General features: G+C 35.6%; 4 protein-coding genes across 5 annotated transcripts; 1 reads left to right on the top strand and 3 right to left on the bottom strand.

Annotated features, from left to right (window-relative positions):
• Positions 1 to 25862: 25862 nt before the first annotated feature.
• Positions 25863 to 71674, bottom strand: LOC129744346 (uncharacterized). 2 transcript variants are annotated; one of them, XM_055736823.1, is made up of 11 exons: positions 71284 to 71674; positions 58683 to 59440; positions 49828 to 49932; positions 49332 to 49419; positions 47505 to 47848; positions 47293 to 47445; positions 47117 to 47203; positions 39571 to 39962; positions 39416 to 39493; positions 38986 to 39340; positions 25863 to 27415 (listed from the first exon to the last, which is right to left on the bottom strand). In XM_055736823.1, the coding sequence occupies exons 2-11, from the start codon at positions 58854 to 58856 to the stop codon at positions 27044 to 27046; spliced, it is 2148 nt and encodes a 715-aa protein (XP_055592798.1). In that variant the 5' UTR covers positions 58857 to 59440; positions 71284 to 71674; the 3' UTR covers positions 25863 to 27043. The 2 variants fall into 2 exon arrangements, with proteins under 2 accessions (XP_055592798.1, XP_055592799.1); XM_055736824.1 differs by having other exon boundaries at positions 47505 to 47812.
• LOC129742231 (uncharacterized) lies at positions 67877 to 68999 on the bottom strand. The gene is made up of 2 exons (XM_055734103.1): positions 68554 to 68999; positions 67877 to 68444 (listed from the first exon to the last, which is right to left on the bottom strand). Exons 1-2 carry the CDS (start codon positions 68997 to 68999, stop codon positions 67877 to 67879), a joined length of 1014 nt encoding a protein of 337 aa, XP_055590078.1.
• Positions 71675 to 90514: 18840 nt separating the features above from the next.
• LOC129749123 (paramyosin) lies at positions 90515 to 113926 on the top strand. The gene is made up of 6 exons (XM_055744009.1): positions 90515 to 90633; positions 90701 to 90997; positions 112054 to 112193; positions 112248 to 112357; positions 112527 to 112593; positions 113764 to 113926. Exons 1-6 carry the CDS (start codon positions 90561 to 90563, stop codon positions 113896 to 113898), a joined length of 822 nt encoding a protein of 273 aa, XP_055599984.1. The 5' UTR covers positions 90515 to 90560; the 3' UTR covers positions 113899 to 113926.
• Positions 113927 to 127302: 13376 nt separating this feature from the next.
• On the bottom strand, positions 127303 to 135624 carry LOC129742229 (uncharacterized). Its single transcript, XM_055734102.1, has 4 exons — positions 134259 to 135624; positions 132929 to 134211; positions 132527 to 132868; positions 127303 to 127311 (listed from the first exon to the last, which is right to left on the bottom strand). The coding sequence occupies exons 1-4, from the start codon at positions 135622 to 135624 to the stop codon at positions 127303 to 127305; spliced, it is 3000 nt and encodes a 999-aa protein (XP_055590077.1).
• Between the last annotated feature and the right edge of the window lie 8555 nt (positions 135625 to 144179).

The raw sequence follows: 144179 nt of genomic DNA, 5'->3' as shown, positions 1-144179 counted from the left end.
AAACAGTGTGATTCGTAGCTTGGTAATTGGGTCTGAGACCATCCTAGATTTCGTACAGTAAATAAAACAAATTGTTTTTGAATGGATTCTAAACGGTTTTTATGAGAAATTTGAAAAGGGGACCACACAACGCTACAGTACTCAAGTATGGATCGGACATAAGCTGTGTACAATGTTTTAAGTGTATATGGGTCCCGAAAATTATAACTAAAAGCCAAGCATACTATTTGATTTCTGAATTACTAAGTTATAGTGATCTGCAAAGGTAAGTTTAGAGTCCAATATAATACCTAGATTTCTTATCTTATTGGTTCTCTCCACAGGCTCATTTCCCAATGTAATAATTTCATATAACGGATATTTTTTCCTTGTAAATACAATATTTGAGCATTTTTTCACGTTAAGCTCAAGAAGACTTTTACTGCACCATTTGTAAAATATGTTTATTTCATTTTGAAACACATCTTCTTCGTTATTGACTTTCCAATAATGCTTCATATCGTCTGCATATATTAGCACGTTCAGCTGATTCAGTAAATAAGTAATGTCACTGACGTATAAGATAAATAATAAGGGACCGAGATGGGAGCCTTGAGGCACACCAGATGTAACGGATCTACTTTTCGAAAGTGAACCATTGAATCTAACAATTTGACTACGGTTTGTCAAATACGACTTAATCCATTTCAGCAGTTCCGTTTTTATGTAGTTTAAAAATTAACAAAGGGATGTCGATTCTAACAAAAGCTTTACTGTAGTCCGTGTATAGAGCCTGAACGGAATTTCCTTGAAATCAAGTAAATTAGTCGTTGTAGATCTTCCTTTAACAATCCATGTTGTTTTTCAGTTATGAGTGTTTTAAATTGATTATATATTTTTTCATTCACTATTGCTTCAAAAAGTTTCGGTATACACGATAAGATTACTATACCCCGGTAATTTTTAATGTCAGACTTTTTCCCCGACTTGAAAATAAGTACAAGAAAAGATTCTTTCCATACTTGAAGAAAAACACCGGATTTCAAAGATGAGTTGAACAGAAGAAACATGGGCATACTTAGTTCATTTACAGGATTTTTAAAAGTAATGGAAGAATTCCATCAGGCCCGGGTCCTTTGGAGCTATCTAGGGGGCAAATTGATTTGTGTATTTCCTCAAGGGTGATTGAATCTACCACAGTCAATGATGCTGAGTCGGTAAGATAATCGATAAACGCAGTATCGCGATCGGCTTCCGAAAAACTGGTGTGAACGCTTTGGCAGAAATTGGCAAACAAATTACATATTTTAATGTTTTTCTCTGTTTTCCTATTATATTCTTCTTTTTTATTTTACTCGATCAGCAATCAAAATTGAAACCACTTTTGGTAATCATCTCTCTGGGGCATCACGACCAAAAGCCAAAAACTTTTTATTTTTTTAATTTTTCCTGTTGTTTACGTTAAACTACAAACACGCTTATTATTGCAAACAATCAGCAGAAGCAGCCTCAAAATTTACACTTCCTTAGCCAATTCCGTCTTCTCCCTCCGGAAGGCCAAATCAAAACAAAAAATCAGCAGCAGTAGCCTAAAAATCTGCACTCCCTTAGTCAATTCCGTCTTTTTCCACTGGAAAACAAAATAAAAAAAACTTCCTACGCCAATTCCGTTTTTTCTTATCGGAAGGTCAAATCAAAGCAAATAATCAGCAGAAGCAGCCTTAAAATCTGTACTTCTTTCGCTAATAATGTTCCGTCTTTATCCACCGGAAGACAAAATCAAAACAAACAATCAGTAGCAGCCTTAAAAATCTGAGTTTTCTAAGTTAGTTAATCTTTTTCCAGGGGCCGAATCAGAAACAATTTTGTTCGTAGCAACAGCCTTTAAAATTATTGCTCCATGTGCCAATCCGTCTTTCTACCGGAGGCCAAATCAAAAACAAATTTTTCGTAGCAGCAGCCTTGACAATCTGTGCTCTCTGGCCTTACCATCTACCTCTACCATCCATGCCGTTGTCACGATTTTACGATTCTCACAAAACCCAGCTAGGAGACTCACTCAGGCACGTCTGTCACTCACAAGAATAGATCAATGACTGACTTTGGTTTGTTTATTTTGCCTAGTGTTGCCCAAAAAACTTACGTTGCCATAGAAATTTATAATATTTGATTTTTCTCAAATGTTGCCGAATACAACTATCTATTATTTTAATTTATTTATTTTCATTGAAATTGATTTTTTTTTCTGCATATCTTTCATCACATCTCTACAGTTACGACGCACGCTTTGCAATTTGCTGTTTTTTTTATTGTAATTTTTTTTTTTTGCTGTACTTAAGGGTGTTTGGATCATGAAGAGCTGAAAGCTAAAAGCAAATATATAATTTTTTCCGTTCACAGAGGATTCAAGACACACTGTTATGTCCGTTTTTTATTAACCTCAAGAAAAGTGCGCCAAATAATGTTTTGTTGAAATGTGTTGCTATTTTATTGAGTTTTAATCAATTGTCTTTCTCTGTTTTCTCCTTACAATCATTTAACAAGTTTTCTTCAAAACATCGTGAACGGAATTTGCTGACATGGCACTTTACAATTTGCAGTGTTTTTAAGCAATACTTCTCATGGAAATTTCAAGATATTTTAATGCTTCAAATAAATTGATTTTTATTTTTGTTGAGCGAATTTCCATTTGCTCATATTTAATTAAATGATCAGCTTACCAATGTATATGTTGTTATATTCATCAAAATGTTAATGCTCAAGTTAAAAAAAGAAAATTTTACATTTAAAATATGCATTGAATTCTGATTCACAGCAATTAAAAATCATAGGATTATGGAATCTATTTTTTTTTACAAAAAAGCAAATTTATTTCTTCCTTTAGCTCACATTTTAGAAAAAAAAAAAACACAAGTTTTCAAGGCCTGTTAATAAATTTAGGAACTTTTTCTTGATTTCTTTTAAAATTTCTTCTGTTAGTTTTCGAATTCCTGAAATAAAACTTTTCGAATTGAAATCCTGGTTTGATCATAATGAAAGTAGAATAATTTCTTAAATTAAAATTTTTTAACTTTTATTCCAAATTCGGTTGCTATTTCTCATCAATGTTGGAAATCTGGCTTAAGGAATATGTAATTTAATTTTTTTAACGTTGAAACAACAATTTTTATTTATTGTGTTGTTGAATAAAAAATCAGAAATGTAACTCACAAGTTTTCTTTACAATTCTAAATCATTTTTCATCATTTGTAACATTTGAGTGTAAACCACTGTTAAGTTGTACACATCATGGCTGTAGGATTAGGGAGGAGGGGTTTGAGGGTGTAATCAAATTTTGATGAATTACAAAAATGATTCAAGAGTAATAATCTCAACATAGAGCATAAGCCAAAATCTTAAAATCTTATTCCACGTCCACAGTTTAACTGCTGTTTTTCAAAAACATTCTCATTTATTAATAGAAATAAAGAACAGATTTTCTAGCGCTTTTCTTAATTATTCTTATTCAATAATTTCCATAAAGGTGGATATTGTGGAAAATAGCCCAAAATTTCACGGCCCGGATAACGCCAGCACAGCCGTAGGAAGAATCGAATCAGGGGGGGGGGGGGGGAGGGTCTGGTGAGTTATTTTTACCTATGATTTTTTGCCCAACAATTCATCAATATAAAAATAAAACAAATTATGTTTGTAACTATATGATTATTCACTTTTAAGTACTTTGACATGAAAAGTTTTCGTATCAAATCATAACTTTAGAAAATTGTTTCTCAACCTAAAAGGTGAGCTAAATTCACTTTCATCGATGGTTAAAATCTTTGAATTTGTAAACGAGTCTGGTAGATCAAACTTAGTTGAATTGGGCATCAAATAAGCTTTTATAGGAGTGTCTTCCTTTTCTGAAAAAAACTTACTGTATACTCAAATCAAACAAGCCCAATCGTCCAAACTTATTGCAAAATCAAAGATTTTAACCTTTGATGAAAATAAATCAAATTTTCAAGAAAAAGTAAGGAATAAAAATAACCAGATCAAATATTTTTGATGCAAACTAGAACCAAATAAATGATTTTACTATCAAATTTGGCTTTTATAAACTGCAATATTAACACATTACGGTCCAAATACGAGATATCTCGTTTTTTCGCTTGCCGCTAGTATGTTTTGGTGTCCTTAATGTGTTAATAATCTTGAACAATACACTGGGAAAACATAGGATTTTGTGTAGATTTGTAAGGTGAAGATGTTTCTTTAACAGCAAATATTTTTCATAAAGAATCAAATCCCTAATGAAAATCTTGTGAATTGGGTTTTTCAAATCAAACATTCCCCGGCGGCTATCAAAGCGTTGAAATTGCAGCCTTCAACATATATGTAACTCTGAATCTAATGATTTTTTCTTCTCTATAAGGAATCCTAAAAATTTGAAAATGGTTGGTTAAAAGCTGGAGTTTATGAAAATCGGTTCATTAGTTTTTCAGCATTCAGTCCAAATAGTTATTCAGCTGAAGAAGCCAATTCACTGTTGACTGTTCAGTTCACTGTATATCCTTGTAAACTCTCAAAGCCCCCCAGCGGGGCGGTAGGCAGCACATTGAAAATCATTACAATTTTAGTCAATATATTCTTTACAGGATAGTTGTATTTCTCAATACAAAATGTAGGCTCATTATTACATCCAAATATCTCGTACCGGTACCACGTGTTTTGAACAGTAGAAGGAAAAAACACCCGCCAAAATTCTACCTTTCAAATCTTTGATGCTCAGCAAGCTTTGGTTTGCTTTCCAGTCCACGTGAACTCTTGATGGTCGTTTCTAATGCCCGGCCCATGGTGATGGTGAAAACAACCCCGCCAAAAAATTGGTTCTGAAAAATGGGTGCCATGACTTTTGGTTTGTGGGAAAAAAACGAAAGTTCTATAGGAGGGTCCCTTTTCTCAGGTGGGAGTGGCTCGAAACTATTATGGGAGAGTGGGGAATCATGGGCCACTTTTTTTCGTTGTTCCATAACTTCTTTATTATAAAAGATAAAATGAAAATAAAAAATGGTATGGTTTTCTACATTTTCAAGGTATCATAAGGTATTTTTTCATGATTTTTAATTAGTTATTTTACCCAAATTCTGACTGTTTGAAAAAAAGCAATATTTTTTGGATTTTGAAAAATGGTGGGGAATCGTGGGCCACCAATCCAAATTGACCAAATAACATGCAAAGTTTATGAGTTGACCCAAAACTGTGATTTCCTGATTCATTTCGTTATTTTAAAGCAATTTCAGATGAGGAAATAAAAAAAGAGAGCTGTGTATGATCGCATGGATTCCAAAATCTGGCTCGCAAACGTTTTGGCAAAAATTTTATATATGATGGACAAAATATTTTTCATAACTCTTCATTTGGCATAAGAAAACTTTACAGATAGGAAAAGCGTATTTTAAGTTCTAAATGTGTATAAAAACATAACAATATAGATGATTCAAGATGTGTGGCCCACGATTCCCCACAAGGTATGATTTGCAAATTGGTTTTGTTGTTCGTGATTTATTGATGTTTTATCAAAAATTCCTTCTCCACGTGAAAGATCATGACAAAACTAAGATCATAAGCGTATGAGGATATTTTTGTTATGCACTTTATGTTCCCCACCGATGAAATTAGCGGGTGCTTTTTTAATTATGTAAGTAAATTTTTCTAACCTTTTTTTAGCTTGATAAATAAAAGAAGCATATGATGCGTATTTCAGTCAACAACATATAGAAATATATGCTCACACAAAGCGACGACGATGCCAGTTGGCTTGAGATTTTTATCTCAACACACATGTGAGATATTAAAAGTGGCCCACGTTTCCCCATGGCCCACGATACCCCACTTTCCCCTACTAAAACCTTCCCATGGCCCAAACACATAACTGTACAAAATTTCAGGCTGATCGGTTAAGCGGTGTGGATTTGTATAAGGTGCATACAAACATATATAGTCCAACTCATCTCTAATATATAAAAGATTATTATTATTATTATTATTATTATTATTATTATTATTATTATTATTATTATTATTATTATTATTATTATTATTATTATTATTATTATTATTATTATTATTATTATTATTATTATTATTATTATTATTATTATTATTATTATTATTATTATTATTATTATTATTATTATTATTATTATTATTATTATTATTATTATTATTATTATTATTATTATTATTATTATTATTATTATTATTATTATTATTATTATTATTATTATTATTATTATTATTATTATTATTATTATTATTATTATTATTATTATTATTATTATTATTATTATTATTATTATTATTATTATTATTATTATTATTATTATTATTATTATTATTATTATTATTATTATTATTATTATTATTATTATTATTATTATTATTATTATTATTATTATTATTATTATTATTATTATTATTATTATTATTATTATTATTATTATTATTATTATTATTATTATTATTATTATTATTATTATTATTATTATTATTATTATTATTATTATTATTATTATTATTATTATTATTATTATTATTATTATTATTATTATTATTATTATTATTATTATTATTATTATTATTATTATTATTATTATTATTATTATTATTATTATTATTATTATTATTATTATTATTATTATTATTATTATTATTATTATTATTATTATTATTATTATTATTATTATTATTATTATTATTATTATTATTATTATTATTATTATTATTATTATTATTATTATTATTATTATTATTATTATTATTATTATTATTATTATTATTATTATTATTATTATTATTATTATTATTATTATTATTATTATTATTATTATTATTATTATTATTATTATTATTATTATTATTATTATTATTATTATTATTATTATTATTATTATTATTATTATTATTATTATTATTATTATTATTATTATTATTATTATTATTATTATTATTATTATTATTATTATTATTATTATTATTATTATTATTATTATTATTATTATTATTATTATTATTATTATTATTATTATTATTATTATTATTATTATTATTATTATTATTATTATTATTATTATTATTATTATTATTATTATTATTATTATTATTATTATTATTATTATTATTATTATTATTATTATTATTATTATTATTATTATTATTATTATTATTATTATTATTATTATTATTATTATTATTATTATTATTATTATTATTATTATTATTATTATTATTATTATTATTATTATTATTATTATTATTATTATTATTATTATTATTATTATTATTATTATTATTATTATTATTATTATTATTATTATTATTATTATTATTATTATTATTATTATTATTATTATTATTATTATTATTATTATTATTATTATTATTATTATTATTATTATTATTATTATTATTATTATTATTATTATTATTATTATTATTATTATTATTATTATTATTATTATTATTATTATTATTATTATTATTATTATTATTATTATTATTATTATTATTATTATTATTATTATTATTATTATTATTATTATTATTATTATTATTATTATTATTATTATTATTATTATTATTATTATTATTATTATTATTATTATTATTATTATTATTATTATTATTATTATTATTATTATTATTATTATTATTATTATTATTATTATTATTATTATTATTATTATTATTATTATTATTATTATTATTATTATTATTATTATTATTATTATTATTATTATTATTATTATTATTATTATTATTATTATTATTATTATTATTATTATTATTATTATTATTATTATTATTATTATTATTATTATTATTATTATTATTATTATTATTATTATTATTATTATTATTATTATTATTATTATTATTATTATTATTATTATTATTATTATTATTATTATTATTATTATTATTATTATTATTATTATTATTATTATTATTATTATTATTATTATTATTATTATTATTATTATTATTATTATTATTATTATTATTATTATTATTATTATTATTATTATTATTATTATTATTATTATTATTATTATTATTATTATTATTATTATTATTATTATTATTATTATTATTATTATTATTATTATTATTATTATTATTATTATTATTATTATTATTATTATTATTATTATTATTATTATTATTATTATTATTATTATTATTATTATTATTATTATTATTATTATTATTATTATTATTATTATTATTATTATTATTATTATTATTATTATTATTATTATTATTATTATTATTATTATTATTATTATTATTATTATTATTATTATTATTATTATTATTATTATTATTATTATTATTATTATTATTATTATTATTATTATTATTATTATTATTATTATTATTATTATTATTATTATTATTATTATTATTATTATTATTATTATTATTATTATTATTATTATTATTATTATTATTATTATTATTATTATTATTATTATTATTATTATTATTATTATTATTATTATTATTATTATTATTATTATTATTATTATTATTATTATTATTATTATTATTATTATTATTATTATTATTATTATTATTATTATTATTATTATTATTATTATTATTATTATTATTATTATTATTATTATTATTATTATTATTATTATTATTATTATTATTATTATTATTATTATTATTATTATTATTATTATTATTATTATTATTATTATTATTATTATTATTATTATTATTATTATTATTATTATTATTATTATTATTATTATTATTATTATTATTATTATTATTATTATTATTATTATTATTATTATTATTATTATTATTATTATTATTATTATTATTATTATTATTATTATTATTATTATTATTATTATTATTATTATTATTATTATTATTATTATTATTATTATTATTATTATTATTATTATTATTATTATTATTATTATTATTATTATTATTATTATTATTATTATTATTATTATTATTATTATTATTATTATTATTATTATTATTATTATTATTATTATTATTATTATTATTATTATTATTATTATTATTATTATTATTATTATTATTATTATTATTATTATTATTATTATTATTATTATTATTATTATTATTATTATTATTATTATTATTATTATTATTATTATTATTATTATTATTATTATTATTATTATTATTATTATTATTATTATTATTATTATTATTATTATTATTATTATTATTATTATTATTATTATTATTATTATTATTATTATTATTATTATTATTATTATTATTATTATTATTATTATTATTATTATTATTATTATTATTATTATTATTATTATTATTATTATTATTATTATTATTATTATTATTATTATTATTATTATTATTATTATTATTATTATTATTATTATTATTATTATTATTATTATTATTATTATTATTATTATTATTATTATTATTATTATTATTATTATTATTATTATTATTATTATTATTATTATTATTATTATTATTATTATTATTATTATTATTATTATTATTATTATTATTATTATTATTATTATTATTATTATTATTATTATTATTATTATTATTATTATTATTATTATTATTATTATTATTATTATTATTATTATTATTATTATTATTATTATTATTATTATTATTATTATTATTATTATTATTATTATTATTATTATTATTATTATTATTATTATTATTATTATTATTATTATTATTATTATTATTATTATTATTATTATTATTATTATTATTATTATTATTATTATTATTATTATTATTATTATTATTATTATTATTATTATTATTATTATTATTATTATTATTATTATTATTATTATTATTATTATTATTATTATTATTATTATTATTATTATTATTATTATTATTATTATTATTATTATTATTATTATTATTATTATTATTATTATTATTATTATTATTATTATTATTATTATTATTATTATTATTATTATTATTATTATTATTATTATTATTATTATTATTATTATTATTATTATTATTATTATTATTATTATTATTATTATTATTATTATTATTATTATTATTATTATTATTATTATTATTATTATTATTATTATTATTATTATTATTATTATTATTATTATTATTATTATTATTATTATTATTATTATTATTATTATTATTATTATTATTATTATTATTATTATTATTATTATTATTATTATTATTATTATTATTATTATTATTATTATTATGTATTATCATAATTTGGTTCTGAATTTAAAATTATGTAGTAAAATACCTCGTTTGCTTCTTTGAACTCTCATAGAAGGGGGAGTTTAACACCCCCTCCCCTCCCCCCCTCCCCGTTCCTACGGCCATGGTTGCCAGATAAATATCTGGTAAAGTTATTTAGGTTAGAATAATTCCAGATTTTGTAGTTACAAATTTGCTTATGCACATGAAACATCTGATGTTTTTGATCAGATTCCGGACTCTTTATCCGTTTTTTATGTAGGGTGATTTGCCAATCGTTGCACAGCTAAGCACATGATTTTGGTGTTTATTCTGTATTTTAGACATTTCAACCAAATTCACTCGATTTTTTTTGTCGATTGCACTCATAGAGGATTGGTCAACAAGATCAGAAAGTTCAAGTGTTTGAAAAAAGTGACATAAAAATTTAAAAAAATCATTTAGTACAGCTTGTCTTTGCCCAATAGTTGCACAGGCAAATTTTGTGTCGTGCATAATGTTGTCCGATTTTTTCCAATGGTTGCACATTTTAAAAATCAGTCACCATGAGGTCAAATAGGCTGATATTTGTTACGGAAGCTTATTATGAGAACTTCTAGTTCAAATGCAATCTAATTTTTAGACTGCCCCTTATGAGGGGGGGGGGGGGGTTTCCTTATAAACCGTCCAATGCACTTTCAAATTCCAAATCGGCCCCAAAAAAAACACAAAGCCGCCGGTTTGAGTGTCTGGAATAACATTTATCACACGTGAAGTTTTCTCAGAAACTCAAATCCACCTCTTTATTTTCCCGAAGCCATTTGAGTGGAGTGTTATTTAACCAAATTTGCCCAGTGTTGAGCCTTTTTCTTTATATGTCCTTCCAACATAAAATTTTATGTCTTTAAAAACCAATAGAATTAACTGAAAGGTATTTAATGCTTAATTTTTAAGTGGCTATTAACAGATGAAAAGATTATAGAACGTGATCTATTTTGCCCCCTTTTACCCCTATGAAGAAGATGCGATTATATAAAACAAATGTTTTAGGACTCACTTGGAAGTCGATTGATTTTTACATAATGAATCTCAATTTAAAACTTGAAAATGGACACAACCACGTCCAAAGCTTCAAATCGTTTGACTGATTTATGCTCATGATATACAATTTTGTATAAGATTTTTTTTCGAAAAGTTAATTGATTTAAATATCTTTTTCATATAAGTGGCTTTATTTGTAATTAAAATAACCTCTGTAGCATTTCATCAATCTTCAGGAAACAATCACATCACATAGAAATACTTACCAAGAGTTTTTCGGCTAAAAAACTGTTTTGGGTCAAATTAAGTTTCACATAGCTATGACTGTTTATTTTTTTGGATGATAAGGGCCAAATAAAGCTTCACATAGATGTCTCCAGTGACGGTAACTCGACGGCAGATTCGAATTCATGAGAAAATTGCACGTCAGATAAATAATATTTCGGGTTTTCCAACCATCCTTCTAGTTTTTGGGATTAAGGGTCGTAGTTTTCCTTCTGTACAATATCCTGACAATATTCATAACAATATCAAGAGGATCGCTGTTGACATGGAGTAAAATTCTTTTAGATTTGTCGTCACGAAATTAGAGAAACAGATTTTTTTCAGAACAGCTTTTAGATTCGTTGCATAAAATGTTGAGTAAATGGTCGGGATAAAGGATTTTAAAATAAATCTGATAAAAAAGTAGTCTCTCAAAGCCAATGTAGTTGACTTTGACACTTTTCTGACAATGCAATTGCCCGATTTTCATACAAACATAAGTTTTTTCAACGAATTTAATAATTTCTAAACTCCATTTTTAAGATTTGACGGTAGAAAAAATAATTTTATGGATATATAAAGTGTCTTTGAATTCCACTCATTTTAATGGGTTGTGCCAACGTAAGAACTTTTAACTACATAAATAACACACGACGTATTACAGGACACGACACTTAACGTTCTTACTAACGGTGTTAGTTAGTAAGAACGTTAAGTGTCGTGTCCTGTAATACGTCGTGTGTTATTTGTGTTGTCTTTGAATTATTGAATTAATTATCAAAAATCAACATTGAGTGCAAAAAATGTGATAATTCTGAGTGAAAAATAATTAATTAAAGCACAGAATTGACTAAAATTACTAGTTAAACGTTAATATCCACTTATTCAGAAAAAAAAAACATGTCATATCAATAGACAATTCGAGTTGTTTTAGTCAAAGTCAATGAACGAGTTCAATTTTGTATGACATTTTGTATGCAAGAAGAACTTTTCGCATTTACAAAAAAATCAAATAAATTTGAAATGAATTTTGTTTTAAATTATTGATTTTTGCCAACATGAGAAGAAGTTAATTATTTCATGAAAAAAGTTATAACCGTTTCGCAATAAAAAATCATAATCTATTGAAAAGTATTGTAACATTTCAGGATTAGCTTTCTGAAGCTTTCAATAATTTCATGACATGTTTTTGCGAATGTTTTAAATCATCACACTTATTGGCTATACAAAGCAGTATAATGCGATTCCTATTTTCATCCGGTTAACCAGCTTTCAAATTAGCTGTCAAAACACTAAAATTAAAAAATATTTACCTAGTTGGAATCCAGTTTAAATCATCGTTGGGAAAAAAACCTTGGTTTTGCATTTAAACCTCGACTAGATGCATTTTCCAATTTCATTTCGCATTTACTAATTTTATTCGAAACCCATTATTTCGGAATGTGATATAAAAAATAAATTTGCAAGTATTACAACATTTCAACTTTTGATTTTTTTTCTCATAATTGAGACCAAGAAAAGTTTCATAATGGTGATCCAGAATTGAAAAATTCGGAACAGTTTCATCGTTTGCAGTCTTAATTAAGATTAAAAAACTCAATTTCAACGAAACAATTGCTGAAATAATTCACATAAGAAGCCGAAAATTCAGAAACTTTGGAAGTGCTTTCTTGTTGAAGGTTTTGATACAGATAACGCTTATTAGAACTAAACTAAAAGATTCTTAACTTAGATGTTGAACTCCGGTTCAAACGGCAGTAGAGTGTCCATTTAGAAAATTCAGGATTTCTCGTATCCCAGGAAACGGTTGGAAAATCCCGGGAATTCCCGAATCCAATAAATAAAGCTAAATTTTCAAAAGTTTACACCACCTAATTTGGAAAATTTACTAAGTTCAGGAAGTAAAATGATTGTTAGACTTTGATCGTTTTTAGAAAAAAAGGTTAAAATATTTAAAACTTAAGAAAAGGTATTGTTTGTCTGAAAACCCGGCGTTCAAAGTCATAAACGAGAGTAAATCTGAAACAAAGAATTTACACTATTTGAAACAAATGGGTAGTTATCAAAAAAAAAAATTACAAGCAGTGGAGATGGTCCAAATTTTTTTTACAGAGACGCTGTTGGTATAGGATGATTAAACTAGTTAAAAGTTTGTAGGTTGTATCATCAGACCAATCCATCATACTAGGTAAAGTATTTTATTGTATCAAAAAAATTAAAATTTGTACATTTATTGCATTTATTGATTTTTTAAATTTAATATACTAATCAAAAACTTTTGAAAACTTGCTAGAGATGTAAAAAACTATGTCTTCATCATTTCGTTATAGTTAAAAGATAACTTGATCACATTATATAAAATTTAAAATTAAATCAGTACTGTGCTATATAAATGTTGCATCTAACCCCGTTGTTGCAAAATGCCCGGTTTGACGGTAGTCTGATAATTATTTGAAAGAAAATCCTTGCTACTCGTGCATTTTCAATTTAAATTTACGTAAATACTTTAGAAACAGGAACTGCTGCCATCACTGTTGCACATCCTCTAGTAACACAGTCGAGCAAAACATTGAGGGATAACGTCCTACATTGCTTCCATTTAGCACAACAATGAGCACAAGACACGAATCTATTTGTTATATCAACCATTCAGAATGCAACAGATTTTCTGCTGCAAAAAAACTCTTTTCCCAAGTTTCAATGATTCTTGCCGGTAGCCAACAAAAATTCCACCCAGACATAACCATAGGGTGAATAAACTGGAACGGCTTGCAATTCATCCCCCCATACCAAATTTATATGGTTGGTGAAATGTTTTAATTAAAGGTGCTTACCATTGGCTGACTGATCCACTAATGCAGCACAGTCAACAAAATGGAAAAATTTATTCATGGCTGGAGTGGATAAATAATGTAGCAGCACCTCGCCAATGTCATAGCGCTTGACCTGGTTTGGGACGATCCAGGGGGGAAGGAAAAAAAGCTTGCGCTCTTAATCCTTTCACCTTTCCTAAGACCACGATCCAGACAGCATGGAAAACCATGCCAGAACCATGTTCGATTAGCGGGCAACTTTCGCTTGCTTGAGAGCTTTGAACAAACAGGATACCTTGAAACAGTGAAAAGTGGAAACAGCAAAAGGAGAACACGGGGAAAAGTCGCGAAAATATACCAACATCATCCCTTGGCGGCGCTATAACTAACTCGTGAGTGGGAAAGAGTTAAGCAAATTAAGAGACCCACTTGTAAAATCGTTTAATTTTCTCACCTGAGCTTTAATGAGTATTTTATGGAGGGACTTTTCAGTGGAAGGTAGCTTTACCTAGCACAGTTCGGTTATAGACTGTTCCCGGATGGTTTAAAGGTGTATTAAGTGGAATTCCCAAACCGATAAACCTAGATCCCAAACGGAGATGAAAGTTGGACGTGTAACATTGGTTGTTTTCAATGTTTTAACGCTTAACTCTAAACCACTCTTGAACGTTAATATAACACTTTTCGAATTTATGCGGCTTGGGACATTATTCAGGCACATCCAATATTATCATATTAAATGTTCTTGAAAAATATGCCAAACATAACAAAACAACAATGTTGTTACCTTAACAAATTTAAAAAAAAAATCGAGTTATTGAACTTTATTGAAAAATTAAACAAAATGTGATTTGAAGACCTTTTCTAGCAAACTTAAACTCTCAATTAAAAAAAAAGATGTTTTCCAAAATGTATGTTATGGGTATAATTGATCCCTAGAGTCCAAACAGATGTATTTTTCATCTGAATGGATCGTGATCATTGGTTATCATGAATCTACTAATAACTTATGCTTATCCAGTAATAATCGGTTAAAAATGGCTAAAAATACTGTATTTATTTAAAAATTAGAAAATTTCGCTTTTAAATAGGGTCAGGGAACCCTGAATAAGGGAAAAAGTAGCTTTAAGTAAAGGATCAAGTCTCCTGTAACTTTAAAAATATCACCTTTTTTTTAGTCTCACGAAATACTACTTATCTAGGAGTTCATGAATTGTTAAAACTTTTTTAGCATAAAAACCTGAAATAACACACTGTCAGAAAATGCAATAGACGGCAAGTTGCCAAATTTTCCCAAAAAGATATGATGTAAATAAGAAAAGGGGATCAAGTTATCCCATCCACCCCTATAGACCACGGAGAAATTCATTATCTTCATTAACTTCTCTCCTACATGAACCAAATCTATGTAAATATACTTTACTTCCTTTTTATGAAATGAATTTGCGGCTTTATCGGTGAGGGTTAAAGAGTTGAAATGAAAGACGGATAGAAGATCAGAAGAAAATTCTAAGGTGGTGAAAAGAGCGAAGAGCATTTGAAATAGAAGCTTGACCACATACTAAATTCTTTGTCCCGCATCAATTAACTGTATTGAAGAAGTAGTACCCAATAGAAGTAGTACCCTATCGAAAAATGTAGTGCCTTCTCTATTGGGTACTACTTCTTCAATACAGTGAATTGATGCGGGACAGTGAATTTAGTATGTGGTCAAGCTTCTATTTCAAATGCTCTTCGCTCTTTTCACCACCTTAGAATTTTCTTCTGATCTTCTATCCGTCTTTCATTTCAACTCTTTAACCCTCACCGATAAAGCCGAAAATTCATTTCATAAAAAACAAATTCACGGTGATTTCCCCTCTTAAAAAAATAATACTTTACTACCTTTAGTAAAAATATCCGGATAATTGATTGAACATAGTTTCAGACTCCGCAGCTTATGAACGGAGATATAGGCCCTTTTAAGCCTCTAATTTTCCTATATTTGGTAAACAATCCAGAAAACAATTATTCGAACAAGAAAACTTCGAACCAAAATAGACCTTTCTTAAATGATTTTTTTGTTCCAAAAAATCGAATAAAAGCTATTTAAGCCACCAAACACGCATCGAAAAATGGAGCTATGGCTTATTTTACCCTTGATTACCCTGTATTTTTCAATTAATTAGAAAAAAGGAAAATTTTGAACCAAATAAGACCTATCTTGAGTAGTTTTTTTTGAAGGCTGTTGGCTGTTTGAGCCAACACACGCATCGGAAAATGGAGTAATGGCTGTTTCAACTCCGATTCCCCTAATTTTTTTTAATATTTCTGAAAAAAACATGACATGGAAATCTTGAACCAAATGATTGTGTGGTTTTTTACTAGAGATCGAATGAAGGCTGTTTGAGCCAGCGCACGCATTGGAAAATGGAGTTCTGGTTGTTTTAACACCAGTTCTCCTTCATTTTTTAAATTTTTATAAAAGATTGTTAGGACTTGAAAGTTTTGAACCAAATTAGACTTAACTTGTGTTGTTTTTTTTTCGGAGAATCCATCGCAAGCTATTTCAGCCACTGCACGCACCAGAAAATTGAGTTACAGCTGTTTTTACTCTCAACTTGCTCTACATTTTTCAAATATCTAAGCCATAACTTCATTTTACAAGGCGTGCGGTGGCTCAAACAACCTTCATTTGATTCCTCTAAAAAAAAACCACACAAGTTTAGTTTTATTTCATTCAAAGTTATAATTTCCGAACATGCATTTTTCAGAAATAATTTAACACTGTAGGGGAATGAATGGTAAAACAGACTCCAGTTTACAATGCGTGCGTTAGCTCAAATAGCCTTCATTTGATTTCCGTTTGTTTCAAATTTTTAAGTAAAAACTTGATTTTTCATAATTAATTGAAAAAAATAAGGGAATCGAGGGTAAAAACAGCCGTTGCACCATTTTCCAAGGCGTGCGATGGTTCAAAGAGCCTTTATTTTATTCCTCAGAAAAATCACATAACATAAGTCTCATTTGGCTTAACATTATCAAGTCCGAACATGTTTTTCGGGAATATTTAAAAAATTTAGGGGAATTATGGTTTAATCAGCCATAACTCCATTTTTCAATGCGTGCGGTGGCTCAAACAGCCTTCATTCAATTTCTCGTAAAAAATCATACGAGATAGGTCACATTTCGTTCAAAATTTTCAAGACCAAACATAATTTTCCTAAATTAACACGTTCGTCGCCATGGTACCCATATTTGGGTGACGGGTGTATTTCCTGGGAGACCCCGTCACATCAAAAAGCATGTGACGCTCTCTTACTCAAGTTAGCCGCTCAGTATAGCTACACGATACAAATAGTGGAGTTTTCCCTGGTTGCTTTCTTGCTCCGAGATTTTCTTCGGGCCCGGCAAGTAGAACTACTAAAATGAGCGTGGCGACGAACGTGTTAATGGAAAAATGTAGGGAAATTGAGTGTAAAATCCACCATAACTCCATTTTACGAACAACCTTCGTTCGGTTTTTTTGGAAAAAAAAGTTTGAGATAAGGCTCATTTGTTTCAAACTTTTCAAGTTCGAACATTCTGTTTCTGAACTAATTGAAAAATGTGGGGGAATTGAGGGTAAAATCAGCCATAACCTCATTTTTCGATGCGCTTATTTAAACAGTCTCCATTCGATTTCTCGAAAACAAAAATAATACAAGAAGGATCTTTTTTTGTTGAAAATTTTCTTGTCCTAGTAAATGCTTTTTGTTTACAAAATATAGGGGAGTTAAGAGGGAAATGGCCCTATATCTCGTACGGCGTCTGAAACTTTGTTTTCGGACATTTTTAATAAAGAAAAGTATTTTTTCATGGATTTGGCTTATGTAGGAGGAAAAATATTTGATTTCTTTGTGGTTCATACAGTTTTTCCCTCGTTATGCAATAGATCCATAAAAATCTTTAATTTTGCATCATTATTTTTTTACCGACGCACAGTGGTTCAAAACCCAGAAAACCTGGCAGAAAGTCGATTTTTGAAGCGCTCATAATCATCTATTCAAATATGTCATCGTGTTCCGGCATTTTCAGGCTACATGAAATCATGAAAATGATAGTCATAAGTTTATCGGTTTAGAAGTTCTCAACGAAATGCTAAGAAAAGTTTGAATATTTTTTGAAAATTTTGCAGATTTGCTTATATTGAAAAACGAATAAAAATTCAAATCGCGAACATATTTTGCTTTGCAATTATTTTTATATTTTTGTAAGGTATACTTTATACCTTTCCTAATAAAAATTGTTTTTTGAAATTAAGTTGAAATTTTTCATATGGAATCTAGTAGCAAAAAAAGATAAATATTATGAGTTTTATTACTTCAACTAGAGATTAAAAAAACTCCATATTACTCCACTCTGATTTTACGTTGGATAGATTCCCACATTAATTGCAAATTGCAATCCCACAAATATTGCAAATTGCGCTGCCTTTTTTGTCATTATTAAAGAACGGCGTTAAAGAGTTGAACCACTTTTTTTCTTCAAATTTTACTTCTAAACCAATAGCCTCCCGGATCACGAACTAAATTGATATTTTATTGGATCTCTAGGTTCATTTTTTTTTTTCAAAAATCCATTTCCATCAGTTTTCCAAACATCTTTTTAATATTTTAAGCACTATCAGTACAAGATTCTGTGTTATTTTTTCAATTAGGAATAACTCCCAAAACATAATTAAATAACGGTTTCACAATTATTCCTTTGATTTAGTTACATTAAAAAATTTAGAAAATATGAAGCACAAAGATCATTAAAGAAAAAAAGCCTACATACTTTAATTTGAAAATTTTGATCAGTATTGACGAAATTGTTAAATAATTCTCATCTATCAAAAAATTTCTGTATCGACTCGTTAATTAATGAAAAATTATTAAAGTGATCGGCCCCAGAGCGTTGTCATGTAAATTTGTTTTGATTTAATTTCATATGTATTGTAATTTTTAGATAATTTAAGATTCAAAGAATCCTTCTATCATGTGAGAGGTTTTGCAGTAATCTGTTGGAAAATTTTAATACAAGAATTAACTTACTGAGCTATGAATTTTTTTAAATTCATACAGTAAAATAAAGAAATTTCAAAGAAAATATGAAAATAATGTTATTTTTAGTGAAATTGTGATTATTGAACATTTTCAAAAGGCTTCAGGGCAAAAATATTGAAACTGACTTTTTGGCATGTTTTTTGAGAATTAGACCACTATGCGACGCTTTCTAACAAAAGGGACGCCCACAAAAGCCTAAATAAAATAACTAATTTTAGAGATTTAAAGTGTCAATTTGACACGCTTCGCTTAGAATCGCTTTATTTCTCTATTTGCTCAACCAATTTCTACCAAATTCAAAGTTATGAAATTTTCGTAATGCTACTTGAATATAATTTTCAGACAACATTCAACCACAATGTTCCTTTTTTTCGTAATTCAAAGTCTAAGAAAAAAGTTGGAATATTTCTTCCCTTAAACATCATTTGCTTTTGATTTTTATTTAACACGAAAATTTTTGATTTTTTTTTATGGTTCATGAAGAAGTTTGAGCCGACTTCTGAGAAGTCTTCCCTTTTCCTTCAAGCCCTAGTTTTTTTCTAAAAACAATGAAAAAACTGGGGTTTGTGATATAGCTCAGTTGGCAAGTCAGTTGCTTCCTGAGCCGATGTCCGTGAGTTCAACCCCAAGAGTAAACATCGATCACAGTTGTACCGGATAAGTTTTTCAATGACTGTCCACCAACTGCATCGTTGATATAAGTCGCAAATGACATAAAGATGTTAAAACGTCTGTAATTGAAACAAAAAAAAATGAATTTTCTTCATTTGATTTGGATAGGGTAAGTGAGCCCTATTTTGGCATGGTCCTTTTCTTGGCATGCCAACATGTCTTTTCATGTTTTTCAGGCCCAAATTGAGCTAAAAAAATTTGAATATGTTTTCATTGCGAAGAAAATAATCTGTTTCAAATCTGTGCATATCGAAATTTTCGATTGTTTGTACTTTATTAAAGTAGTGATTTTTTTCGACCTGCATCCGAGGCAATTATGTTGGAAATCACCGAATGAAAATCAGATGAACTCACTTTTCTAGTTCAACTGTTATTTTCACATGCGATTTCAAACGCGGACATTCATTTGAAAAAATTGCAACAAATACTCATGCCTCCAGTTTAACTCGGCAAAAAATCTAAAAATACTAGAAAGACAAAAGAATGAATATTTATTTAGGTTTTGAATAAAAATTTAAAACTAATTTTGTCCTTTTCTTGGCAGGCAACTTAAATCGAAATACACCACCAGTGTTGGAAACTGGAAAAAATACATGTTCATTTAAGAGGTGTTTTTGGGCTGATGTTTTCACTAAAAATTCATTTTAAACTACGCACAAATGTTTTCATACTAATTTTGTTGTATGATAAGACCGTTTCTATCAACTTAAGCTTCGAAATAAATTGAAGAACATAAGTGATTCGACAAACTAAAAGTCATATCCAAGCATTGAAAATTCAAAAATCTCTATTTGGGAACCATGAATCGAAGGTACATTGGTATGCGTGCGAACAGCATTTGCATTGCAGTCTGCCGAGCACGTGGTCTCCTACAGAACACAGTGGTTCGAAATAAAAAAAAAACTAAGTGAAATTAACCAACTCGCAAGACTTAAGATGTTTTTCTTATCTAAAAACTGCTAGATCGATGGAAATTTATGACTTTAGTATATAAAATACATAATCTTTTGAGTTTTGGAATCGTTTTCTATTGCTTGGGAACCATATACTCAGATTTAATTTGGATTTGGATTTTTGTTCTATTTTTTTTTTTCTTGGAAACAGAAGTTGGAAGTTCAGGAAAATATCGTTTTCTTTCCAATTTTTCCTTAAATATTAGATGTGAGTCGAATTAAAAAAATGTTTCAGCAGGGTTTACATTCTAACATCTATTTGGCGTGTCAAACCACTGCGCAACGCCCCGGACATTCGAGATAGTCCTTGCTAGAAGCTCATAATCTCAGCTAACAAATTCAAAAGGGCACAATTTCAAAATACCATTCAAGGATTTTTTCAATTTCTTACTTTATGAAGCCAAACTCTACAATATGAAGATAGTTGTTTGGTAGTGGAAACAACCCTATGTGTCGCAATCGCAAGTCTCCTAGAGTATTTTACTATCAACTTATGGTCTATAAAACTCAAAAGGAATAATTTAAACAATGATTTATAAATGACAACACATCATGATGCACAGAACCATAGAAATGTCGTAAATGAATCTGTCGTTAGGCTTAGCATTCCTGAATTTGTCCAGTTATCATTCTAGTAAGAAAATTCTCCATAAAACACTGAGAAAGTCGAAGCATTTTTTCCAATATTTGGAAAAATCTAATCGATGAGTAAAGTTCAAAATAAGATATTTCAATTCAACGTTACAATACCACTTTCACAACAACCACGTTCAAGCCGTTTTTTTTTTAATTATTTGTTTATTTGACACGGCTCAAACCTTTCAGTATTACTCCTGTTCAAGTCGTATTCGATTTTTATTTTGATGAAATTGTCTCAAAAAACTTCGCAAAAATGATGAACTGTAAAATCTCTTTGAAAAATTTCGAGGAATGTGAATCGATCGGGGCCAGATACCGATATTTTACATCAATATTCTGGCAGCTGGACAACACCAACTATTTTTTTAAACTCTACGTTGAAAACCTGTGCTAGTCTACATAGATAAGCCCATGCCATCTGAAATACTTTTCCTAGATTGATTGGCTTTATTCAGATTTTATCAGTCCTTCATGAGTTACTAACTGTATACATACTGGAGAAATTTTTTGAAGTGTTTAGTTTAGAAAGTTTGCTTACAAAACATGTTAGTTTATCAATCTAAGTTTAGATTTCATCAAAGGGATTTAATGTTCATAAAAAAGAGAAAGTTCAACCCACTCGCGGACATAATTCGTTTCTGAATCGGTCCCCCTGATGAAGGTTTGGTTGTCATTCATAAACCAATGATTCTTGTTCATACACAAATATTCTGAAACAACCTGAGGTGTTTATAATCATCACTTTGTTTTAATGAGTAAAAAGTTTAAAGTTTTCAAATTTGAAAAAAAAAAAATGCGGACATTCTGGACTTCAGACTTTTTGAAATAAATGTTTATTTTGTGCTTCCCTTCCAACCAAATATCATCAATGTTTTCAAAAGCAGTTTTGTTGTATGGGTGAAGCCCGGTGTTCCATCATCGCATAGAACTTTACGCTCAGCTGACGTCATTCTGTCAGTGGCCTTATATTCAGAATAGCCAACGATTCTATTAACTGTCAACTGAGCATTGTTGGTAAAGATCTATTGCACATTGCTGGTGGCCAAGAATCGGATCATCGAAACGGCAAACAATTGGTACGGCGGCCAAGTAATTGGAGCACCGCAGTGAGTATTTTGCATGCATTTTGCTCACATTAATGAAAGTTCCATATAGAAAACATATTTTTGTTGAACTCCAAGCAAGTTAGCAAGTAAATTCTTCAAAGGATGTTCTATGATGCACTCAACAGGAAGGTTGGAATGTTGAAAAAAAGGGTGCATGCCTTAGGTGCCAAGGTCGGGTACATTTACCCTACTCCTGATGTCGATATGTAAAAATGTTATTCCATGGATACTAATTTTCAATCAAAATGTCTCCATTTATTGATCATTAGCATGGTTTTAGGTCAGCTTTCTGAATGCGTGGGTCGAATCACAGAATTACCAATATTGTAGTTTTTCAAAAAGGAGTTTTGTTCGGCTTATTTGATGCTGAATCATGTCAATTAGAAATCTGAAATCGTTTACGCAGTATTATTTACTTATTTTCTAATTTCCTTCAATGTTAAAGAACAAAAATGTTTCTTTTTCTCTAAAAAATAAATGACAATTGTAAAATTTTTTTATTCCATTTCAGTGCTAAATAATTAAGCCTTTTTGTCGAAAATAACAATTTTTTTTAAAATTCTTTGAAACAAAGCTTTTCTGTAGCGGCATTTAATAGTAATTCTGTTATCATTCCATATAATTCAAATCTCTTTGGACGCTCTAACAAATTCAACACGCTCATATTTTTTTAAACAATAATGACTTTTATTGAACCATTTTATGAGATTTCCGATAGAACTGCAAAAATTGTTGTTTTTCAACCACAGTGTACGGTTAAAATTCAAGCATTTCAGAAGTTCTGAGGAAAAACGTTAAAAACGGTTAAATTTCAACCATATTGCGTAAGAAAAACAGTTGCCATCTTTGGACGCGCCGGTAACCATTGTTTGTTTTTAACTGTTGTGCCTCGAATAGACTGAACATTTAAGTGAATTTGCTCGTATCAGTAGATTAATTCGATTAAATAGCTTGTAAGTATCTGCTAGTTTAAAAAAAATGGTAATATTACTTTCCAGCATACTCAAAATCCTCCGCGTTACTAACAATATTTTTCTCTCAAACAGGACAACCGGTTAAAGAAAATTTCTAACATCGGACGGATCACAGGCTGCTTCATATTGATCCGGATCAGGATCTTCCAGTGGAAATCTGTAGCTGCAGAATAAGATGCTCCGCAGTCACCGCAGACGAGATAGCACGCAGTGCATCATCCGGCAATGGTGGCATAAGAGTTGGAGGAATATAAAATTACTAAGATGCGATTCATAATTGTATCATATCGATAAATTTATTTTGAAATAAAGATTCTATTTATTAAACTCTAATTGATTCTTGTTGTTCTACCTTCATTCGGATAATTTTTTCCTGATTTTTTCTAATTTTCACTTTTTTACCATGCTTGAAAAATAACCATAATCCAAGTTCTCCTCGAAATCTCATTTTATGAGTTTTCACTGAAAACTCATAAAACGACTTGATCCACAAAACTGCCATTATGGTTATTTTTCAAACATTAATGGTTCAATGTGGCCGAGCGTGAAAATTATGAGGTTTAAATCAATTCCATAAGCTCGTGTCGGCTGCTAGGACTCAGTAATATCAGCCAACATTCAATATGTTCATAGTACCATGAACCTTCATAGCGTACAATATTGTATTCAATGTTTTGTGCAATAGTATTTGGCGAAAATCTCTGGTTTGAATATCATTTGATAAAATACTTAGAAGAATACCTGGGTTTAAGGAAACCCGGCAATTTAACAAGTTCTTTTTTCCGAGTCCTGTTTTCGAGTCCTGTGGCATGCAAATGACATTCTCGGTGTTTTTATAGTTATTAGCCACATTACAGAGGAGACTCTTTTCTATCTAACGCACTATTCAGGACAAAAGTCGATCAGGAGTTATAGAAAAACTTTTTTTTAAAGATTTGCAAACAAGCATTAAAAATTGTAATGTTTTCGCTAATATTTTTTCCCAAACAATAAAAGTTTTTAATATTTTGAGCTGTGTTAAGAATCCTTTAAAACTAAACAATAATTTCTAAAATTTAAATTAAAATGATTTTTGATGAAATTTTTTTGAATAATTATCAACAATATTTTTAAATTCTTAATAAACTATTTGCTACCACGTTAAACTTCGACACATTTTTCAAGAGAGCAGCAATGTATTGAAGGGTGATTAAAATGTAAGACTTTCCACTCAACTCCAAACAACATTCTGTCTTCGATTAAAATGGTCATAGAGAAAACACTTTTATTATCATGTTTTTGTTGATAAAATTTTGTCCGTTATTTTTATGATTGGTTCTAGATAATCTAGATCTAGATTGTTATTTTAAACTTTTCTTCGATATTATATTTTTCCCAAAAAAAAAATTGTTTAAAAACAATTTTTATCAAAAGTGGTGGATTTGTCTTATATATAAAAATGGAGACGTTTTCTTTGTAACACCATCACGTATGTATAATTTTATAATAGTTGCGAGATTATTGCTATTTATGGAAGGAGGAAATCAACTAGAAACGGGACAAAACTCGAACAGCTTGAAGACGATTTTCATGAAAACGGAATCACTAGCACGAAGAAGTTAAAGAACTGAAAACATTTTCCAACGATTTATCAAGAATCGGGTAAAACGAAGTTTACCGGGTCAGATAGCTTTTTAATATTTGTAAGAATTTTATCACACCAAAGTTTATAAATTTAAAATTTGAAGTATTCAGGACAAGAATAATGAAAGTTTGAAAATTTTGTTCATTTTGTTCGCAAATCTTCAAAATAAAAAGTTGTTCTAGAATCTAGACTCAACCCCCCTGATCGATTTTTTTTCCTGAATAGAAAAAAACACACCGTGCTTTTATTGGGAGGAGGGCTTAGATACAGCAGAAAAAGTTTGTTCTACCATGATATATTGCTTAGATTTGAGAAGCTTTCGTAAATTGGCTGAGTTTATTAAAAAAAAAAAAAAAAAAAAACAAAAAAAACAGTTTTATTGGCCCGTAAACCCAGCGTTGAAACCAGATACCTACTCATATTCAAATTTCTTTCAGTTAAATAAAAAAAAGCATTCAGTTCCATTCCAATCCTCTTTCTTTTATTTTTTTTTTTACTTTTCTTCAAATTCATAATCCACATGGTTTGATGTTTACTGTTATAATGTTATTGCATCAATTCTCACATACATACATATTTAAATTTGATTCTCAATCAAAAAAGTGTAAGCCATTTTCCGTTAGTTTTGATTTGATCATCTTCTTCAACTCGCTGTGTACCGAATGAGCACTGCTCTTATGCAAATTACGCTGCATTTGTTTGTCCTTTGGTCTTACATATGTATGTAGGGCCAAACGTATCTCTATTCACATTTCGTTTTTATTCAAAATTCCTTCCGTTAGAATATTTAAGTTTGAGCTAGTGTGTAGTAACATTCCTGTAAGTTAGCGTCCACGAATATCTCGACAATTTGTCGCCGCGTTACTAGGTTACGATAATAAATTGTAGCTGCATCACATCGTTGAACCAAACTGAGCCTGTAAGTTAAAATCTAGAGTCTGATATGCGGTGTTCTATTTCGTTTCTATGTATGTGTACTCCATTGTCGCTAGTTGTCATCTTTTTTTTTATACATTTTGTCTTTAATATCTGACCATCATATCGGATTAATAGATTAAGTTTTCTCTTTTATCTCTCTTGCGTTATGTTGTGTGTGAAAAACTAAGTTATGATTTCGTTCCCGTCAAGTGCTCCATTCGGCCTTTCGCCTTAAGAAGTGCTTGGAGTAAGTTATAAGGTATGTTTATGTTCGATAAGATAAGTAACAAGTAAAACTAGGAAGCGATCAAATAGGCCATCGATCACGTACAGCCGACCTAGGAAATGTTCTACGAGTGAGTAGTTGCGTGCCTAGTCACAGTTAATTTATTACTGTCGCATTTCAACTATAAGAAGCCTAGAGATGCTCTTTTTTATTCGTTGAAATATCTACCTTGAGATTTGCTATTTTTATTAGCAATCAAAAGAGATTGTGCCGTCACGTTTTCGTATTATTTTTGTATTAGTTCGTTTCAAAACTTTACTCAAACTAGCCACTAAGAATAAGATTATTATTTATATGTACCTAGTCAAATGTTCCAATAAAATTTTCGAACGAATGCGAGTTTCTCCCTCCCGTTAAGTAATCTCTCCACTACAATAATTGTATAAAAATAGCTCCCCATAGACACTTGCCTTCCAAAAATATCAACACAAACATCCTACGTTCGTCGGTTGGAAATCACTTTAATCATGGAATCAGCCAAGTAGTTCCTACTACTACGACTGCTGTTATTGGTGCTTCCGGGACTTCTGGAGCTTGCCTTCAAGGTGCCTCCACTACTGCTAACTCCACTAGCGCCAGCAGCCGTTTTCAACGATTCTGGCCTCAGCGGAATCCGAATCTTCAGCTGTTTCTTCCTCGTGGGAGGTGGTCTGGTGGGTGCTCGGGGAATGTCCTGCAGCTGACAGGTGTCCTTCAGATAGTTGTAGACGGTGCCCACTCGATCCAGCAGCCGCTTCGAGTACCGATGAGCTGTTCGGTCTACCACCGAGGGAGATTTCACGCAATCATCGCCACCGAACTCGCAAACCTGTTCGAAAAATACAAAACCGTGGATTGGATCATGCGATCACTACAATAATATTAAAACTACTGAGTAAGGATGCTAGGCATCCGGCTGATGGCCAGTGGCCACGAAATCAATCCTTAGAGTTGATATGGAAATTGACATAAATTTGTTTTAGGAGTAGGATTTAAATAATCGTTTTTTAATAGTTGGAACATTTTGGGAAATTGTTTTTTTTTTTTCAATGACAATTTGTATATTTTGTTTGCAGGTTTACTGATAATATCGAGGAATCAACGAGTCATAAATTGGCCTTAATAAGTACCTAAGATTGAACGTGTTAAATCTAGCATAAAACAATTTAGTAGTTTTCCCTATATGGTGAAATTCCCCTTTCGTAAAGAATAGATTTATCGGCTTTTGAAATGTTTTCTCATTCTGTATTCTGTATTGACAGTTCTTTATCAATCACGTGCACCCCAAAAGAAACAGGATTTTCACGATTTGACAAGTACGATGCGCAAATTGCACTCCGAAAGAATACTATATGCGTCATGCTATGTGCACAGCTTAAACAATTTTTTTTCCGAAATTTCCAAACTTGGTCGAATGACTAGCTATGGTCAGTTATAAAAAATTTCAAATTTTTAGAATGAACCACCCACCCCTTGTCTTTGGAGTCCCAAGCTATATTTGGAGTGATCGGACAGCGGAAAGAAATGGCGCAATGAGCCAACGATGCAGTTATGAGAAATTTGGTTTATATTATAGTTTTCCACGAAGCATCATAAAGATAAATATTGTGTGCTTGGAATAGGGCCCGGACATTCGGCCGAAGGCTGTCAGGCCGAAACATTTTAGGCCGAAGGTCGCTACGCCAAATGGGTTAACAGGCCGAAGGATGTCCGGCCGAATAGGACATTTGGCCAAAGGTTTTTAGGCCGAATGGATGTTAGGCCTGTTAAAATTAGTAATTCAACGCAGGTTTAGTGTTTGGAATAGAGTTAATTTTTATTCACTTTTTAATGTCATGTCCTTAAATAGCTACTTATTACATAAGCGATAGTTATTTTCATTATACACTGAAGTGATATCCTCACTTAATAGTTATCTCATATTCGTATGCTATTCTGAGCTAACCACTCAGAATATCTGGCAACACTGGTGAGTTGCCACGAACTCAAATTGAGTTGTTTGACTTCGCAGTGTGATTATGTAAACCGGGGAACTGAAATGAAGGAAGAAAATTCGTCTTTGATCACACAATTTGTGCAGCCAATGATTGAATTTGTGGTAATTTGTGGCAATTTGTTATAGAAAATTAGAAGGTTTGAGTTCAAATGAGAGAAACCAGTGCTCAGAGAGAGTGAAAATGTGCTGATTGTTGCAAATTGTTGCAATTTGTGAAGCAGTTGTGGAGTTTTGATCATAACCACACCCAAAATAATTTAGAAATTATTTCTACGGGATTTTTCACGTAAACTAACATTTTGATGCATCATATCGATACTACGTGAATCTTGTAGTAACCACAGTGTATCAAGGACGCCCCGGTAGTATCTACTTTACTTCCACATAACTGACTCATGAATTTCACGTAAAGTCAAAGTGGATGATTTCAAATCCGTTTTGTGCATTTTTCTCCAGCATATGGTGGTAAATTCATTTTAGAAAATGGAATTGAGGTTCATCATTTGCTGTTGTGAAAATTTTTTAAGCCGATGTGTCTGTTGTCATTAGCTTAACATGTTTGCAAGGAGGATTTAATCGGATATTCATCTGTTTTGGATTTGCCGTATTGGTAAGCGATAATGATGCTTAATTGCTTAATAAGTGATGTAATCAGCTAATTTTTGTTTTTCTGATAGCATTGGCTCTGGATGCAAGTGCCATTTCGATGAGGATCTTGTTCTTTGGTGCGACTATCCTAATAAGATGTCCAACGGACCACTATTCGTGAAACAACGGAAAAGGTAAACTATTTTTATTCAAAAAATCCTATTTTTTTATTTAATGCATACTTTTAAATTTTCACAGGATTCCTAAATGAAAGCTGTGTAGCAGAATGTAAAAAATAAAAGTGCTTTTAATACTTAATAAGTGATATATTGTGCAAAGATTGTGAAAATTAAGTTTATTCAAAACAAAATTTAGTTTTTAAAGTCATAATAAAAAATGAGAAGTAAAAAAACCTCCCTTTTTTCCATTCCGATACTAAAATCATTCCCCGTGGCTTTCATAAACAAACCGCGTTGAACTTATAAAAATTCACGTAAAATGTAGGTGCATGTAGCATGAAACACAAATTCTAATAGGGAAGAGTTTACATGTTGATTTCGTAGCATCTACGTGAAAATGAATTGTATAAAAATTACGTAGTTTTTCACGTAGCCGCTACGTGCAGATTATTTTGGGTGCACTCCAAATGCAAAGAATTCTCTCTTGATTTCAATCCCTTGATGTAAACATTTGTACCGTGTTTACCATCATCAGCTGTCATCATCAATCAATTGGATAAACACCATCGAACCACACGCTAAGAAATTTTTACATACTGAAACCGTAAAAAGTACATAGTTTAAAGTTCGTTCCATTTTACGTGCGGTGAGTTTCGGAGACTCGGTGATTTTTACATACTTTCCCAGTTCTTTCTGTTTTTGAAGTTCCTCTCCGTTGAAACAACTACAAAATATGTAAAATTGGGGATGACGGCATTGTGCTTCTCACTCGCACCACCAGAAAATCAGTCTGTGTTTTGCATCCTACTTGCACGCACACAACTTTTCCAAAACTGCCGGTTAAGTCTTTCCGAAAACATCGAAATTTCTTCGATCCGCGCGGTAAGTTTGAAAACATTTATTTCTACTCTATGTTTTATTCAATTTTATCCATAATTTTGGGAAAGTTGTTGCTTTCCTATAGGTCCCGAAACGACATGCCGATTCCACCATAGTCCCGGCCGCAACCAAGCAAACCAAAAAGCATGGGTAATATTTCTTTTTTTTTTTTAATTTTAGCCATTTTTTACCATTTCTTTCTTCCATAGGATTTACAACCTCACCGGCCAATCCCGGGTTTCCTGGACACCCAGCCCCAGAATCTGCAGCCCAATGACCAGCCCAAGCTATCCGATGTCCCGAAGTGACCAATGCTATAACGGTGGTTTCTGGTTTACCCATCATGCTATGGCTACTTCAAAATTATCCCCAGCGAAGAATTTCTCGGTTGAACCAACGGAGCCAGTTTGCTTCAATTGTATAGTTTATTGACAATAAATTAGCATAATCCAAAAAAATTGATTCAATTCAAAAGAAAATATCCCTGCTTCAGAAATTTTCCTAATTTATGTGATTTTAACAAACTTTTCAGTTCACAGAGCCCTACGTTCTTTTACGTTCTTTCTACATACTCGTCCGTACCAGCCTTACTACATAATTTTTCGTATCATTCTTTTTACATACTAGTGGCTTCCTGCACTTACGGGTTGTTTTGACTTCTTTTTACATACTTTTGTGTACGATTTTCTAAGGGTGCACAACAATTTGTTGGTTCTCAAGGAATGTTCCGCACCTATCCAAAACCGTTTGTTTCAACCCCTCCCCTAAATTCGCACATTGAAAACGCTGATCAACTTCACATGCCTCGCTCTCGGCAGCGCCTTCGTAAACGCATCAGCTGGCTGATCCTCAGTAGAGATGTGTCACAAAGATAGCTGACCGCTTCACACGATCTCCCTGATGAACGAATACTTCACGTCTAGATGCTTCGGTCGGCCGCTTCGGTCAGTTTTCGTTGAGATACATCTCTACTGAGGATCAACCAGCTTTTCCGTGATAACCTCACTTCGTCCGAATCTCGTTCTCTTTCATGGCTGCGGTGATCTTCCGGAAAAATAAGTCCCACTGGCCCTTAAAGCATGGATCACTACAAATCTGGACGCATTAAAACTGGTCTATCTCGGAGCTATGTAAACAAAATAAAAATGTTTTGTACTTGAAATGTAGGGTTTTTATTGCACTTTAAAGGAAAAATAATAAAAAAATTATTCCGATGTTTTTTTGATTAATTTTTGAACTTTTGGTTGAGTATCATTCATTATAGTTTGAACACCCTATTCGCTGACCTCAGCGGCCATTTTGTTGCACGATCTCTTCATCTCTGTTGCATCCCGAGTCGTCCTACCATTCTTCTTCATCTTCTGCTTGACAATTGCCCAAAAATTTTCGATAGGGCGGAATTGGGTGGGTTGATGTCCTTTTCGACAAAATCCACCTGTTGGCCCAATACCACTGTAGAACCTCCTAGCTGTAGTGGCAGCTGGCCAAATCTGGCGAAAACTTAACTAGGGTGATTTGCCAATCGTTGTCCCCTAACCCATTGTTGCACAGCATGACTTAAATTGTCAATATTTCAGCTGTTTTTCAACTTTTCCTCAAAAATAATACTGAATCATGTAATTCGGCATGTTTTCTGATGAAATGAGACTTTTGTGATATTTTCTGCTGGTAAGTGTGTATCTTACGACAGTTTTAATTTTTCTTGTTTTTTTCGCGCGGTTTTTGTGCTAATTGTTAACAAAAACCTTAACATTCCTTCTTCGGCAAATAAGGTTTTACGTCAGAACAAAACATTTTTCGTATCAGTTTTCTATACGAAACGTTTGTTGGACAATTTTCACACCATGATTTTGAAAAAAAATTATGATCCATACTTAACCAGAAAATATGTTGGAACGTGCAACAATTAGTCCGCTCAATCTCCTCCTGCCCCATTGTTGTACATAATTCCGCTGCAAAATTTGTTTGGAAATTTCAAATTTATAAATTCGTATACCTCCAATAACTTTGTTTGGTTGTTTTTACAGCTAAAAATAGCAATACAAATTTTGGAATCGATTGATTAAGTCCAGAATTATAACAACGTGATTTGAAGGCTTAGGATAAGGAGGCTTGTACGGAAAAATCCAAATTTACATTCAAAAACCATCAGAGATGTACTGATCAAAAAACATAATTTTGTATTTTAAAAAAATTGCTTGGTTCTTGCAATACATTGCTTGTGAACAAAAACTTAACCTAACTTGTACCTCAAAAATGATATTCGTTTTCATACAATAAATTCAAAATAGGTATTTTTTTTTAATTTTAGTGTTTTGACAGCTAATTTAAAAGCTGGTTAACCGGATGGAAATAAGAATCGCATTATACTGCTTTGCATTGCCAATAAGTGTGATGATTCAAAACTTGCGCAAAAAATGTCATGAAATTATTGAAAGCTTCAGAAAGCAAATTCTGCAATTTTACAATACTTTTCAATGGATTACGATTTTTTTTATTTCGAAATGGTTATAACTTTTTTCATGAAGTACTTTGCTTCTCCTCATGCTGGCAAACAATTAATCTTAAGAATGGGCAAAATCAATAATTTAAAACAAACTTTATTTCAAACTTATTTGAATTTCTTGTACATGCGAAAAGTTCTTCAAATTGAACACGTTCATTGACTACATGCAACTAAAACAACTCGAATTGTCTATTGATATGACATGTTTTTTTCTGAATAAGTGGATATTTACGTTTAACTAGTAATTTTATTATTTCTGTGCTTTAATTAATTGTTTTCCACTAAGAATTTTCACATTTTTTGCACTCAATGTTGATTTTTAATAATTAATTCAATAATTCAAAGACACTTTATATATCCATAAGTTTATTTTTTCTACCGTCAAATCTTAAAAATGAAGTTTTGAAATTATTAAACTCGTTGAAAAAACTTATGTGTATATGAAAATCGGGCAGTTTGCATTGTCTGAAAAGTGTCAAAGTCAAGTCAACTGCATTGGCTTTGAGCGACAACTTTGTTATCAGATTTAATTTGAAATCCTTTATCCCGACCATTTACTCAACAATTTATGCAAAAAATCTAAAAGCTGTTCTGAAAAAGTCTGTTTCTGTAATTTCGTGGCGACAAATCTTAAAGAATTTTATTCCATGTCAACAGCGATCCCTTTGATATTGTTATTAATATTGTCTGAATATTATACAGGTGGAAAACTACGACCCTTAATCCCAAAAAGTAGAAGTCGAAGGTTGGAAGACCCGAAATATTACTTAACTGACGTGCAATTTTCTCAGAAATTCGAATCTGCCGTCGAGTTGCCGTCACTGGAGACATCTATGTGAAGCTTTATTTGGCCCTTATCATCCAGAAAAATAAACAGTCATAGCTTTGTGAAACTTAATTTGATCTAGCCGGAAAATTTTCAGCCGGAAAACTCTTGAGAAGCATTTCTATGTGATGTGATTGTTTCCTGAAGATTTATGAAATGCTACAGAGGTTACATTAATTAAAAATAAACTCACTTATATGAAAAAGATATTTAAATCAATAAACTTTTCGAAAACAAATTCTTATACATAATTGTATATCATGAGCATAAATCAGTCAAACGATCTGAAACTTTTGGCAGGGTTATGTCCATTTTCAAGTTTTAAATTGAGATTCATTATGTAAAAATCGATCGACTTCCAAGTGAGTCCTAAAACATTCGTTTTATAAAATTGCATCTTCTTCATAAGGGTAAAAAGGTACAAAACAGATCACGATCTCTAATCTTTTCACCTGTTAATAGCCACTAAAAAATTAAGCAGTAAATACCTTTCAGTTCATTCTATGGGATTTTAAAGACATAAAATTTTATGTTGGTAGGACATATAAAGAAAAAGGCTCAACACTGGGCAAATTAGGTTAAATTACACTCCACTCAAATGGCTTCGGGAGAATAAAGAGGTGGATTTGAGTTTCTGAGAAAACCTCACGTGTGATAAATGCTATTCCGGCGGTTTTGTGTTTTTTTGGGGCCGAATTGGAATTGGAAAGTGCATTGGACGGTTTATATGGAAGACCCCCCCCCCCCCCCCCCCCGCCCCCTCACAAGGGGCCGTCTAAAAATTAGATTGCATTTGAACTAGAAGTTCTCATAATAGGCTTCCGTAACAAATATCAGCCTATTCGACCTCGTGGTGACTGATTTTTAAAATGTGCAACCATTGGAAAAAATCGGACAACATTATGCACGACACAAAATTTGCCTGTGCAACTATTGGGCACAGACAAGCTGTTTTAAATGATTTTTTAAATTTTTAAGTCACTTTTTTCGAACACTTCAACTTTTGGATCTTGTTGACCAATCCTGTATGAGTGCAGCGACAAAAAAAAAATCAAGTGAATTTGGTTGAAATGACTAAAATACAGCATAAACACCAAAATCATGTGCTTAGCTGTGCAACGATTGGCAAATCACCCTAGTCCTTTGTGAGATCTAATGTACGAAAAAAAAAGTTTTTCAGGCATTCCTCCTTGTAAATTTCGGAGTCCATGGTCGTGTTTTTCACAAAAACCGGAATTTTTCGTCCGCAGCTGCAAATACCTTGCCAGATCAAACACTTTCTTGCACACTTATCAGCAAAAACGAATTTGAAGTTGCCGGGGACATCACCATGACCAGTGCAGTGCACCACTGCAGTGGCCTTACATAATTTTTGGCCAGAAAGCTGCCCAAAATCCATCTTCACGTACGTTTCGTCATCCATTAGTTCCTTTTGGAATTTTATAAATTGGCACAAAAACCACCAGCTAGCTCGGTTCCACAGAAGAAATAAAAATGATGTTGATTTTTCAGTACAAAATATTCAATTTTCCCATACAAACCTCAAAGTCCAAATTTACTCATGTAAACGTTACTTAAAAATTCTGCAAAAAATCATGGATGAGTTTTGGACCAAAACGAAGCTTTTGAGACCCCAGGGTTTGAGAAATTCGAAAATGACCCCAAATCGACTCAGTCTAATGTCATAGTCCGACTACCCGGTGTTTTTCTTGATCGTTCTCAACACCTTCAAATGCAGTTTCTGATTCTTAGGTCCACTATAACGCTTGATATGAACCTGCTGATCTATAGTACGCATCTCACGGAAACGTTTGAGAACGCTACACACGGTTGATTTGACAATTTTTAACAATTTCACGATTTTTGAACCCGACCACGTCCACGGGTTTTTGACGTGGGTGTTCAAAATGTATTTTCATCTCGCGGCTTCCATCACGTGTAACTTTTTTGAAACAAAACGAATCGTAATGAAATTTTCAGCTCTGGTAGAAGAAACATTCCTCTACAAAGTGCTGCCAAAAAATTCCAGATCCGACAACTAGGAGCACTATGGTAAAATAAATAGTGCGTCCAGATTTGTAATGATCCATGCTTTAAGCTTGCTGACGATTGAAGTTGCTCTTCCTCATCATTAGTTGCTACGTTAGCCACGTAGCGTTGTGTAGCTTCTCCTGTTCGCTGACTGCGTCTCATCGCTTCTCTCGTAGTCGCTCTCGTCTCGCACCATACGCTGACTAGCACCGGAATCGATGATTCATTGATTCCGGTGGCTGATAACCTCAGGACGTGAACGAACAAAGTTTCTTTCATGTTGCTTTCCGGTAACCCCAGAAAAGCAACCGCTTGTAGCTATCTTCACGTTTTCGTTCAAAGTCATCATATCGCGATTACTTCGAACATCTGTCCTGTCGGCAGTTAGGTCAGGCAAATAGAAATTTAGCTGCAGCATTTTTGCAGCAGTTTTTACTTTTCGACTGAAAAAAAGATTTGTAATCGTTTATGATAAAAATTCGTGCCGGAACCAAACAAAATCAACAAAGCTGTTGTTTCATACATGAGCCATGCTCAGGTCTGTGAAACTTGTAAACTTATCCAATGCAAAACTCTTTCAACGACTTAAAACAGTGTTAAGAATGGTCATTCTAATGAAACAGAATTTGATTCCTGCTGACTGATTTGATCAGATCAATTTGACATTTGAGCACTTTTTTGTGTTTTTCTTCTGTTTTTCACCCATGGGTCGGCAGGAAACTGCAGCAAGCAGACCAGGGCCGGATTAAGCCATGGGGGGGGGGCCGGGGCAATTTTTCTCGGGAGGCCCCTATGAATCGATTTTTTTAAATGCTATATGCTGTATGAGTTCAGTATACTGTCTTCGAATAGCCATGTTGTCTGCCTAGAAGATAGTGTTTGGTATCTTCAAATAAAAATTGTTGATTAATCACGTGCAAACATCGTGGAAGAGTTTAAAAATTAAAAAAAAAAAAAAAGAATGCTCTGATAGTAGCTGAAAATGCAAAATTTATTTCTCATTTTTGTTTCCTCGGGAAATATTTACCTCATGAAAATTGGGAAGACCAATGAAGATTTAAAACATAGAAGACAAAATTCAAAAAAATAAACAAAATAATTAAACTCAAATTCCGTAGAGATACAAATATAAGAGTTTAAGAATTCAAGAATAAAAATCAGGTTATTTTTCGAACCAAAATTCAGTGTCTCAAATCTAATTCATAATTTCAAATCAAGTTTTGAGAAAAAAGTATGAATAAAGTTATGAAAAAAGATTCAAAGTTACAATCAGAGCCAAAGCAGAAGTTTCTCCACATATGAACTTGAAACTTTTGAAACACAAAAAAAAAACCTTTATGAATATCTTTATGAATATGATTCTCATCAGATAAAAAAAAGGTAATCAAATTGTAATTCTAAACATGACAAAAATTTAATTGGATGCCCTCAAAGCTCAAGGGGTAAAAGTGCAAAAATGATCGATTGAAAATAAAATCGGAATAGAGATTTAATGAATAAGTTATCATGGAAAAAAGGAAAAACAAAGATCTTGAGTTCTCAAAATTCAGAAAAACCATGAAACTGAACTTCAGTAACTGAAAAACAATACAAAACTTGAAAAGCTCAATGAATTGAATCTGGATAAAGATATGATTAAAAACAAAGAAACATTCATATTAAGAACATCAGTCAATGATATTGGTAACTCAGCTATTAGATCGTTATTATGGTAATTTGAGAATGATCATTTGAAAAATGATATACTGAATTCAGGATGTTTACTTCAGTAGCTGATAAAATTTTGGGTTTAATCGGTATAAAATGTTCCAATACGAATTTTAAGTCTAAGGCAGAATTTGAGAAGAAAATTAAATAAAGAAACTCTGTACTGTCGATCGGTCCAATTAAAGCAGCTACAGTTTTTTTCTAAGATAGGAAGGGAAACGGTTTATAATTTATAAACCAACGGAAAGTTCAATAATAATGATTTAGAAGTGAAAATTTATAATATGTAATACCCGGTATTAACCCGGATACTGCCCGGGTGAAATTCTGAATTGTTTATCGTAAAGCTTCTCTGTTCTCTCATAGCACTGTGAGCTAACATGTTTCGATAAAAAAAATGAAAATTGGAGGTGTTTTGCCTCATATTCTTTTTCATTTTTTCGAATTTGGTTTCAATATTTTTGTCCAGATTTTGAGTTCAAAATTTTAAAATTCAGTACCAAAATTTTGATGTTCTCGGCCCGTAAAATGTGAGAGAATTTCTTCACTACTTACTACTTACTCTACGGGGGGCTCCCTTTACATGAAAAACTTTTCTAGATATTATTTCACGGAGTTGTTGTATCTAAAGTTTTCATTCCGAATTTCTAGTTTTGATTTCTTTCCATAGATTTGTAGGAATTGAAGTATGTAGTATGATATAAGTAATGTAAAACTTTTTTTTCCCTCGGAGGGCCCCCCTGAGCCGGGGGCCCGGGGCAATTGCTCCTTTTGCCCCCCCCTTAATCCGGCCTTGAAGCAGACGTTATACTCTGCTCACGTCTAACCGTCGCCGAAACCACCTCATCCGAAGCACCCGAAACATCAACCATTCGTCGAAAACAAGATCACGGATGGTAACAGCAGCGCAGCTACTAAGCACGAGGATAATTCTCTCGACTTGCAGCTTCATGGCTTCACGAGAGTAACTCTCTCTACAAGCCGCTATATTTCAGCCATCTTATTACATATTGGAATTCTTTTGATCTCATTCAAGAGATCGTGAGCGAAACCTTCTTTGTATGCATATGACAAAATGATAATATTGGGTTTATATGACTTAAATTAAGCTTAAAGTTGGGACTTTCATCAAAAACCGCAACTAAGTTGTGGTCAAAACAAATTTGCGTATTTTTTAACGGTCGGTCCATTTGGTGAAAATCATTAGAAAATGAAGAAACTTTAGCTTAAGATCTTAAGAAGTAAGTTTTTAAAAAATTTTCAACTAAATATCGATAAATCAAGATCAACTCATTAGTTTCCAAATCAGCTTATCAGATAAATAATACGTTTTTTGATAACAGAGATTTGCGTGAAATTAAAATGTATGTTTTAGAAGACTGATCCCAAACTTTTGGCCGTTACACCATACTACGGGATGATCCCAAACTTTTGGACGATGACTTAAGTAGCTATTTTATAAATTCTATGTACATAGCAAATTTTTCGTATAAAATTTTACAAACGTTTTATAAATATGAAAAAAGGATTCGAATGCAACTCGAATTTCGAAATTTGGTCCATATGTAATAAGATAACTGAGATATGACCGATCAAAATTTTCATGTTTTAAGGGGGTGATCCCAAATCTTTTGGTCGGCAGTGTATATGTATGTAACTTTTACAACTGAAAATGTCAAAAACTCACCCTATAATGATGCAGAATGGCCGCATCCGCCGGTACATTCAACGATCCCCGCCCGGGACAAAACTCCCACACAAAGTGATTTCCAGCTTCGATCACGGCTTCCGGTTTGCAGATGTACTTCGATCGCTGCTTCTGTGGATGCAGCTTGGATCTTCGTCGCGTTTTACGCTGCGATGTCAGAGCAGCCCTCAGATTGACCTCAGCTGTAGGGACCCGTTGTTGCTCCGAAACACCTTCGGACGTCGGACCCTCTACGCCGTAGATCAAATCGTCGTCCGCGAATTGCAAATAGAAAAATGCATTCTGGAACGAATAAGCTCCCGTTGTCCGGCTATTTATTCGTTTCGAAAGCCAACTGAAAAAATGTTAAAAAAGTGAGAAAAACTTCAGTTTTATTCAGCAAATTTGAGAGCTTCAGCCAGATGCATACTTGATTAGATCGATTAAAGTGTCGTTGTGGTGTGGAATAATGAACTCGTCCAGGTCAATCAGTGCTACGTGTGAGTATCTAAAAAACAGGACACAAATTATATCAGTGTTAAAATGTTCTCAACAAGTCACTACAAAAGAAGTTTTAAAACCAACCTGTACATGCTTCGGTAGAGACAGTCGTTCAGCGATGCAAACAATCCTTCGGTTCGGATTTCTTTCTGTGATCGCATCCGTAGATTCCAGGGCAAAATATTAACGGTGATCCTGGGCTTCTGGTAGGGAGCCGAAATATTGTCATCCGATCCTCGCCGATCGGTTGGAGAAACTTCGTTGTGATCCAGGGTCGAATGGTGGCTCGAGTGGGGGACGTTGGGGGAAGTTCGCGTTGCCGGAGATCCAAAGGAGGTTATCAACGGAGGCAAATCGCCACTGATGTAGTGCTCCAGGATACAGCTGGCCTTGGGACCGATTGTGTGATTGTAGAAGGTGAAGTGGGTAACGCCCAGAAGACTGTTCAGCTCCAGGAATTCCAGTAGGTACAGAGCCTGAAAATGCAAAGAGCGAATAGTTTCACTGGTTTACACAAATTTCGAGATAAGCTTACGAAAACCAGTCTTAATAGATTTACATCACACACAGGAATATTCATAATTTACCTTTCACGTTATATTTTCATGCCAGTAGCTATTCAAAAACTGTGTTTACAGATTTTTTTTATAAACATGTATGGTGTCAAAAGTAGATTGAAATAATTTCTTCCTAACCTTCTACTGCATGGACTACAAATCCGATGAGAAAAAAAAAATTGTCAATAGATATCACTTTATTAACCTCTTCCTAAGAAATTTATTCCAAAAAACAAATTTGGTTTTCCAATAATTTTTATCGTAAAAATAGTGTAACACATGAGATAATTTTTTTTAGTTTTAAGGTCTCGACTAATCGTTTTTATATTTATTTGGGTGTGTTAGTCAGAAAGTCCTAGTAATTTTAAAGCATCTGAATCCCTCGAATGGTCCTCAGTTCTTCTCAATGAAGAACACCCATGCAGAGGTTGCCAAAATCCAATGTCTATTCGGCAAATCTCTGTGCCGAAAATGCGCTGAAAAGTGTACTGAATCAAAGAAGATATGATTGGAAAAGCACTACTCGATCTCCCAAGCAAAATGATGCATGATCACTACATTCGAACGACACAAGAAAAACATTTTATGGGATTTTTATCCTATTTATAGGATAATTCATAAAACAATTGGGAAAATCGATCTCTCTTCAACATCTCATCTCTGTTTGCCATTCTGATATCTTTCCCAGTGCACCATCTGAGTCGGTTAGCAAATGAAAGTTCATTGTCATAGACCTAAAACCATCGCCGATTTAAAAAAATTGCACCGCAAGATATGTGATATTTTTTTTTTGGTTTCTATCAGACATATGCAATGCGGTTGCGCTGGGATGAAAATGCCAGTTATTAGAAAGCTTGTTAATGCCGGTCCGGCATAGTATCTTTTGCCGATAATTCCACCTCCAATGAAGTTCATCATTGAAGTAGAGTCTAAATTGTGGGTGAAGTATTGGGCAATAAAAGAGTGGACATTAGGGTGGCCCAATATTGGCTTTTGTCTGGAATTCTAGGGGCTCAACTTCCAAATGGTAGCTTAGGGTGTAAGATGCAAACTATTAAATTTATATCTAAATTTTTTCTATTTTTTTCCTTCGATACGAAAGTTACTTTGAATCCTAAAAACACCAAGCACCGAGCGAATTTCTCGGTTAGACGACGGTTTATAGGACGTACATAGGGGAGATGAGGGCATAACGAGCACCCAGGGCATAATGAGCACTACGCTTTTGTACGAAAGTACGTATTTTCTTAAACAAATTTTCATGAGAATTTGTTTCGTACTTTCTATAGTATTAATTTTTCACAAAAAAAGGAATCTCCTTATCATCTTTACAGAGATATTTAAAAAAAACTAGCTTGGTTCTCAAGTTACGAAAATATTATAATTTTTCAGCACCACGAAATAAGCTCTTATGATCTTAAAATAACCTTGATCTATAATGTACGCACTGCAACATGATGTACACATTGTTTCTCAATTTTTACCATCATAAAATTTTTGATTTTTCACTTTTATCAATTTTAAAACACGTTTTTACTTAAATTTGTTGACTAGGGGCATATAGAGCACCATATTATCGAGGCATAATGAGCATTTTTTGCCGTAGAATCTAGCAGCGAATTAAAATTGATTTATAGCGCCACACCTTGACTAGTTTTCATCCGACGATTTAGCCTATTGGTAAGGTGTCGGAGAAGTAATCAAAAGACTAGTGTTAGATTTCTGTTCGAGGTGATTTTTTTCCATTTACAATTCATGAACGATTTTTTTATTGTTACATTATACGGCTAGTAGCATCATCCTCCGAACAAAGCACATAATGTATGTGCGTGCGTGAATTGTTTGTATTCTACAAACAGACCTAGATTATTTTGTAATTGCTTTGTTTGATGAATCTACGACTCACCTGACTTCATCGAATTGGATTCGCTGCTAGATTCCCCGGCAGAAAACGCACATCTTGCCCTGATTAATGGTGCTCATACTGCCTCAGGGGGGGTTCTCATTATGCCTCCACAGTGGTTGGTTTTCAGCTTTTGGCAAAATTTTTTAAAATGCATTTTTTAACGTTTTCATCTAGTTTTTCACGTTTCAGCCCGTTAGGGAATAGGCTTTTCAAGTGTCTGAACACGAAACAATAATGTAACCTCCGTATTATAGCTATGTTCTATGGTTAAATAAGCGTTTTCCTTAAGGTGGGCATTATGCCCCCATCTCCCCTATGTGTCGAACCACTGATGGTTGGTTTATTAACTCCGTAATAGAACTTTTCATAAAGGTTGCTTAGCAGTACATCATCAATAACAATTTGAATTTTTTCAGTAAACATCATGCTTTCTTCGGCAAACTTGTTGTACGTAGAAATTCGCATCTTTGGTAGTCTTTGTTTTCAAAAAACATAACGCAAGATACACTTTCTGGATTTAAATAAAAATATATGGATAGAATAAAATAATATATTGCAAAAAAACCATGGTAAAAAAGCCTGTGAAACAAAAAATGTTTTGTTTTTATTTTTAACGTTAAGTTGGTAATCTAAACAAAATTTAAAAAAAAATATAAAACTCATATGTTTAGTGTAATTTCTATGAATTAAAATTTTCATAGTACGAATAAAAAAAGGACTTTATTCGAGACCTCGTATGGGGTGAGAACTTGTTGCGTGGCAACAAATGCTCCCGAAGCTTATTGGCAATATCGTTAGTAATTTTAGTGAAACTCTTTGAAGATCTAGATTTACTCAGTGTAAGCGACGCTTCTTGACCTAAGATCGAGAGGGCGTCCTTGAGGCGCAATGGCTAACTAGATAATGGTCGACTACGACCACCAAAAAAATGTTTAAACTACTCGCGCGTCTTTTTTGTATTGTCTGGGCATTGGGTTTGAGGAAAAACCTCAGAAGAAGGGCGGTAGGAAAAGTTTTCCTGAAAGCTGGCAAGACATGAGCCAGCTCTCTATCCCTGGAACCTTTTTATGAGTCGGATGTTGCTTTAGAGTATAACGGAAGTAGAAAATCGCCGTGGTTTGGAATTGTCGCCGTAGTACATTGCGAGTTGAAAATCGATAGCCTTCGTAATAGTATCGGAAGTCGACGGAAGTGTGGTGATTCAAAACTAACCCCTGTCTGACTGAAGAGGCAATCCGACGGCCTATGTTTGGACACCCGGAAGACGTAGTTGGCAATTCGTTGGTAAGTCGTTGGTAAGTCGTTGTACTTTATTGAATCCTTTGAGATGTTTGGGATTGAAATGCGCTTGCATTGATTTTCAAAGAGCCGACCTATATTACCAACGATATTGCCAGTTTGCTTCTTCCCTCTGTAGAGCGCGAAAACAAATTGTCCCCCCTGGGGTAAAAGTCCGGGCAAAGCATTCGCAGATGGCGCAAAAGTGCTAGTAGTAATATTCGCGACTATTGAAATTAAAGAGGTAAAATATCCACTACGTAACAAACTTTGCGTATAAAGGCAAACCAACCGAGGCGAGGGTGGTCGAAATGATTTTGCTCCGTCACATCAAATCATTTGTGACCATTGGAAACGAGGTGAGCTTGGTGACATACAAAAATCAACCAACTACGTCTCGTCACTGCATCAACCTCTCTCATACAGTCAGTACGTGTGTAGAGAATAGAAAACTCCTCGCACAAAAAACCGACCTAAACAAACCATTAGAGGCTGCTAAGAATAGCAACAATGCAGGAAGCTTTTCGAGTGTGGTTGCAAATTTCACCAATTTGGTGACCGGTCGAACTTCGCAAACTGTGTCCATTCCAACAACAAAAGAATCAAGTGAAACCTCGCTAGACAGTGTAACAACTCCAGCTACACCGGCTGAGTCGCTCCCACAGGAGAAAAAAACGGCCATCAACGCTTCCACCAAAGATAAGGTTGGAGAACGAACGCAAGATGAAGAAACGATGGTGACTAATGACGAATCCAATTCGAGGGCTCTTAACAACACTACCAGTTCTAATGACGTAAGTGATCTTTATAAATTATCCAAAATTCCTCTTCCTTCGTATTATGCTGAGATTTCCGATAGTGATGGATCTGGTGTTGGTGGTTTGAGCCCAAAAATTATTAGACGTGGTAGAGATCGTGTAAAGAAAGCAAAAATTGATCATAATTCCGGTGCCACTGGTGGGATTAAATCTCAAGCTAACAATCAAAAATAAAAATGACTCAATCACCGAAAAGCTTTAATATCTCAACCATCAATATATATTGTATTGCTAGTGAAAATAAAATTAATTCTTTGTGATCTTTTATTCGTCTTCATGATCTCGATGTTTTTCCACTACAAGAAGTTGAAAGTCCAACATTATGCATTCCTGGCTTTACTGTCCTTACGAATGTTGATTGTACGAAAAGAGGTACTGCAATCGCATCAAAGTCCCATATCCCTTTTTGTAACGTTCAACGAAGTCTTGATAGTAGAATTATTACCGTAAAAATTGGTGATTGTGTAACTGTTTGTAACGTTTATGCCCCTTCTGGTTCTCAGAATGTGTCCACTAGAGAAAATCTATTTAAACATTCACTCCCTTTTTACTTACAAAACGCCGCAGAACATTTGATAATTGGTGGAGATTTCAACAGCGTGATCTCTGTCAAAGATGCGACTGGCATAAATGACCTTAGTCTGTCTATGAAAAACTTAGCGTCTAGTCTAATCCTATGTGACACGTGGGAGAAAATACACAGAAATCAGGTTGAGTTCAGCTTTGTCCGTCCAAATTCTGCGTCTCGCCTCGATCGAATATACATTTCTCAGTCCCTTGTCAAAATCCAAGTTGGCAGTCAAACGCTGGTTACAAACACTGACATTCAACGTCATGTTGTTGATTATTTTACGAATCTTTATTCTGTTCAGCTAAGTCAGTCAAACGAAAATTTTCCTTGAATAACGTTATTTCAGAAAACTCCAAAGCAAACAACAGGGTAATGGATGACATCTCCACACAAGAAATATATTTTGTGATTAAATTGAGTTGTTCCGGGAAGTCACCTGGTAGTTATGGAATCCCCAAGGAATTCTACCAAAAAGCATTCGACATCTTCCATCGCCAACTGAACCTCATCATAAACGAAGCCTTGCATGGTAACATTACGGAGAAGTTCAATGATGATACTATTAAGTCCTACCGTCCAATTTCACTACTGAATTTCGACTACAAACTATTAGCACGGATTTTGAAACTTCGTTTGGAAAAAGTCATGGAGGAAAATAACATCTTGAATCAAAGTCAGAAGTGCTCAAACTCTGACAGAAATATTTTCGAAGCCCTATTCGCAATTAAAGATCGCAGAACTAAAATGCCGGAGCCGTTCAGGAAGGTTAATATCATTTGATTTGGATCATGCCTTTGATCGAGTAGACAAATGTTTTCTATTGAATGTCTTAAGAAGCATGCGTTTTAACTCTGGTTTGGTATCCCTTCTTGATAAATTAATGACTTCGGCTGGCTCAAAAATTCTCATTAACAGTAATCTCAGTTCAAGTTTCCCCATCCAAAGGTCTGTACGTCAAGGTGATGCATCTTTTCGTCCTTTTCCTTCACCATATTCTTGAAAAACTCCTTTCGATTTGTAATGATCCTTTGGAACTGGTGGTGGCTTATGCTGATGATATTTCTATCATTTTGCTTGATGAAAGAAAACTTCCCCTCATCGAAGAAGCTTTTGAAAGTTTCGAGCGAAGTTCTGGTGCCACTCTTAACTCCCGGAAAACAATTTTTATTGAAATTGGAGCTGATTCTAACCATGCGACCCATGCAGATTGGATGACATTTGGAGATAGCGTGAAGATTCTTGGAATTACGTTCTTCAATTCTCACAAGCGAATGGTAGACTTTAACTGGGACAATGCTATACGGAAAACATCTCACTTGATGCGGCTATTTAAACCTCATTTACTAAGCATCCATCAGAAGATCATAGTATTAAATACCTTTGTGACCTCTCGTTTATGGTTCATTGCATCTGTATTGAATATCCCAAACTCAGCTTTAGCAAAGATTACATCTCAAATTGGCCGTTTTATTTGGGACAGATATCCTACAAGAGTAGCCATAGAACAACTATGTCTTTCCGTTGACAAAGGTGGTTTAAATTTACATTTACCGAAATAAAAAAGTAAAGCCCTATTTATCAATCGAACTATGCGCTGCTGGGATTCGACGCCATTCGCCAACTGCTTCCGAGCACAAATGGAAAATCCTCCCAATCCAAAGGGTATTCCGGTATTCTACCCGTGCTTAAAAGTAGTGGCCAAAGATGTTCCGTACCTGCCACGACAAATCATGGAGTCATCATCTGCTTCATTGATACACAATGTTTACAAAGACAAGCTTCAAACTCCCAAAGTAATGGAAGAGAATCTTGGAATAGAGTGGGCGAAAGTGTGGAGGAACATAAGAAGCAAAACCCTTACATCTTCTGAAAAATCGACGTACTATCTGCTAGTAAACCGAAAAATTCCTCATGCTGATCTAATGTTCCGAACTGGACGAGCCGATACTCCTTAATGTGACACATGTACGAACACCTCTGAAGACTTGGAACACATGTTGTCGTCGCGCCCCAGAGTTGCTGACTTGTGGAACCATCTTTAGTTAATATTAAATGCGATTTTGTCTCTTTTTACACGTTTGCAATACATGAATTAAAAAACACAAGAAGATCTGATAGGAATAAGGCTCTAAAATTGTTTATAATATACATAAACTTTGTGTTAGACGTCAATAATAGATTTACCGTTCCAGCTCTTGACTTTGTTTTGAATTGTAATTGTATGTAACTTTTTGATCAAATAAACATGTTTAAAAAAATGGACTGTAAATAAAATACGAGTAAAATGGTAAAATGAAGTTTAGGACATTTTTTTCAATCCCTGAAAATTTGATGACAAACTGAAGAAAACTCGAATTTTGGGAATCAGTTTTGTGTGTGGCAATTTCATCGTGGACACCCTTTATTGTTCATCAGGTTAAGTCGTGAGAGAGGTTTTCGTGTGAAGTAGAATTGGAAACAATCTATTAAACAAATCTGAATGTCTGTATCATTTCCCTACCTGATCATAGTTGAAATGCAGCGGTTTAACGCAAACTCCGATGCTGTTTGGAATGTTGCTGAATGTTCGATTGTTGAAATCTGGATCCTAGTGGAGGTAGGAAAAAATGTAAATACATATGTAAATTACACAGCACCCAAAAACAACAATATTGACTATATTATCAAATATCTTACGTTATCGGTGTTCCGCAACAGCAGAACGTTGGCCGGTGGTAATTTAATTTTGCTAACTACACTAACAGCGTACGGAATCTCCGGAAAAGGACCTCGAATGGGACACAGGATAAAACATGCACTGTACTTCAGGTTCCAGTTTTCCCGAATGATCTGAAAATAAAAATGTTTGTAACAGTCTTGAAAAACGGTTAAATGAACAAAAAACCAACCTTAACTCTGGCCATCACCGAAGCTGACCGATACCGGGTAGTGTTGGATCCCGTTTGGTACCAGAACCGGCACCAGACCTTTTCCGGGCCACGTGTTTTGGTGGCCCCAATAATCCGCACCAGCTTTCCGTCCCTCCGATCGTAGAATGCGGAAAACACGAAAAACTTGTACCGAGTTCCGTTGACCACCTCCCAGCTGCCATCCGTTGGCCGGAAGTCGCCCGGGTACTTTGGAAGCGTTTGTTCAGTTTTGGAGGGGAGCATTTGACCCCAGGGGATGACCGGAGGATTCCGCTGCTCGGCCGGATCTAATTGTACCGTCATGCCAATCGACATTTTAGTGTCTACGTATTTATGTAGTTGGGTGTGATTCGAAACCATTTGCGAGGGGTTGGGTGCATGAGGAGAAAGTTCTAGTTAGGACCTATCTATACTACCATTTACAGTTTCTGATTGAAACGAATGCATGCAGTTCATCAAGAAATTTTCGATAAACGCTAGTTTAGTGCAGAAGATAAGAATTATGAATTAGAGTTTGAAATTGTTTTAAAATAAATTCATGCAATTTGCTTTCTGTGAAACTTGTTTTGGTTCGCTTTTTCTATTTTCTTCCTAGTGTCTATGCTCCAATCTGCCTTATCAACCTTCCACCTTAGTATTTTCCTGTCATATGCATTTTGTCTTCTACATCTTCTGTCTGTCTTCTGTACTCTGCCCTCTGCCATTTTTATCTTATCAACCTTATTTATCTGCCTACCTTCTGTCTGACCTACCTTCTTCCTTTCCTGACTTATCTGCCTTATCTACATTATGTCTGATATGTCTTCTGTCTCATTTACCTTTATACCTTATCTGCCTTCTAAAATATTTGCCTCCCGCCTTTTGTGCCTTTTGCCTTCTGCCTGATCTGGCTTCTGCCTTCTGTCTTCTGCCTCCTGCCTTCTGTCTCCTGCCTTCAACCTTCTATTTTCTGACTTTTCGGTCTGCCTTCTGCTTTCAGTTTTTAATTTTCTGCCTTATCTGCATGAGAATGAGAGCAGAAGTTTGAAAAGGCAGCAGTTAGATTCCTTTTCTTCCTTCTGCCTTCTACCTCATGCCTTCTGCTTTAAACCTCCTTGCTCAACACTTATGCCGTCTGCATTCTGCGTTCTTCTGTGTACTTTTTACCTTCTGTCGTTTCTGCTTACTAACCTCTGCCTTATTCTACGTTTTAATTTTCTGCCTTATCTTCTCTCTGCCTTTAGTCATTTGCTTTCTATTGCCTACGTTCTGCATTATCTACTTCTGCGTTATCTGCTTTCTACCTTATCTGTTCTCTTGTTTTCTGTCTTCTGTCTTCTGTTTTATTTGTTCTCTATTGTCAGTTTTCTGCATGCTGCCTTCAATCTCCTTCCGCATCTGCCTTTGGCCATCTGCCTAATCCGCCTTCTGATTTCGATTATTAGCCTCTTACTTTCTTTTCTTCTGCCTTATTTATCTAATGCCTTCTACATAGATCTCATGTCTTATCTATCTTATGCCTTTTCAATCAAATGCTTTACTTATCTTCTACTTTATCCGTTTTGCAAAATTTGCGTTTCCATACTTATTCGCCTCATCTACCCTATGAAATTTTCAAAATTTTCTACCATTGTACAGGAGTTGTTTCAAATTTGAATTATGTATGAATACTTGTATTTTCGCTAAATATTGAACTGAAAAAAGAGCATAGTTCTATCATCCATAATCCATGGATGAGCTTATTTTATAATAAAAAAAAACATAAAAATCTTGATTCGTTAATTGAAATGCATGCAAATTTTCAAGCATTTTTTTTCGCATTCTTACCTTTTTGATTTTTTAACATGCTTTTGATTGCCGCGCTGCCATACTTCGTTTCACGCACGAATATCCCCGTATCATCCAGATAATCGTCCTGTCAAAAGCATGAGTTGCAGGATAAAAATGAGCAGTTAAACGAAAACCCAAAGCGAAAGTCCCTGGTCGTCTCGCACCCAAAACCGACACATGCTTAAAGGAAATAAATGGATACCATTCATTTGATTCATTACGAGGGTTTTCATTCATTGAAAAACAACGGTCTCTTCCCGGCATTTATATCACTATTTTCCGGGTGATTCAATGCTTGCACCCATAAGGATGTGCTCCAGGAAAATTTTCAATGAGAAAAGAACTCTTTTTCGTTAAATTATAAAATTGAGAAAAAATCCATTTATTTAGCCAAAAAAATCTCAAATTGAATTGAATTTAAACCAGACTTTACGCCAGACTAGTATGAATTGAATCTCTCACCCCAATTGAACCAACCAAACGAGACACGTACCTTTACATCGTCGTAATCAGGAATCGATTCCCCAAAGCGGCCCCCGCTGCTGCCATGTCTAACAATGATTCCTCCTCCTCGGCCGCGGTCATCAATCATGAGCACCTTTTGGAGCAGCAAAATGGAATGAGAGAAAACACAGACGGAGAAAGCGTATCAGATTAAGTGAAACTAAAGAGTGTTGAATGATGGAACATGTTTCTATATCCTGACAAGTTCAGCTGTTACCGGCGATAGAGCTGTCCGGAAAAATAATTTAAGATGATCAAGAAATTTTGAATCAAGTTCTGAAATGAGTTTATTCTCATTTTTCCATAACATCGAATATCTTAAGTATCATACCATCAATTTAAAAAAAATCATACTAACACTTTCTTTCATTGTTTTTGTAAAAGCTTAACCTTAATGATTTAAAGGTTCATGTACTTTCGAATTCTCATGATTTCACATTTTAATTTTTTTCATTCTGAAACAATTATTTTTTACAAATCTAAGTGATTTAAATGCGACACCAGTAAACAGTACTTAGGTAAATAAACAGGAAAGTAACTATTTATTTATATCTTCAAATCCTGCAAATAAATATCCCTGCACTTCCTTTAATTGTGTGCACATGTCAATCTATCGTCCGCTAATTCCTCAAGACGAAGAGTGTGTTTGTTGTTGGTTGAGCATACATTTTGATCCCTCTGCCAATATTTGCACTCCTAATCCACTCATCCACACATCGATGGCAGCCGGCGTTCCATCATGATCATTATCATCATCATCATCATCATCATCCCCCCATACTTCATGGGGGATTTACACCGTGTTGATGTTTAAATGGGTCGTGGAGAATTTGGAGCCATATGATTTTACTTCTTGTATAGTTTCCAGGCATTTTGGAGTGTTTTTTCATTTATTTTCAGTATCGTTTTCAATCAATTATGCAACATGAATCTTTCAAAAGTTCTAAGAATTAGCTTTAACTTATTTATATGTACATCACTAGCTGACCGGTTACCTACCTTTTGCTACAGCTGATGAAATATCAATGCATGCTAATTTTTTGTTTTATTACTATAACGTGCATTATAAACATAGTTTTTTTCACAGAGAAATGAAAACTAAAATTGTAAAAAAAAAAAATTAAAATCCTGTACAAAACTATGTGTTTTTTTTGTTGAATCTCCCAAAGCAACCAAAAGTTACATACCGTCAACTGGGGCAACATGCAACACTTTTCAACTTAAATGGCTTCTATAAAACTTATCCTAGCCCTTATGCATCAAAAGTTTTAAGGATGATGGGACATCAAATTGGTGTAGTTAGAAAAAAAAATTGGTTTCTTTAGTTATTTTTAATTTTCTAAAAACATGCGATTTTCACCCTCCTTAGAAAATGGGGTAGGTTACAATAAACTTTGATTTAAATGAAAAATCTCATGAACACGTTTACAAATTCATAGTTTTTAATATATTTGCGATGCCTTAAAGACCATTACACATAAAAAACAAAAATTGCAGGCACAATTTTCCCGTATGTTTGGATAACGTGCCGCTATTAAGCCTACCCCCATTCTGAAGTTTTTGGTCTTTAAAATTAATTTTCACATTTTTCCTGAAATTAAGGATGTTTCACGCATTTAGCGGTTTAATAATACTACGAAAAATTCTACAAGCTGAAATCGTAAAAATAAATGTTTGGATGGATGAAATTTAAATGTTTTCAAACGCGTGATGTAAAACATTCATATTCCAGCACATGGAAACAAGATTTACAAGGTATTTCTTTGATTTGCAACCAAATGCATTTTACCCCACCTAACTGAATTTAAAAAATATTTATTTAAAAAAATTGAGTGATTGTTCGATAAATATTTTCACACCAACAACATGAAGAAACCAGTTAAAAGTTTGTAGGTATTATTATGCATCCAATCCGTCATTCTGGGTAAAGTTTTTCACGGCATTAGAAAATGTTAAAATTTGTATATTTATTAATCGATTTTTCCAATTTTATATGAAAATAAAAAACTTTTAAATGCTTGTTTAATGTGTGAGAAATCATGTCATCATCAATTTGTAATCATCAAAAGATAACTTTATTACAATACATTAAATTTAAAATTGATTCAGTGTGGTGTTATATGAATGTTGCATCCAACTCCGCTGTTGCGTGATTCCCCCTTTGACGGTATTTACTTCAATGAAGATTTTAAAAGTTACATATTGGCTGACAAAGAGAATCAGCTGCCCAATTTCCTTGAGTGAACTTTATGTACTCATTTATGAACTTGAAAGTGGCAAACAGCATTAATATGTAGGTTTGATGTGACTTCCCAAGTAACATTTAAAATTTTATAGCAGGCTGCTAGATCAAGTTTTGGTTTTATAAGGGGCTTGAGGAGTCAAATAAAACTATCGGTGTTACCTGGGTTATTTTGCCCAATTCCCATAAGTGAACATTATTTTCTCATTAATGAACTTGAAAGTTACAAAAGTGATTTATGTTGAATGATTTAATTCACCTTAGTTTTTATGATTCCTATTTTAAGTTGCGTGGTCGGCGGAATAAAAACTAGAGAGAATTTTATTTTTATAGATATACTAGCTGGTTTTACCCGGCCTTGCTCGGTTACACAAAAATATAAATCAATCTGAGTCGTCTGACTTTTCGAAATTTTGGAAGCTTTATATTCATTATTGTAAAAAATTTGAACCATGTTAGGCCGTGTAAGTTTTGTTAGTTTTTTTTTATAAGTTATTCAAGTGCTTATTCATTCTATCACGAAAAATTGATTATTATTTTTTTTTATCTTCAAATAAGAAAACTGTTTTTTTTTATCTTTTCCATCCCCCATCAAACGAAAATCTCTATAAGAGATTATCCAACTTTCAAAATTTCTAAAAACAAACTTCCGAACCATATTGAACCTTGTCGAAGACTCACTTTGCATGTTTCCAATTGTATGTGAGCTTTTTTTCGCTGTTTCATGGTTCGTTTTCCATAATTTTGAAATTTATACTAAAAGTTTTTGAAGTTATCGGTAACAAATCATATCGGAACGGAAATCGGTTATTTAAAATGTTACGATAAAAGTTTTATTTGAATTCTGTTTCAATTTTTTTTTCTTTATGGACACAATTATTCCGTTAATTATTCTGAACAGTGAACACAAATAAGACACATTGCACAGTGGGGATTTTTGATAAAAAAAAGGTACCAATATTTTTGGGGTATTATGCGATTTTAAACAAATTTTTCCTTTCACTCAATACTCATATTGTAAAGATATTCATACCACTTCCGGTGATTTCAAATTATCAAAGATTTTTATATATTTTTTAATTTTAACTCAAAACCAACACACATAACTTATCATAAATGTGTAAAAATGGTAGTTCCAATTCAAATATGTGCTATCTAACCTGAGCGTGTCTTGTTTTGATATCTTGATCGAGAACTGTCACTTAGTTTTATGGCAGATTAATAATCATACACTGAGTGATGTTATAAAACATGCAAAAGAAAGCTTGGAGCAAACTTCTAAGTTTGTGTTTTTTTTATAGTTTAAACGGAGCATTCATTACTCTTTCAAAATAACTAAAACAGTATGTTCAATAAAAGTTTTATCAGCGTTTTCAAAACTATCTGAAAACATATCGTCGAAACAAAATTATAAGCATTTTGCATGTCCTTAATTAAACCGTCATAAAACGAGCTGCATAAAAAAGAGCATAATTAAACCATTATAAAACTTCCTAATGCTAGTTGGCTTAATCTGTGTTGCTTGGGAAGGTATAAATCCGATTGTAGCAATCTATCTTGCATCTTAAAAGTCAAATAAACCATACATATGTCGGCCCAAATTGATTGGAGTACTCCAATTTTTGTTTTACCTACGACAAGTGGCTCTGCTTAGCTTTTCCCCCCCCCTATACTTAAGAAATTTTTCAAAGAAATGCAGTCCTGCAAAGTGTAATCCAACAATTTTTAATCATGAATGATCATTTTTGGTGGATTTATTCATCCTCTAGCTAATTGTGTAATTTTTTGCACTAGAATGAGAAGAAATGGATAAATATCTCCAATTTTTCCTAGATTTTTTAAATTTAAGGATAAATTTTATTGTGACAATCGAGCAATACACATAACTAATGCAAAAACCAAGTGTTTCAGTGTAAAATTTGTCGCTGAATCGAGTGATGTACACCGCTTAATCCTCAACTTTCGAGAATAACCATTATAACATATGACAGTACAAAAAAAAAATTGCACGAAAATGATTGAAACAGGTGTAAAATTCATTGCTGAATCGAATGATGTACACCACTTAGCGTTAAGTTGACGAGAAGAGTCTCAATCACCCCAACTTACACTATAATAAGGCGATAAAAACCAAAAAATCATTGTAACAAATGAAAAAGCATCAGAAAATGCACAAAAATGAATTAGATTTTGAACTTAAAGCTTAATTGAATGATCAACACCGCTTAATATTCAGTTTACGAGAAAAGTCTCATTTTCGCAAATTCATTCATGTATTCATGCAATACAATTTAAAATATCCAAATGAGAAAGCATCAGCATAGTTTATAAAAAATCAAAATATGTAGGTGTTGAACTTACTGTTCAATCTAATGATAAGCATCGTTTAGAACTCAGTTAATGAGAGCAATCCCAATCGCCCTAATTTTCCCTACAGTTATGCCATATATTTTGAAAAACAACTTTGTAACGATTGAGAATACGTCAGAAATCGCACAAAACTGATTGAATCATGCATCAAACTAATTGTTAAATAGAACCTAGTACACCGCTAAACTTCCTGATATATTATGTGATGAGTACTATTCAGCGCTTAGTTGACGAGAAGAGCCTTAATCGACCTCATTTCTCCTAAATTAATGAAATGTTAAAAAAAGTCCTTGTAATAAACGAAATTGGTTTGAATGTTACTGTTGAATCGTCAAGAAGAGCCTCATCATGTTTAAGCCAATGGCAATAATGAATTCATCAAAAGATCGTTAAAATTTAGGGGGGGCGATCCAGATTTTTTTCGTCAACTAAATGTTTGTTGTGTACAATATTCTGTGTAACAATTAATTTTTTTCACATGGTTCAGGTGTTTCTGCACACTTTCTGATGCATTCTCGAATGTAGCAAGACATTTTTTTAAATATTGCAAGTATTTAGGAAAAATTGAGGCAATTAGGACTTTATTCATCATCAGAAATTAAGCGGTGTCCATTATTTTATTCAACAGTTAGTTTTAGACATATTTAAATGTTTTTGTACCCTTTCTAATGCTTTCTCATTTGATACCACGGTTTTTTGGTTCATTCTGTATGAGCTTATGAATGAATTTAGGGAAAATTTGGGAAAATGAGACTTTCTTTAGTAACTCAGTGCCCAACTTTTAGTTTTTGGTCAACTCTTAATGCAAAAAATAACCTGTTTCGCCTTTCTCACAGAAAGGTATAGTTATCGGTTGATTTAGGAGATTATGATTTATGGTTCTACTTATCCTATTAGATATACGAGTTCTGACGATGGCTGTGTTTTTGTGTGTATTAGTGTGCATTTTGGTACCCTTTTTCTCAATGTTTATTTTGAAACTCTCCTACACATCTAAAATTTTCATTTATCTTAAAAAAATGGATTTTGTTCTCTTCAATATATAGAAGGAAATAAAATCAAAATATTTTTAATTATTTTCATAGTAAATATCATAAAATGATCACCTCAAAAAACGTGCCCATTTTACTTGCAAGCAATATCCAGCAATCACTAATCAAGATGATCAAAAATATGACGTCATAGTTTTCATGACGTCTTTGGCACGATGGGCTCGCTGTTTTTGTTCAACTTTCGCAGGTGAAAACGAAGGGGGCGCCTTCGACAAAATGACAAAATTGACCAAACCAACCAACCAGTATCCAAATTGCAAATAAGATTTATTAAGGGGTACAATCCCGAAGATGGGGGGGGATCAATCATGGGAAAAATTAGAAAAATTTGCAAAATAGACAAATTTGACAAAATTTAGAAAAATGAAATAAATGACAAAATTGACAAAAAATACAAAAATGAAAATTTTGACAAAACTGATCAATTGACGAAATTGACAGAAATGACAATACTGACAAAATTGAAAATATTTTCAATATCGGCATATTGTTCAAATTAATAATAAATTTACAACATGGAAGAGATAGAGATCAATTTTATCATTTTTTTTTCAAATTCGTTTATTTTTTGAATTGTATCAATTATGTTAATTATGTTCATTTTGTCGATTTTGTAAATTTTTTGAATTTAGTAACATTTGTCAATTCGGCCTTTCAAATCAAATATTCCAATCCTGTCAATTCGGCCAACTATGCGTGTTCTTTCGATTTTGTCAATGGTCAATTTGGTCATTTTTGTTAATTTTGTCAATTTTGTCAATTTAGTAAATGTTCAACCAATTTGTTTATTTTGCCATTATGTCAATATATTCAGCTTCAATTTGGTAAACTTTGTTATTAATGACAGTTTGGTAAATTTTGCCATTTTTGTGAATTTTGTAAATTTGTCGATTTGACCAATTTTGTTATATTTGATAATTCTTTCTGTTTTGTCAATTTGACCTATTTTGTCAATTTGGTCAGTTTTTCTCAATATGTTAAGATTTATCTTTTTTTTTTCTTGATTTCGTCGTTTCGGCAATTTCACTGAATTTTGTTAAATTTGCCAGTTTTGATATTTATGTCGATTAGTGTCAACATGTTAAATGTTGTACCAATGACTGTCAATCTTGTCATTTTTTTCAATCTTGTTGTTAATTGTGTCAATTTTATGAACTTTGTCAATTTTTTGAATTTACAAATTTTGTCCATTTGACAATTTTGTAAATTTTATCATTTTTCCAACTTATATAAAATTTCTCCATTGTGTAACAATTATCATTTAAGCAAGCTTTGTTAAACTTGTCATAATTGCCAGTTTTTAATCACTTGACATAATTGACGAAATTCGACCAATTTATTAAAACGACCAAATTCGCATATTTTTAATAAATTTCAATATTTTTGCTGGTTTTGCATTAGAGTAAGTGGGATACACACATAATATCGCTCAATTATTACTTCTAAATTTTCGCTTGCGTTACTTTGGAGGTTCTCAGACCAAACTATGTGTATTCTTTGACATTGTTTTCTTCATTTATCCTATTTTGATTTTGATGTTGACTTTAAAAAAAGTGTTTGACTATTATTATTAAGATTATATGTACTTATTTCAAATTTAAAAAAAAATATATTGAATTTATGATTATTTGGAAATACTTCTCTCTTATAAAAAAAATCGACACTTCTTTTTGAAAGGTCATTTTGGATTTACTGCGTTCAAAATTCTTTCACCATCATTTAATGATTCAGAACTAAGAAATCTATAATATGTTTGTTTTCTTTGTGACATATGTTTCCAAACAGCCTATAAGATAGTCTACAGTTCACTGCCTATGCAAACTGGACATTCACAAGGAATCACTCAACCTGCAACACACGACTGAACCCCATCAAGGTTGACTACTCAATGAGCGCCATGAAGAGCAAGCATTCATTTACGTACACAGTGATACAGAAAGCGTGGAGGCTTTAGCAATCACTTATACTCAAAACTGATACAATGTCACTAATAGACTGTGGCATTAGACTGAGTCGATTTGGGGTCATTTTTGAATTTATCGAACCCTGGGGTCTAAAAAGCTTCGTTTTGGTCCAAAACTGATCCATTATTTTTTGCAGAATTTTTAGGTAACGTTTACATGAGTAAATTTGAACTTTTATGTTTGTATGGGAAAATTGAACATTTTGTACTGAAAAATCAACATAATTTTTGTTTCATCTGAAGAACCGAGCCTGCTAATGGTTTTTGTGCCAATTTATAAAATCTTCAAAGGAAATTTACTGCTGAACAACTTAGTCAAATGTCATAACTTTGTATCTTTTCAGACAGAAAAGTTATTAGCTGTTCAACAAGTGTCTTTTGGTATTGATAAACAATGAATTCAATTGACACCACTGATTGTGCCCCGCGAAGTATTGCATGAACAGTGGTCATGCAATATCTCGCTAAACATAAAAAGTACAGTATGCAACAAATCCTATAAAAAGATAAAGTATTGAAAACTCGAGCAATGGATCAATTATTATAATTTGAAACACTTGGAAACACAACAGATGCAAATTAATGTAGAAAAACATGCGAAAAAATATGCGTTATCACACAGGAGTGAGATTTGGATCCAAGTCTGAAGTTTCAAAACTTGCGTTTAAATGAAAAATGTTTGTTTTTTATATAGGTATATCTCTATTAATATTGAAGATATTGATTTGAATTTTTTACACATGTAGAAACTGAGATCAACACATTACAAAGTGTTTTACAGTAATATATATGCATTACGATCCGCTTAGCATGAAACAGTTTTGTTCTCTAGAATCGGTTGAAAATGTCATAAATTATTTTAATTTTCGAAACACTGGTCGAAATTCGTTTGATGGGGGTGCCTATGGGTCAAGCAAAGGTTATAATGTACATAACTTAAAACTTTATTTAAAAATCTCATTGTTTACTACAGGGACATTAAATATCACATTTTTATATAAAATTTTCAAAAATAAATAAGGCTTTACCATGATCAATAAACAGATTTTTTATAATTAAAGATCAATTATATGTCTATTGGTAAGTTCTCATTCCAAGCACTGCCATTTTGGGCATGAAATGTCAACTTGACCCCAAATTCACTGCACCGCATCGCAGTTGGAGAACAATAAATACAAGGTGGGTAAGTAGGTTTGCTATGTGTAGGTATTACTAACCTCGGTCAGTATAATCAGTCCAAAGATGGCGAAGAAGGCTATCACAATCAGGAAGCTCATGCCGGCCCTTTCCCGGGCACCCCAGGTGGCCTTTTTGGCCCGCTTGGACCGCGTGGACATGGACATGGTGGAGCCCCCCGTTAGTTTCGATGGGGGGCTCCCAGTGCCGTACATAAACCCAACGAGGAAAACCGTTTCTGACGCTGCTGTCTAGCTTTTAAGGGAAATTTTGCGCACCCCTGCCGGATTCGTTGAAGGTCCTGAAATACCTCAAAGGGGGTTAGGAGTGTGTGCCCCGTTTCCAGGAATTCTGCTGAATGGACACCACGTGTTAATGCGATTCCGCTCTCAGTACGCGATGATGGGATGGCAAATGATGGTTGAATGGATTTCTTTTTTTTTCTCGGAACCTTCCTGGGTTGATGAAGGTGTGGAGGCGTTCCCCTGGTATATTTTATCTTATTCTGGTGGGATCTGTTGATTTCGGTTGAACTGGGCACTATGTTCAGGGTATCTGTCCCTGTTCTAAATAGTAGGTACGCTTATTTGCCCTCAAAGCTCTGTTCCCGAAAATGTTTTCACTTTTATCGGTGAAGACTTTTTGTTCGGTCGTTGGGCACGATTCGTCGGCTGATGATGGTGATGAATCGTGACCGGCGGGAAAAATGCGAAGACGCTGTCGGGCACATTTCCGTGGGGTTGGTTTATTTCTGTGCTTTTAACTTTTAACAAGGGTGCATTTCGTTCATGTTGTTGTCCTGGAAAGATAACCAAAAAGAAAAATAAGTTAAGTGAAATGAGTTTAATGTGGAATTTTTCTGTAATGAAATAAAGGTTCAGACAAAAGCATTCTCAAGTGAAAAAATATTTAAATTTATCTCTAATCACAGTTTCCAGTAAATTCTTTCTCAAATGTTTGTTTATTTCGAATGAATCGATTTTTTTTAAATCTCTGAAGTATGTCCATGACAACTGACTCATCAACTCCACCCACATAACCCACGTTTCAGTAGTTGTCTGCATTTCCTATCCAAACGACCAATAAGATCGAGGCCATCAGTTTTGTACAAGGGCCAAAAGAATGGTGCTTGGGATTAACAGTTCATTCACAATGTACAAAACTCATGCTCTCACTTTGAAAATTATCAATAACGGCGCCGGCCACGTCCTAGTAGTCAATTAGGAATGAAGGAAGGATTGTTAGTAGGATACTTTCTAGGATCAATCAACAACCTTTTGTTTTTATATTCCAAAGACTAATTTTGAAAAAATCCGAAACAAAGGTAAGTTAATATCACCAACTATAGAAACCGTAGCCTTGCAGACCCGCATGAAACGCCTCGACTCAGCCTTATTTCACCCGTTATTATATACATTTCGCCACGGATGTCAACTCTATGCTACTGCCAGCTGCTGATGATGCTTTGAATACTGAACCAATCTTAAACATTTCTTGTGGACGACTGAACTCACCTCTCAAAGCAATCTGGAAGCTCTTTTTCCTCACCGCTAACGACCGCTCGTTCCTTTTCCAAGTCGTGCCGTGTATGGGTCAGGTGAGTCAGAGGAAGACTGCCGATAAACAAACCATGGCAAATATCCTCCCGCTTTTAATATTTCACCCTGTCATGCATCTCCTTCGCCTGATGATGTTCCCCTTTCCAGCGTACATCGCACACAGAGATCCGCATCGAAATCTTTCGATTTCATGTCCCTTCAATTCCAGAATGACTGTGTTTCAAATTCCTTCCTGTCCGACTACCTTCTCGCTACTCCATGTTTCTGCTACGACGTCATTGCCTTCACGGAAACATGGCTGAACTATCGGGCTAGATCTTTGGCCCTTACTATGAAGTGTTTCGCTGTGACTGCTGTGACTCTTCGAAGTGAACAATATGTGAAACCGACGCACGGTCCGGATAAATATCGCACGACTGAAGAAACCTTAAGACGCAGCAGACTTCGCGCGATCGCTCGAAGCAGCATAGGGCCAATCCGGTAGGAACAAGAGGAGCAGGAACACAACGAGCGAGGTGTTTAGACCAAGTGGAGCGTGATCTGGCGATGTGGGATGGCCGACAAGCTTACGAATGGTTGTCATGGAGAGTAAATTGGAGGAATATTCTTCATCAGGTTATGACGTGAGACGGAACACCATAAAAATAATATTTTTTCTGAGAAACAGTTCTGAAGCCACACTTACATCAATAAAATTGTTATTGTTGAGTGATTTATTAACGAATGTTGTATGAAATATAAAAGCAATTGAATATGGTCATAAAAAATTAATGATTTATACCCACTTAAAGGCCCGACGCATTTTAGACTTTTGGAAGGCCCAAGATCTGCTGACTCAGAAAACTTAGTGAATAAAAAAGGTACAGTATGTCGAAAGCATTCATAATATGTTTGCAGCGAAAAAAAACGAAGTACATTTTTCAGTCTTATAACCTTACTCACTTATTTTTATTTTTTCAAAAACAATGTCCTCTACATTTCATTTCGTATTTAGCTTAAAATTATCCTGAAATGAACGGTAGATAAATGTGGATAAATGATCAAATTAAATTTCATCACTATCTGAAACTGATCAAAAGTATCAGGGGAAATTTGACTCAGGAAGTATAAAGCTACAGCTGTTTGAGTTGGGAGGATCGACTGTTTTTGACCATAGGCTTTGAAGTGTTAATCCACCAAAGTACATTTTTTTAAACATGCGGAAGTCAGTTTATGTCAACATATATTAGAAACAGACTCTCAATACAAACGTCATTTGTGGAAATTTGGGACTATTACGACTGGAGCCAACTCCCACACGCTCATAATCACCGGATTTCTTCACGATTGGCTGCAAAAGAAGCTGTGCACAATGCATATTTTTGCAAGTTTCAGCCATGACCCAGATTCTTCCGGGCCAACAGTTTTACCCCTTCCCTATTTCCACTGTCAACCGTTTCTCTATCGCTTCGCTTTTTCGCTTGCTGTGTCTAGTTGTTACGATTACCACATCCTACTAGAGGTACCTACTAGTCTCGTCTGAGGAATTTGCTGTCGTTAACCGGAGGCTTTATGCTTTTGGCAACAAACCGGATGTTTAGTGTTATCTTCTTTTCACAGAGACCAAAACGCCCCCTCAACAATGTGTGCCATAGCAAAACGGAAGAGCTCTCTGGTGTGCCGGATTGTGTGGCTCTTAGAGCGCATCGCGCGGATATTAGGAGGAATAATTTAGTTATTTTCTCGGTCCCCCAGATATTTGTTGCGCTCTAGATGCTTCTCGTTTTGGCATTAGGTACGGTCAGGGATTCTGAGATCCGAAGCCACAAAGAGGATGATTCAATTTGGTGATTAAAAAATGTTTGTCCAGTTTCCATTTTCAATAATAATTTTGGATCAACTGCATCTAAGGAAAACAATTAAGTGGAATGATGCAACCAATAAACTACAGATTTTTAAAATCCTTGAGAAAATAGAAACAAAAAAAAACTACAGATAAAAAGAAGAGGTTGGAGAATAAAGTTTTACATGTTCTTTTCATTTGGAGTGTTAAATACCTCATTACAAAGACCTCCAATTGATTTTTTTTGTGATTGTGTGTACTTTGAAGCATTCGTCAGCCAACTATGGACAATACAATCTTCATTAAATCAAAAGGCTAAAGTTGGCTGGTTATCATATGACTTAATAAGAAAAAGTTTAAATTCAAATATATTAAGGTGGTTCCAAGCTTTTGACCAAATTTGCCCATGTATGGCGCGAATTTCAGATTAAAAATTTTGAAATCAAGCCTGGATTATTCCTGGTTTTAAGATGGAATATTCAGGATTTGCCAAGGCCGGATTTGTGCTGGAACAACTTTGCAAGCAGAGGAAGCCAATAGCTCGTAAATTATATGATCATCTGGGTGACCAGTATTTCACTGTTCCGGATAGCCAAAGTATTGACAAGACTGAAACATAAATTTTCCACAAATGTAGAGTGTAGGACCTTACTAAGTTATCGAATAAAGATTGATCCTATGCCACCACCAAAACCTGCGTTGAATGTTTCATTCCAACGAGCTATGGGCCTAGCCAAGTCTGGAAGTGGAAAAAGAGTTAAATCAAGAGGGATACTCTCAGGAACTTGCAAGTGTGCCACTTTGTGGACTGAAGAGCCAGTCAGCGCAGAAACTAGCCAAGGTGGTAATGAAGAGCGAGGCCGGGAAGGAGGGATCTGGATCTGAGAGGGCTACTTCCGGTGGTATAACGAGTCACGAGCTACGCTGCGGTTAATAGCGTGAGTTAATTCCCGACGGGGGAAAGGGGGACTCATGGAATCCGAAAACAGGATTGGTCGCATAGTCTGGATACAGCTAAACACCGAGAGGATTACTCTAGTGGTGTGGTGCTACACTGCGGTAAACATGCGGGAACTTGCATTCAACTGCTGACAGGCTTTTTTGGGCGACGACTACTGTCGGAGATCGAGATTGGAAGAAGATGCGCACTACAAGATTTCATCTTGCGATATTCAGCTACGCTGCGGATAGCACTACTAATTTCCGATTCCTGTAAGAAATTATTTGTGTGACGGGAGAGCTCAACAGTCGACGATGCTATTCAACATTCTCAATCTGAAATTTGAAGGAAGGTTTTGGAACTCACGATTAGGCAATGTGCGTATTGACGATCGTTGGTGGAACAAACAATCGCAAGTGTATAGTGTAGAATTGTTTGCCTGACTGAGATATCACATAAAGATTAATTTTAATCCCCCCCCTAAAACCTCCGTTGAATCTTTCATTGCACAAAACTTTTTTGGCCCTTACTACATCGTATATGAGTAAACATATTAAGCCCACAGATTCTATCGGAAATTTGGCAAAAGACTGAAAAAAGATATCAAAATCACCTCTTTTGTGGAACCTAGTTACAGACGGCTTGTTGAGAAAACTCAATGACCGTGGAATACCAACCTATGGATTCGCAGATGATTATCTTCTGCTAGTAAGAGGTTTGTGCATAAGCACATTATTTGATATAATGCAACAAGCTCTGCGCTCTGTTGAACGATGGTGTTCTCATGTAGAACTGTCAGTTAATCCTCTAAAAACTAATATTGTATTATTTACTAAAAAACGTATCACCCACGGGGTGCGCCCTCTGCTGTTTTATGGTTCCGAAATCACCGTGTCTGATCAAGTTAAATATTTGGGTGTCATTCTTGACTCCAAATAAAACTGGTCAGATCACATCGAATTCAGAATCAAAAAAGCATGCATGGCCTTCGGGCAATGCCGACGTGCAATCGGGAAAAACTGGGGACTCAAACCCAAACATATTCACTGGATTTACTCTACAATAGTAAGACCAATTCTGGCCTATGGGTGTCTAGTGTGGTGGCAGAAAGGAGAAGTTGCAACAGTTCGGACAAAACTAAATCACCTTCAAAGAATGTGTCTCTTAGGGATGTCCGGATCGTTCACTACAACTCCTACTGCAGCACTAGAGGCTCTGTTTTCTATCAAACCTCTACACTTGTTCCTAAAACAGGAAGCCTTCTCATGTGCTTTTCGTCTACAGGCAGTTGGTCTCTGGCTGTCAGGAAATATCGAAAGATCATCGAGTCATACAAATGTGTGGCCTGAATTAGTTAGATCAAACAAGTTTAATTTAGCGCCAAACGATTTAACACTCTCGAGTAGTTTTCCCTATATGGGGTTCAAAGTCAAATTTCCTTCTCCTCAAGAATGGTTATCAGGTTTCGTAGAGGACCAAATGTCCTCTCATATTGTATTCTATACTGACGGTTCATTATCAAACGGCCGTGCAGGTGCAGGAATTTACTGTCACGAGTTGAACATAGAACATGCTCAACCTCTAGGTAAATATTGTACAGTCTTTCAGGCTGAGCTATATGCTATTATGTATGGAGTGCAAATTGCACTTCAAAAGAAAATTATGTTCAGAACAATCTATTTGTGTTCAGATAGCCAAGCAGCTATCAAATCACTTAGTGCTTCCAGTTCTAGATCAAAACTGGTAATCGCATGCCGGAAAGCAATCGAAGAACTTGCTGAAGGCAATGGATTAAAACCCAAGTAACAATTTTAGCTTTATTATGGTCAGCAAAATATCGTTTGGACTATCGCATTAATCTTCATAAAAAGCTAAAGCGCATTCTATAACATCACCTGGACTCTAATAAAGCCAAAATCAGGCTATTTGGCCCTACCCTTGAAACGTCATCAAGACATATCATTGTTGGTCATCAATGTTGGTCACCAAAGCTTTTAAAAAGCTATTATTAAACATGTTAGAAATTTTTGTTTTTCTTTTGGTTCTGTCAGTTCTCGGAGTTTTTTTTTATTTTTTCCAGCAACCATAATGGTTGATGAATGATGATTGCATTATTCAGATATGATCTGGTTAAATTAATTGCTAAAACACAATGTTTTAACCATATATTGAGCGTCTTTTCTACTGCCAGTCAAGATTTTAGGTAAAATGTATATGAAATAGTATCTTAAAATAAATGCGCCTCGTCAAATCTGATGGTCAATCATGATTGAATTGATGGAAAAAGGCCTGAAAAAATATTTTCCAATGCTTGCATTGTGAATCCATCAACATGGCGTCATTTTGTGCCCTTCGATTTTGCAACCAACATGGCGTGAGTCAATTCATAGTTTTATTATGGTTTAATGATGACCCCAAAAAAAGCTACGATTTGACGTTTCACTCGCAAGCCAACCAATTACACGCTAAGGTTGAGTTCCTCATTTCTGAGTTGTTAATCATTAGTACAGTAAATGAGGACAGACTTTTTGAATGAAAAGGGATTGGTTTTGAATGACCCGTGGAATAAATCATGAGTTGAAGTCAAATTTCGTTGTCTGACGCCATCTTGAAATCCAAGGTGGTGGCATCCGCTCAACTTTTAATGCTTAATGCTTACAAAAAGTCGCATTAAACCAGCACTATACGGGTATTGAATGAAAAGGCTAAGCTAGAAAATGTCGATTTTTTTTTCTTTCCGACGCCATCTTGGAATCCAAGATGGCAGCTTCCACTGAATTTAAAATGCTGTTAGTCAATGAAAATCGCTTGAACACAACTTTTTTTCACGTAATACTACATTAAAACTACTATTTTAAGACAGTTTAGATCATTTTAAATCACTTTTATTATTTTTTCATTATGTTTCTAATGCATTTAGAACTTTTCTTGTTTTGTTTATAGTTTTTGATATTTTTGCCATTTATGTCATTCTGTTATTCCTATCATGCTATTATGTCTAAATTGTATTGGTCTTATTCTAGCGAAAACTATAAGGTTATGTTGTTTCTGTTACCGTCTGATTTAGGCACATGTGCCAAATTCGATGTTGCCAAAATCTAATGTTGCCAAAAACGAACGGGGTCTGTATTGTGGTGGTTTTTGTGGGATTTTCAGTCACTTACAGATTTTCAGAGAAACGCGAAAAGAGATATTTGACTTCCATCATTTAGCCTTAGCACCCAATACAATATATTTGGGAGTTTCATGCTATTTTCATTCATTTACAGTATTTTTAAGTTCAGCTGAAGCCACCATCTTGGATTTCAAGATAGCGCCAGAATGCAAAAATAAACTTTTTATAGCTTATCCCAATTGACAAACACCCATATTTTGGAGGTTTCATGCGATATTCAATGATTTAGAGCATTTTTAAAGTTTATAGAAAGCTGCCATCTTGGATTTCAAGATGGCGTAAGATAGCAATATTCGACTTCTACTCGTTAAGCCCTTTCACCCAATACCAATTTGGGTTTCATGTCATTTTAAGCCATTTACTACATTTTAAAGTTTAGCGGAAGCCGCCATCTTGGATTTCAAGATGGCGTCAGATAGCAAAATTCAACTTCTACCGGTTGATCTCTTTCAACTTATACCCCTATAATATGGGTTTTATGCGATTTTCAGTTATTTACAGTATTTTCAAGTTGAGTGGTAGCCGCCATCTTGGATTTAAGATGGCGACGGGCAACGAAATTTGACTTCTACTCATTAATCACTTTCACCTAATAACCATATTGTGAAGGTTTCACGATATTTTCAGTAATTTTCAGCTTTGAAAATAAAAACGGAAGCCGCCATCATGAATTAATGATGACGTCAAGCAACATTTTTTTCCTACTATTTGGGCCCTTTCACTCAATACTCATATTGTGAAGATATTCATACCACTTTCGGTGATTTAAAGTTTTCAAAGATGTATTTTTTTAATTTTAACTCAAAACCAACACGCATAACTTACCAAAAATTTGTAAAAATGGGAGTTCCAATACAAATATGTGCTATCTAACCTGAGCGTGTACTGTTTTGACATCTTGATCGAGAACTGTCACTAAGTTTTATGGCGGTTTAATAATCATGCACTGAGTGCTATTATAGAACATGCAAAAGAAAGCTTGGAGCAAACTTCTAAGTTTGTGTTTTATTATAGTTTAAACAAAGCATTCATAACTCTTTCAAAATAACTAAAACAGTATGTTTAATAAAAGTTTTATTAGCGTTTTCAAAACCATCTGAAATCATACGGTCGAAAAAAAATGTAAGCATTCTGGATGACCATAATAAAACCATCATAAAACGAGCTGCACAAAAAATGCCATAATTAAACCATTATAAAACTTCCTAATGCTAGTTGGCTTAATCTGTGTTACTTGGAATGTGATCGCTCAGATAAGCTCCCCTTAACTCAGAAACGCATCTATCGATGTATAGTCTTCTCAGTTTGTTGTCATCACGTTCGTTACAGCCGAGGTTTGGTTGCGAAACGGTACGGTCGATAGTCTTATAGTAAACTACCACCGATGCTACGATGTCGTGTTTTTTTTTATTTCTTTTTGGTCAAAGTTTTTTAATTTTATGAAGAGATCAATCACCGTAATTTATGTTTGTACTGAAATTTATCGGCCTTATCAGTGAAAACATAAATCACTGTTACAAATCTCTTCATTAAGTCAAATTTTATATGAAAATTTTTAGCTCTGAAGTTACAATTCCTACACAAATGTGGTTCGTGAGAGAGTTTTGGAAAAATTATTGAAGAAAAATATTGATTTTTTTTTAATCCAACACCGAGAAAAATGCATTTCAAAAACTAAAACTCTATTGAGTTCATTTCAACAGCACCTCGTCTGAAGGAACGGCTGTCGATTTCGATGTTCACGATGCGTACTGCGATGAAGACCAGGATGACAACTCGTCGTTGTCGTCGCTGTTCGGAGCCAAAAGTTGAGCAGCGGCCGAAAGTGTGGATGTTGCCTGAAGATCAATTGTGGGTGATGGTTGTGTAGTGCAGCTCGGAGTGGAAGGCTCACGCTCGGATTCCGTGACAGTGGAAGATTCGGAGGCTTCGCAATGTTGGAGTGGGCACATTTTGCGGATTGAGCAACGGCGGATTTGGTTTCCGTCACACAGCACGTCTGCAATCCTGCCACAAGCAGTCGTCTTCAGGACTCGAGCGATGGGCCATTTCAAAGAAGGCGAGTTGTTGTCTCCGACCAGAACCATGTCACCGACGGCTAGATTCGAGTGTTTACCGGGCCATTTTTGAAGACGCTGTAGAGTGGGCAAGTATTCGACGTACCGTCGATCCCAAAGCGTTTGGGGAACACGCTGTTGTTTGGTCAGCGGGACAGGTGATTGGAGGGTAACGAGGTAAGGTTTGGTTCGGGAAGAGCTAGGATTGGACCACCGATAAGGAAATGGCCTGCAGTTAGGGCCTCGAGGTCTGTGGGATCATCGGAGCGGAGAATTAGCGGCCGGGAGTTGAGGCACGCTTCTATTTGTGTGACCTTAGTGGTCATTTCCTCTTGCGTGTGAAGGACATCAAGAGTCACGCGATGTAGGTGATGTTTTTGACGCAAGCTTCCCACAACCCTTCAAAAGTGGGTGAGCGTGGAGGAATGAAATGGAAAGCGATTCCCATTCGGGCTGTTGTTCTGGCGATCTCGGACTGATGCCGTTGCGACAGGAGGAGAACACGAAGTTCTTCCAGCTGGTTCTTGGCGCCGACGAAATTCGTGGCGTTGTCGCAGTAGATTTCTGGTAGACGTCGTCTCCATGAGCAGAACCGTTTCAGCGCTGCGATGAAAGCGTCGGATGTGAGGCTCATTACCAGTTTGAGATGTGCGGCTTCGGTAACCATGCAAACGAAGACGCAAATATACGATTTAATTGGGCCCTGTTTGCGAGGAGGTTTCAAGTACACTGGGCCCATGAAATCGACTAAGGTACTGGAGAAAGGAAGCGATGGTGTAACGCGTACAGCAGGAAGATGTGCCATAACTGCGGACACAGACGATGCATTGGTGGACTGTATTACAGGCCTTATTTGGACCATCTATTGGCCAGTAACGACGACAAACTGCTGCCAATAGGCAGCAGGGCGCGAGGAAGATTAGATTCGTGATGAAATGCTTCTTCGGGATGAAAAACGGATACTATCGATCGAATGAATTTGGAGCGTTTTTCAGGAGACATCCCACACGAATCAACTGTTCCTTTTGGTCCATGAACGGGCGAAGTTTCGGCAACGGAGACTTCTGCAAAACGGTCGAGCCTTGCCGTAAACGTTTGTGATCTTCAGCGAACTTCTCGAGCTGAACGCATTGCAGAAGCGACAGCTCTTCCGAACGAATCTTGGAAGGTACCAGAAATCCTACGGTGCATGCATGAAGCAATAACTTACAGTTATTCATGAAACGCTTGCAAAGGGCGATGATTCGAAGTAGGCGGTAGTAGCTATAAAAATAGCCCAACGTTTATCGGGTCCAGGACTCTTGGTGAGTGCACGAAGTGGACGAAGCAGCCAATTTGGACCTGTGGTAGAATGGTCCGAATTGGCTGCTTCGTCCACTTCGTGCACTCATGCACTCGTGAGTCCTGGACCCGACAGTTTATTGCCAACGATGGATTCCGGAGTCAAACCACGCGAAATGTGGTCAGCCGGATTGTCTCCAGTAGGCACATGCAGCCACGTAGCGGTCTTAGTTAGCTGCTGAATCTGCGAAACCCGATTGGCGACGAAGGAATTTCAATTAGATGGATCGCGCGAAATCCAGTGCAGTGTGATTGTAGAATCCGACCACAGAAACCAGGGACATTGGAGTTGAAAGCTATCCAGCAGTTGATTCTGTAGAATGGCCAAACAAAGACTAGCACACAACCCCAGAAGTGCGAATGTAGGTCTACGCTTCTCTGTTGGAGCAACCCTGGATTTTGCTGTCATCAGGCGGACAGTGACATTACCCGATGCGGATATCGAACGAAGGTAGATGCAGGCACCATATAAAGGCAGCGAAGCGTCAGCAAACCCATGAAGCTCTAAAGTGGCTAGCTTCTCCGTCAACACGAAGCGAGGAATCGAAAGCTGCGGCAAAATCGGGAGCTGCGATGATATCTCCATCCACTGGTCGGAAAAACTTGTGGAAACCAGATCATCCCAGCTTAACTGCATATCCCAAAGAAGCTGGATCAGCATTTTCGCACGAACAATCACCGGACCAACTAACCCAAGCGGATCGAACAAGCTGCAGATATGCGACAGGATATTTCGCTTGGTCGAAGGGACGTCTGGCCATTCAGGAACTTCTAACAAAAGCTCATCGGAGGTAAGCTTCCAAAATAAGCCGAGTGCTTTGATTGGAGACGAACGATCAAGTTCCAAAACGGAGGCCTGTTCTCGAAGTTCTGCTGGAAACTGCTCAACTACTTTTGCAACGTTGGATGCATATTTCCAGAGAGGAAAACCACCGGAATTCAGCGTCAGAGACGTTTCTCGTATAGAAATACTGTTTATGCTTATGAACTTTTGAAAAGCACCCCACTTTTGTCAATTAAAACAATCTCAATAGCATACAGATTTGGAAACTTAATGGCGGTCCCTCTAAACAGAAAATCTTTTTGCCTACTTGTAATTTCTTTGAAAAAAATGTGCAAAATGTAGGTTTCTCGTTTCTCAAGATTTTCGAACCAAGATTATTGTTGCGGATTGAGACGACATTTATTTATTCACGTTTTTTCTGATCAATAGATCACGGTCATGATAGAACATTGTTTTGATTCTCCTTTTTGCTTTGGTTTCGAAAGTGACAAATGAATAGTTTATATAATCTCGAGTCACATTTTAAAAAAAGCCATTCATTTACCACCGTACAGCTATACCATTTTGTTATCTTGTGATTCGGGATTTCATAATGTAGATATGTTGAATCCTTTGGATCAGGATATCATGTCAACAATTCTGGAAGGAGGGGGCCGGGTTATGAAATCCGGTTATGAATATTTAAGCATCGGTATTTAATAACTGACATTAAATATGTTCACCCTCCTCGATTATGAGGGCACATGCCAACCAAGGCCGGGGTTTGTGGACCCAATTTAACTTTCGCCTTCTCACAAAAAAAAAATCTCCACCACAATATCGATTAAAAGTTTACCATGAAACCACACTCTAACTAGGTACTATCATGCGTTTCGCAACATTCATTTGAAGCTTAGAATTTTTATTTTTGATGAGGGTTTCAGCTACTGATACCTCTAGTTGGATTAAATTCCTTCCAACTTACCAACATCCTGGAGAAAAATGGGCGTAAGCGATCCGTAAAAACACTTCCAGCGGAAAACTCCAAAATTTCAATCCCACCCAGGTAATCCAACAACTTTTTATCCAAACAGCTTGCACACTTTTCTTCAATCTTTCCTCTTGCACAATAAACACTAAAATCACTTTTCATCCGAAAAAACTACACTTCCAAAAAGACCGTGCCATGTCCAGCAACCGAACATTGCCAGCGACGGCCATATTTTTGTATGAAAATGTGTGTTCCCCTGAGCTGGAAAACTGATCCCCTACGCAGCCTACAAGAAAAATCCCGACGACCGACGACGTGTTTTGACGTGTGTTCTGCGACTGGTCCTGGCGAAGGGTATGATATAACTCGTCGCCGTCGCCTTTGTGGTGGCAAGGATCCTGGTCTGGTCGGATATCCTCCAGCGACACGGATTTGTGCGAATGCGATGGCCTTTCCACCAGAGCAAGACGGAACTTCACTGTTTACGTCCTAGGGCGCAGAATCCGTTCCGGCCATACGGCTGTTCGTGATGTTTTGCGAATGTTTTGATAATGCCACCGTCTTAGAGAAGGATTCTCCAGAGGAAATTTGTCGACTGTTGTCGATTGTTTGGAATGCATTGATGAGTCTAGGGGCCGCTTCTGCCCCTTCTTGGAGGGTGCGCCGGAAGGCCGGAAGAAGAAGGTGCGGCCGTGAATGTGTTTTTAACCAGCAGAGAGACAGGAAGTCCTTCCATCCGTTATGCCGGCATTTGGTTGTTTGGATCGAAACAGTTGATGGTGGGTGCACAGTAAAAACTAGTAGTGGAACATTCTCTAATATGGCCCATCTAAGCGAACCGCGAATTTTCCGCGTAAGCCATGCTTATTAAGATTTGAAGAATAGTACCTTCTTTGAAGAAAACTATTCGTGGGAAAATGCAAATATTTTTTTACCGTAAAGCGTAGTGAAATGATTCAAACATCAAGCAATCAACACATATTTGTTTCTTTTTTTCTCCGTTTATCCGTCGGTATCGACATTGGACTCTGTTATAGTATGTTGACGCAGAAATATGTAAATAAGTGAAGCATTTGACGCCGATTTGCTCAATATGTAAATAAGTGAAGCATTTGACGCCGAATTGCTCAATATGTATCGACATTCTCTTTTGATGTTACCGATTTTGCTTTCCAGCCACACCCACTTTGAGAACGAGCAAGAAGATGTGTTGGAAAACTGTGGGCCCATGTTTAGAAAAATATTGTGTATCTTCTTAACACATTTGTCGTTATGGGACCCATCCCAAGTAACACAGATTATGCCAACTAGCATTAGGAAGTTTTATTATGGTTTAATTATGGCATTTTTTTGTGCAGCTCGTTTTATGGCGGTTTTATTATGGTCATGCAGAATGCTTATAATTTTTTTTCGACCATATGTTTTCAAATGGTTTTGAAAACGCTAATAAAATTTTTATTAAACATGCTGTTTTAGTTATTTTGAAAGAGTTATGAATGCTCTTTTTAAACTATAATAAAACACAAACCTAGAAGTTTGCTCCAAGCTTTCTTTTGCATGTTCTATAATAGCACTCAGTGCATGATTATTAAACCGCCATAAAACTTAGTGACAGTTCTCGATCAAGATGTCAAAACAAGACACGCTCAGATTAGATAGCACATATTTGAATTGGAACTCCCATTTTTACACATTTTTGGTAAGTTATGCGTGTTGGTTTTGAGTTAAAATTAAAAAAATACATCTTTGAAAATTTGAAATCACCGAAAGTGATATGAATATCTTTACAATATGAGTATTGAGTGAAAGAGCCCAAATAGTAGGAAAAAAATTGTTGCTTGATGCCATCATTAATTCAAGATGGCGGCTTCCGCTTTTATTTTCAAAGCTGTAAATTACTGAAAATATCGTGAAACCTTCACAATATGGTTATTAGTTGAAAGTAATAAACGAGTAGAAGTCAAATTTCGTTGCCCGTCGCCATCTTAAATCCAAGATGGCGGCTACCACTCAACTTGAAAATACTGTAAATGACTGAAAATCGCATAAAACCTATACAGTAGTTTTTCGATTTTATCACGCTTTATTCACCGTGATAATGGTAAAACCGTGAATTTTGGCGAAACTTGAAACTAAAATAGAAAAACGGCATATGATTTTTAAATGATTACCAAAAACAACGTGATAAAATCGAAACAATATCCGTGATAAAATGGAGCGTGAGTTGAGCGAGTATTGGAAAATAGAGCAGTGATAAAATCGAAAAACTACTGTACTGTAAGTTGAAAGAACTGTAAGTTGAAAGAAATCAACCGGTAGAAGTTGAATTTCGCTATCTGACGCCATCTTGAAATCCAAGATGGCGGCTTCCGCTAAACTTTAAAATGTAGTGAATGACTTAAAATGACATGCAACCCAGGAGGTAGTGGGTGGAAGGGCTTAACGAGTAGAAGTCGAATATTGCTATCTTACACCATCTTGAAATCCAAGATGGCAGCTTTCTATAAACTTTAAAAATGCTCTAAATCATTGAATATCGCATGAAACCTCCAAAATATGGGTGTTTGTCAATTGGGATAGGTTATAAAAAGTTTATTTTTGCATTCTGACGCTATCTTGAAATCCAGGATGGTGGCTTCAGCGAACTTAAAAATACTGTAAATGAATGAAAATAGCATGAAACTCCCAAATATATTGTATTGGGTGCTAAGGCTAAATGATAGAAGTCAAATATCTCTATTCGCGTTTCTCTGAAAATCTGTAAGTGACTGAAAATCCCACAAAAACCACCACAATACAGACCCTGTTCGTTTTTGGCAACATTCGATTTTGGCAACATCGAATTTGGCACATGTGCCTAAATCAGACAGTTAACAGAAACAACATAGCCTTATAGTTTTCGTTAGAATAAGGCCAATACAATTTAAACATAATAGCATGATGGGATAAATAGAATTACAAAAATGGCAAAAAAACAAAAACTATAAACAAAACAAGAAAAGTGCTAAATGCATTAGAAACATAATGAAAAAATAATAAAAGTGATTTAAAATGATCTAAATTGTCTTAAAATAGTAGTTTTAATGTAGTATTACGTGAAAAAAAGTTGTGTTCAAGCGATTTTTATTGATTAACAGTATTTTAAATTCAGTGGAAGCTGCCATCTTGGATTTCAAGATGGCGTCGGAAAGAAAAAAAAATCGACTTCTAGTTTAGCCCTTTCACCCAATACCCGTATAGTGGTGGTTTAATGCGACCTTTTGTCAGCATTAAGCATTAAAAGTTGAGCGGATGCCGCCTTCTTGGATTTCAAGATGGCGTCTGATAGTGAAATTCAACTTCTACTCGTTTAGCCCTTTCACCCGATACCCATTTTGTTGGAGTTTTATGCGATTTCAAGTCATTTACACCATTTTAAAGTTCAGCGGAAGCCGCCATCTTGGATTTCAAGATGGCGTCAGACAACGAAGTTTGACTTCAACTCATGATTTATTCCACGGGTCCTCATTTACTGTACTAATGATTAACAACTCAGAAATGAGGTACTCAACCTTAGCGTGTAATTGGTTGGCTTGCGAAAGAAACGTCAAATCGTAGCTTTTTTAAAGGTCATCATTAAACCATAATAAAACTATGAATTGACTCACGCCATGTTGGTTGCAAAATCGAAGGACACAAAATGACGCCATGTTGATGGATTCACAATGCAAGCATTGGAAAATATTTTTTCACGCCTTTTTCCATCAATTCCATCATGGTTGACCATCAGATTTGACGAGGCGCATTTATTTTAAGATACTTTTTCATATACATTTTACCTAAAATCTTGACTGGCAGTAGAAAAGACGCTCAATATATGGTTAAAACATTGTTTTTTTTAGCTATTAATTTTAACAGATCATATCTGAATAATGCAATCATCATTCATCAACCATTATGGTTGCTGGAAAAAATAAAAAAAAACTCCGAGAACTGACAGAACCGAAAAAAACAAAAATTTCTAACATGTTTAATAATAGCTTTTTAAAAGCATTGGTGACCAACATTGATGACCAACAATTATACGTCTTGGTGACGTTTCTAGGGTAGGGCCAAATAGCCTGATTTTGGCTTTATTAGAGTCCAGGTGATGTTATAGAATGCGCTTTAGCTTTTCATGAAGATTAATGTGATAGTCCAAACGATATTTTGCTGACCATAATAAAGCTTAAATTGTTAATTGGGATATTCGGGTGACGGGTGTATTTCCTGGGAGGCCCCGTCACATCAAAAAATTGTGACGCTCCCTTACTCAAACTAGTCGCTCAGTTTAGTCACACATTCCAAATCTGTTCTCCATCTTTTCTTAATCGCTCCGAGAATTTCTTTGGGCCCGGCTAGTAAAACTACCAAAATAAGCGTGACGAAGAACGTGTTAAATAACGAATGCGATCCAGCAAATTCAGTGATCGAGTATGGCAGTATCTGTTTCCAATCAGCTGCCAAAACACACCTGATTAAACTCGAGCGTATTTAATATTGTGGTCTCCGTATGCCCTGAGCCTTAAAAGATCGACTTTATTTACTATCACTTCGGATTCTGATCAGGTAAAAGGTCATGAACCCATTGGGGATCGTAAATTTTGAAAAGCTACTTGAGCAAAATCTTCAGATCAGATTTATGTCTTTAAACCAAGTCTTCATGTCAATGCAAGTCAATCCTTCTTCGTACTCTAGAACTCGTGGTTTTATCCCAGACTACGACAACTCTTCTGTCCAGTTTGATTTGTTCCAAATTTTCTAAAATCAGTCATCAAATATCTGGTGAATAAACATCAAAGCAAATGGTGGAGATGGAGGGTGCTGTAGTACACTGCTCCTCCTCCTCTTCTTAAATTGCATGCATTCCAAGATCCGAGTTTTAATTCTGAAATATCTGAAACTAGCTAACCCGGTGTGCTTTGCTACACCTTTTAAACATATGTCCTACATAAAATTTTCTTTTTTTTATAATTCTTTATTTGAAACGGCTCATACGATTATGTTTTAAGGAGCCAAACTCGTTTTTGTTTTTACAATCGTTTTCTTAGCTTAGGACCTTTTTTTTAAAAAAAAAAGAAGATAGAAAGGGAAATGTGAAAATAAAAAAGAATTATAGACGAAGATCGATAGCTTTTAGAAAATAGTAGATTTCAAAATAAAATTTTCTTATAAATATTTAAATCTTGATTGCTTAGTTTGCATTATTTTAAATCAAATTACAATATAAATCAGAAGCAATCGCTTTAGAATGAGAAATGCAGCTGGAGTTTCGAACTTCAATACAAAGAAGAGTTGAACTAATTTTCTGAAACTAGATATCTTAATTTAAATTTCCAATCTGTTTCGTCATAAGTTCTTTAATTAATTAAATGATGTAAATTCTCTACCTTCTCCCCTTTCTTTTGCGGGAAGGGCTAACAATCTCTTACCATAGAAGCATTTTGAGTATCTGAAAAAAGGTTCATGCCACATTTGGCTCCATTTGTTTGATAAGGAGTGTATTCGAAAAAAAAATGCCACACTTTGTTTTGTAAATAACTTTTGAATGCATGGATGGAAATTGATGAAATTCTCAGCGAAGCTACTTAGTAAGGTAAAGTTTACATATACAAATTTTTATAATGTTCTACCAAGTGAGTGTGAAGATAGCGTCCAATGAAGAAGTTTTATGACTTTAATTTTTGGGCAACACGCGTGCCATCTATAATTCATACTATGAAGCACCCTTATTTCAAATCAAGGCTGTTTTTGATAACGTTTTCTGTGTCCTGAAGCATGATCTTCCAAATAACTCAAAACATTGAATTTGGTCGTAGTTATGACAAATCTAGCCGATTGTCTTTCTCTGTTACAAAAACAACATATATGACAATTTTATAACTCCACCACAAATTTTGCCTAATAGCACGATTCTAGATCCGACTTAATAAGATTACTTTGTGGGACCTATTGAAGTGATTTGCAGAGAAAACGGTCGCATTTGGAGGCAGTTTTGTTAAGATATTTAGCCATTCATCGCGTCAATCATTATGAAACACTGAGTGATATGCAGTTTCCACAGATCGTTAGCCTCCTCAAGTACTAGTCATTAAATTCTTCATTTTTTTCTCCTTGGTTATATCCGGAAAATATAGGCGAGACTTGACAACGAAATTTTTTTGGTTGGAAACCTGCCAGTTGACCGTTCCATTACACAAGTTTTCAAAATATCGACCAACAAACAGTCCAGATATTTTGCGCACTATTTGACCACCGTATTTTGTTTATTTTACCGGCGGGAAGCTTTCCTACCTTGTAGAAATGAAGTCAGACCTATTTATCAGTCGGCTAGAAGAACCAGTCAGAGAAATTTAACTTTTTTTAACACTTCCTCCATCCATAGTCTCAGATTGAGCTTGAATAACCCTTCCACATTCCACTCACTTCATGGTATCTGTTGAGGCGTGGTAATCGAGCAGCGAGCGAGGCATCGAGATTCGACACGGCGCAGTACGCGAAGGCGCGCGTGGCGCGTGAATTATTTCAACCCATTGAAATTATTGTTATGCAAGCAGCGAATTGTTTGGCGGAAGAAAGGACGCTTTCTTCACCAGCAAAAAGAAAGCTTGGCTTGGATTTTGGATCGCCATTCTCCATCACTTCTGATTGTTCCAGCGCGACGACTAGACGGCCAGGCCGAACAGTGTCTCAAAATTATATTTGTCTAATTGTTAAGTGTTTAGAAATAAATTATAAGTCTAGTTATTAAAGTTCGTAAAAGTCTTTAAAGTCTAAATAAAAGTGTGTTAATTTTGGACCCTAGAAAGAGCAGCAAAAGTGAACATGAAAACTTACCCGAAAATTTGGGAGCTAGTGTTCGCATCATTTAATGTCTGGGAATCACCCACTGCAATCCTGAGCCCTCGACAGTATCAATAATCTTAACTTTTATTCAAACTTTAATTCACTATTGAATCCACTAAGACTTCTTGAACAATTTACCATTTTAATTTTGTTAAAATATTTGATTTTCAGCCGTTTTGGGTCTCCAACCGGTACTTTTCTGGATTTTTCTCGATACCGCCGAAATCCGGCAGAAATCCTTTCATATCAAACTCAATCCCTTTCGTTAATAAGTTTTAAGCTGTACAACAAATTTATATGGAACCCGTTCCTTTCCTACCCTCTACACAATGCAGAGCGTAAGGGTCTATAACAATCGTGGAAACATATCTCGTGCTAAAATACCTTTCCATGTTAAACTTGAATCCATTTGCTGGCTTTGTCAACATAAAATGAGAGCGTATGCTAACAAAATTTTATTGGGCCATCCTCCCCTCTTCCTATGTTCCTGCTCACTGGAAGAAGGGTGGTGTCTCAAATAATCAAAGAATCACATAAAAATAGTTTTCCATGTCAAATTTTGTCCATTTGTTAGATGAATTATACAAAAAATTGAAATGAAGCCCTTCTACTCCCTTCCGATATCGTGAATCCTATGCTTCTACTGCAAGAAAATAATGGTTTATAATAATTTTAGAAATATTTCTCGTATTGAAATACCATAACTTTCAAAATTTGGTTTCATTTGCTTGGTTAGCTGTGTTCAGGATCGCCCCTGATGGCAGGATCGATAGCATCAGACCTTTCTTCCTTCGATAAATAACCGCACACATTCTTTCAAACAACATTACAAAAAGTGGACTGTATTTTACCGAACTTCAAACAACTTAGACTAATTACAATTATATCGACATCTGACACAAACTATGGTCCCTTTTGGACCTCTGACTTTGGCCATTCTGGCCTCTGACTTGCCGCTCAGGCCTCTGACTATGGCCCGCAGGCCTCCGATTTTGTTACCGTCTCCACTGATGGTTGGTTGGAAAAAGAGGCCGAGCCTTGGGCTGACTTTGGCTGGACCCTTCGGAAAACCCTCTTCGTTGCCGAGGAAAAACCGATGATTTTGGCGCGCTTTATCGCCGTTAATGCGCGCAGCATCGCCATGTTATTACTGGGCCCTTTTGACTCTACAGTGCGGCCCATGATGATTTGTTCGTTCCAGAACATGCCGCCCGCCTTGAAAGGCGACGGAACGTACGCATTTCGAAATTGTCGACGGTTTGGACCCTTTGCTGTTGGTGTACTTTGGCCTTGTACCGCATTGAACCTGGTCGCACCGATGACTACGACCCCGTGTGCTCGTTGTATGATGGCCGCCCGCCGTTGACCCACATTGACCTCGGAGTTTGGATGCCGACTCTTGCCACTTTTGCAACCTGTCTGGTTGTCTGCCTTCGTCCAGTTGTAGTTCTGGTAGGTGCCTAAGTGCTTGGGAACGGAAAAATCACTTTTCTTGTTTGTTGGTGACATTTCAAAATACTTAGCTTTAATTCGGGGCGCTGATCTGATGCCCGTGACCAGGATCACCGCTCTGATTCCGATCCATTTGCTGACTTGCTTCAGACTGTTGATACTGAGCTGAATGTTCTAATTCCAATCTTTCTGACCACCAATATCAGACATGAGCGGAACATACCAGTTCCCAAGCTCTTCCGACACATACCCAAAATTTAAAAAACTGACATACAAATAACATAAAAGCTGACTCAAACAAATATTTCATTCCGACTCATTTCTGACAGGTTTTCTGAATGGATTGCTGACTGGGTAGCTTAATGGATTTCCGACAAAATACCAAATATTCTCTGACAAAATCAGACTCCAAAAAAAACTGACACATGTCCAAGTGACTTCTGACCAAAGTCAAACCGTATCATCACTGACTCATACTCCGCTAGCTTCATTCCGATTGATTGATTGTGTGTGTGAGTGTATGTGTGATGCAGAGTTGCGTTAGAGAGTCCTGGTACTTAATCCAGGATGATTCTTGATGAGAAACCGCCAAATGCTAGTCCTGATCCCGTCGATCAGACTATCCGAAAACCGAAATCCAACGCAACTCTGAAGTGTACCGAATGATATAACCGACTGATACCGAATAATTGAATCCCTTGGATTCCCGATAACTCCTGATGGCGGAGTGACTGCACAAAAAACTTCCGGAAGTAATTTGTGTGTTCGGAGGGGCGCTGGAAAGCCCTGGTATAGCCATGCCCGATTGCAGCAGAAATGACACAGCAAAGAAATAAAACCGTCACATAAATGTCCTGATCCCGCGATCAGGTTAACCGAAAAACGAATTCCAACGCCTACTCCGACCATTTGCGAATGTAAATACCGATTGATGACCAAATGATTGATTTTCCGAATCAAATTATTACCGAATGGAACCCCGTTTGGTTCCCTTTATGATTTTTCCCCCAATGATGCCCAGTGTAAATTGTAAGTGTATTACAAAGTGAATATCTGAATGATTTGCTGACCGATTTCCAAATGACTGACTGTGTCTCCGAATGATTTTCAGAACGATTTGAACCCAACTGGTTCCTGAAAAATCTGAATGGCTTGCCGACTGATACCCAATATGAATCCATTTGACTCACAAAAAACTGAATGATTTTCTGACATTTTCGAGGTGAACCTGATCCGCTGTGCTCAGGCTCCTCTATACTGAATGGTGTTCTGATAGTCTGAATGGTTTGCTGACTTATTCGAGGCGCACCTGATTTACTGTGTTCAGGCCCCTCTATACTGAATGATTTTCTGACCGTTTACTGACTTGAACCCAACCGTTTTCCGAAAATTATGAATGACTGTCTGATTGTTGAATTAGCGTATAAGCGTTCTGAATGATTTTCTGAATGAGCGAATAGACGTAAGGGAAGGAAAAGTAAAAAAAATATATCCAAAAATGTTGCTCTTGTGTAATTTAGGCGAACCTGGCTCACGCCCCTTTAAACTTAGACATAACCGACACATTATTCAGCTGGGAGATAGAATGGATGTACATTTACTCGTTACACGATACAATAGAAATAGCCTTGAAATTACATGAAACAAAGGTACGTCCAAAAGCTGAATGAACTCTCAATTCCAAGTGTGATGAAGGAAGAGACGGAGTTTGTTTTGGGAGAAATTTCGTTTTCACGTAACACAACTGTTCTTTTAATATCCACGACAAGGATTCCAATAGTAGGAAGATGTACTCGGAGGAGACCTGGATATTAAACCACACAAGATTTACTGAGCAGGATCCTGTTCAAATCATGAACCATTTATCCCATGAATATGAATGCTTTTCGTTTAGCTGAAACCAATTTTTGACTGCAAGCAGTGTTATCGCGAATGATAAAGTGGCATAATCTTAGATTAGAAGAATATTGCATTATGCACTTTTTGTATCCGAAAAAAAAACATATCTGATTTGTTTCCTCCAATAAAATGCTGGAGTTCTGATAAAGTTACAGAAGTTCGCTGGAATATCTTATGAAGAACTTCGAATTTAACTAATGTAGGATGTTTTGCGTGGTGAAATGCATAAAATTCAAAGATACTACAAGGCTTTACCTGATTTCATTCCCAGTGCTCGTTTTTCTAGCAATCACGATGATATTTCCGCGCAATGCTAGCCCAGATCAATGACTGTTTCGGAACATGTTGGTATTTTCGTATCTTTTTGATCCGGCTGATTAATGCTGCACGAGTTAAAGTGGCTATAATCCAATCATCTGTCCAAAGTGAAAAAATGACTGACACTTGCAGGGGAGAATCTATCGTCCATACACGGTACACCAAACAACCTTTGGACCAATAATAACAACTCGCGTTTCACCATCCGAAATCACTGAAAGCACACCGTTTTTTCATCGTTCTTTCTTACCATTTCATTTTTGTTATTGACATTTCTCTGCAATATCGTTTTCCATTCTGTTCCATCATTTTATAGTATTCAAAGATGGATTCTGTAAATCTGTGGTGAAGCGTTCAAAGATTGTGGATGTTTCAAGACAAGAATCCTTATGAATCTTATTTAAATGATATTTTTCTGGACAATAAAACGAATTCATCTAGTTTAGAGTATCCAATAACCTCTGCGAGCACGTGTAATACACTTTTTCTTGAATTATCATTTTTGATGAAACTGAATTGAAATACTTTCAGCAGTTGCTTAACACTTTAGAACAACTTTGATGAACCATGGTTTACAAATTATAGCACATTGTGGTAGATTTCAAAATGTCATTTCTTTTTATTATTTTATTTTGTTTTACTCTTGGAATCCGATAGGATTAGTGATGTTGTGGGTACCGATCTTGTTATTTTCCTTTAAACGAATTTTGTCTGACTAACATGAAGCGAAACAAATTGATTCAAGGAGCGAATGTGAAGGTAGGCGAGATGATTCGGAGAATTATCATTTAACGACGATGAATGATGATGGATATGGTGGACACGAACTTTATTTGGTGGATGATTGACGCGGAAAAGTAGACACGAATTTTATTCCACTATTGGGATTTGATATGCTCTCGTGCTCGTACATACTCTCATCAGTTTTGGTAAGGCTTTCATAGCCAAAATCGAATTCGTTGGACTGAAAACTACTCTTTTGAAAACAACCGCTCGATGAAGTTCATAACATTGCTCTCACACTTTCTCTTTCACACTTTCATACATACCATACCGTGCGTACTTACTGATGCTACCCGCTGATTTATGATCTGGCTCGATAGGACCATGTTCAGGATCGCCCCTGATGGCAGGATCGATAGCATCAGACCTTTCTTCCTTCGATAAATAACCGCACACATTCTTTCAAACAACATTACAAAAAGTGGACTGTATTTTACCGAACTTCAAACAACTTAGACTAATTACAATTATATCGACATCTGACACAAACTATGGTCCCTTTTGGACCTCTGACTTTGGCCATTCTGGCCTCTGACTTGCCGCTCAGGCCTCTGACTATGGCCCGCAGGCCTCCGATTTTGTTACCGTCTCCACTGATGGTTGGTTGGAAAAAGAGGCTGAGCCTTGGGCTGACTTTGGCTGGACCCTTCGGAAAACCCTCTTCGTTGCCGAGGAAAAACCGATGATTTTGGCGCGCTTTATCGCCGTTAATGCGCGCAGCATCGCCATGTTATTACTGGGCCCTTTTGACTCTACAGTGCGGCCCATGATGATTTGTTCGTTCCAGAACAAGCTGGTTATGCAAAAACATGTAAGAGAGTTACATTTACCCTTTCCATCTTTCCAGTGGATGGAAAGGTGAGTAATCATATTCAAAGAAATATTTCTTTCACTCAAATGATGATACATCAAAGACCGAAAAAGCCAAATTCAAATTTCTATATATCATCCACGGTCGAAAACATAAACCTTACCTCAAATGAATGAAAATTTTTGATGCAAACTATTAATTAATTATAAAAAAAATAGTGCCCCCATTACTGCACAATACATAGGCACACCGGAGCCAATACAAATGAGGCTCCTTTCCTATCAAAAACTAACCGAAATAAATGTCTAAACAAGAAAATTGGTTCCTTGCGCGAGAGGAAAATGAAACTTTTAATAGTTTTCAAAAACTATACTTCTTCAATTTGAGCTAATTTTCAATTCCTTAAGTTCGATTTTTTGAATAAATTTTATTTTGTGGTATCTTGATATTAGAATGATTTTTCTCAATTGAAATCGTTTAGAAAATGTCGTTATCTTTAACATAGAAAAAGAATAGGGTTACTGGATGCAGTTCTTCCAAACAAATTAAGACTCTTCATTTTCTTTCTTTTTTAATCATTTATAACATGAATGATTTACAAAACTAAAGCATATGAATTTGAGAAAATAATGTTGTCTTTATTATCAATGTTTCTTCTGTTACTTTGTAATTTTATGAAACAAAATCGAAAATTGGATTTCGTAAACATACCATGTTTAAAAAATATAAGAAAATAAGGCTGCCTATGGAAACCCTACGCCTCTGAAGTTCCTACTGGAAAATTGATCAGTCGTTTGAGAAATGTTTTTGTGATATAAATTTCTAAACATTGAAGTGAATAAAAGAGCCGTCATTTTTTTTTACATTAAGAAGGTCCAATATCTTTCAATTGATTAAACATCATGGAAAATTCTAAAAATTGTAGAATATTACAAATCACACGATTTCGTGCAAATAAAGTCCACCTCAAAATTTACTATCTAGCAAATGAAAAGGATATCACGATTTAATATTTGCCTCATTAAACTTCTCAACCATTTGAAAACAGCATGGATACTGGTTTCGAGACTACAAAAATTATAATACCGAAGATTTATTCAATCATGTTTCTAATTTTTCGTGGAATTTCTTTTATAGCATCAATAATTCCGAAATGTTGGTAAAATTTTCAATGATTTCATAGTTTACCTACATGAAACTTATTTTCCCTTAAAATTCCGAAAATTTAGAGAGAATTCCTGGTTCAATAATGAAATCCAATTAGCTATTATCAATAGAACTTAGCTTTTCACTCCTGGAAGAGATCAAAAACCGTTGAAAATAGAAATGTTTATAAAACACTGCGAAATAAAGTTACAAGCTTGATTCATAAAGCTAAACTCAACCGCGATAAAAAAAACTGTTTGAAATAAACCAATCATCAAAAAAATTTCGGAACAATATTAAAAGACTTGGACTTAGTAAACGGCAGGTTGACAACCACACTATAAACTACTCTGCTTCAGAGATCAATGAGTACTTCTCCTCGAATTTTACGCAAAGAAATTGTGCCGAAATTATAATTCCTTAGAAGCACGGAAGGTTACCAGTTCAGAAACATTGAAATCTACGTAATCGTGAATGCTGTTTCTTCTATAAAATCAGATGCCAATGGTCTTGACAACATTCCTCTAAAGATGATTCGTTTAGTTCTTCCTCAAATATTACCCGTTCTTTCACACATATTTAATTCGAGAATCTCAATATCCATATTTCCATATCAGTGGAAAAAGGTTAAAGGTATTTCTATAGCTAAGAAACCTAATAATAACGAAATAACAAACTTTCGACCAATTAACATTTTATCATCTGTTTCAAAAATATTTGACAAACTTATTAAACTCCAAATTACTGAATATGTTAATACTAATAATTTGCTCACCATTTTCAATCAGTTCCTCTGGTGTTCCTCAGGGATTAATATTAGACAAATGAAATGACATATATTGCATAGTGAAGGCAATGCATTTTATGCCATCAACAAAAAAAAATTATTTAAAATATTTTAGTTTACAACCATTTTTTTTATTTTGTCATCTTCCTAAAATTAAAAAGAAAATGAAAAAGTTGAAGCAGATAAAAAAACTGGATACCATATGCACGTTTTAATTTAGACGTAGGCGGGCCCATTAGTGACAATTTTTTTCAAAAACCTCTACAAGATCCTCCGATTAACATAGGACCGCGCATGAACTGATGCTTTGTTATTCAACTCCTATGCACATCTCGCCTGGAGTCAGAATTTACAACTACGTCAAATTGATTTATTTAACAATATTTTTGAGCAAAGTTTTTGAAAAGATGTTTGTCTTTAAACAGAGATGCAAAATTTTAGAGGCAATGCTACATTTCTAGGACTTCGTTAACTGAAATGCATTTTCAACAAAGAATCAACAAAGAAAAATCTTTTCGGAAGCTAAGATTGCACAGATTGATAATTGATTTTTGTTCTATAAAATGATTGATTCGTAGCTAAAAGTAGTGTTGAAAAAGAAAATGAAATAGAACAAATAAAAAAAAAATATGAATTCAGGAAGCTCATTAACTTAAACTGGAGGTTGATTCTTTCGAATTTTACGTTCAATTGTTTTTGGACTGGATTCTTTGCAAAAAACCTAAATAAAAGAAAACTTATTATTTTATAATTGTGTCACCACCCATGCTATATTAAGTCAAATATGCAGAGAACAGCTGTAATATGTGAATTACATCATTGTTTCGTGTTCAGACACTCAAATAGTCTATTGCCTAATTGGATGAAACTTGAAAAAGTAGAAAAAAAACGTTTCAAAATGCATTTTAAATTTTTTTGCCGAAAGCTGAAAACCGGTCATTGTAGGGGCATAATGAGGACCCCCATAGGGCAGAATAAGCACAATTAATCAGGACACGATGAGCGTTTTCTGCCGTATAATCTAGCAACGAATTTGACTCAATGAAATAAACTGAATTATAGAACTACAGCTTGACTTGTTTCATCTGACGATTTGGCCTATTGGTAGGGTGTCGGAGAGGTAATCAGTAGACTCGAGCCCGATTCCTGGTCAAGGTGATTTTTTTTATACATCATTCATGATCGATGCATTTTGTACTAAACGGTGAGGCGTAGATTCATCAAACAAAGCAATAACAAAATAATCTAGGTCTGTTTGTAGAATTCAAAGAATTTACACATGCTTATACATTATGTTTCTGGTGTTTTGTTTGACGGATGTTTCTACCAGCCGTATAATGTAACAATAAAAAAAATACAATCATGAATTGTATGTGATGATGTGATGTGATGACCCCCTCGAACAGGAATCGAACTCGAGACTACTGATTACCTTTACGACAGCTTACCAATAGGCCAAATCAACAGATAAAACAAGTCAAGCTGTAGCACTATTATTCAGTTGACTTCATCGAGTTGAATTCGTTTCTATATTATACGGCAGAAAACGCTCATCTTGCCTTGATTAATAGTGCTCTGTTCGCCCCTGGTCAACATATTTAAGTATAAACGTGTTTTAAAATTGATTAAAGTGAAAAATCAAAAATTTTATGCGGGGATAATTGAGAAACAATGTGTAAATCATTTTGCAGTGCGTACATTGATGCGTAGATGATTTAAAGGTCATAAAAGCTTATTTGGTGGTGCTCAAACATTATAATATTTTCGTCACTTGAGAACCTAGCTGGTTATTATTTAATATTTCTGTAAAGATGAAAAGGATATTTCTTTTTTGGTGAAACATTAATACTATAGGAAGAACGAAACAAATCCTCATGAAAATTTGTTAAAGAAAATACGTACTCATGTAGAAAAAAGGAGTGGATGCTCGTTATGCCTTTATCTTAGGGTGGTCGGATTTACCGTTTTTTTTTTAATCCTGTATTTCGGTATTTGTGATTAATAAAACCGATAACACCGGTAAAACCGGTATTTTTTAAAGTTTATCAAATTCATGAAAAGGTTTCGTCCAATTGCAGTATTAATGGCATAAAATGCTCAGTATTTGTAACGCAATTTTTTAATAATAATTTAAAATTATCCTTTTGTCATAAATCTATCATCATCCTCATGATAATCATAATATTTAAGATCTTCATTTAATTATTATAATTTCACTGTGAGGTCGCGGGAACGACTCAACTAATCAATACACAAATCTCAAAACACTGTCACAAAGTTTTTGGTTGACTCACAGAATTACAGATTATTGTTATCTAAAATACGGATGTTTCCAGGTTGCGAGCGTGACGCCGACCGGTACAGTTGATTTTGTTGCGTGCTCCCTTAGTGGTTGCAGTTAGTTTGAGAGAAAAGCAATACGTTTTAATATGTCCGAAATTAGTGAAATGTTCTGAGATTAACGCGTAATGTGATTACTTAGTGTGTGTAAATACAAATCATAATTTGAGCATTTGATACGATTTGTTGAAGAATTTACTGGAATAAGATAGTAAAAAGTGCCTAATAAATGAATTCAACCGGCATCATCAGATGCAGTACAATTTAGAGAATAGTGTTAGTTGATTGTCCGCAAAGCCAAATTAAATGAAATTGAAATTTGCCAAAATAAAGATAACAGATAAAAACTGTGTTGTGTGATTGTGGTGAGAGGTTTATAGAATTTCATAATAATCGTCATAATCATGACGCAACGCGTGTTGGGTGCAGAAAATGTCCAGCGCAGAGCAGCCTACTGAGATAGGCCAGCGCATGCGTGAAGGGGCGAAAATTGCGTGGGCCAAAAGGAAAAAAGAAGTACATACCTACGTACGTACCTACATATAAGCGAAGAAATTTTGTTTGGCTATATGCTTGAGCGTGGCTAATTGCGGTTTTGTTTTTGTGATAATTGGTTGCCAAAAAAGGTAGCAGAAGGTTGATGTGCTAAAAAATGAGTGCATGAGGAGTGGTATTTCCACGATGGTAGAGGAAGAAAGAAGAAGAAGCCCACTTGTCGATTAGAAGCTTTTTTCTCCCTCAATGTAAAGGGGCAGGAAGAGGGCTGGAAAGAAGCGGATGGTAGAGAGAGTGTAGTGGATAACGCGGCTTGCTGCGATCTAAAAATCTTAGCAGTAGTTGTCCGAAGGAAAAGTTGTGGGGGCAAATGGCGGTTCAAAAAGAAGTGGGTGGAAATAGGGTGAGAAGCAAAAAAGAAAAAGGGGCTGACTGGTTCCACCAGATAGAGGCCTGGTGAGTGGTGAGAATAAAAAAAGTGCATGGGAAGTATGGTGAAAAATTCTTATAGTTGTATGAAGGTGGAAAAATTAAAAATGCCGACGAGGAAAATATAATTAGGGTGGTATATTGGAAGCGTGATTGTATAGGTTGGATCAGTCGCATAGGTAAAAACAACTTGAGCTACTTCCGATTTGAATACAAAAAAAGAAGATAGAACAAGTTGTGAGGTAAGTAGAATTTTGGAAGCAAGGTAAGATGTCCAGTGTATTTGAAATTTTTTTTTTTTTTCATATAACCGTATTAGAATGATCAATCATCTGCCAACTATCCAGGTATATACACGGATGCCGGAATACCTGATGAAAATTTATAAAAATTGTAATTTATAATTTTTGTAAATTTTTGAATGGTTGTGGAGGTGATTGAAACATTCATCCAAAATAACCATCAACACTAACACGAAGTACATACAGCCACAACAGATAACACGAAGCCATGGTGCCGGGTATGGAAAATTCTGCATTAGAGATATGGCGATTTTTTATACGAAGAATGCAGAGTTCATACTTTGGTAAAACTGCGGTGAATCCGTGCACCCATGGTGGATTACCAACAACATACAACATACAACATCTAAAATACGGATGTTTCCACCGCAACTTCGATCACGACCTCATTAAGTTTGCCTTCCCAAAAATAAAACGAACAAATAGAAATAAGAATCTATTAGAAAAGAAAATATGGTTGTTTGGATCTGATCCATACGTCTTTTGTTGCTTTAATACTGTTGCAAATTTATAAAAACTTTGCTACTGCTATGCCTGGAAAAAAAATGCTTCAACAGCATTAAAAATAAAAACACAAAGTTCCATCAATTACCTTGAAAATATTGATGAAAAAAATCATTCAAACAGTCTAACATTTGTTAAAATGCTGACTCTGTTGAAAGTTTTGTTAGAACTGAAGTTATAAATGATGTAAACATGTGTTGAAATGCTGACTCTGTGGAAACATTTTACGTTTTGAATCAAACTTGGATGTTTCTAATCAGTTTTCAATATTTTTCGTTTCAAATTTCAAGATTGTGAAAACCCGGCACCGCTTAGAACGATTTTGATAAACTTGGCCTGTTTATAAATAAAAATATTTTGCAAATTTTAACAAAATCCAGCTTATCAATGAATAATTCAGTGATTATTGTAAAGCATTCTTAAATTTCTTGTAGCTGTATCTTTTTCAGTCACTGTACACTTTAAAAGTACGTATTTAAATGTTGTTGAGCGTCAGTTCGATAGCATCGATAAGTTTCATGAAAAAAGTTTTGATTCAAAAAGTTACATCGACAAGTTTCAACAATAATCAAATCTCACATAAACCTTGCAGTAATGTTTATTGAGCTTGGACTTTGAAGCTGATTGAACAAAATTTTAATATTTGTACTCATAAATATTTGGTAAAAATAAATTTAGCTGTGTAAATTTTAGAACAATGCCAAATAATGATGAAAAATTTACCGGAAATACCGGTTTTTACCGTCCCAAAAGTCGGTATTCCGGTATTGAGAAAATGGACGGTTTTACCGGTTTTACCGGTTTCGGTAAAACCTGTTAGACCCTACTTTATCTCTCCTACTTGAATTTTGAACAAATAAGATGATAATGAGAATATATTTTTACAGCACTTCTATTTAATATCAAATTTTAAAAGATTTTGTTTCAATCTTTACCCGTTGTGCCAACTGTAATACACAAGCATGAAAGTTCGAACAGTTGATGACTTGCGTGCAATAATTCTACTCACCGCTAGATGTCGCACCGCACACAATCTTATCTTTGATTTCAGAAATCGAAGATAACGATTAAATCCTTCAGCAGAATAGAATTCAGTGTTCTTTTGTGCAAATATTATTTTAGTTGTAACTTCTTCCAACCGATGGAACGATACGAGGCAGATATTTTGAGACTAAATCGAAAAATTAAGGAACTTATATCTCAGAATGATATTCGTAAGTACCCGACACAGATGACCATAATTTGCTCGATCTTTATTGGAAAACGAACTTCAAATTTTAGTTGAGACCCGCAACAAGCAGCTGGCGGCCGAAAATCGAGCTCTTCGAGCGGAAGTAATCGAGCTGAGCCAATCCAACGTGAGCATGTCCCAGCTAAGTGTCCGGTACAAAGGGCAGCTGGAGAAAGAGACCTGCCAAAAGGAGCTTCTGTATGACGCGTGCCAGAAATTGAAAGCACAGCATCGAACTCTCATGGACCGGTATCTTCAGGAATGCGAAAAAGCAAAGACGATGGAGCATCATCTTCGGTCGGCAGCATCTATCAAGAGGATTTCGCGCGTGCCAGTCGAGTTGATTGGTGAGTTTTTTTTTTTTTTTAAATTGCATTTTCAGCATTAAGACAAGGAAACGCACTTGTACTGAAAAGAGTTAAACTCTGCTGCTAAGAATTAGAATGACTCTAAAGTTTGTTAACAATTACAATTGTAGCTTAGTATTGCACAGATCAACTGAAAACATATTTTTTTTGATAATTATCATGAAAAACAATTGAAAATTTGAGTTCTCTCTTCAATTTTTCATTCAGAAATCGGAACTAACATTGAAAATTCGATTCTCAGATTCCAGAATTCAAAATTTAAATTTGTGATACAGATTTCAGATTTCAGATTCAGATTCAGATTTCAGATTCAGATTCAGATTTCAGATTCAGATTTCAGATTCAGATTTCAGATTCAGATTTCAGATTCAGATTTCAGATTCAGATTTCAGATTCAGATTTCAGATTCAGATTTCAGATTCAGATTTCAGATTCAGATTTCAGATTCAGATTTCAGATTTCAGATTCAGATTTCAGATTCAGATTTCAGATTCAGATTTCAGATTCAGATTTCAGATTCAGATTTCAGATTCAGATTTCGGATTCAGATTCAGATTCAGATTTCAGATTCAGATTTCAGATTTCAGATTCAGATTTCAGATTCAGATTTCAGATTCAGATTTCAGATTCAGATTTCAGATTCAGATTTCAGATTCAGATTTCAGATTCAGATTTCAAATTCAGATTTCAGATTCAGATTTCAGATTCAGATTTCAGATTCAGATTTCAGATTCAGATTTCAGATTCAGATTTCAGATTCAGATTTCAGATTCAGATTTCAGATTCAGATTTCAGATTCAGATTTCAGATTCAGATTTCAGATTCAGATTTCAGATTCAGATTTCAGATTCAGATTTCAGATTCAGATTTCAGATTCAGATTTCAGATTCAGATTTCAGATTCAGATTTCAGATTCAGATTTCAGATTCAGATTTCAGATTCAGATTTCGGATTCAGATTCAGATTCAGATTTCAGATTCAGATTTCAGATTTCAGATTCAGATTTCAGATTTCAGATTCAGATTTCAGATTCAGATTTCAGATTCAGATTTCAGATTCAGATTTCAGATTCAGATTTCAGATTCAGATTTCAGATTCATATTTCAGATTCAGATTTCAGATTCAGATTTCAGATTCAGATTTCAGATTCAGATTTCAGATTCAGATTTCAGATTCAGATTTCAGATTCAGATTTCAGATTCAGATTTCAGATTCAGATTTCAGATTCAGATTTCAGATTTCAGATTTCAGATTCAGATTTCAGATTCAGATTTCAGATTCAGATTTCAGATTTCAGATTCAGATTTCAGATTCAGATTTCAGATTCAGATTTCAGATTCAGATTTCAGATTCAGATTTCAGATTCAGATTTCAGATTCAGATTTCAGATTCAGATTTCAGATTCAGATTTCAGATTCAGATTTCAGATTCAGATTTCAGATTCAGATTTCAGATTCAGATTTCAGATTCAGATTTCAGATTCAGATTTCAGATTCAGATTTCAGATTCAGATTCAGATTTCAGATTCAGATTTCAGATTCAGATTTCAGATTCAGATTTCAGATTCAGATTTCAGATTCAGATTTCAGATTCAGATTTCAGATTCAGATTTCAGATTCAGATTTCAGATTCAGATTTCAGATTCAGATTTCAGATTCAGATTTCAGATTTCAGATTTCAGATTCAGATTTCAGATTCAGATTTCAGATTCAGATTTCAGATTCAGATTTCAGATTCAGATTTCAGATTCAGATTTCAGATTCAGATTTCAGATTCAGATTTCAGATTCAGATTTCAGATTCAGATTTCAGATTCAGATTTCAGATTCAGATTTCAGATTCAGATTTCAGATTCAGATTTCAGATTCAGATTTCAGATTCAGATTTCAGATTCAGATTTCAGATTCAGATTTCAGATTTCAGATTCAGATTTCAGATTCAGATTTCAGATTCAGATTTCAGATTCAGATTTCAGATTCAGATTTCAGATTCAGATTTCAGATTCAGATTTCAGATTCAGATTTCAGATTCAGATTTCAGATTCAGATTTCAGATTCAGATTTCAGATTCAGATTTCAGATTCAGATTTCAGATTCAGATTTCAGATTCAGATTTCAGATTCAGATTTCAGATTCAGATTTCAGATTCAGATTTCAGATTCAGATTTCAGATTCAGATTTCAGATTCAGATTTCAGATTCAGATTTCAGATTCAGATTTCAGATTCAGATTTCAGATTCAGATTTCAGATTCAGATTTCAGATTCAGATTTCAGATTCAGATTTCAGATTCAGATTTCAGATTCAGATTTCAGATTCAGATTTCAGATTCAGATTTCAGATTCAGATTTCAGATTCAGATTTCAGATTCAGATTTCAGATTCAGATTTCAGATTCAGATTTCAGATTCAGATTTCAGATTCAGATTTCAGATTCAGATTTCAGATTCAGATTTCAGATTCAGATTTCAGATTCAGATTCAGATTTCAGATTCAGATTTCAGATTCAGATTTCAGATTCAGATTTCAGATTCAGATTTCAGATTCAGATTTCAGATTCAGATTTCAGATTCAGATTTCAGATTCAGATTTCAGATTCAGATTTCAGATTCAGATTTCAGATTTCAGATTTCAGATTCAGATTTCAGATTCAGATTTCAGATTCAGATTTCAGATTCAGATTTCAGATTCAGATTTCAGATTCAGATTTCAGATTCAGATTTCAGATTCAGATTTCAGATTCAGATTTCAGATTCAGATTTCAGATTCAGATTTCAGATTCAGATTTCAGATTCAGATTTCAGATTCAGATTTCAGATTCAGATTTCAGATTTCAGATTTCAGATTCAGATTTCAGATTCAGATTTCAGATTCAGATTTCAGATTTCAGATTCAGATTTCAGATTCAGATTTCAGATTCAGATTTCAGATTCAGATTTCAGATTCAGATTTCAGATTCAGATTTCAGATTCAGATTTCAGATTCAGATTTCAGATTCAGATTTCAGATTCAGATTTCAGATTCAGATTTCAGATTCAGAATTCAGATTTCAGATTCAGATTTCAGATTCAGATTTCAGATTCAGATTTCAGATTCAGATTTCAGATTCAGATTTCAGATTCAGATTTCAGATTCAGATTTTAGATTCAGATTTCAGATTCAGATTTCAGATTCAGATTTCAGATTCAGATTTCAGATTCAGATTTCAGATTCAGATTTCAGATTCAGATTTCAGATTCAGATTTCAGATTCAGATTTCAGATTCAGATTTCAGATTCAGATTTCAGATTCAGATTTCAGATTCAGATTTCAGATTCAGATTTCAGATTCAGATTTCAGATTCAGATTTCAGATTCAGATTTCAGATTCAGATTTCAGATTCAGATTTCAGATTCAGATTTCAGATTCAGATTTCAGATTCAGATTTCAGATTCAGATTTCAGATTCAGATTTCAGATTCAGATTTCAGATTCAGATTTCAGATTCAGATTTCAGATTCAGATTTCAGATTCAGATTTCAGATTCAGATTTCAGATTCAGATTTCAGATTCAGATTTCAGATTCAGATTTCAGATTCAGATTTCAGATTCAGATTTCAGATTCAGATTTCAGATTCAGATTTCAGATTCAGATTTCAGATTCAGATTTCAGATTCAGATTTCAGATTCAGATTTCAGATTCAGATTTCAGATTCAGATTTCAGATTCAGATTTCAGATTCAGATTTCAGATTCAGATTTCAGATTCAGATTTCAGATTCAGATTTCAGATTCAGATTTCAGATTCAGATTTCAGATTCAGATTTCAGATTCAGATTTCAGATTCAGATTTCAGATTCAGATTTCAGATTCAGATTTCAGATTCAGATTTCAGATTCAGATTTCAGATTCAGATTTCAGATTCAGATTTCAGATTCAGATTTCAGATTCAGATTTCACATTTCAGATTCAGATTTCAGATTCAGATTTCAGATTCAGATTTCAGATTCAGATTTTATATTCAGATTTCAGATTCAGATTTCAGATTCAGATTTCAGATTCAGATTTCAGATTCAGATTTCAGATTCAGATTTCAGATTCAGATTTCAGATTCAGATTTCAGATTCAGATTTCAGATTCAGATTTCAGATTCAGATTTCAGATTCAGATTTCAGATTCAGATTTCAGATTCAGATTTCAGATTCAGATTTCAGATTCAGATTTCAGATTCAGATTTCAGATTCAGATTTCAGATTCAGATTTCAGATTCAGATTTCAGATTCAGATTTCAGATTCAGATTTCAGATTCAGATTTCAGATTCAGATTTCAGATTCAGATTTCAGATTCAGATTTCAGATTCAGATTTCAGATTCAGATTTCAGATTCAGATTTCAGATTCAGATTTCAGATTCAGATTTCAGATTCAGATTTCAGATTCAGATTCAGATTTCAGATTCAGATTTCAGATTCAGATTTCAGATTCAGACTTCAGATTCAGATTTCAGATTCAGATTTCAGATTCAGATTTCAGATTCAGATTTCAGATTCAGATTTCAGATTCAGATTTCAGATTCAGATTTCAGATTCAGATTTCAGATTCAGATTTCAGATTCAGATTTCAGATTCAGATTTCAGATTCAGATTTCAGATTCAGATTTCAGATTCAGATTTCAGATTCAGATTTCAGATTCAGATTTCAGATTCAGATTTCAGATTCAGATTTCAGATTCAGATTTCAGATTCAGATTCAGATTTCAGATTCAGATTTCAGATTCAGATTTCAGATTCAGATTTCAGATTCAGATTTCAGATTCAGATTTCAGATTCAGATTTCAGATTTCAGATTCAGATTTCAGATTCAGATTTCAGATTCAGATTTCAGATTTCAGATTCAGATTTCAGATTCAGATTTCAGATTCAGATTTCAGATTCAGATTTCAGATTCAGATTTCAGATTCAGATTTCAGATTCAGATTTCAGATTCAGATTTCAGATTCAGATTTCAGATTCAGATTTCAGATTCAGATTTCAGATTCAGATTTCAGATTCAGATTTCAGATTTAGAATGCAGATTCAGATTACAGATTCAGATTTCAGATTCAGATTTCCTAATCAGATTTCGGATTCAAATTTCAGATTCAGATTTCAGATTCAGATTTTAGATTCAGATTTCAGATTCAGATTTCAGATTCAGATTTAAGATTCAGATTTCAGATTCAGATTTCAGATTCAGATTTCAGATTCAGATTTCAGATTCAGATTTCAGATTCAGATTTCAGATTCAGATTTCAGATTCAGATTTCATATTCAGATTTCAGATTCAGATTTCAGATTCAGATTTCAGATTCAGATTTCAGATTCAGATTTCAGATTCAGATTTCAGATTCAGATTTCAGATTCAGATTTCAGATTCAGATTTCAGATTCAGATTTCAGATTCAGATTTCAGATTCAGATTTCAGATTCAGATTTCAGATTCAGATTTCAGATTCAGATTTCAGATTCAGATTTCAGATTCAGATTTCAGATTTCAGATTCAGATTTCAGATTCAGATTTCAGATTCAGATTTCAGATTCAGATTTCAGATTCAGATTTCAGATTCAGATGTCAGATTCAGATTTCAGATTCAGATTTCAGATTCAGATTTCAGATTCAGATTTCAGATTCAGATTTCAGATTCAGATTTCAGATTCAGATTTCAGATTCAGATTTCAGATTCAGATTTCAGATTCAGATTTCAGATTCAGATTTCAGATTCAGATTTCAGATTCAGATTTCAGATTCAGATTTCAGATTCAGATTTCAGATTCAGATTTCAGATTCAGATTTCAGATTCAGATTTCAGATTCAGATTTCAGATTCAGATTTCAGATTCAGATTTCAGATTCAGATTTCAGATTCAGATTTCAGATTCAGATTTCAGATTCAGATTTCAGATTCAGATTTCAGATTCAGATTTCAGATTCAGATTTCAGATTCAGATTTCAGATTCAGATTTCAGATTCAGATTTCAGATTCAGATTTCAGATTCAGATTTCAGATTCAGATTTCAGATTCAGATTTCAGATTCAGATTTCAGATTCAGATTTCAGATTCAGATTTCAGATTCAGATTTCAGATTCAGATTTCAGATTCAGATTTCAGATTCAGATTTCAGATTCAGATTTCAGATTCAGATTTCAGATTCAGATTTCAGATTCAGATTTCAGATTCAGATTTCAGATTCAGATTTCAGATTCAGATTTCAGATTCAGATTTCAGATTCAGATTTCAGATTCAGATTTCAGATTCAGATTTCAGATTCAGATTTCAGATTCAGATTTCAGATTCAGATTTCAGATTCAGATTCAGATTTCGGTTCAGATTTTGGATGTCAGGTTCTGGTATCAGATTCAGATTTCAGATTTAGAATGCAGATTTCAGATTCAGATTCAGATTTCAGATTCAGATTTCGGATTCAAATTTCAGATTCAGATTTCAGATTCAGATTTTAGATTCAGATTTCAGATTCAGATTGTAGTGACGCACCCCTCGCGTGGTCGGAAATGAATGAGCGCTGGAAAAGAGCGAAGACAATGTTCATCCCACACGAGAGAGGGACTCAAAAGAAGACTCGGGATCCGGAGTTAGTTATGTGCGAGGCGCGAGATATGGAGGACGCGGGTTATGTTTGAGCATGTAAAATGGGTGTTGATTGAAGGAGTTTTATGGATTATTTGTTTTAAAGTCAGTTCACTGTGCGCGAGGATATCTCCCCTCTACATCTGGCGACGAGGATAACGGTAAAAAGTGTAAGTACTGTGAGGATTTAAGGCTGAAATTGAGTTGTCAACAAAATAAATCCGAAAATTTTAGAAGGGGCGTAGTCTTGGCCCCATTTTCAAGGTTACCAATGTTATGTGACAGATGCAGTGAAAAAAATTTGCTAAACGGAGAATAAAGTTTCACAGTTTTGTAAGGTTGCGAAAAGGATTATTCACTGGTGTTTTTTGCAGATGGTCTGAGGACCACCATTATATTTTATGGACACCGAGAGGCCAGTGTTTTTGCATTGAGGAGGAAGGTTTGGCGTTTCCGAGGAGCGCTGATAGTTCTGAGAAACTGTAGTTAACGCAGAATGACAAAGTGCGGGTAGTTCTGAGGAATTGAACTGTACGCGGAAAAGGAAATAAAACTTGAGTGACTTTGAGGAGTCAATTACTGTAAAGGCTTTGAGAAGCGCAAATGATTCTGAGGAATCTAATGACTTTGAGAAGTCGTTGTGAGAAATACAAAGAATAGTAGATTTTGAGGAATCAATTACTTTCTTTCACTTTTGCGACTCCGAGGAGCGCAGATGATTCTGAGGAATCTTATGACTTTGAGAAGTTATTGTAGAAAACAAAGTACGTATGATTTTGAGAAATCGACTATTTGATTCTGAGGAATCTAATGACTTTGAGGAGTCATTGTATGAAATCACAGTATGAGTGATTTCGAGAAATCAAAACTTTGACTTGCGATTCTGAGGAATCTTATGCATGACTTTGAGGAGTCATTCTGTGGTAAAAATAGAGAGAGTTAGGTTGATTTCGAGAAATCAATAACATTATTTTACTTGTGCGACTCTGAAGAGTGCAGACGATTCTGACTTATCCAATGACTTTGTGAATTCATTGTAAGAGAACAAAGTACCTATGTGTTGTGTTGAGAAATCAACTACTTTAACTTGCGATTCTAAGGAATCTAATGACTTTGCGAAGTCCTTGTATGAAAACAAAGTATGGGTGATTCTGTGATTTTCTGAGGAATTCTATAACTTAGAGGAATCACTTTCTGGAAAACACAGTGCCACGACCCCAGTTTGACCCAACTACACGATCCTTTGCCCAAGGATACTATACACGGCAAGGAATACCAGTTAGGGGATTTCTTCCATAGGAGCACTGACTGAGTACAACCGTTTAGTTCCAAGTTCAAGTCCATACAGATTTATTGTTACCCTCAAAAAGGCTGGTGGTGAGCAAGCATCTTCATAAAGCTTGTTTTCACCCTTACACAGAGTTTTGGTAATTTTGAGAAATCAACCACCTAAACAAAATTCTTAGAAGCTCAAATAGATGATTCTGAGGAATTTGGTGATTTTAAGAAGTCTTGTTTCCAAATACGAAATTCTTGTTTTTTGAAAATTTAATTTCTTGATTTTGAATCAACATTAATATTACTCTAAGGAGCGTGGACAGTTCTGAGGAACTTTGGTGACTTTGAGAGGTTGAATTCATTCGAGTTGGTGTTTGAATTTAATTGTAATAACCTTTGAAAGGCATTGCCAACTATTCGTGAAGATTCAAGATTAATTATTTCAATGACGTGGATTGGTGGCAAATATGAACTAGTTTTAAGAGATCTAAATAAAAAAAATCTTTTGTATGATTTCTATATGATGAATGAGTAAAGAAGATTTACTTATTTCGTTTTGCAGATCGACAGCTATGGTAGCCTTGAGAATTGAGAGGTACTACAAAAATATGTGATTGGTTTGGCATAATAAACCGATGGTTTTGGTATTTAAATTGATCTCTAATTTTTGATAATTTGATCGATTAGGTACTGTATTTTTAACAAGTCAAAGCTTGGAACGGAAAAGAATCCCCCACAGATTTGGAGAAGGGAGTATTTGAAAGTGTTTCCTACGATAGAATTTCATGTTTGTGTAAGAAAAAAAAACTGATAGTGAAACCTCTTGTTGTGGATGGAAGTCAAAAACAAAAAAAACTGTTCCTGTTCGATTCCTCTGGCATTGAATGGCTGAACGTTTGATTGAATTTATGGTGTATAGTTGCCGCCGTTGAAGCATACGATCAAATACATTGTTGAAGAATTCTTTAGTTGCACTTGTGGTGTATAAGCGTACTTGGCAATGGGACCGCTAGGAGGTTTTCTTTATAGTTACCTTAGATAGGGTGCCCATGTATTGAATTCATGTTATGAAGGGAACATGAATAGACATGACGAAGATATGGCTTTATTCCTCTAGAATTCCGCATTTTTTATCAGTTTCCTGGGACTTCTTTAAGTTATTTTTTTCGAATCAAATGACGGCAAGTTGAGTGTGTCATTCAAATAACACCATATTGCTAAATTGGTTTATATTCTTAGAGAAATTGGTTTTACTCATAACAAAAGTTGTTACGAGAGTAGTTTTTTCGACTCTTCCAGTTTAAGTTCTCGTAGAGTTTTGAAGAATGACAAAAGCATCGAGAGGTACTGGGCGGGAGTTAGAAATCAATTTGGAAGCTCTCGGTACGACAAGGAGCTTTTAAAAAAATCATGTTATACGTTCGTTGTACAGATAGTAAGGAACAATGAGAGATAATGAGATGCTCCTGATGAAGACTTGTGAAGATTTTTCAAATCGTGAAGACATGTCAATGGTGTATAACCATAAACAAGTAGGTAAGTGTGATGATTGAAAATTTACAAATATTCCCAAGTAACACAGATCAAGCCAATTGGCTTTTTTGAGTTTTAATATTGTTTTATGAAGACTTTTCGATGGCATCCCATTTTTAAAACGGTTTTATTGTAACATAGGAAATGCTTCATTTATCGTGTGTTTTAAAAGAGCCCTGAAAGTTTTGCTAAAACTTGAATAAAACACTATCTTAAGAGTGTTGTAAAAAAGTTGCAAAAGTATTGCTAAAGATTCAATAAAACACATACTTTCCTGTTTTTATTAGAGCTTTGGTAAGGGTTTTAATAATGCTCTCAATGCGCTTTTAAAACTAGCGTTCAAGCCAAGTTGAAAAACTGTTTTATTGGAACATTGGATGTAGGCATGATAAAACTAAGTGACAGATGATTTGACAATCGAGAAGAACGTATACACGCTTAAACTTTTTTACCTTTTTTTGAGATAGCATTACCTGTTTTGAAAGGATTATCACTCAAAATTGAGAAAAACGTGCTATCAAAATGATATAAATTAACACAGCTAAATTCATCTTAAAAATAAAAACAACTTTGTTGTATCCGCATTCAAATTTCAAAACAACCGCAAATCAGTCCACATCATTATTCGCTCAATTCTCAGGGTTCGAATGAAAGCCCACTGTGAATAAACGGTTTTTGTGATTCGATAAGAATAAATGTATTAGAAAATTAATTTACAAGTACGCCTATTAAACTCATCCAATCCAGAACTAACAAAATTATTTTCAGATAAACCGTCCTTGAAAATTTCTGGAAGACTGCAGAAACCGGCTTCAACTCAGCAAAGACGGAGAAATTGAGTTTCATCACAATCGAAAATGCTCATTCTAAATCAGCCTCAACAAGTTTCAGATGATGTATTCAAAATGAAGACCACTAGCATTGGCCGATCATTGAAAATAACGATTTATTTAAAGCGTAAGGCAGTTCTGGTAATAGTAAGCAAAACATCCGAAGGACGTTTTAAAGAATCGTTTTATCGCTTCCAATTGTTTTCCCATACAACTGTTTTAACAGTTTTTAACTGTTTTACATAATCTAACTACAAATTCAAAATTCAATCATTTCGGAATTCACGATTCAAGCAATGTTTTTACAATTTTAATAATCGTTTGCTAAACGTTTTATTACGCTTCAAAAATCATTTGGTTATAATCCTCATTTATGCGGGTTATTATTAAGCTTTGAGGCCAGGGTTTTGATGATAAAAAATGTTCTATTCCAAAATAGTTTGAGATTATTTGATAGCAATACCTATTTGTTATTTAAAGATGATTGACCATCCTCACAGTCAAAAGGAAACAAAACAAAAAGTTGCATGAATGCCTTTTGCCAAGCAACAAATCGAAATGTTTTCATTTATTGCGAAAAACTTCTCTTTCTCAAAAATGGATAAATCCATCATGAGCGTGTATTCCATTTAGAGAAACGTCAAACGAAGCTGTGATTCAAGGTCTCTTAAAACCACTTAAAAACTGTTTATTGAAATTGTTTTATTACCACATTTTTCTAACCGTCATAAAACCATCTTAACACTGTTTTACAACTGCCTTAAGATTTTCAATATTAATTTACTGAACGCCATGTTGATTGTGAAATTGAATCGAAATTACTGACGCCATGTTGCTGTAAATAATACTTTAATACTAAAAACTAGACGTTTTCATCAATTTGACAATGTTGACGGTACTATTTGTTGTATAGGTGATGAATTTCAATGTTAAACAAAAATTGCATCATTTCAGCCAATTCATATTTTCCATTAATTATAATTTTTTTATTTAAAAAATGCTTAAAATATGGTCAACCTTGATTTTCTTTGAGGCGCGCTTAAGTTTTGATGCTATTTCGTATATACTTCACCAGAAATCTGAGGTTGCAGGAAGTTTCTTGCTTAGATATCTTGAAAATGAGAATGAGAATATTTTTAAAATATTTTAAATGGAATCTTTACCTATCATCAAATGCTTGGGAGAGTAAGTGATAAAACGAGAAAAAACGGAACAGAAAGCTCCCACAGTAAAATTTCTATTAGATTCCACAGCTGCCACAGTAAAATTCCTATCAGATTTCACAGATCCCACAGTAAAATTCCTATCAGATTCCACGACGTAGTTTTAAAAGAGCTGTGGATAGTCTGAAGAGGGCTCTGAAAGGTTTCTTAAAGCTATGTCTATAAGGTCGAATAAAACTATTCTGTTGGATGTTTTATTATAGCGTATAGAATTAGCTTTAAAAACGTTAACAAAGTGGTCCCTTTTGGCCATATGTTAACTTTAAAGTAGTTGTGCTAATAGCGTAGAATGCGCTTTGGCTTATAAAGTAGCTTTAGGAAATAGTCTTAAGCGAACTGTTAAGGTTGGAATAAAACTTAAATTGTTACTTGGGTTAACTATAACACACAACTAAAAAAAAAAAAGAAAAAGCGAGAAAGATATGATACGCTATTACTGATTAAAATTACAAACCATGGTAATTAATAAGAATAAAAAAAAAAAGTTTATTCATTTAGCGAAAGTTATATTTCACCCAAAGTAGATATCTAACTTCTCTTGGAAAGAGAGTTTTGATCAGGATAAAGGATAAAGTAAACACTAACAGTTCTTTTTCAGAGTTGTTGTTTGTTCGATGGAGTAAACTCCACTTTAGTTGTTAGTTATGAAAAATCGAATTATCTGTCACAGTAACTTTCTCCAAACAACTTCCACAAGTAGTTGAGAAATATCGATTCTTTCGATCAAAGTAACAATAACGAAAGCATGAATTGGAAAGCATTTTAAAACCAAAACCTTGATTACTGCTTTGTTCAAAGGCTGTGAACTTTTTCATTTCAAGAAGTTTTATGGGGGATGTAGTGACGCACCCCTCGCGTGGTCGGAAATGAATGAGCGCTGGAAAAGAGCGAAGACAATGTTCATCCCACACGAGAGAGGGACTCAAAAGAAGACTCGGGATCCGGAGTTAGTTATGTGCGAGGCGCGAGATATGGAGGACGCGGGTTATGTTTGAGCATGTAAAATGGGTGTTGATTGAAGGAGTTTTATGGATTATTTGTTTTAAAGTCAGTTCACTGTGCGCGAGGATATCTCCCCTCTACACAGATTTCAGATTCAGATTTAAGATTCAGATTTCAGATTCAGATTTCAGATTCAGATTTCAGATTCAGATTTCAGATTCAGATTTCAGATTCAGATTTCAGATTCAGATTTCAGATTCAGATTTCAGATTCAGATTTCAGATTCAGATTTCAGATTCAGATTTCAGATTCAGATTCAGATTTCAGATTCAGATTTCAGATTTCAGATTCAGATTTCAGATTCAGATTTCAGATTCAGATTTCAGATTCAGATTTCAGATTCAGATTTCAGATTCAGATTTCAGATTCAGATTTCAGATTCAGATTTCAGATTCAGATTTAAGATTCAGATTTCAGATTCAGATTTCAGATTCAGATTTCAAATTCAGATTTCAGATTCAGATTTCAGATTCAGATTTCAGATTCAGATTTCAGTTTCAGGTTTCAGATTCAGATTTCAGATTCAGATTTCAGATTCAGATTTCAGATTCAGATTCAGATTTCAGATTCAGATTTCAGATTCAGATTTCAGATTCAGATTTCAGATTTCAGATTCAGGTTTCAGATTCAGATTCAGATTTCAGGTTAAATTTCAGATTCAGATTCAGATTTCAAATTAAGATTTATGATACAGCTTTCAGATTTTGAAAAAATATCTTCAATATTGCTGTCATCAATCCAGAACAAAAAAAAGTGTTTTTCAAAAGAAAATGAAATGATTCAGTTGACTTCTAATCCATAGAATTGGGGTCTTCATTCATATTTTGATTTTATCGGACTCGCTTTAATCAACTCTATACTCAAATTGCAACCCATTGAAAGGACCCAACCCGAATGTCCCTGAAAGTCAGTTGACGACAAGTTGAAACCAAACTCTCGACTCTAGTTGCGTGTTGTTGTGGGCAGCAAATGGATCGCCTCCAGATTCGATGGTGCCAAAAATGAGAAACAACATTTCACCCTTCGCGAGGGGGTACATTTTGGGCGACTTGCAAAAAAAAATCTCACAGGCGATGGCGATGGAAGGCGTTGCAAGGTTGGCAAAAAATTTTGCCAGCATACATCACTCCGTAACGAAACCCCCCAAAATCAGGTCAAAAGAGAACGCCCCGAACCGCATGACATCAACGGGCAACTCCACCTTCCCTCAGACCTGCTCTGCTGCTCCTGTGTCAACATTTTATAAGCATTTTATTTTTAATGAATGATGTTGACAAAAATAGACATGCTCCGGTCATTGAAATATGCGTTGAAAGGATATTGTACCCTGGAAGGTAGCATTGTTTAACTTTTAAGAATTCGCACTATTAATGGGTCTAAGAATTTAGATATGCAGCGTAAAGTAGTAAGAATTCCATATTTTACATATTTTAGAAAAAAAACCATCCTATGAGATACATAAATTTAAGTTTCAATATCTATCCCAGTATGCGTATTAGACTTTTATAAAAATACAGGCCTTTCATGATCAAAACTCTCATACAAAAATCTATACAGGTTAACGGAGCTGTTTGGGATCGCTTTGAGAAGTGGCGATGCTTTTTCTAGAAATTGAGAAGAACCTGTTACAATTTTTACTCATCATTCATTCATTACGATGATCAAAACCTTTTCTATCGAAAATATCATCGTTCGTTGCAATACAACAAGATTAAAGCCTAATAACTCTTTTATTCGATGGTTCTGGTCGGTATTTTTGACCACCATGTTTCTATTTTGGACCACCCTCGGGACCTAGTTTAGATCACCGTTAAACCAAATAAGGTAATTTTTTAAATTTTGCTACTTTTTCGATTACACTATTCGTATAGTTTAGTAAACCTTTTCATTTTTACTCTCGCAGTCATATTTTATTCACGTTAATTCTTTCGTAAACCATGTTTCTTCAACTTTTACTCAGCCTCTTTCTATACTTATTTGTTGAATATTTAGCACGACTTCCAACAACTTGTTGTTTGTTTGTGTAGAGAAACAAAAATTGGTGATAGGAAGATGTACCAACATGTAGCTATCTACTGGAAATTCCTTTTTTATAGTTCGTTGAAATTTTTTTGAAAATTCCTATAGCACACTGCAATCTTCACGAAATTTATTGTTCAGTGTAAAATACTTATCAGTTTTCTGTGTCCAGTTGGCTTAATTTCAGGATCAAATTTTGAAACACAACTCACTTTCAGGTGACTCAATGAAAAGTTAAGAAAGTCCTTCATCATCAGGTCCGCGACACTAAATGACTTATCTTGACTTCCAAAACCTAAGTGGATTAGGTTAGGCTTTAGTGCTGAACCGTACTTACATTGATTCAAGCAAATTAAATAATTTTAACCCTTAAGAATCCAGATTTTTTTTGGCTAAAAAATTCAAATTTTTTCAAATTGTGAATTTTTATTGTGGATCAATTTTTACTTAAAAATCAAACCCGAATGGTTGTTACTCTTAGACCATAGTGTCAATAATTTTTTATGAGGCTTCCAAAATAATAATTTTCTAAAATAGCTCAATTTCCAGGTTTCATATGTTTTTAAGTTTCTCTAAGCTGTACGTGTTTTTACCTTAAGCTTTTCAAACAGCTGCTGTTAGTATGGATTGTAGGATTTACATTTTTTGACAAGTTCTGCGCAAAAAATTAGTTGATTGGCTTTAGATTTAAGCCGATTAAAGTAAACTCCGTCTTAACGTGGGGTTGTGTTTAGGAGGGTTAATCAAATACAAAAATACCATTATTTCATATTTTATTTTTCTTCAGCGAATGAAATAATGTGCCCCATTATATCCATATTTTCCAACCACTTCTTATAATGTTCATGAACTTTTTGCAGCAATGTTAAATACCCTGGTTTGGGTGAGTGTTCCAAAATAAGTCCTTAAGGACTTTTTTCGACATGGGTCAAATTGCTATAAACACAAGTTTTTTTTTGGTTCTTCGAGCTTGCAAACGAGTTTTTGAGTGTTTTATCCTAGCTGTGAACATGTTTGTAGTTGTTGGATTCATCTATGTAGAAAACCTTTTGAAAGTTAACTCCAATAATGGCACGTCCTCCTGCAATGGGCTGGATTCGGCTCAACTGTGAAAAATCAAAACTTTATTTTCAATTTTGTATCCCTTATCAGCATTTTTAAATGAAATATTCGATATGATTACAGTGCTAGGAAAAAGCTATATTTGTTCAAATTTTTCATGATTTAGTTGATTTAAAAGTGAAATATTGGGAAATAGTTGCAAGGTGGTCCAAAATATGCACCTGGTCCAAAACCCTGGTGTAACATAACGTAAAGCGGGCAGAATCCGTAACGTTTTCTGAAAATTTCCTCAATATTTCAGTCAAATTCAGCTTTGATATTTTCACTTCCTCATAAGTGTTCCAAAGCGTTTTTTGTTTTTTGTAATGTTAAACCACTTGAAGCAGTTTGAAATTTTTTTTTTTGCCAAATCGTGTTTTTAACATTTAACATAGCATATTACTATTTGCAATGATTCCAAACAACACTTGTCACAATATGATAATTGATGGACTTTTTTTGTTTCAAATCATTATTTCAATATCAATTGAACTCATATTTGCTTTGACTTTACGAATCAAGGAACAAGGAAAAATATTTGAAGATTGCTTGATATTCAAACCATTTTGATTTTTCTTGGTTTTCCCGATTCGCCCTCAGGTCCGATTTTTACCTATTTAAGGTATTGCAGATTTTCAAACCAGTTTTCGGTAACAAAACTTAGATAATACTCATCATAATTCATTTAAGCTTTAATTTTTAATGGCCGGAATATTTTATACTTACAAAATTTGGGAAAAGTCCGGTCCGGCTCGATTGCCCAGATTTCATGGAAAAAGCCCAGATTTATTCAACTTTTTTGCCAAATCGAACCAAAAAAAATCAAATGGTGCTGTAAATTTATTTTTAAATTTTTTTTTTTTAAATTATCATGAAAGGTTTTATAGAAGGATACCCAAGAAACCATAAGCACTAACGAATTGTCAAAATGCTATCCAATAACAGCTTTAGAGCTTCTCTGCACTCTCTTAGCTAGTACAGTGAGTCAGTTCTGGCGAAATTAACTGCTATGTTGATGATTATGGTTACTTGGGTAAAATACGATTTCAGCTGATCAACTTTGATGAAAAAACTTTTTTTTCAATTTTTTTCTTGAAATTTGTCGATTAATTCATGGGTTTTGATCAAATTTTCCTGGATATTGCTTGGATATTTGACCGACAATTTTGAAATCAAATGCTCGGATTCCACCAGATTTTTAGATAAGATTTGTCCGGCCCGGATACGAGCTGAAAAAGTACTTGCAACCTTATGGAAAAGGCATTCATTTTCACTCTCAAGTGCATTTTAAAACTCTCTTTTTCACTAATGATTTTTCCAGATTATAAAAATCTCCAACTCAAATCATTATTTTTCACAGCTTTAAACTTGTGCCTCACATAAACTTCATAATAGAAGACTTTTTTAAAACACAATTTTTTAAAATGAAAAGACTGAAACGCAAACAAAAGATTTGAGTTTGTGCGTTTAGATATCCAATATAAAACATTTCACAAGTTGAATATTCAGAAGAACCTTTTTATAAATTTATCCGATTTTGAATAAATCAATGGAAAATCAATGATAAGAATGAACACATTGATTTCCAATTTAAGAAAAGAAATACATGTACATTACAGTACTTTTGATCAGGATGACAAAATGGAAGTCATGATCTAAATAAAAAATTAGACCTTGGTATTTGTAGCATCAATACTCCAAACTATTCATGAGGACAGTTAAGTGGCAATCTGGGAATGGACCTTAAATGAGTCCTGATCCGGGACTCCACATTTACCTCTTGCCCTACGAGGTGGTCAGATCCTTCTTTGTCTTATGGGGGTCGAATACCTTGACCCTGGGGGAGGAAGACTGAAATTCGCTGTATCGTTTTTTTACAGTTCGGCAAAAAGCCAGCAATTGTTGAAAAGATCTGTAATCGTTTAAATTTTAACTTTAGATGATCAGTTTCATTTAGCGAGTCATGTAACTCAGTTGTTTAGGTGCTAAATAAATAAATATAAACTTTAAACTATATAAAAATGTTTGTCAGTCCATGCTACCCAAAATCTTAATCTATGATTTAAGCTATTTTTAGAACCATTAATCAAACAGTTTTTATTAATCAGCTTCAAAAACTTCAACGAAATTTGAGCGACTCAATACGCCTGATCATGCAAGAATTTGCCAGATCAAAACAAAACTTAATTAAATCATTGTTTCATGCAAAACAAGTGCTTATCAGCATAAAAAAAGTTTTATTGAAATTCACTAAATAAGAAAGTAAATTTTGAACCTTCGCACTGGTCGGTAGATTGATGAAAGAAATTTGAAGTTTGAAAGATTTTTTTCCTTTTTTAATCAGTCTTTCTCCCCAAGCCTTGACCGAATGAAGAAATAAAAGATTAAAAATAAACAGATAATCAATTTATACGCTATGTAGTTTGACCACAAACACAATTCATTGAGATGGTACAAGAAGAATAATTTTGATGTTTTTGAATTAAGTTTTGATCCACCAAACTTGCATAGTTTTGTCCAATTGAAAAATATTGGGTAAAAGTCAAGCGTTGATTGAAATAGAGTTTCAAATCAATCAAATCATCATCTGTTATGGCAAAGTGGTAGACAAAATTTCCGATACAGTTGATGTTCCCACTGAGAAATTTTTTTTGGGGGGGGGGGGGGGGGTCACGTAAAAAAACCTTCAATGTTTTGAAGCGGACGAAATTTTCAACATGATTTTCTTTAGAAAAAAGTAATATTTTTCCATTTTTTTTGGTCGAGGGTCGTGTAAAATACTAAAAAAAATACTTTTCATCAAAAAATTCTCAAGTTGAAATTTTATCTGATTAACAAAATTCAAAGTTTTTTACGTGACCACCGACCAGAAACAATCGATAAAAGATGACTTTTTACCAAAAAATTTTCAAGTTGAAAATTTTGCCTGATTAAGAAAAATTCAAGAAATTCACGGGACCCCCCGATTAAATAAATCAAAAAATTACTTTTACCAAAAATTTTCAAGTAAAAATTTTGCCTGTTTAAAAAGGTTTAAAGTTTTTTTTTCGTGAAACCCAACAAGAATAGACAGAGAAAATGACTTTTTATCAATAAATTTTCAAGTTGAAAACTTTGGCTGAATAAAAACGTTTAAGGTATTCTCGTGACCAGCAAACACAAAAAAAAAAGAATAAACAGTTTAAGAATACATTCCTAATTTTTTCGCCGAAATCTGAAAACCAGTCACAGTAGGGGCATAATGAGAACCTCCCCTGGGGCGGTATAATCACCATTAGCACGTTCATCGCCATGGGACCCATATTCGGGAGAAGGGTGTATATCCTGGGAGGCCCCGTCGCGACGCGTAGCCAGGGTTGCCAACTTTTTCTTCTTCTGAAAATCAGGGTAAATCAGGCTCCAATAAAAAAAACATTCTGTTCACTTTTTTTTGTCTTTCTTACAAAAACGTTTAGATAATGATCATGCTGATATCATTAACTCTCGATTCAGCTCGGTGATTTACTCTGTTAGTTCATTTAAAAAATTATTTTAAGAACTAAGTGAAATTGGTTACGGATCAAATGTTATTTATATGATTCGAAATCCAAATTTCGGATTATTCCGGTATCCGAACTGGAATCATTTTCAAAGCTCGATAAAATTTGAAATTCGAATTTTGTACCTACAAAATTAAGATCATAAATAGTTAACCGGTAAATTAGATAGAAACAATTTAGTCTGACCTCTATTTGCTTTAGATGCTGGAGCTTTATGAATATAATCGAATCAAGTAAGGAAACATAAAAAAGCTCACTCAGCTAATTTGGTGAATGTAATCGGTTTAAGCAGAGAAGTATAACATTGACGATTTCAGGTAAAGCAATAAGCAGAAACAGACATCTCAATTCAAAATGAACATCATACTACAAAATTAAAAAAATCAGGCAGAATCTGGCTTCCTTCCATAAATCAGGAAAAAACGAAGGCTTATCAGGTTATCAGGATGGGCCTCGAAAAATCAGACAAATCCTGAAAAATCAAGCACATTGGCAACCCTGCCCGTTAAAGGGTCGATTCACGATGACGTATGTTCCCTTTTGTGGTGACAGTTCGCACGTCCTGTTTACAAAATTTTACGAACGAGAAATGGGATACGGCGAAATTTTTCGTATAGCTGCACGGTCAAGAAATTTCACTCAAAACTCAGTTTGAGAATAGCAAAAAACCAAGTCTCATATTTTTATCTAAATTTAGCGCATTTTTTGGTTTCTTCAAACGGTTATCTCTCCGGAAATGAACAGAAAGTTGAAAATTCTTTAAAATTTCGAAAAGGAGGTTTGTTTAGTAAAATATTTCAACATGTTTTGAAAACCTTTTTTTCAACTCATTCCTTCTGGACCAACCTACTTTGCATTGAATATTCTGAGGCAGCGCTTCTTCTTGAAGCAAAAAAATTCCATCCGATGTCCAAATGTGGAAGCTTCTAAAGAATTGGGATGTGCCGAATCGATTGTCCGGAAGTTTTTTGTATTATTTTGAACGGAAGCTGTAAACAAATGCAAATACTTGTACGACAACACTATTCAAGGCAGAAAAATCCAAAATAGTAAAATTCTTCGATAAACATACTGAAAGAAAAGACTAAACTTCTAAATTGTTACGATATAATAGTTTGAAGGAATAAAAATAACTTCGGATAGCTTTAAGTTAAAATCCATTTATTCCAACATTTCTGTTTTCAGCAGGAATAACAAACAAAATGATGGATTTTTCATTATTTCATACTAAAACCACGTAATTTCTTAACAACTAATTTCCTTTTAAATATTCTTTCATCCGTGTTTAGACACTAACATAGTCTATTACCTAATTAGCTGAAACTTAAAAAAGTAGATAAAAACGTTTAAAAATGAATTTTGAAAATTTTTGCCGAAAGCTGAAAACCAGTCAGTGTAGGGGCATAATGAGAACCTGGTTTTTTTTTAAATATTTCTGTAATGACGATAAGCATGTTTCTTTTTCGGTGAAAAATTAATACTATAGGAAATACGAATCATGAAAATTTATTTGAGAAAATGCGTACTTTTGTAGAAAATAGTAATGCTTATTATGCCCCGGGTGCTCGTTATGCCCTTATCTCCCTTATGTCGTGTTGCAGTGCGTTTATTATAGATCAAGATAATTTAACGATCATAAGAGCTTATTTACTGGGGGTCAAAAATTATAATCTTTTCGTCACTTAAGAACCTAGCTGGTTTTTTTTTAATATTTCTGAAAAGATGATAAAGAGACTTCTTTTTCATAAAAACTAATACTATAGGAACTACAATACAGTTCCTCCTGAATTTTTTTCAATAAATTACGTGTTTCCTTAGAAAAGGGGGATGCCCAGTTTGCCGCGGGTGCTCGTTATGTCCTTATCTGCCTTACATAGGGTTGAATTGTTAAACTTTCTCTTTTTCATTTAAACAGGAAAAGTATCAGATGTTTCCGGCAACGCAGGTCAGTACGAGAAACGATGTCAACAGTTACAGCAAAGATGCGAAGAGCTGCAAAAAGATTTAGCTGGAACCTATACTATCATTGACGATTTAGAATTCGAACTCGAAAGTGTAAGTTATTCTTAATTTTCAAAAATATTTTTTGTTAAATATTTCCCTTTTCAGGTGGATTTCCTTGAAGACGAAAACACCCGCTTACATCAGGAAATCATTCGTCTGAGGTCGCAAGTTCAAAACCTTGACTCCCAGGCCGCGCCAACCGAAATTCTCCTAAGGTAGGTGAGCCACCTTTACGGCTCCCCAGTAAATACTTCACTTTGATGCGAATCAAATTGCTTTGCGTCGTCACCGGCAAGTTCAAATTGTGCACGACGACGCCATAGTGTAGCCCAAGGCGTCGGTCGCGGCAAGAGTAAACGCCATTTCTTATTTTAATTTTTGCAGTCACCGGCAACAATCAGAAGTGGCAGATATTAAGTTTGACGATGGTGCCAAAACGATTACTGAACAGGTAAGACCCTACCGCATAGGGAGGGATTATTTTTGCTCACAAGTTGATTATGCTGGACCCTGCAGCTAAATTTAGTCACAGTGGTCAACTTAATTCCGACCACCGAGAATCGGGTGAAGCCAGAATGATCCATTTCTTGGAAAAAGTATAGTAATTTTGTGGTTGAATAAATGAAGGTGTGACCCACGAGTTAGTGTCGGCACAAGACTCAAGGTCACAATTTAGCTGTACCGGATCTTTCGTTTTTATTGACTCCGGTCAAGTTCGTACCTTTTAGCCAGTCGCAAACGAAACATGAGTTTTGAGGCCCAAGTTGCAAAAACTGAACGCCATTTCATTGCCATGCAAAAATAAACTTCAATCACCGCAACAGCAGCACAAGTGTGCCTGAGGGCTCAATTTGAGCTGACTTGGACAGGCATACATATGTAGGTACAAGGAAAAACATAGGCCTTTTTTATGGACTCTATCCGAGGTGACGAATCTAGCAGATTGATTATCCCACGAAATACGTCCGGTGTTGAACGATTTGGAATTCTGCGAAATTTCATGGTTTTTTTTTGCATTTTGAATTTTTCGAAAAAAATACAAATTGCTGAATAAATCCCAAATTAGGTTTCTAGAGTGAGATAAATATGCTACTTATATCTCAGTTTTGACCCCCAAAATTTCACTTCACACCCACAATTTTATTCAGCATTCGCATAGAATTAAGCTGCTTAATCTGAACTATGCACACAAATGACTGAACTTACACTGCTAAAAAAATATTTAAGCTTCAGTAGAAAAAAGCGACTGATATGCAACAATTTTTTTTATATGCATCAGAAAAAAACTGATTGACTGAATGATAAAAAAAACGGAATAACTACCTAGTTTAGAAGTGTAATGTTGACTATGAATAGGGTACACCACTCTAATGATCTTTAAATTGTAAATTGTAAATCGAACGAACAGAATAATAGTCGCCAAATTGATGTTATTGTTCGACTTCCTTAGTAAGTTCACCTAGACTTCAGCCAGAAGTTTATTGCCAATCTATTGCCAATCTATTGCCAATCTATTGAACAGATGTTGTTCAACAATGTGTTGTAATAATCCAGAAATACTGGCTAATAAATTCCTTTTTTTAGTTTTGAGAAAGAGAATATATTATTAAACTTATTCCAGAACACTTCGGAGGATATTTCGTGCAGTGAATGTTTGGACCGTAATGACAAGAGGTTGACCCGGAGATTCGATCTTCAAATGAAATTGGAGGACCTGCATCGCAAAAAAACCTACCAGGAAAATGGTGATGGTTAGTTGTGGGACACATGAACTTTCTTATTAAACACCCACGAAAATTAAAATAACTTATCTCGAATCACAAAATGCAAGCGAAAATTATTCACACATAAGGAATATTTACTTGAAAGAAATTCTCCTAAAGTTTTCCCAAACAAAAAATCAATGCATCACACCCAAAAATAAAAAACGGCCTTAGGCTTTGTAATTCAGATTTCGCATTTTTTCTTAAATAAAAGATAGCTATGAGAAGAATTTGCCAATTCAATGAGATTCCAAAAGAAGTGCAAAAATATGTGAAGGGTAAAAATGAGTGAATGTGAGGTAAAGTAGTGGTAAGGTATAAAGTGCGGCAACGAGGTTATATTTAAAAAGTCAATGTAAGTTTGAAATAATTTAATGCCTAGATAATGCAATGATCATTTATCTGCAAACTAACCAGGTATATACACGGATACCGGAGTACCTGTAGTTAATTTATAAAAGTAATGTAATAAATATTTGATTGTTTTTGGAGATGATTTATTATTCATCCGGCACTTCTCGGACATCATCGACGTCAGATCTTGTCGTGGCGCCAACATCGAGTCAGACCATCATCTGGTGATGGTGATGCGCCCAAAACTCTCCGTAGTGAACAACACGCGAAACCGGCACCCGCCTCGATTAAATATCGCACGACTGAAGCAACCTGAGGTCGCGGCAGACTACGCGCAGTCTGTCGAAGCAAATACCGCGCGGGCGGCAGTAGTGCAAAGAGGCTCCCGTCGAAATGTAGGAAATCACCGACAGCGGAAGAGGCAGCGAGTCCGTATTTTCCAGAAGAAAAAGCGCCGCCTGGAGGGGGAGGAACTCAAGAAGCTGGGGCAGCTGCATCGCTTCCTAGAAACACGAAAGTTCTATCAGAAACTCAACGCATCCCGCAAAGGCTTCGTGCCGCAAGCCGAAATGTGCCGGGTTAAGGACATGAGCATCCTGACGGACAATCGTGAGGTTATCAAAAGGTGGAAGCAGCACAACGATGAACACCTGAACGGCGCACATGCAGGAGATCAAGACGGTGGGGGAAGGTACATCGCCGGCGTAGCAAATGACGTAGAAGAGCCACTCCCAACGATGAGTGAAGTTAAGGAAGCCATTCGCCAGCTGAATAGAAACTAGTCGGCTGGGAAGGATGGCATCGCAGCTGGACTCATCAAAATGGGCCCGGACAGGTTGGCCGATTGCCTAATCCGGATGATAGTCCGGATCTGGGACATAGAACAGCTACCGAAGGAGTGGAAGGATGGGGTAATATGCCACATCTACAAGAAGGGCGACAAATTGGACTGTGAGAACTACCGAGCGATCACTGTCCTCAATGCCGCCTACAAAGTGTTGTCCCGAATCCTACTCCGCCGCCTAACGCCACAAGCAAACAGATTCGTGGGAAGTCATCAGACCGGCTTCATGGAGGGGCGGTCAACGACGGACCAGATATTCACATTACGGCAAATCCTCCAAAAATGCCGGGAACACCAAGTCCCTACGCACCATCTATTCATCGACTTCAAAGCCGCATACGACACGATCGACCGTAACGAGCTATGGAAAATCATGGACGAGAACGGCTTTTCCGGGAAGCTGATCAGACTGATCAAGGCGACGATGAATGGAACGCAGTGCTGTGTGCGAATTTCGGGTGAATTGTCGAGTTCATCCGAATCGCGCAGGGGGCTTCGACAAGGTGATGGTCTATCCTGCATAATGTTCAACGTGGCGCTAGAAGGTGTTATTCGACGTGGAGTGGGCGAAATGCGGGGCACGATTTTCAACAGATCCAGTCAACTTATCTGCTTTGCCGATGATATTTATATAGTCGGCAGATCATTTGCGGCGGTGGAGGAGATCTACCGCAAACTGAAACGCGAAGCTGGAAGGATTGGGTTGATGATTAATACGTCCAAGAAGAAGTACGTGCTGGCCTGCGGATCCGAGACCGAACGAACCCGCTTGTCCAGTAATAACAAGGTCACGATCGACGGCGACGAGCTGGAGATAGTCGAAGACTTTGTCTATCTCGGCTCAGTGGTGACCGCAGACAATGACACCAGCCGTGAGATCCGGAGGCGAATTATCAGCGGAAGTCGTGCCTACAATGGACTCCACAAGCAACTGCGGTCGAGAAGACTTAGCCCTCGCACGAAGTGTAACCTGTATATGACGCTTATTAGACCGGTTGTTCTCTACTGGCACGAGACATGGATATTGCTCAAAGAGGACCTTCGTACACTCGCAATATTCCAGCGACGAGTGCTACGAACCATCTTTGGCGGCGTACAGGAAAACGGAGTGTGGAGGCGAAGGATGAACCACGAACTCGTGCGACTCTACGGCGAACTCAGTATCCAGAAGGTGGTGAAGGCTGGCCGGATACGCTGGGCGGGACATGTTGCGAGAATGCCGGACGACTGTCCTGCAAAACAGGTGTTCGCTACGAATCCGGTAGGAACAAGACGAGCGAGGTGGTTAGACCAAGCGGAGCGTGATCTGGCGAACGTGGGGTGCCCGAGAAATTGGAGAACGGTTGCCATGAACCGAGTGAATTTTAGGAATTATGTTCGTCAAGTTATGTCATGAGACGGTATACCTACTATGTAAATAAAATGAATAAAAACGGATTCACCGCAGTTTGGCCAACGTATGTATGCACTGAGTTGCATCCTGAGTTGCATAGATTACCAATAGATCAGATCTGCAATGCAATTTATCACATAACCGACACCATCATGGAATGAAGAATTATAACATTCGCAGCCATTTTATAAATTACTAGCTGACCCGGTGTGCTTTGCTACACCTTTCAAAATCAAATGATATTTTCAAAAAATATTCAATTTTATTTTATTTTATTGGCATTATTTTCAATCAAATTAAAACATGATTCATAAGCAACCGCTATAAAACGAATTGCACACAAAGATAACTTAAACTAATATTCTTTATCTCACTCTATAAATTTGTGTTAAAGATCTGATAATTCTAATCTATCTGGAGGGGCTCAAATTAATGGTACGCAAACAATCTAACTTATAAAACATGGTTGTTTTTGCTTGATATGCTCTGGATTTATGTTAAACTGATAAAAGAGCCACCCCCTGTCTTTCCCTTCACCTCCTGTTGAATTGAGGTCGTGATCTTTAATAATCATACCCATTTTTCTCGTTCCCAAAAATCCTCTTATATCAAATATAGTTCCATTGCTTAATAAGTTTTTAAGCTTTGCAACAAGATTTATATGGTGCGCTTTCCTTTCTTTCCTCTCTACACTGTAAAGCGTAAGGGTCTATAACAATTGTAGAAACATATCTCGTAACCAAATACCTTTCTATGCCATATTTGTTTCCATTTGTTGGCTTCGTTGGCATAAATTGCGAACTTATGCTAACAAAATGTATTGAGCTCACCTCCCTTCTCCCATGTACCTACTCACTGAAAGGAGGATGGTATATCAGATAATCATCGAATCATACCAAAATGATTTTCCATGTTAAGTTGTGTCCATTTCTCGGATATTGTAAAAAATAAGTTAATGTAAGCCTCCTTTTCCCTTCCTATATATCCAACTCTATCATCCTTCTGCAATAAAGGAATTTAATTGTTCCACATAGAAAAAGTATTTTCGTATTCAAATACTTTTTGATGCCAAATTTGGTTCCATTTGCTCGATTAATTCTCGAGTAATGCAAAAAAATTGTATTGAAGCCCCCTTTTCCCCCTTCATGTCTTTCCGCTGAAAAAGGTGGGGCTTAAATTTATTATATAAATATTTTCGAATCCAAATACACTCATATGCCAAATACAGGTCTTTGAAGGATGAGGGATACCTAATATTCATAAAAGCATTTCTCGTACACAGATATCGTTCCGTGCCAAATTTGATTCCATTTGCTGTTGTAGTTCTTGAGTTATGCAGTAAAAATTGTATGAAACTTCCCTCTCTCTTTCCTTTCTCCCCGCTGGAAGAAGAAAGGGGTCTCAAACAATAATTAGAACATGTCACGTTCCCAAATACCCGCTCATGCCAAGTTTATTTTCATTTGTTTAATTAGTTTTTGAATTTTTGAGTTCGTATCCAAATACCCTTCCATGCCAAATTTGGTTGCATTTGCTTTATAAGTTTTTGAATTATGAAAAAAATATTAAAGAGGCCCCCTCCCCCTATCTACTGGAAAGAGGGAGGGTCTCAAATAGTCATTGAAATATTTTTCGTATCCAAATACCTTCCCATGCCAAATTTGGTTCCGATATCTTGATTAGTTTTCGAGTTAAATGAAAAAAATTAAGGTAGCTCTCCCCTGAGGGGTACCTCATATTCATAGAAATATTCCTCGTTCCCAAATACCACCCCATGCCAAATTTGATACTATTTGCTCGATTGGATCTCGAGTTATGCAAAATAATGCCGTTTGTTTGAGAGGCCCCTCCCCCCCTTCATGAGAGAGGGAAGGGTCTCAAACCACAATAGGAACCTTCCCCTGCCTCCAATACCCCCACCTGCCAAGTTTCACGCAAATCGGTTCAGTAGTTTCCGAGTCTATAGGGAACAGACAGACAGACAGACAGACAGACAGAAATCCATTTATATATATATATATATATATACTTGCTGACCCGGTGTGCTTTGCTACACCTTCCAAAATCAAATGATTTTTTCAAAAATTATTCAAATTTTTATTGTTTTATTGGCATTATAACATAATTCATAAGCAACCGCTATAAAATGGGAGCTGCAGCTTGAGTTTCGAATTGCAACACAAAGATAACTTAAACTAATATTCTGAATCTTGCTCTATAAATTTGTGTAAAAGATCTGATAATTTTGATCTGTCTGGAGGGTCTCAAATTAATCGTACCCAAACAATCTAACTTATAAAATATGATTGTTTTTGCTTGATATTCTCTGGATTTATGCTAAAAACTGATAAGAGAGCCTCCCCTCTCCTTCCCTTCACCCCCTGCTGAATGGAGGTCGTGGTCTTTAATAATCATACCCATTTTTTCGTGTCCAAAAATCCTCTTATATCAAATTATAACTTTATTGGTTGATAAGTTTTTAAGCTTTACAACATAATTTAAAAGGAGCCTTCTTTCTTCCCCTCTCTACACTGTCAATCGTAAGGGTCTATAACATTCGTAGAAACATATCTCGTAACCAAGTACCTTTCCATGCCATATTTATTTCCATGTGTTGGTTTTGTTTGCATAAATTGAGAACTTATGCTAACAAAAGTGCATTGGCCTCAACTCCCTCCTCCTAGGTACCTACTCACTGAAAGGAGGATGGTGTGTCAGATATTCATAGAATCATAGCAAAATGATTTTCCATGTTATGTTTTGTCCATTTCTCAGATTTAATAAAAAAAAAAGTTAAATGTAAGCCTTCTCTTCCCTTCCTATATTCCCAATTTTATCATCCTACTGCAAGAAAGGTATTGCTTCACAAAGAAAAAGTATTTCTCGTACTCAAATTCTTTTTGATGCCAAATTTAGTTTCATTTGCTCAATTAATTCTCGAATTATTCAAAAAAATTGTATGGAAGCCCCCCTATATATCTTTCCGCTGAAAAAAAGTTGGGGCTTAAATTTATAATAGAAACATTTCTCGCATCCAAAAACTCTCACATGTCAAATATGGTTCAATTTGCTCGATCAACTCTCCAGTTATACTGAAAACTGTAATAGAGACCTCTCCTCCCCCTTTTCATCCACATCTTTGAAGAAGTGAGGGATTCCAAATATTAATAGAAGCATTTCTCGTACCCAAATTTCGTTCCATGCCAAATTTGGTTCCATTTGCTGTTGTAGTTCTTGAGTTATGCAGTAAAAATTGTATGACACCCTCCCTCCCTTCTTCCCTCTCCCCTCTGGAAGAAGGAAGGGGTCTCAAACAATCATTAGAACATGTCACGTTCCCAAATACCCGCCCATGCCAAATTTGGTTCAATTTGCTTAATTAGTTTTTGAGTTATGTAAAAAATTATAAAAAAGGCCTCTCCCCCCTTTATATCTCCCTACTGGAAAGAGGGAGGAGTCTCAAATAATCATAGAAATATTTATCGTATCCAAAAAACCTCCCATGCCAAATTTGGTTCCATTTGCTTTAATAGTTTTTGAGTTATGTAAAAAAAATATGAAAGAGGACCCTCCCCCTTTATACTGGAAAGAGGGAGGGGTCTCAAATAATCATTGAAGTATTTTTCGTATCCAAGTACCTTCCCGTGCCAAATTTGGTTCCAATATCTTGATTAGTTTTCGAGTTACACTGCCGGCCAAAAGTTTGGGATCACCCACTAAAAAACATGCAAATTTTGATCGTTCATATCTCAGCCGTCTTATTGCAAATCTTCTGATCTCATTTGAAAGATAATGAGCAATAGCTATTTCGGAAATATTTTGCCTAAATATAATGTTTTAGTTTTGAACTTAAAACTTAACCTAAAATTATGACATTTTCAAAAAATCGCACTCAATATTCAAAGCCGATCATCTCGGGATAGGGTGGACCAAATTTAAAAATTTGAGTGGCATTAGAATCCCTATTCTGTACTTCTCAAAACACAATCAAAAAATTTTGTGAAAAAATTCAAGAATGTACTTGAAATTAATAAAATAGACACTTAAGTTACCGTCCAAAAGTTTGGGATCACCCCTTTGTATGGTGAGTTTGGGATCATTCTTATAAAAACATGCAAATTAATTTTATTCATATCTTTCTCATCTTACATCGTATTGCAGATCTGAAGGTCTCATTTGGAAGCTAAGGAATTGTTGTTTTTTCTTAAATTCATTCAAAAATTATATTTTGAAGTGAAAACCTTAAAAAATCGCCTGAAATTTATTGTTTTTTTGAAAGTTTCCAGTTATGATTCTGATTTTTTTGTAGTTCTCACCTTAAAATAAAATTTTTGAACGAATTTATGAAAAAACAACAATTCCTAAGCTTCCCAATGAACCCTTCAGATCTACAATACGATGTTAGATAAGAAAGATATGAATGAAATAAATTTGCATGTTTTAATAAGAATGATCCCAAACTCACCATACCAAGGGGTGATCCCAAACTTTTGGACGATAACTCAAGTGTCTATTTTATTAATTTAAAGTACATTCTTGAATTTTTTTCACAAAATTTTTTGATTGTGTTTTGAGAAGTACAGAATAGGGATTCTAATGCCACTTAAATTTTGAGATTTGGTCCACCCTATCCCGAGATGATTGGCTTTGAATATTGAGTGCGATTTTTTGAAAATGTCATAATTTTAGGTTAAGTTTTAAGTTCAAAACTAAAACATTATATTTAGGCAAAATAACTCCGAAATAGCTATTGCTCATTATCTTTCAAATGAGATCAGAAGATTTGCAATATGTCCCAAGACGGCTGAGATATGAACGATCAAAATTTGCATGTTTTTAGTGGGTGATCCCAAACTTTCGGCCGCCTGTGTATATGAAAAATTGTAAGATAGCCCCCCTCCCCCCCTTCCTATCACCCCACAGAGAGGAGGGAGGGATACCTGATATTCATAGAAATATTCCTCGTTCCCAAATACCACCCCATGCCAAATTTGATACCATTTGCTTGATGGGTTCTCGAGTTATGCAAAAAATTGTCTTTTGTTTGGGAGGCCCCTCCCCCCCTTCATGAGAGGGGGAGGGGTCTCAAACTATAATAGGAACCTTCCCCTACCTCCAATACCCCCACCTGCCAAGTTTCACGCAAATCGGTTCAGTAGTTTCCGAGTCTATAGGGAACAGACAGACAGACAGACAGACAGACAGAAATTCATTTTTATATATATACTAGCTGATCCCGTACGAACTTCGTTTCGCTTTAAATCATTGGTACGTCAAAATGAGTTTAGAAAATGAATTCGAATTATTCTTCCGACAATTTTGGGGAAAAAAATTCAACAGTGTTAAAGTCGCTACTATTACTATTACTTGAAATTCGAATTAAACGGTTGATTGGCTTTTTATTAAAATTTATGTGAGAGTGTTTTCTTCTCGATCGGTTGCAAAATCTAGACATTATGGCAGAAACATGTACTATTTGTTTATGTGCACGACTCTTTTGCTTGACCTTCACACTTAAATTGGTATCAATTAACTGCCTCCAACAAAATTATTGCACAAAACACTGAACTTTCAATGAAACCCTTTTCTGTCCCATGGCCCGAAATACGATAATTGAAACCAATTTACGTTCCTCAAAACTCCCTTGTGCCATTTTTTCTTTTCAAATTATATGTAAAATAACGTCAGGAACTTGAAAACAGTGAACAATGAATATAGACGCCCCTTTCGCCGACCCTTGACACGGAACATGCTACCTGGAGTCAATTGCTCATAGTTTATAACCCTCATCTGAACATTTTCATCTCAATCCGATGCATGATCACGACAATATCGCGAAAACAGTGAGCAACTAACATGGACGGCCTTTTTTGACCACGATTCAAAACTTGACACCTGAAATCAAATATCTTTTCTGTTGAACTCCCATGTGCCAATTTTCATTGCAATTCTATGCTCAATCAAGAAAATATCGTAAAATCAGTGAACAGATAATAACCCCTTTTGCCGACCCCTAAGTCAAGATTTGAAACCTGAAAGCAAAAGAGCGTCCCTCAAAACTCCTGTGCGGAAATTTTCATCTAAATCCAATGTAGAATAACGTCAAAATCGCAAAAACATTAAAGTTGGGTATGGACGACTCCTTCAGCCGACTTCTGATGCGCAATTCGAAACTTGAAATCGATTGCTCGTCTTTCAAAACACTCATGTGCAAATTTTCATCACAATCCGGTGTATAATAACGCCAATATCACAAAAACATTAATCAGTGAATATGGGCGATCCCTGACCCTAAATTTGATAACTGTAATCGATTGTTCGTCTCTCGAAACACTCATGTGCAAATTTTCATCACAATCCAATGTAAAATAAAGTCAATATCGCAAAAACATTAATCAGTGGATATGGACGACCCCTTTTGCCAACCTCAAACCCTAAATTTGATAACTGTAATCGATTGCTCGTCTTTCAAAACACTCATGTGCAAATTTTCATCACAATCCGATGTATAATAACGCCAATATTGCAAAAACATTAATCAGTGAATATGGACGACCCCTTTGGCCAACCCCTGACCCTAAATTTGATAACTGTAATCGATTGTTCGTCTCTCAAAACACCCATGTGCAAATTTTCATCACAATCCGATGTATAATAACGCCAATATTGCAAAAACATTAATCAGTGGATATGGACGACCCCTTTTGCCGACCCCTGACCCTCAATTTGATAACTGTAATCGATTGCTCGTCTCTCAAAACACTCATGTGCAAATTTTCATCACAATCCGACGGAAAATAACGTCAATAACGTGAAGACAATATTTGTCTTGTAAGGACGACCCCCTTCAAAAGGGGTCGTCCAAACATCTAAAAACATTTTTCATCATTCCTGGTCCTAATGAGCATCCATGCCAAATTTCAGATCTCTAGCTCTTAAGACGGCTGAGTCTATAGAGGACAAACAAACAAACAAACAAACAAACAAACAAACATACAGATAATTGCTTTTTATATATATATAGACTAGCTGACCCGGTGTGCTTTGCTACACCTTTCAAAATCAAATGATATTTTCAGAAATTATTAAAATTTTTATTGTTTTATTGGCATTACTTTAAATCAAATTATAACATAATTTATAAGCAATCGCTATAAAATGAGAGCTGCAGCTGGAGTTTCGAATCTAAACACATAGATAACTTAAACGAATATTCAAAATCTTGCTCTATAAATTTGTGTTAAAGATCTGATAATTTGAAGCTGTCTAGACGGTCTCAAATTAATCGCAAACCATCTAACTTATAAAATTTGGTTGTTTTTTCTTGATATGTTCTGGATTTATGCTGAAAAACTGATAAGAGAGCCCCTCCCCTGTCCTTACCTTCACCCTCTGCTGAATGGAGGTCGTGATTTTTAATTATCATACCTAATTTTTCGTTCTCAAAAATCCTCTTATATCAAATATAGTTCCATTGGTTGATAAGTTTTTGAGCTTTACAACAAAAATTTAAATGGACCCTCCTCCTTTCTTCCCCTCTCTACACTGTAAAGCGTAAGGGTCTATAACAATCGTAGAAACATATCTCGTAACCAAGTACCTTTCCATGCCATATTTGTTTCCATTTGTTGGCTTCGTTAGCATAAATTGAGAACATATGCTAACACAATTGTATTGGGCTCACCTTCCTCCTCCTATGTACCTACTCACTGAAAGGAGGATGGTGTGTCAGATAATCATAGAATCATACCAAAATGATTTTTCATGTTAAGTTTTGTCCATTTCTTGGATTTTGTATAAAAAAAAGAGTTAAATGTAAGCCTCCTCTTCCCTTCCTATACACTGAGGTTTTTTTTTACGCGGTATTTGGTCCCGCGTAAAAAAAAACCCGCGTAAAAAAAACCGCGTTAATTCGAAAATCCGCGTAAAAAAAAACCGCGTTAATTCGAAAATCCGCGTAAAAAAAAACCGCGTTAATTCGAAAATCCGCGTAAAAAAAAACCTCGTTAATTCGAAAATCCACGTAAAAAAATCCATTTTAATTAAAAAGTTCAAACAAAACAGCACGTAACTAAAAAAACGCGTAAGAACCATGATTATTTAAAAATTTGCGTACAATGAGAGTTTATTTTTAAGTTAAAAAACAAAATCAATTAGACTAATAGAATAGTAGGGTCTCAGGTCTCATGTTCCATGTCTCAGGTCTTAGGTTTCATGTCTCAGGTCTCAGGTCTCATGTCTCATGTCTCATGACTCATGTCTCATGTCTCAGGTCTCATGTCTCATGTCTCATGTCTCATGTCTCATGTCTCAGGTCTCATGTCTCAGGTCACATGTCTCATGTCTTATGTCTCAGGTCTCAGGTCTCATGTCTCATGTCTCATGGCTCATGTCTCATGTCTCAGGTCTCATGTCTCATGTCTCAGGTCACATGTCTCATGTCTCAGGTTTCAGGTCTCAGGTCTCATGTCTCATGTCTCAGGTCTCATGTCTCATGTCTCATGTCTCAGGTCTAAGGTCTCATGTCTCATGGCTCATGGCTCATGTCTCATGTCTCAGGTCTCATGTCTCATGTCTCAGGTTTCAGGTCTCAGGTCTCATGTATCACGTTCTTAGTCTCAGAGCTAAGATTTTCCCAACTACAAAAAGATTCTAAGTGTTTTCCTTTGAAAAAGTCTTAGAATATTTTCTCTGAAAAACCGCGTTAATTCGAAAATCCGCGTAAAAAAAGCCGCGTAAAAAAAAACCGTGTAAAAAAAAACCGCGTAAAAAAAAACCTCAGTGTATTCCCAATTCTATCATCTTACTGCAAGAAAGGAATTGTTTCACATAGAAAAAGTATTTTTCGTACTCAAAAACATTTTGATGCCAAATTTGGTTTCATTTGCTCGATAAATTCTCGAGTTATGCAAAAAAAATTACATGGAAGCTCCCAATTCCCTTTTAATATCTTTCCGCTGAAAAAAGGTGGGGCTTCAATTTATGACAGAAACTTTTCTCGAATCCAAATACCCTCATATGCCAAATAGGGTTAAATTTTCTCGATCAACTCTCCAGTTATACTAAAAATTGTAAGGGAGACCTTTCCTCCCCTTTTCATCCACCTCTTTGAAGGAGTGAGGAATACCAATATTCATAGAAGCACATCTCGTACCCAAATATGGTTCCATGCCAAATTCGGTTCCATTTGCTGTTGTAGTTTTTTAGTTATGATGTAAAAATTGTATGAAACTCCCCTTTCTCTTTCCTTTCTCCCCACTGGAAGAAAGAAGGGTTCTCAAACAATCATTAGAACATGTCATGTTCCCAAATACCCGCCCATGCCAAATTTGGTTCCATTTGCTTAATTAGTTTTTGAGTTGTGTAAAAAATTATAAAAGAGGCCCTTCCCTTGTTTATTTCTCCCTACTGGAAAGAGGGATGGGTCTCAAATAATCATAGAAATATTTTTCATATCCAAATACCCTCCCATGCCAAATTTGGTTCCATTTGCTTTATTAGTTTCTTAGTTATGTATAAAAATATGAAAGAGGCCCCCTCCCCCATTCTACAAAAAGGGGGAGGGGTCTCAAATAGTCATTGAAATATTTTTCGTATCCCAATACCTTCCCGTGCCAAATTTGGTTCCAATATCTTGATTAGTTTTCGAGTTATATGAAAAATTGTAAGGTAGGCCCCCTCCCCCTTTCCTAGCACCCCACTGAGAGGAGGGAGGGGTACCTAATATTCATAGAAATATTCCTCGTTCCCAAATATCACCCCATGCCAAATATGATATCATTTGCTTGATTGGTTCTCGAGTTATGCAAAAAATTGTCTTTTGTTTGGGAGGCCCCTCCCTCCCTTCATGAAAGAGGGAAGGGCCTCAAACCACAATAGGAACCTTCCCCTGCCTCTAATACTCCCTTCTGCCAAGTTTCACGCAAATCGGTTCAGTAGTTTCCGAGTCTATAGGGAACAGACAGACAGACAGACAGACAGACAGACAGACAGACAGACAGACAGACAGACAGACAGACAGAAATCCATTTTTATATGTATAGATAGATATATATAGATAACATGTTCAGTATTAAAAATCTTTTGCAGGCATTATACATCTGTGTATAAACCTGCCCCACTGGAAGCTGATGGTACATCCAGATATTTATAATTCACAAGGACAATTTTGCAGAGAACAAACAACCAACCTACCTACCTAAGGGTCCAGCGCCGATTGACCGGCGCATAGGGCTGAGATAAAAGATCTCCACTGCTGGCGATCCGGAGCCAGCGTCTTCACTTGCTGCCAGCCAAGGTTTTCGTCAACTGTGCGGATTTCAGCGGCTAGACTTCGCCGCCACGAGCTTTTGGGCCTGCCTCTTCTTCGATGCCCATCTGGATTCCAGTCAAGCACCTCTCTGCAAATCTCGTTTTCATCTCTTCGCAGCGTGTGCCAAATCCATCTCCACTTACGTTCCCGAATCTCGATTTCTAGCGCCTTTTGATGACACCGGCGATGAATTTCTACGACCAAGCTCCTCTAAAAATCCTCTATAAATAAACAAAATAGAATAGAATATAATAGTTTTGCAAATAAATTATTTGTGTGTACAGGAGTGTTCGAAAAAAACAGTTGCTCCAAGCCATACGCAAAATGCTAATAGCGTATGTAAATTTGATTCAATATCAACCAACTCAATATGTATCATAAAACAAAGAAAATTATGAAATTGTTTTATTGAATGATAGTGTGTTTGATAACAAATTTAGAAAGAAAATGTTTTTTTCAACGAAATTGAACATTTACGACGATTCAGAGATCTGTTAGATGTCCTACTGAATAGTAAAAAAAAAATAATAGAAACACTCGATTACGATTTTACTTTCTTTATCAATAAATAAAACTGCTATAAAACACACCGTGAGGTAGAATGCCAAAATTAGTGGATAGAAAGAATCATACCGAAAGGGCTTTTTCCTTCCAAATCAAACCATTGTCGAAAAGGAGCACTTTTTAACCTACTACTACTTCTACTACTACTACTACTTTGCGACATTGTTTTTTTTTCGTTAGGAAAAGTAGGCCTTTTAAAAAACCATACCTCGTAACGAATAACAAAAACTTTAGAGCGAAGTTGCATATTTAAAAGTTTTTTCGCTTCAGGACCGGTAATTTTTCAACTTAAATGCCGCCGACCGTGGCCTAGAGGATAGCGTTTCAGTCTTCTAAGCTAGAGATCATAAGATCGAGTCTCGGTCACGGCATACATAGTACTCTTTCACAGCTGTGGGCTCGTGGTGTTAGCATAGTAAGATGCTAGCCATTACATCCTTGAAAGATGTACGCTATTGTCTTAAGTAGAATTTAGATCTCTTCAAGGAAACATTAAGTTTCATATGTGTGTGTTAGTTTAAATAACCACTTGATTGAAAATACTAAAAGTTATGTGATTTTTTTTGAAAAACATACTATAAAGTTTTTTTTGGTTTGACTTTTGAAGGATGAGTAAAGCCAAGAAATATTTTACAAAATAGGATCATTTCAGATTTTGCTCAAATCGGCGACGAAATCCATGTATTTTTATTGTTTTTCATTTGCACCCTAGGTGTTGTTATCTTCCCAATGGATCATTTCAGGTGCCAAATATATCAACATAAAGCTTAGTTCTTTTAGAAATGGGACAGTTACGAATGCGTGTATCTCAAAAACCATTCGTTTGATCAAAATACTTTCTATGGAGAAAATGAAGGTAATTTCATGATAATTCAAGAAAAAAATTAAAAAAAATTATTTATCGTTTTTTTGTAAGAAAAACCTCTACTTTATTCTTGGTACCTCCTATCGGCCGGCACACACTTTTTTCAGTCATGATATTGTTCAGTTTTTTTAACTTTTACTTCGTCCAGTCTGTATACTAGGTGGCTGCATCCTCCTCCTTCAAATTTTACTACTTTTTGGTCCAATACTTCTCTTTTAAAAGAAACAAAGGGCAATTTAGTGGATAAAGCTGTTTCAAAAGTAACAAAACTTGATTAATTTTGAGCCATTAAAAAGAGTTTTTAATGGAATTTCTGCTTACAAAATCTGACAAAAACGAATTAAAACCATCGAAAGATTAATTTTAAAGTATAATCGGTTAGTATAGATCGTAGGTTGCGAAGGGTACACACAAGATTACTCCTTTTAGGCTTTTTAAAACAGCAACAAACAATGTTTTTGTTTTGAAAATTGTTATTTTTCTTCCATAGGAGCAGAATCTTGGCAAATAATTATATTTTATACAAAACAATCAGCAAATAAATACTTTAATATGCTCGGTACCTTACCACGAGCAGATATGTTATGAGACTCAAACTCTGGAATTTGATTGATATAGGATTTTTCACAAGTTTTGTCGTCCTTCAGAAATCACCTGTCTCATTGCCTCGGTACCAGCTTTACACCTCACGAGCTCTGGAACTAGCAAGAAATATGTTGTTTGAGGTAAGGTTTGAATGACTCATAATTAGGCAACACTGTCAGCTTATCAGAGGAAAAATTGTTGGACATTTCACTGATCTACACTTAGTTTTTCGTTTATCCAAATTTAAAAATTCTGATCTGAGACGTGTCTTCCCTGATAACCCTTAACTGTAGTTACCGATCATGTGCTTCACTACAATGCTTGATTTGAACTTTGTGGACATCTTCGACAGTGTTTTTATACTTTTCCACTACTCACAAACACTAATTCTTTGAATAATCAACGATTTTGTAAGCTTTCATTTTGATAATGATGGTTTTTGAAGGAAACTGTGCAAGATATTTGTTATCTTTTTCTCTTGCATCGTAAATATCTCAAAAACGCAAGAACTTAAAATTTTGAAAAAAAATTAGGTCGGTTAGTAATTTTCACAGGCAACAAAATGCAGTCAAAATTTTAAATGTCCGATTACTAGTAAAAGAGCTATTAGCAACAGAAAGTGTCCCATTTCTAAAAGAACTAAGCTTTAATCATTAAAGTAGATTTAAACATTGCATCTTTGGCTCTAGAACTTTAGTTGTTGATCTATATTTCTATTTTTAAAACGTGGAAAATGTCGTGGGAAGGAAAAGATAAACTGCATTCTAAATCTATTGGAATATGATAAAAAAAAAATGAAGCCATCGGAAAGTACTAACGAGTAAGAAAACGAAAAGCTGCATTTAACCATGACCAATTTCGAGTACCCCACATATTAAATCCTCCTTTTCTTAGGATTAAAATCGTTTTTCTAAATTTTTCAACTGAGAAAAGTTTATTCACCACAAGAAAAGCCACATTTGAAGCCAGAGGTCAGCGTTATTATGAAAAATAATGGGTCACGTACTTTTTTTTTTTTTTTTTTTTTTTTTATTAGTTGATCACCCAGGTGGTAAATCCTTTTTACGGATTGCATTCCAAGGCACGGCGAGCGACCGAGTCCCCCCAGTATGCTACTCTGGGTCCATGGGTGCAATTGGACGACTCATGATACTATGTACCCCTACGCCATAAAGTCCACCTGGGGCCTCTGGCCATAATTCCCATCCGGACCTGCAACGAAGGCTGTACCCAAGATGGGAGACCAAGTCCGCGCTTAAGCGCTCTTCGGCAAACTCCAGTTCGAGTCAAACTCCAGCATATATACCCTGCCTCTTGTTACGATTCAAGACTAAGGACCTCGCCTCTAGCGACTTGAGATCCGGCCTTTACTCGCAAATCGAGACTAGCTTGGTTCCCACGAAAAACGTGCGCTCCGCCTCTGTTTGAGACCACTGCAAGAGACCAATGACCTCGCCTCTAACGACTTGAGGTCTTGGCTCCGCTTGGCTTGGCTCGAGGCCCTCTCCTCTTTGCCCGTCCGTGTGCCGAATCGAGAGCAGCTTATCCTAGACACGCGCCTGTCACAGCACACGTCCGGGGCTTTACGAAAAACTACTCGGATGATTCCCGGCGAAGAATTCATCCTACACCGACTCAGATGACTCACCCGCCGACGACGTGAAGTCACCCTACCCGAGAGTATTTCGCGGCGTAAATACTCTTCCCCCTACGAGTTCGACTACGAAGAAGGTAAAGTCTTATCCCCGCAGCCTCCCTCGTAGAGAGCGCGTTCTACTCAGATACTCCGCGGCGGTGGAGGTATCCTACACAACGATCGCGACGTACCTAAACAGCTCGGCATACGCAGAAGGTAAAGTCTTATCTTTGTATGCTTTGCTGCTAGGATCGGACGCACACTACTCGAATGCCCCCCGCCGAAAGGACATTCTACTCCGACCGTGGTCCGGTCTTCCTCCTCCCTTATTGGCTGGCAACCCTAGGGTTTTTGCCCGCCGTGTGCCGAATCGAGAGCAGCTTATCCTAGACTCGCGCCTGTCACAGCACACGTACGGGTCTTAAACGCTTGCGACTCAGATGAATCCCGACGGTGATGTCATCCTACCCGACTCAAGTGGCTCATCCGGCGGCGACGTGAGACCACTCTACCCGAGAGTACTCCGCGACATGAATACTCTTCCCCCTACGAGCTCGACTACGAAGAAGGTAAAGTCTTATCCCCGCAGCCTCCCTCGTAGAGAGCGCGTTCTACTCAGATACTCCGCGACGATAACGATGGAGGTATCCTACACACAGACGCGCGACGTACCTAGCAGCTCGGCATACGCAGAAGGTAAAGTCTTATCTTTGTATGCTTTACTGCCAGGGTCGGACGCACACTACTCAGGTGTTCCCCGACGAAGGAATCACCCTACACCGATCGCGGACTGGTGCTGGTTCCAACTCCTCTGCAGGGCAGTCATGATCCGGGTGAACCCATCGCTGACCACGCGCCAAGTGTTGGCGTCCTCGCACATCCTCTGCACGATGTTGTCGGCTGTCGTGTCTGGTCCGCAGGCGGCAAGCATGTTAGCACGTACCTCCTCGAACCTTGGACAGCTGAACACTACGTGTTCTGGCGTCTCTACTATGTCTCCGCAGGTTAGACAAGATGGCGAAGCCACGTGTCCAAACCGATGGTGGTACTGCATGAAACATCCGTGACCAGTCAGGAACTGTGTCATGCAGAAGTCCACCTCACCATGTCTTCGGTCCATCCAGGATCCGATATTAGGGATCAAGCGATGGGTCCACCGGCCACGTTCCGAGCTGTCCCACTGGTGCTGCCAGTTGGACAGCGAGTTCTCTCTGGCATGTTTCCGCACGTCGGGCACGTGCCTGTTCTCGTAGCAGAAGGCATCTTCCTCTAGCAAGACCGAGATGGGCATGACCCCCGCCACAACATCAGCAGCTACCGAGGACACCGTTCGGTATGCGCTGATTACACGCAGGTTCATCAGCCGCTGCACTCTGCAGAGCTGTTGCAGATTACACTGCCTACTCAAGGCTGCCTTCCAGGCTGCCACTCCGTAACGCAGAATGGACGAGGTCACGCACGCCAGGACCCTCCTTCTGCTGCAGCGGATCGCCGAGTTGTTCGACATGGCCCGTGAGAGGGCTGCTGTCGCCATTGCCGCTCTTTTGCAGGCATAGTCGACGTGGGCCGTAAAGCTCAGCCGGTCGTCGATCATCACCCCCAGGTATTTCACCGCACGTTTGGACTCGATTGCACACGGTCCAACTGCGATCGTCCCGGATTGTGCCGAAATCAAGTTAGTGATCAGCACCATCTCGGTCTTGTGGTGTGCTAGGCGTAGGCTCTTAGAGCGCATCCAGTTTTCCACCTTCTCGATGGCTACTGTGGCAAGTAGCTGTACTTCCTCCGTGGACGGGCCCGTTGCCAGGAGAACTACGTCGTCGGCGAATCCCACGAGTCTCACTCCAGTGGGGAGACGCAGTCTCAGCAGTTCGTCGTAGACGATGTTCCACAATACCGGGCCAAGTATCGATCCTTGTGGAACCCCTGCCGAGACTCTCACTGTTTCCAGTCCCTCGCTGGTCATATACTGTAGTTGGCGGTCACGGAAGTAACACTCCACCATCCTACAGATATATGCCGGAATCCTCATGTTGATGAGCGACGACGCAATCGCTGCCCAACTGACGCTGTTAAACGCGTTCTTAACGTCGAGAGTGACCACAGCGCAAAACCGATCTCCTCTCCGTTTCCTCAACCTGGCTTCATCTGCCCTTTCGATGACCAGTCGAATGGCATCCACCGTGCTACGACCTTTCCGGAAACCGAACTGTTCGTCGGATAGGCCGTTCGCTCCTTCGGTGTAGAGCTGGATCCTACTCTGCAACACCTTTTCTAGAACCTTGCCAGCGGTGTCCAGCAGACATATCGGTCGATACGCTGAAGGTTCACCAGGTGGCTTGCCCGGTTTTGGCAGGAGCACCAAACGCTGCCGCTTCCACTCATCTGGGAAGACCCTATCATCCACGTACTGTTGCAGTGAAGACCGGAACATTTCGGGATGTTCCATTAGCGCGGCCTTCACTGCAACGTTAGGGATGCCATCCGGACCCGGAGCTTTGTTCAGCTGAAGGGACTTAGCGATGTCGCGCAGTTCCTCCAGTGAAATCCTCTCCTCGTCGCTCGTATCCCAGTCGTATGGGACCCTCGGCCATGTCACTTCCGCATGCTGTGGGAACAGCTCGTTGACGATCTCACGCAGTTTTATCGGACACGATTCCTGTGGCGCACCTCCGCTCCGCGTTTTGGCCATGACAATCCTGTAAGCGTCGCCCCAGGGGTTGTCGTTGGCGTCCTCGCAGAGTTGCCTGAATCGTGCCTTTTTGCTCGCCTTAATTGCCCTGCAGAGGGCAGACCTCGCCACTGCGTAGGGTACTCTCCGCTCCGCTCTCGCTGACGGGGACCTCGCTCTCTGCATATGTCGCCTAGCCCGAAGGCAGCTAGTACGCAGGTCTGCGATTTCCGTCGTCCACCAGTAGACGGGTTGTCGAGTGTCCTTCCGCTTCGCCCTTCTCGTCATCGCAGCGTCGCATGCACGTGCGAGTACCCTCGCTAGATTTTCCGCGGACAGGTTTTCCAAGGTCCGCTCCCAGTTTAACACCTCGACAAAGACGTTCCGGTCGAATTGTGTTGTCTTCCAGAGACGTGCTCCTGTTGTCGTACCTCTTCTACCTGCCCGCGAACTTGTGCCCACACGATAACGGATCGCGAAGTGATCGCTATCGGTGAACACGTCGCTTACCCTCCAGTCGCTCGTCCAGCCCGGACTGCTGAAGGTGACGTCGATGATGGACTCGCTCCCATTCCTGTGGTAGGTCCTCGTGTTGCCTACATTCCCCAGGTCAACGTCCAGCCTCGCCAGGGCTTCCAGCAGAAGCTGTCCCCTGGGGTTTGTAAGGCGACTACCCCATTCTACGGCCCACGCGTTGAAGTCCCCGCCTATGACAACGGGGCTCCGACCCGTGAGACCTTCGACGATTCTGTCCATCATGACGCCGAATCTCTCCAGAGACCACCGCGGGGGGGCGTAGCAGCTACAGACGAAGATCCCGTTGACCTTGGCTATAACGAAGCCTTCCTCACCAGCGGAAACCACCTCTTGTATGGGGTATCTTCCTGTAACCCATATCGCGGCCAGTTTGGCTCTATCGGTTACCCAATTGCTGCCATCCGTGGTCCTGCGATACGGGTCTGCCACTAACGCCAGGTCCAACTTTTCCTCAAATGCCAACTGCCGCAACAGCTGATGTGCTGATTGGCAGTGGTTGAGGTTGAGCTGAACCGCTTCTATCCCCGCGAAGGTGCAGCCGACGCCTTTTGAAAGGCGGGGCACCTAGGGTTGCCAGCCCTGTGTCCTCCACCGCAGTGGAGACACTTCGCGTCTTTGGTGCAGCTAGCCGCCTGATGGCCAGCTTCGCCACACCGCCAACATAACCCGCTTCTGTCAGCGCCCTTACACGCAAAAGATTTGTGCCCATATTCCACACATCTGAAGCATCTTTCCGGCTGCTGGGGGATGGCTATCTGGCAGATAGACCAACCCACCTTTAGCCGCCCACACTTGAGTGCGGCGTTTGCTGCTGCAACCGGAAGCTTCACAAAGGCCACCTGTGTCCCGGATTTGGGAGGGCCGTCGCGCATCCTGACCGAGATCTGGTCAGTCCCGATATTACAGAGATCCCTCAGCGCGTTCTGCACCTCAACATCCGTGGCTATCTCGTCAAGGTTTTTCACCCTGACGGTAACCGTGGTGCTGAGGGCACGGATTTCTGCAGCACCCCCCACAATCTCTTGCGTGAGGGCGCTGTATTCCGAGCTCTTGATCTGGGAGCCACGTCGGAGCTCGAGGATCATCTCGCCGGAACGAGTTCGGCGGATTCTCCTCACATCCCCTCCAAGGCCCACCAGCCTATCGCTCGTCCTCATTTGACGGAGGACGTCAGCGTAGGTGCCTTCGGGGGCCTTTACCACCAAAGCCTCCCCCTTGTCCCTGACCCGTTTGGGCTTGGGCTTGGGCTTGGGTTTGGCCTTGGTGGTCCTTTTCCTCTTACGCCCAACTGTCTGCCACCCTGTTGGGGCATCAGGAACTTGGCCGCCCGCGTCTCCAACACTCTCATTATCATCGCCCGGATCCTGCCGGACCGTAGGATCCCGGGCCCGCTTTTTTGGGGCTCCTGGCCTCGTCTCGCCTGGTGACCCCCTTTTCCTCTTGCCGTTTCCGGCTACCTCTGTATTGCCATCCGTTTGTACACAGACGCTGACCTTCTTCGGGCGGGTTGTATCTGCCCGAAGGGGAGTCGCAGCGTCTTCGCGTGCCCTCGTCCGGCATTCCGGAGCTGTGAGCAAGCTCACCACCGCCCTGTTTGCTTTCACAAACAGGGCCATCACATTTGCGAGCTTCTCTCGCACCTCTTTGTGGATGTTAGATTTTTTCCTAACGCAGTCCACGAGGTCTTCCATCCCGGCCATCGCTACGGCCAGTTCAGCAGGGGTCTCAGGGTCCTGAAGCTCCGGAGAGCTTAGGAGTTCCTCGACTGCCTGCTGAACCTCTGCAAGGGGGTCACCGCCCTCACCACTTTCGACTGGCGTCCTCACCGGCTCGGCGGGTTGCCTAACCGGCGAGCGCCTTAGCCCGCTTCTACCAAACGGATTGGGACAGGTGTCCCTCTCCGCCTCATTCACATCCATCCGCGTTCTGTTGTTTCGATTGTTATTATTTGTTGTCATGTTGATCCCACGAGTCGCGAGGTAAGTATACGGTCCACTGCGCCAGTGACCTGCTTAGCGCAGTAAGGACTGGGATACTGTGGGGTGTGTCCCGGTGCCCCACAGGCTACCGTTAGAGACTGGCGTGATTTAGCGACCCGCCAGCCTTCCAGGTACGTCGGCACGGTTCAGCATAACACCTTCACCAAATGGAGTCGGTTTCCGATAGTTTTTCCATTTTCGATTTCCGTGGTCGTTGCGTGGGTCTTCATAAGGGGGGGTGGGGTTGTAGTTCTCTCGGCCGTACATCTGCATAAAGCAGACACGTTTCCACTCTGCACCACGAGGAGGTGGAACTACTTCGCAGAGCACGTACTTAGTCACGTACTTCGCTGATGCATCTCGTACAGTTCTTCCCTGCCATAAGCTTCTCAAATACGGCGAATCAACTTAATCATAATCGTAATTCATGAAAAATTAACGCATGGGTGAACGGCTGTTTTGCCAACCGACGTCCTGTGCTATGAGACCTTGAGTTCGTGAGACCAGAACTAAACGCCTGAAATTTCTTCACCATAAAATGGCAACAAATTAACCAATTGATTGGGACTATGATTACTGGGCGGCAGCTCGAAAGCAATCGGGATGCAATGAAGGTAAACATCGAATGGGAGGGAATCGAAAATCGAGTCAAGTTAAATCACCTACAATTTTTCGAAGTAGGTAAATTGGAGACCCCCGTAAAAATCCTTGAATGCAAATCGTGTAAGTAGTGGACGCAGCGCCGCGGCCAAGAGTAAATGCAAACAATCGGTCATTATGATTCAAGGTCAGTTGGGCGAGCTGGATGTGAATTACATATTCAAGAGCATTGAGCCTTGAGGGGTCTTTTATTGTGGATTACACGGCCAGGGAGTAAATGGGATACCTTTTATTGATCATCAATAAATGGCCACTGGCGTGATAAGCAAATTATTTGCATTTGCTGTTGAATGAACAATATTGCAGATTATGTGAAAAAAGTCCTGTGAGTTTTAGGATTGAATTGATTTGATCATCATGTACAGAGTGTTCGAAAAGCCCAGATACATCGTCAGAACTAATATTCATTTATTCGAATTAATGGGCATTCTTTTATGATCAATCAGATAAACCACACCAATTGCTTTGGAATATTTTTTAACTTAATTCATTATATCGAGCTTCAAACGCCTATCAAGTCTATCATATGCGAAACGCTCCTCTGACATAGATATATTGTCTCTTATTTAAACGATAACGATTTTGGATGCTGTCCAAATCGAAGAAAGTAAGATTTAGAGAACAGAAGACCTTTTTGAGCATACAGGGTCCGGTAATTGAAGTGCTACATTAAAATAAAGATATAAATTGATCAAAACAACAACTTTTAATTTCAATTTCAATCAATTTCTCTTCAAAATTCGCTGGTAAAGTTCGACTTGTTCGCCCTTGAGTTTAACCACTCGCCGCAGACGGTCAAGGAACGCATCGTATGAGGCCCGTAGGTGTTCTTGTGGTATTTTTTTTCCAGGCTGCCACGAGATGTCGTTTCAGGACCTCCACACCTTGATGTTTCTTAGAGCAGACTTCGGCCTCCAACATACTCTAAACATCGAAGTCCATTGGGTTCAGGTCTGACGAACTCGCCGGCCACTCGGAGCTCTAAATGAACCCTGGAAAATGTTGCGCAATCCAAAGTTGGGTTTTCTTCGCTTTGTGAGCTGGCGCTGAGTCCTGATGGAAAACCCAATCCCTGGAACAAAAATGTCGACGTGTCTACGACATTTTGTAGAACTAGTTCCCGATATTTATTTTGGTTGATCTTCATTCCTTCAGGGACAAAAACCAGCGAAGTCCGGCCCAAACCATCACCGATGCTGGTTTCTGTCGCCGGGTGGCCGTCAGCAAGTCGACATGGCTTCGTGATCTTTCTGGCAACCAAATTCTGTCGTTCTGCTTATTCACGAACTGCTGTACGGTGAAGAGTTTCTCGTCGGTAAATACGATATTCTTCAATCTTCCTTCCGCGGCCCTCTTCAGCAGCGCCTTCGCTCTTTTTACCCGTTCTTGTTTCTGCTTCACTGTAAGGTCTTGAACCTTTTGGATCTTGTAGGGCTTGGTCTGAAGTTTATCTTTCAGGATCCGACGAAGACTTCGATCCGATATGTTAAAATCCTCTGCCAATTTAATGGCACTACGACGAGGATTTCTCCTAAGGCGCTTCTTGACGATCTTCGCCATGGTCAGCGTCCCCCACCATACCGTTTTTTGGCACTTACGGTCTCCAGGTATCTTTTAACTTGTAACACGTGCGGTTTCGCTCCCGACGTGGCCTCGTCGGGTAAACTTTGAAGCCTCCCGTGGCTGGTGTAGCGAAGTTCCAGTGGGGTTAACAATCGCTAGAACGGTTGTGGTGCAGGCTTCCTACAAAATAAAGTGTCGGACGATTTTCGATAATAATTAACACACGCAGTTCACACACAGAATTCATCAGAATTTTTACCTTTTTAAACAATTATTTACGCACAACGGAATTAACACTCACAACACTATTTCCTAGCTTTTTAGCCTAGCTACAATGGAAAAAGGGAACAGAACAATTAACACCTAACTCTCAAGATACTTCACGTGGACTTTTACTTTAACTAGACAATTCGCGAAACAAAACAAATATGGAATTAATCCTCGCTACTGCCTAAACCACGGTCTGGATCAAAGTGATCGAGTTTCGTTCCGTGAATCCTCAGTTAGGTCGCAAGTAGGAAAATCCTTTGACCTTTGGAGGGGAAATCCGATGACCTACGAATCCGGTCAACGAACTTTCGAACCTGAGTTCGGGTACACCAGCTATGCTCTCGGCATGACATTGGGAATCTCCTTGTGTCTTCTACAACAAGCCATCTCCCCCTTTCGTTACCGAACCTATTCGGATCTCTGAGAAGAATCTCGAGAGGTGACACTCCATCACTTGAATCATGAAAGCGGATGTTGTATGCGAAAGCAGATTAAAAGCTTGCATGAAATCTTGTACCAAGGATTGTATGGCATAACAATATGACGGAAAGCATGTCGACTGATCGTTTCATTAGAACGGCACAATATTGATAAACAATAACAATAAATAATTAACGTAAACTTATCTAATTATATGTACAGAAATATCTTATTTTCGATTTTAATTATTATTTATATATACAGAAATGTAACCTCGTTACAAACTGTACGGTATACAAAACTTCTGCTTACACTTTTATCGGAAAGCTCACGAACTATGTCCTTATGCCGTTTGCCAGCTAGGAACAATCCATTTTCCTGATAACACCTGATTACAAAAGTAACACTTACATCCAATGATAGCTAAGACTTAATGTAAACAAAGCAACGAGGGGTCGTTCAATACTGTTTCGTGTGCAACGCAATAATTTTACTGTTGAAGTAATGTAGTAGTTCAATTGCCGGACCCTGTAAATGTTCAAAGCCAATATTTTTTTGTGAAAAATGGACTATAAATCTGGACACTACATGCGAAAGGATCCAATAGCACAATGAATTATCAATTTAAATTTAATTTAAAGTTACACGAGTAGACATTTATGTTTATCTTTAGAAATGATGTTGAATAACTATAATCTTCATCATCCTTGTGTGAATAGATTAAACCGTGAGAATCAGGGAGTCAGTCAGTCAGTCAGTCAGTCGGCTAGCAAACGAGCTTGTAAGACAGCGAGTGGATCCCGAGGTAGATCTTGGTGTTGCTTCCTGGCTTCAGATCTTCTTCAGACGAGACAGCACATTTGGCGATCGTGGCAGGTAATTTCTTGTTGTCATGATAAACAAAAAACTATATAAAAAAATTGAACCGAAAAAGTAAGCAAATGTGGTCATTGATTCAGACTGAGCTTTTTTTCATCAAACTTGCTTGAAAATCAATCATTTCGTTAGCTACACATCGTCTGCGCTGCAAAAGATCTACGGATTTTAAGCATTTTCTACGGATTATGTAAAAATGTGTAGGGAGTCTGCGAATAAACGAAAATTCTACCTGAAGACCAAAAAAAAAGATCATCAAGTTTAATTTAGCTAAATCAGTACATTTTTCTGGCAACGCTACCCATCGAGAATAAAACGAGGTTTAAAATGAACGATTTCCGGAGACTGGCAAGATTGAAGTGAAAAAAAGAAAGACGTGCCATTAATAATTTTTTTTTTTTTGGAAATAAGCGGGTTATGCAATAATGCCGAGACTGGAATTGATGAATTCAGCACTGAAGTTCCGTTAAGAAAGAAACATGAAATGAATATGAAATTTCAAGCGAGTCAAGTACAGCTTAATCATGTTCACATGTTCAAGCGGATTGAGAGGACAGCTTGAAATTAAAAGGTGAGTTGAGAGGACAGCCTTAAGGCATCGATAGAAATATAAAGTATCGAAAGAAATTTCAAGTGAACTGAGAGGACAGCTTGAAATTAAAAAATAAGTTTAGAGAACAGCCTGAAAGTATTGATAAAAATTTGAAACGAGTTGAGAGGACAGCCCGAAAGTACCAATAGAAATTTCAAGCGAGTTAAATGGACGGCTTGAAATCGACAGAAGAAATGAAAGGGCAGCATGAGCATATCGATATAAATTTGAAGCGAGACGAGAGAACAGTCAGAAAGTATCGAAAGAAATTTCTAGAGAGTTGAGAGGACAGCCTGAAATTAAATAACTAGTTGAGAGAACAGCCTGAAAGTATCGTTAAAAATTTCAAGCGAGTTGAGATGTCAGCTTATATTTGAAGGGTGAGCTGAGAGGACAGCCTAAGCGTACCGATAGAAATTTCAAGCGAGTTGAAAAGACAGCTTGAAATTGGAAGGATAGTTGAGAGGGCAGCATAAGCGAATCGAGAGAAATCTTGAACAAGTTGAGAGACAGCTTGGATTTGAAAGCCGAGTTGAGAGAACAGCCTGAAAGTATCAATATAAATTCCAAGCTAGTTGAAAGAACAACTTGGCATTTCAAGCGAGTTGAGAGGACAGCATAAGCATACCGAAATTTCAAGCGAGTTGAGAAAACAGCATGAAATTGGAAGGATAATTGAGAGGATAGCTTGAAATTGAAAGGCAAATTGAATGGACAGCCTGAACGTATCGATAGAAATTTCAAGTGAATTGAGAGAACCACTGGAAATCAAATAACTAGTAGAGAGAACAGCCTGAAAGTATCGTTAAAAATTTCAAGTGAGTTGAGAAGTCAGCTTAAAATTGAAAGGTGAGTTGAGAGAACAGCCTGGAAGTATCAATAAAAATTTGAAGCGAGTTAAGAGGGCTGCTTGAAGTTGACAGGCCAGTTGAGAGGACAACCTGAGCGTACCGATAGAAATTTCAAGTGAGCTGAGGGAACAGTCTGAAAGTATCGAAAGAAATTTCAATCGAATTGAGAGGACAGCTTGAAATTTAAAAACTAGTTGGGAGAACAGAATGACAGTATCGTTAAAAATTTCAAGCGAGTTGAGGAGTCAGCTTATATTTGAAGGGTGAGCTGAAAGGTTATTCTGAAAGTATCGATAGAAATTTGAGAACAGCTTGAAGTTGATAGGCAAGTTGAGAGGGCAGCCTAAGCGAATCGAGAGAAATTTAGAACAAGTTGAGAGGACAGCTTGAAAGCCGAGTTGAGAGGACAGCCTGGAAGCATCAATATAAATCCCAAGCCCTTTGAGAGAACAACTTGGCATTTCAAGTGAGTTGAGAGGACAGCCTAAGCATACCGATAGAAATTTCAAGCGAGTTGAAAAGACAGCTTGAAATTGGAAGGATAGTTGGGAGAACAGCTTTAAATTGGAAGGCAAATTGAAAGGACAGCTTGAACGTATCGATAGAAATTTCAAGCGAGTTGAGAGGACAGCTTGAAATTGACAGGCGAGTCGAGAGGCATCCTATGCGTATGTTTAGACATTTAAAGCGAGTTGATAGGCCAGCTTGAAATTGAGATGCGAGCTTAGGCGTACCGATAGAAATTCCAAGCGAAATGAGAGAACAGTCTGAAAGTATCGAAAGAAATTTCAAGTGAATTTAGAGGACAGTTTGAAATCAAAAAATTAGTTCAGAGAACAACAGCCTGAAAGTGTCGTTGAAATTTTCAAGCGAGTTGAGAAGTCAGCTTATAATTGAATGGCGCGTTGAGAGGACAGCCTGAAAATATCATAGAAAAATTGAAGCGATTTCAGAGAACAGCTTGAAGTTGACAGGCCAGTTGAGAGGGCATCATAAGCAAATAGATTGAAATTTTGAGCGCATTAAGAGGACAGCTTGGAATTGAAAGCCAAGTTTAGAGGACTGCCTGAAAGCATCAATAGAAGCTAGTTGAGAGTACAACTGGACATTTCAAGCGAGTTGAGAGAACAATCTGGTATTTCAAGCGAGTTGAGAGGACAGCCTAAGCGTACCGATAGAAATTTCAAGCGAGTTGAGAAGACAGCTTGAAATTTCAAGGGTAATTGAAAGGACAGCTTGAAATTGAAAGACAAATTGAAAGGACAGCCTGAATGTATCGAACGAAATTTCAAGCGAGTTGAGAGGACAGCTTGAAATTGAAAGGCGAGTCGAGGGGCAGCCTAAGCGAATCATTAGACATTTCAAGCGAGTTGATGCGCCTGCTTAAAATTGGAAGGTGAGTCAAGAGGACAGTTTATGTACTTTATCTAATTGTAAACCAAATGGGTTGGAAGGACTTGAGTAAATAATAATTAGAATACAAGCGGGAGGTGGAACAGTTAAAAAAAATGATTCAACTATGAAGTGTATCGAGAGAACAACTTGAAAAGAGAAAAAATGTTTATAATCGCATCGCAAAATAGAAGAACATAAAGAAAACTCATTTCATCGAAGCTTTTAGTTTAGGATGATTTTGTTCAACAGAAATAAAAAGAGAGGTGGAAATGAGATTTGAAGGAATTAGCCACACATTGAAGCGCAAGTTGTTTTTACCATTTACTATTGATAATATGCATGACAAAATCCAAGTAGACGAGTTTTGTAAAAGAAAAACAAACTTTTTGACGGTTTTATTTATTTATTTTTCTTCAAACCTCATGAAAAACGATTTGATTAAAGTTTCTTTTTAATCTTATAAAAGTTATTTTGTTTCGGATTGGAGGGAGATATGTCAATGGATTTAACCGATTCATTCTTCACAAGCGTGCAGGGAGTCAGTCAGTCGGCTCATGATGATTCTAGTAGGTACTAGATTCATCATGAGTCGGCTCTCAAACGAGCTACACTGACAAATCATTTAACACATAAGTGTGTAAAATTTCATACATTTTAGAAATAAGTAGACCAACACATGAAATGTTTGAAGGTACTACCACAGAGAACAGACGAACAAGCTATTTCACGAAACTTGTGTAAAATTTCCAACGAACATTTTAACCAATTTTTCCTTTTTAGCTTAGTCACCAGATGTCTCCAAATACACCAAAGAGAACTGTGAAAATTTGATTTGTAACTTTTGAACGGCGCAATAGATGGCACTGTTTCAAGTCAATTTTCAACGTATTTTTTGGGTGTCAGCATTTGAAATTTTACACAATTTTTTAAAGATTTTTTGTTCGAGCTTGTACGTCTGTTCTTTGTGGTACTACTGCGCATTAATGTAAAACACCTTTTAAGGAAAAAAAATTGTGTGCGTTTTACGCATAATGCAAAATGCGTTTAAAACGGGAAAATGTGTCAAATAATAAAGCGCTTGGAGAGGAAAATGTGTAAAATCAAGAAATATGGAAGAGGCCGATTTATGTACGATTTTTATGAACGTTTGGAACCGAGTGAAATACTGGTGGTTTTTTTTATAAAGATCGTTTAATAATTAAAATGAAAATTTTAAACATGTTTCCGTTTTTTTGAAAACCCCTCTTTAGTTTTTGCCAAACAATTCCTCCAAGTGCACAGCAATCAGCTGGCTGAGTTCGAAATCTAGAAAAGAGAAACATGATAAATTATTAGGTTGATGTTTAAAGTTTAAATAATGACCAACTTACATTCGATTCGTTATGACAATTCAGCCATTTAAATTCTTCGACGTAGTTTGTACATGTAAATTGGTAGAGAAGAACAGCAAGTGTGATTTCACACACTTTTTTCTTAAGACTGATTCGAATAATGTGTAAATTTCGAATCTGCATGGTGTGTAAAAATCACAAGCCAGTTTGGCAGCTCCATATACTTGCCGATTTTGTATGAATTTTTTTTAGAAAATGTGTAAAATGATTAATCATTGTAGCCAGGCAGCGTGTGGATCCCTCGGTAGTTCGGAAGCTCATCGGTGCTTCAGACCTCCTGACGAGTCTGCACAATTTTGACAACTTTTTTATTAAATTTAGTCAGCACTCAACTGCTTCTTGAACATTTGGTACCAATAACGGAGAAGTAAGGTTTAGTATGAGACATGTTCAGGTAAGTATTCTGTACCCATTTATTCTTCACAACACCAATTATCATAAATATGAAGCCAAAGGAGTTATATTTTTAAACTAGAGGCCGTTAGTATTGGTTTAAAAAACAGTTTAATTCTCTTT

The sequence above is a fragment of the Uranotaenia lowii genome, chromosome 2, assembly GCF_029784155.1.
Source record: "Uranotaenia lowii strain MFRU-FL chromosome 2, ASM2978415v1, whole genome shotgun sequence".
NCBI lineage: Eukaryota > Metazoa > Arthropoda > Insecta > Diptera > Culicidae > Uranotaenia > Uranotaenia lowii.
The sequence above is the reverse complement of the archived record's forward strand: the minus strand, read 5'-3'. Positions and strand labels throughout refer to the sequence as shown.

Coding starts and splice junctions, on each gene's coding strand:
- LOC129744346 (XM_055736823.1), bottom strand. CDS start 58,856: ATGTACGGCACTGGGAGCCCCCCATCGAAACTAACGGGGGGCTCCACC. Junction 49,420..49,827: donor CTGATTACGACGATGTAAAG/GTACGTGTCTCG, acceptor TGCTTTTGACAG/GACGATTATCTGGATGATAC. Junction 39,341..39,415: donor ACTTTAATCGATCTAATCAA/GTATGCATCTGG, acceptor ACATTTTTTCAG/TTGGCTTTCGAAACGAATAA.
- LOC129749123 (XM_055744009.1), top strand. CDS start 90,561: ATGGAACGATACGAGGCAGATATTTTGAGACTAAATCGAAAAATTAAG. Junction 112,194..112,247: donor TAGAATTCGAACTCGAAAGT/GTAAGTTATTCT, acceptor TTCCCTTTTCAG/GTGGATTTCCTTGAAGACGA. Junction 112,358..112,526: donor CCAACCGAAATTCTCCTAAG/GTAGGTGAGCCA, acceptor TAATTTTTGCAG/TCACCGGCAACAATCAGAAG.
- LOC129742231 (XM_055734103.1), bottom strand. CDS start 68,999: ATGGCACATCTTCCTGCTGTACGCGTTACACCATCGCTTCCTTTCTCC. Junction 68,445..68,553: donor AAAAACATCACCTACATCGC/GTGACTCTTGAT, acceptor ATGATCCCACAG/ACCTCGAGGCCCTAACTGCA.
- LOC129742229 (XM_055734102.1), bottom strand. CDS start 135,624: ATGACAACAAATAATAACAATCGAAACAACAGAACGCGGATGGATGTG. Junction 134,212..134,258: donor CGCGAAGTGTCTCCACTGCG/GTGGAGGACACA, acceptor GCCTTTCAAAAG/GCGTCGGCTGCACCTTCGCG. Junction 132,869..132,928: donor GTCCGGATGGCATCCCTAAC/GTTGCAGTGAAG, acceptor TCACTGCAACAG/TACGTGGATGATAGGGTCTT.